Source organism: Poecilia mexicana, unplaced genomic scaffold (assembly GCF_051168715.1).
Source record: "Poecilia mexicana isolate PSO_F unplaced genomic scaffold, ASM5116871v1 scaffold_3, whole genome shotgun sequence".
NCBI lineage: Eukaryota > Metazoa > Chordata > Actinopteri > Cyprinodontiformes > Poeciliidae > Poecilia > Poecilia mexicana.
In genome coordinates, this window is record NW_028263372.1 from 24,591,937 (window position 1) to 24,732,957 (window position 141,021).

The window sequence follows — 141,021 nt, forward strand, 5'->3', positions numbered from 1 at the left end:
GAGCGTTTTTACACGCCTGTGCTTCACGTTCCAGATATGAGAAGATGATCAGCGGCATGTACCTCGGCGAGATCGTGAGGAACATTCTCATAGATATGACCAAGAGAGGCTTCCTGTTCAGAGGGCAGATCTCTGAAACCCTGAAGACCAGAGGCATCTTTGAAACAAAGTTCCTCTCACAGATCGAGAGGTAAGACACAAGCAGCCTGTCTGTGGTTTTCTATCTGCAGGAGAAACAAATGTAAAGGAAGCTGCAGGAAACATGTAAGGGTTTGATTATGGCTCGGCAATAAATCAATAGGCTTATACTGCAATGGAGGAAAACCTGAATAATTATTGGTATCGAGTGATATGACACACTTATGTTGTGACATGTGTTTCAGCCACATTGTCCAGCTCTAGTTTTGGTTAATTTAAAGTAATCATAATGTTTTGTGTCTTCAGTGACAGGTTGGCTTTGCTGCAGGTGAGAACCATCCTGCAGCATTTAGGACTGGACAGCACCTGTGATGACAGCATCATTGTCAAAGAGGTAAGGCGAACAGGAACCGACTCAGTCATGAACTCAAACCCAGAGCAGGAAAATCTCATTATTATCCTGTTGAATGAAACCGTGTTTGACGGAGCGCAGGAGTTGCAGACAGACCTGTGTGTGTTTCCTGGGTTTAAACATTGACGTCCTCGTTCCGTTCCTGCAAACTGTGGCAGCTGGTCCAGTGTGTTGGGTGTTGCAGTGATGGATGATGAGGCTCTGTGCTGGCAGGTGTGCGGAGCGGTGTCGCGGCGCGGCGCTCAGCTGTGCGGGGCCGGGGTGGCAGCTGTCGTCGATAAGATACGGGAGAACCGGGGACTGGACCACCTGAACATCACTGTGGGAGTGGACGGCACACTCTACAAGTTACACCCACAGTAAGTGTGACATAACGACGCGATTAGTCAGATTAGTTCTGATTATTTAGATAATCGTCAACTAATTTAGCAATTGATTGTTATCTTAAATATACAGACCAAAACAAAAGAACAACAATCTCAGAGCAGCAATTAAGCCAAAACGGTACAAAAGAAATATACGTTGTATTTAAGATGTGTGATGTTCAACCCAGAATTAGGCCTATAAATTAGTTAATCGCGCCACAAATTAAAAGAAACTCAATAATTTTCATTTGTATGATTTGATATTTTTCTCTTTTCTTTCTCTCTCTTTTTTTTTTTTGTTTTTTACCAAAAACTGAATGATATAAGTCGTCAGTCTGGTGCTTTGAGCTCAACTATCCCTTTTTTGTTTTGCATACAGATGCTTCATAATTCATTTTATTTGTTGTTTCTGTTGTTTATTTATTTTGGATATTTAAAATGTCTTCCAGTTCCCGTCTTTAAATGTTCATTAGATTTTAAAGGTTATTTAAGATCCTTGAGAACATGTTCTTGCATTATTGTGCCATTATTTCTATTGTATTACTCGAAAATGGTCTCAAAACAACAATATTACACAATATTACTGTTTATCGCAAAAACGTCTGGGACAATTGATCGATTTGTAGGCAGAACTACTCATTTGGTTCAAATTCTGAAAAACAAATCTCCTTTTAGCACCTTTTGCTATCCAGTCATTAATTAGTTAATCCAAAAAATAAAAATCAGATCAGCTCTGGACTTTATTCATGTGATTTCAAATGACAAATGATATTCGTTATTACGAATGATCAAGCATGCACTGAAGGGATGCTATGTTATTGCATTTTACACAATAAAATGTTAATTTTCTTATTTGAATTTGCATTTCTATGCATTTCTAATATTGTATAAAAAAGTATTAAGTGGTTAAGTGAAAATTCGACACTGAAATTTTTATATATATATATTTTTTATCCTATTGACTGATTAATCACCATAATAATCAATGAAATTGTAAAATTGATTGTCACCCGTCTGGTGTTTCTGCCTAGTTTCTCCCGGATCATGAAGCAGACGGTCAAAGATCTGGCCCCGAGGTGCTGCGTCACCTTCCTGCTGTCTGAGGACGGCAGCGGCAAGGGAGCCGCTCTGATCACAGCGGTGGCCTGCCGCTTGAGGGAAGAGGCCAAGAGTAAAAAATAACAACATATCAGGCAGCTTGTGGCTGTCGATCCACTGCTACCATCCTCAGCGCCTCACACTCCAGCTGCTACTTCATCCATGTGTCTTCCTGAGACAGAAAGGGGAGCGTCGCCCTCTTTCTCTGCTGTGTTTGGCAGCAGATGTGATCCATTCTAGTTAAACTATATCTATCAGCACCCGGCCTCTTTAGGGTGCAATTGCAATTTTGTGATTTCAAAGGTTGATTATAATTAATTTCAAGCATAAAACATCTGCTGAAACAAATAAATCTAATAATAAAATATTACCCGCTTCTGGTTGCTCCTCTGTCTCCACCTGGTGGATTCCTCTTGTTACTGCAATCTGGCGGTTTTCCTTCAGTCGGCTTTATTTTGTTGCACATCCAGAACTTTAAGCAATTCAAACCAAAGTGGGTCTTTTTGGAGCTGTTGCTATTTTTACATGATGATTTAAAGGGATCTGATGGAGCAGAAGTATGTGTGTAGAAGGAAGGGAATATTTGTGCTTACGGTTTTAATAGCTCACCCAGACATGATGCAGTGTGTTCAGCATTGTTATTTATTTTATTATGTTTAAAAATATTACTGCTGCAAATATGATGCACACATATGATGCTAATTTTCCCTCACTGTATTTTTTCTGTGCACAAAAACCTTCATGCTTCATGTCATGTTTCTGCTCTCTGGCTGCAGAGTTTATTTGTAACCCGGTGTAAACAGTTCATGCTGCTGGTGCTAATTGCAGCTGCTAGAAAAACCCGCCAGTGAGGTGCCAACACGGTGGGAAAATAATAAACAAGCTGTGCGTAAATGTAAGAAGATTTATTACATTTTGGCAACATGCATATATGGTATATAAATCTACCCCTACTTTATAAAGTAGATTTTTTTTTTCTTAGAAAAGTCTCAGGAAAGTTTTAAGGTTGTGCGACTCTTTGACATCTCTTTGATGAAAAGCAAAAAGAAATATTTGGATATTTAAAAGTGTGCATTTTCCACTGTAGAAACTGTCCAGATATTTGATAAACTGTTCAAAAATCTGACCCTGTAAGTGGAGCTTTTTCTGTTTTCTGCTCTGTTGGACGAGTTTTGTTGTTTTAAAACCAGTTCCCAGTCTGTGTTCCTGTCCTGTTGTCTTTCTGCCAGCTCCTGCGAGGCATCCAGGTGTTTTTCTTACTTTGGTCTGCAAAACCCAGGCTGGACGTGTTGCACATTGTCGGTCTGACTCAATAAATTGAACCTCAATTCATCTGAAGCAGCGGTTTTCTGTTGATATTTGCTTGATCGGTTTCCATGTATTTTAATAAGATTTTTAAATTCATTGTTTTGACACAAAGGAGTGCATGATTGTAAAGAGGAAGCAAAATGGCAAAGAGTTTTCAATTTTTCCAAATAAAAATCTAAAAAGTGTGGCGTGCATATGTTTTACGCTCCCTTTTACTTCTGACGTCTTACCTTCAGGAATAAGCAAAGAGTATTTATGTGTGGAATGAAAAACAACTCCCCTGGTTTCCATGTCACTTACATGAAAGTGACTAACCTTTTCTGAGAAGATATTTTCACTTTCTTCCCCAGGCTTTTACCCTCAGATGTTGATTTATTATATTTTAATTTTGTTCAATATCCTAGCTGTATGATTCACACTTACACTCCTGAATGATGCGTTTATTAAATGAATTGTCATTAATAGCAAACATTATTGTGCATGTTGGCCACAATAATAAAAAAAACATTGATGTAAAGCTCCATGAATTTTATTCAACATTCTGAAACGTCATCAAAACATAATCACAGGTCAAATATTGATATTTACATAGCTATTTTAGACATTAATAGCCTCAACAAGTAACTTTTTCTTAAAATCTGGCCATAAAAATGATATACATTTTTTTGACTGCACCATAAATAAATATCACTGATGTATGCTAATTAGATAGTTATGAGCATTGTACAGATTTTTTCCTCCACATATTTTGATGAATTTTATTTATAAAAAGCAACATCTTTGTTGATCGATGTGATTTTTTTTGCAAGGGGATTTAAAGTTTTACTGAGCTGGAGCTGCAGCAGCTGATGGGAGAAAATAGAGCTGGAAAAACGTGTTGCAACACGTTAAAGCACGTCAGTGATTATTAGGCTTACCTAAAAGTTTGGCTCCAACAGCACTCAACTTTCCCTGTGAAATCAGAAACTACAATTTTTAAAAGCAACACCAAAATGTCAAAGTTTACAGCTGGAGAGAGAGAATAAAAGTGAAATTGTCCAGAAGCATAAAGACACTTATTTTCACACAGCAACAAACTTCACAATGCCACATTTAGTCTTTTTGTCTCTTATATACAGTATTTTACAAATGTAAACACTAAATGAACGCTGTAGTTCAAAGGTCAGCATTTCACAGGAAGGTTGTGGCTTTCAGTTTGCACCATGCTTCTCCCCGTTTCACATCCAGAACAAAATCGTCCGCATGCAGTCAACGTGCTTACATTCTGTCACATTACAGCCACAAACCTCACTGTGTCTCACTGGGACTTTACACAACAGACCAACACAAAGTCGTGCATAATTGTGACGAAAATGCCAAGAAAATGTTAACCAAACAAAAATCTGAAATGTGTGGGGTATGTATGGATCAACTTCCCTTTACTGTTAAACCCCTAAATAAAATCCGGTGCAACCTCATTAGTGAATAGAAATGATCTCTATGGACACCAACAGAATCAGTCTCTATTTGATTTACTTCTAGAGTAGATCTAGGTCTTCTATGAAGGCATCCGAGGTTTGTTAGAGAGACAAACAAGAGCGAGGAACGCAGCAGACAGGCCAGAGATAACGATGCAGCACAGATCAAAACAAGATGGAAAAACTCATAATAATAATCTGAAACAGACACACCACACATGGCGGTTCTCCTCAACCAGGAGTCTGCAACACGCAGCTATAGATTCACATACTAATAACAACAATATAAACTATAGAATCTAGCAATGCTTTTAAATATAAAACCAATTTTAGAAATTAGCTTTATTTCTGAAGTTTTCTATGCTTCACTTGTAATATGAGGTGACCTACAGCAGAGCCCTGTGGGACCCCAAAAACCAGATCTGACTCACACTCCGCTAGGAATCACAATTATGCAACATTTAATGTTGATTCGTCGCAAAAAATCCCACTAAAATGCTGCAAAATGTATGGCTGTAAAGAGTCAAAATGTGAGAAACAAAGGGTGTTAATACTTTTCCAAATCCCTGCACAATGTGAGCAAGAGATTCACCAACATCATGAGGAAAAACAAGAACACCTTCATTATGTTGTTGATTTCTTTGGGCTGCCGTTTGTAAAGTTACACAGTAAATAAAAAAAATTACAGCAATATTTTTGGTTAATTTAGCCTTCCATAGAGACAAAATGTGAGTGTACATTTTTTTCAGTCATATTTCCACCATGTTGGTCACATTTTTAAAAATGCCAGTTGGTCCAAACTAAATATTTAATTTTAAAAATAAATATTTAGCTTAAGAACTAAATATTTACTTTAAAAACTAAAATATTTAAACCAAATATTTAAACTAAATATTTAATTTAAAACATTTAAACTAAATATTTTTAAATATTAAATATTTTAAAATATTTAAAATAAACTTTTAGTTTGAAAACTAAATATTTTGTTTTTGAACAAAATATTTAGCTTGTGAATTAAATATTTAGTTAGGAGGCTAATTATTTAGTTTGCTAATTAAATATTTAGTTCCGCACTATATATTTATTTTCCAAACTAAATATTTATTTTCAAAGCTAAACTTTTAATTTCCAAACTAAACATTTCAATTTCATATTTTTTAAACTAAATCTATAGCTTGCTAATTAAATATCTCAGTTGCTAAATATTTAGCTTGTAAACTAAATATTTAGTTTGGACCTCTGACATTAATGTATGAACAACATGGTGAAAATATGATGTTGAAATGATTATATTTGTTTTCTCTGTCAGGCTGAATAAATCAAACATATTTTTAGTTTTTACTCTGTAACTTTACAAACAGCACTCAATAGATTTCCACAGCTCCTGCTCTTTCTGCTGTGTTTTCAACATGATGCTGCTCAGAGGTCAGAGGTCGTGCGCCACTGTCGTAGACGCTGGGTTTCTGGAGTCATCTTGCTTCGTAATCACATTGGAGTTTTGAATGCTGCATGGGAACTTTTTCCGCTGTAAGCAAGCGTCTTTCTCTGAGTTTGCGTTGCATGCTTTGATGGAGGCGTGCGTGTTTGAGGTGTCACTGCGGCGGCTGCGCGTCACCGTGACTCTGAAGGTGTGCGTGTACTGCAGCTCCATCTTGTCTTCCTCTGACACTTTGATGAAGGGACACCAAGCGAAAGCGTGACGGAAACCGGCCCGAAACCTGAAGAAAGGAGAGGGAAATGTTTCCAAAAGCTCGTACTGTTAGCGTAAAATGGCTAAAATATTTAGAAATTCTACCTTTGGTTCAAACAGCAGTAAATAATTGGATTATACATAGTCGAACTCATCGCCAACCAGAAAATAGAAAGATACACCTGACAAAGAGACGGCAAGAGATGAGTTTTTGTTATATTATGAAATAATTAACTCACATTAAACAGAAAATCTGCATCTAACCTGCTGAATGTAATGTTGTTTATAAATGTCTCTGTTAAACGACCCCAGAATAAAGTAGACATGGTAAGGCAGCCAGCAGAGGGCAAAAGTCACCACCACAACCACCATCATCTTCACCACCTGCAGCACGGAAAGTTACAGATGCAGAACAAATGAATGAGGCATCAGCTTAAAATCAGATAAAATGACCAAGAGTCAGAGAATGGAAGCAGGCTGACCTTTCTCTTGGCTGTAATCTGGCTGTGGTAATGCTCGGTCGCCTCTCCGGGGATGTGTCCGCCCCACAGCGAGCGACCCACTAAACTGTAGGTCACCAACATGACCAGCAGGGGGAGCAAGTAGATCAGCAATATCACCGCAAACTGGTAACTGGACACAGAGACAGAGCTGCGTTACGGTTACTCACTTACATTTACCTGGAAAAGTACTAACAGGAGTATTTTTACAACACTGTGCGCTTTACTCTTACTTGAGTAATTTTAATATGAAGTATTTTTTACTCTTACTTGAGTAATTTTAATATGAAGTATTTTTTACTCTTACTTGAGTAATTTTAATATGAAGTATTTTTTACTCTTACTTGAGTAATTTTAATATGAAGTATTTTTTACTCTTACTTGAGTAATTTTAATATGAAGTATTTTTTACTCTTACTTGAGTAAAATTTCTGGATTTTCTACCCACTGAATGAAAAATAAACATGTTTTAACCAAAAAAAGAAAATCACCAGAAAAAGACACACAGCTGCAGTTTCTGTTAAAGTTTCACAAGTTTTTTATTGAAAGAAACTTATTGGGAAAAATGTTTTCTTTTATCTAATTTTGTTATTTTTTGCTACTTATATATTGACATTTTGGTTCTTTAAACTACCAAAATTTCCTCTTAACCTCATAATTTGGTCTGTCTGAAGATGTAATTTTTTAATATTAAATTATTAAATGATCAGTTACTCAGGACTTTAGGAGACTTTTTACCAAATACTTTTTAGTCTTATTTCTCGGACAGCTACTTTTTACTTTTACTTGAGTAAAAACATGTGGAAGTAGTGCTACTCTTTCTTGAGTACCATTTTGAGGTATTCTACCCACCTCTGCATATAGAGGAAGTAGAGAGGCAATTGACATGCACACAGAAAAAGAAACCAAACCCTCGAACACCCTCTAAATCCTGTGCATAAATACATAAAACACACATAGAAATCTGACTCTGACTCTCCCTGTGTGTGTTTTTCATTTGTTTCCCTCTTTCACCTTAGCTGGTGGGTTCCTCCGTAATCATCCGGCCAGTCGACCATGCACACCGTCCTGGGGTAGTAAAATGTTGTTACGCTGTAGTAGCACTGAGGGAAAGCCAGCGAGAAGGCCACAATCCAAATCAGGGCAATCACCACCTTTGTGGAGGTGGAGGAGAGGCGAGGCTTCAGCGGGTGGATGATCGCCATGTACCTTTAAAAGAACCAGAGGAAATAATTATTTTAAAGTAAGAAACAGGATTCCCTAAAGACTATATTCTGTCTGGACAGACATTAATTACAAACACTCCCTCAAGTTAATTGAAAAACTGCAGCTGCAAATGCAAAACTCCCAAAATATGGCATATAAATTAACAGGCCAGGCAATGGCATGGTGACTCTAGGTGGTGTAAATCTGTTGACAGGACAATTAGTCCTGTTCTCCACAAATCTTGTGGAGAACAGGCCTTGTGCCAACCGTCCAAGGCCCAGAGCCAGAAGAACATCCCTATTCTGGCGTTTAAATACGGTGAAATCCGTATATACGTCAGAATTTCACCGTACAAACGCAGTAAAAATCCGTATTTATACGTAAAAGACGGTAAAAATTGTATATATACGGTAAAATACTGTAAGCACATAAGCACAGCTGCCGCTATTAGAGAAATTAGAGACGTTTTTGCTTTACAGTGTACATTAAGTAGAAAAAGTTTCTTCAATCATGACGGAGGCTCACGTCTTTCGCTGAACATTTTCTGTCCCGTTTTTATTGAACAAACAACGGCGACAGCAGTTAACTGCAACGGCTGTTCGTATCCTAGCAACCGAAGGCAAGATAGTGACGAAAGACAAAACTAGATTCTGTTAAGTATTCTTCAAAATAAAAGACTTCCTCTCTCCAAAATAAATCATGCTTAAATATGTTGCACTTCACCTTTTTGTAATTACGTACAATCATGTTAAATTCAGTGAATAATTTTAATAAAAATCATGTCAGTTATGCTTAACATATAATTGTAAATAAGTCACCAATGATGCAAATTATACTTAGCATGTAAAGAGGTCAGAACAATGTATATTGTGAAAATTAAGAAGAATACTAGACGTTTTCAGCATTAGGATTCAGACGTTTCTAATCATTAGGCTAAGCCTGTGAATCACACATCTGAACCATTCAGGGCAGACAGCGTGAGTGTTTCATGACTAATGAGGTGAGATATTGCGTAATTTGATTTGCATAAAGGCGACATGTTTTTAACATCCTTCTTCAAGGCGTTCAGCAGCTGTGATTGTGTGTTTTCATGTGTTTTTCTTGCTTTTCATAATCTATGGCTTCTTTTCTTTTACATTCTGCTTGGATGTCACTCTTTAACCTGGCTGAATAATAACTCTATTTGAGGAGTCCTCTTATGTAAAAATCATGAGAATAATGGGGTTTTCTCCCTGGAGAAAGTGGACTGCCGCTGTGATTAAAGAATAATTCAAAACTACATATAATTTATTTTTAAAGTGTACTTGAAGTGTCTTAATAAAAACATTCACTCCAAGCACATTTTAAAATACTTTGCACTGTTGTTTTAGATAAATTAAACGTGTTCCAATAAAGGACTGGCTTCATGCTTAAATCTATGGAGGCTGAGACTGGCAGAGCATGAAATTATTGTGATGAGATTTGGTCGAGATCAAAAGTGATCATTTCTGTTTTGTCTTTGGATAACCAAAAATCTAATTGTGCATTCAGATCAAGATGACTAGAAGATTAAAGTGCGAAAATCAGCCATTTTTGTGTTGTGCTGGAGCGTCTTCACTCATTATCCCTGAGTGAATGACGGTAGTTTGGTTTGCTGGTTGCTTCTTGGTGTAACATTTTCAGCTTGAATAAGTTGCTCTTAACTCTTGAGAAGAAACCTTTTTAGCTCTTTTGACTTTGCAATGCTTTTGAGGTATAAGGAGAATTTTTTTCTCTCCAGATATGTTCATCCAAAATCTTGAAACTTTGTTCATACTTCACAGAGATTATGAGAAAACCATCTTCATTATCTTGAAACATTGTTATAAAAATATCTTTTCATTCATGGCCTTTTGGTCTTTTCCAAAACAACAGTACAGTACAACCAATGAACAGCCGGGGTTCAGCGCTTGGTTTACAATGTTTCAGTTTAAAATGTGCCGAACGTGACAGTTCCTGTTGTAGACACTCTGAATCTTCCCCTTGTTTTTCTGTAAGAAACTCTTTCTACTGTAAATCATCCAGTCTTTTTTTCCATCTCACATGTGCTCTGAACCATTAAAAAAAGCACTCTGTTTTTGTCTCCTTAACAAAATATTCTACTTCTCCTAAATACAGAGAGTCTACCATGCTGTCAAAAGAGGAGTTCAAACCTTTACATCATAAAAAATGTTATTTCTCTAATTTGCTGCTTTTTTCTGAAGGGATTGGAGTTGGACAGTTTTGATCAAACATTGTAACCCAGGCTGTTGAGTTAATTCAGTTAAATTGTATTATGAGAGTTTATTTAACTAAAGAAAAAAGAATAATCTAAAGACGTTTCACCTGAAACTCCCCTGAAAATCATCATTTGTATCATTAGATCAGTTCCGTCATATAAAGATGTTGAAATTATGTTTTATTCAGAGCCAGTTTGGTACAACTTGCAAACCAGGGCAGTAAAATCTTGGAAATTATCAAAACGTTATCAATCGGAAGCCCGACCAATTCCACTGAGTCACTAACTTTGCACCTATCCCTCCTCCTTCAGTAAGTATATGGCGACAGTGGAAAGAAATAACTTTACTTTACCAGGAAGAACAAACTTGTAATAATGGACATTATTCAAAATTTACATGGTTCATGTTTAATTCAGGAAAACTAAATTTTTTCTGATTGCTTGATTCAATGTGTTTGAACACATATTACTAATATGCTTTAGTTTGTTTACTGGTTTCATTCACTGTTTAGTCAAAAGTAAATTATTTAAAAAATGACTTAAGAAACTAGTTAGATATTAAAAATCAAAATGAGCTTATTGTTATTTCTGATGTTTAGTGGGGGTTTTTTTGTCTCTGTAGGTTATCAACCTACTAATGTTACCCTGCTGGCAAGACTCATCCCAAAAGAAAACAGATGAGTAAGAAAATGTTGCTGAGTTGAATTGTCTTTCTGGAGGAAGCAAACCTTTTCAAGTCTGGCCAGAAGCAAAAGTGGCTTAAAAGAGTAAAAACAGCTTGACACACAGGTTAATCAAAACTGGAAAAAACAGATTAGAAAAATGCTGCCTGGTTTTATGAGTCTCAATTTCAGCTGCGGCATTCAGATAGTGGGATCAGAACGGGCCAGAAAATCAGAAAACCAATCATAGATCCATCCTGTCATATGTCGGTAATTCAGTCTGTAGTGGTGTAATAGTGTGTGGCATATTTGTACATGGGCATTATTATCCCTTAGAGCAACACCACAACCGAGTACTGCTGCTAACCATCTCTATCTCTTTACGGCCACAGCCTACCCATCATCTGATGATTGCTTCCACCAGTCCACTTAAACTGGTTTCCTGATCATAACTAAGAGTTCCCCGTATTAAGAAATCCACAACTATAAATACAATCAAACACCTTTGGGATGTGGTGGAACTAGACATCGGTGTCATGGATGTCCAGCTGACAAATCTGTAGCAACTCTGTGATACCATTAAGTCAAAATGGACCAGAACCTCTGAGGAACGTTAGAGGCACCTTGTTAAATGTCTGCCACAAACAATGAGGGCAGTTCTGAAATTAAAAAGAACCAAGAAAGTGGTCGAGGATTTTACGTTGACCATTAATTTTGTTTCCCACATTCAACTGTTTGTCAGTGGCCTCTATAAATTGCCCCAGGGTAAAAGTGCACCATCATTTTCCCTGGGATGCCCCATCCATAGTGCACCCTACCTATTTAATTGCCTGCTGGAGACAGAGGCCTGCAGCTCTGGGACATTCATTTTAACTTTAAGCCATTTTTTGGAGAGAAACTCTAACTCAGTATTGAGTCAAATGTATAGAACAACGCTTGTTGGGTTAAATCTGGATTTATTCATATTTGACCCAAGGTTGGTTTCATCAAAATAACACAAATAATGTTGACTTTAACTCTGCAATTTAAAGAGTGGCAGATTAAATGTAAAGTCACTTTTGGCTGCATAAATCTAACATAGAAAGTACTTCTGAAACAAGGCATCCATGTTTGTTGTATTTATGTTCTTTCTTTTCAAACTCCCAGATAGGGCTGGACAATACGGCTGAAAAACATACCACAATGTAAGCATTTCATATCAGTTACTACCAATAATAATTGATTAGCTTTTTGTTTTAAATATCTGAAGTACTGCCAAACTGGTAGCATGACCTTTCCTCTTTTATCCACAGTTTTCACTCCACACTGTTGTGTTTTTATTTTTAAGCAGTTATGAGCCAACTGAAGCAAAACCTTAAACTGCTTTTTATTTGTGCCAGTTACCAAACAAGTCGTTGCTAGGTAACCAAAGAGTGAGTGAGTTGCTAGGTAACAGAAGAGTGAGAGAGTGAGTTGATTCCACCAACCTAGCTTAGCTGGACGCGAGCGTTTGAGTGGCTAAAGTCTTTCCTTTTGCCTACATCTCCCAGAATGCTGTGCGGTTCTGGATCAGAGTTTAATAAATATCCCATATTGAATATTGTAGCAGATGTATTACTAATTGATATTGACCGCGTGCCTATCACCATGTATATTATTATTGATTTACTGTCCAACTGTTCTTTAGTGAAGTTCCTTCAGACAAAATTTGGTGTGAATTAGTTCTGGGAAAACACACAGAATTAAATAGAAATATGAACCTTTACTCTGCAGTGAATTTAAAGTTGTAACTTGGAACGCATAGGCGATACAGAGAGCACAGACTCACCATCAGCAGACTGACCATCCACGCTTCAGTAAGCATTAATAACATCTGTGTTGCAGCTGTGTGTTGACCCACATCTCCTCCATGCTGCAGCTTAGTTTGTATGGCTGCTGCTTAACATAATTTCAAGTGATTCTGCTCATAAAGTGTAACTAAATGATTTTCACAAAGAGGTGCTATGTGATCTAAGAAGAAAATGTGCAAACTGAAACATGAAAAGGCTTCTTCTTCATAAATCTAATATGTTCCAGTTGCCTCGAATGCCAACATTTAAAAAATAAAGCTTTGATTTGAAGTGAAATTTTGCATTGTGAGCAAAACAAATGAGAAAAGAAGCAAAAGAACGTAGTTAGTTTTTATGTGGTTTTTTTTTTTTTCCCAATTCAATTCTGCACTTTTGAGTAAAATTGTTTGCCATTGTTGACACACACACAAAAAAAGCAAAATCTTACCAAGTATTTTTGTCTAGTTTCTAGTAAGACAAAACTAACTTACAGGTAACTTTTCAGCAAGGTACAGAGGCTTGTGTTAAGTAAACAATTCCTTGATTTTGATGTAAAAGTTCTCCATTGACAGATTATGTCACTAATATCAAGATTTAAAAATCTAATTACTTATAAACTAACCCCCCACAATATGAAACTCATCTGTTTTTGTCCTGGGTTTATTCCACTTTAATTGAGGATCCTAACACATCTGTAGCCAAGCATACTGTAAAGTACATGGAAGTAGTTTTTAGTCGGCTGATGTCACTGCAAAAATATAAAATCTTACCAAGTATTTTGGTCTAGTTTCTAGTGTAAATGACTTAGTGCACTTGAAATAAGACAAAACTAACTTACAAGAAACTTTTCAGGAAGACATAGGAGCTTTTTTTAAGTAAATAATTCCTTAATATGGATGAAAAAGTATTTGTTCCACTGGCAGATTATTTCACTTACAAGGCATTTTTCCCATATTATACGTAAATTAATCTTCCAATGTAGCTAGGGCTTTTTCATCAATACAAAGGAATTATTAACTTAAAATAAGATCTTATTTCTTGCTGAAAAGTTACTTGTTAGTTAGTTTTGTTGTATTTCAAGTGTACTAAGATATTTACCCTAGACAAAAATACTTAAGACTTTGTGTTTTTGCAGTGATTTTTCTTTGAGACACTGAATTTTGTTTTGATATATTTGCACTAGAAACTACTTGGTTAGATTTTGTGTTTTTGCAGTGTATGTCTACTAACAAAGCAGCTCCCACATTACCAAAAAGAGACCAAGTGCTTTTATTATGGCACATCGACAAGCATGAATGAGCTGATAGTTTACATATTATCTCACCTGTCCACTGAGATGGCAGCCATTGAGTATATTGATGAAAACATGGCCATGATGGGGAAGAAGTTCTGAAATCTGCAGTAGCCCAGGCCGAAGTACCAGTCATTGTGAAGCGCATAGACGAAGTTGAAGAGGGTGTTAAACGTTGCCATGGAGGCATCCGAAAAGGCCAGGTTGACGATGAAGTAGTTGGTTACAGTCCTCATGCGTCTGTGAGCCAGGATGATCCAGATTACCGTGACGTTCCCGGTGATGGACACCAGGATGATGAGGGAGTAGGCGATGGCCCACAGAGCCACCTGAGAGGAAGAAGAGGAGGAAGATGATCAGGAGAACACTGGGAAACGAAGAGTTGAACCATTATCAGTTACAATCTGCCTCTTTCAGACGAATCCAGATAAATTAGAAGATCATCAGAAAGTGTATTTATTTCAGTAAATCGACTTAATTTGTGTTTTTAACACACACAATGTGATATGAAGTGATTATTTCTGCTACTTTTAATGAATTTGCAAATTCAGTTATTTTTAAAATTAAAATATTATCCTGTCATGATGTGTTAAATGATTGATGTTGGACCCAAATGCAGAGACGGAGGTGGCGACTGAATATCATTTAATGACAAAACGTCAAAAACTTACAAAGAAACAAAGGAGCCAGAGAAAAAGATCAATAATAGATGCAATGAACAACCAGGTAAAGGAGCACGAGGAGGACACGCAGTGGAACGAGGAAGTGAAGTTAGACGAAAGGATCCGGCAAGGGGCAGCCGAAAATGAGAAGCTTAACTACTGGGAGGCTGAATGTTGAGACAAAGGACAGAGGCTGATGAGCTAATGGGTTGCAGGTGTGAGTGAAGGGAGCAGGAGGCACACAGAGTGAGTAAATAAATAGAATGATTAAACCAGAGGGACAAGGAATAAACATGAACCCAGAGCTAGCCAAGGAAGAGCTGAAGTAGAAATGAAAACTAAGGAACACAAAAAATGACAAAACCAAGTTCAAACAATCCAAGATCCTAAAATATACATCTTAACACAGAAATAATGAATGATTATTAACTGTTGTTGTTTGGACATTTTAGTTCAGTTATTTTCTGTTTTGGTCTTTATTATTTTCTTATATCTTCCCATTTTAGCTAATTCCTTGTGTTAGTTTATTTTTTTCTTATTGTTTGATATTTTTGGGATTTGTTCTGTCAGATTTAGTTTTATTTCTCTTTCTGTACAGATTTCCTTTCTCTCCCTCCATTTTCTTTTTGTCTGTTTTTACACTCACCCTTTCCTTTGCTCCCTTCCCCAGCTGGATTCATTTACCTGCACTGTAAAAAAAAAATTTTTTCCAATTTACGGTAAAATACCAGCAACTGTGGTTGCCAGAACTTAACAATATAAATATGGTAAAATCTGTATTTATATCCATATTTACAAGGTTTTTACTGTATAAATATGATAAAATTCTGCTGGTATTTTTCTTTAAATCAGATTCTTTTTTTACAGTGTGTAATTAGAATCTTTTTTGAGGGGTTTTTTTTATCATTATTAGCATTTTTGTCTGTTTATTAACCTCATTATTCTCCGCTGGCTCCTTCTGTTGGATTTTCATGTGTTATTATTTGCAACCATCCAGGTATCTTTAAGTTTGCCTCTCCATTAAAAATGTTTCCAAGTTCCCGTCTGCATTTTGGACCACCTACAAAACCGCGCAATACGACAGTGACGTCACAAACCAGCTGATCAACTGGTTACTAGCCTGTTAGTGGAAAGTTGAGTGAAACAACAACATAACATTGAAAAAGAAGCAGGATATTTGCTACATCATCACCTGTCTATTTCAGACAATTTCTATTAAAAATTATTTTTTTTATTAGTCTCAACAATCATTCGAGGAACTAATTTGAGTCATCGACACTCTGTCTTTACTTTTTGAACGGAAATATTGAAATAATTTGACTTCTTGATGAATGACTCATTCACTCATTGCGTCCTCTCTCACCTGCCAGTCGGGCTGCTGGAACTGGTTCCCGGTGGTCTCGTTTCCGTCGTCCAGCCAGTCAGAGGTGACTGACAGCGGCATTAAAGTGGCCTCCGGGTCTCGCTGGAAGTGTTTAATAAGACTCTCGGCATCCATTCTCACTCCCTCTGTCACCTGGTGGCAGAAAGTTTATGGATAACAGCGAGTTTGCTGTGCGTAATGAGGAACAATGGGTGGCGGACAGCCCGTCCTCATGAAGGAGCTCTCATTAGGAAATGAACGGCTTCAGGAATCCAAATTCACGTTGCAATTTATCTTTCTTGCATGCAACAAATATTTCAAAGTCTTTAAAATGATTTAGAGAAATGGTCTGTGTTCATCCATCACACTCCTGTCTTTATTTAAATTAAAATAATAAATTCGGATAATAAACATGCCACAATTTATTTGTGAAGTTAATAGTCTAATTGTATTTTTAAATGGTTTTCCCTGTTATTTGTTTATTATTAGAAACTGTTCCTCTTTGTTTGATCTAAAACACATAAAAAAATTTTAATTTTCCAGTTTGTGCAGAAAGTGGATGTCTGCAGCAAAGACTCAAACACATAAAAACACATTCTTAGTGTTATCTGTCTTACCTCTCCGTAGCCCGATTATATCGTGAGAACTAACCCCAGATGTTCCGCTCCATAGCTGATAACGGTGGAAAACGAAACGCCATGTGCGTAATGGGCACTCAGGTCTGACCAAGAATTCATTCATGCATTTCTTCCCGCTCTCGCACAAACACGCCGGCTCTGCGTCTCTCGCTTTCTCTCTGCTGGAATGTGTTACAAGCTTTGACGCGCTCCTCCACTGCGAGACGCGCGGACATTGCGGCGCAGAGCCGCGTGCGCTGAGGCTTAATCCACGCGCACAGAGCAAAAACCACGGGGAGAAAGTGTCATCAGCCGGCTCCCAAAGTGTGAATGTGGGAATGAATGGCATTTCAGATGTTTACATTCGATATATCACACAAGAGCTGTGAGGAGATTTTAGCTCCATTAATTGTGTCTAGTTAAATATTTAATAATAATAATAATAATAATAATAATAATAATAATAATAATAATAATAATAATAATAATAATAATAATAATATTTAAGTCAGCAGAAGAAGATTACTCACTCAGCATACAAAGAGCGTGATAAGACTCTTTTTAGGGCTTGAAGCAAACCTCAGTGTAATCTGCATGCATGTGTTTTATGTTATTCCTTACCTTTAGCATTGTTTGAGCTTTGGATCAATTCTTTTGATTGCTGTCCAGGTTTGTGTGTTTGAGTTATTAAAACTGCATGAATGCTTGTTTCCTTTGAGCTTTACGTTTATCAGTGTTGTGGTACTCGAGATCGGTCTTGGTCTCGAGTCCAGTCTTAAGACCGTTTTCTGATGGTCTCGGTCTCGTCTCGGACTCGACTGCATTTGGTCTCGGTCTTGTCTTGGTCTTGGGCTCTGAGGACTCGGCATTTTATTTCAAGACCAGTCGAGACCGCAGCTGTGAAAATATCACTAAACGTGTAGCATACTGTCCAGTTTATTTGTTAACATCTTTGTTTTCAGTGGATGCAAAACACCAATTAAAATCCAAGCAACTACGTGTTACTCCCCCCACCCTCCCCACCTTTCACTCTCCCTCCCCCTCCCCTCCCCACCTTTCGCTCGCGCGCGGCGCTCCAGGACATGCGCAGTGGTTTTCTCTCAGCGGCAGAAAATGTTTGTCTAATCGTCAGTAATATAATAGCGCTGCATAAATAGTAAGAAATCCGATGGCCAGAGCTAACTCAGCAGCGCTTCGCTTTCACAGACGGTGGGGACAACGTCTAACTATTTTTCGTCACTTAGAAAAGTAGCTCAAAGAAGGTAAGCTCCGTTAACGTGATGTTAGCAAAGCTAGCTGTACAGAGACACATAAGAATTTGTGATGAAAAAAAGTCACTCACTGCCTGAATTATTGTGCGGAGATGTTGACTGACTTGTCGCATATATAGGACAACGCTATGTCCAAAAGTCTGCAATATAGTGATGTGACATTCAGAAACAGTCGATTCTTCTCCACGGCTCTTTATTTATTAGATCTGAGAGCCGTTGTTTTATCAGATTACCATACACTGTCAGAATAGCATACGTGGAGTGAGTACCATGCCTGCGCATGCGCATTAAGAAGTCCGACAGTCAGAGGAGTTGTCAGTTCACCATATGCAGCAAGTTATGACGAAAATAAGTCATTAAATTGTTTTCAATGATAACTATATAGATATACATGTGTTGTCATGGTTGCAAAGTGTATTTAAAGCAGGTCTGGCTGCAGCTGGAGTCAGCTACAACACACGCCCGTGTAAAACTCACTTAACCGCTAAGTCAGGATGCCATACAACTGTTAATAACAGATCTACGTCATGATTCTATGTTCCTAGCATACATGCAGTGAGTACCATGCCAGCGCATGCACCTTAAGAAGTCCGACCGTCAGTGGAGTTGTCAGTTCAGCATATGCAACAAGTTATGACGAAAATAAGTCATTAAATTGTTTATAATATGACATAATATGATAACTAGATAGATATACATATGCATTGTCGTGGTTTCAAAGTGTATTTAAAGTAGGTCTGGCTGCAGCTGGATGCCATACAACTGTTAATAACCAAGTGTATGATGATCTACGTCATGATTCTATGTTGCTGATTAAATAAAATCATATGGTAATGACAGCGTATGCATGTCTGAGCTAAACGTACGACTATCTGACAACGTATGCTGATCTGACAGAACACCGTGAGTTTGTGCTAAGCATATGACGATCTGACCTGACAGAACACCCGTTCTTTGTTCTAGTAATGCTCTGTGTACACTGCATCATTATTTAATCATGTACGTTGATATTTAAATTAACAAATAACTAAAACACAAGAATGAAAGAGCACGCAGAGCATGCACATTGCTCTTTGATTGTTTTTGTTCAAAGTGGCAGCTGTAATGTCTGCCATGGTGTCAGACTACCTGGCTTCATGTACTGGGATAGAGAGTGAAAACAGTCACGATGAGCGCCTTCTGTTTGGTTACTTCTTGCTTGTTGCTCCTTGGTCAGTGTTCATAGTTGAGTGTTATTTACCATCAGGGCATTGCCTCAATTGCTATGTTTAATGGTGCAACAGTGGTGGATTCTTATATGAGCAATATGGGCAAATTCCCAGGGTGTTATGTTTTTAGGGAAGGCACGAGACCATCACACATTGTAACACAGAAATGGAATATTTAATATTGGTAAAATGTATTAAGTATTTAATATCTAGGTGTTTTTATGGGAATATGGATCTTTCAGATTATTCTGAGAAGCAATTTCGATCATATTTTACATTTTATTGTGTCATGTAGCACGGCCGCTGGTCTTGGTCTTGACTCGGTCTCGACTTTCCTCGGTCTTGGTCTTGACTTGGTCTCGGACCCTAAAAGTCTTGGTCTTGTCTCGGTCTCGATACGCTCTGGTCTTGGTCTTGTCTTGGTCTCGGGTTAGGTGGTCTTGAACACAACACTGACGTTTATAAGTTTTTACACTTTTATTTGCAGATAAAGGCTAAAAACTGAGACAAGGTAGAGAAGGTAACTAGGATCTTTTCTAGCTAAACTAGAATCTTTCAATAACGTTTAAACTATTGGTGTTCATTCGAGGAATACTCCCCAAACACTTTCTGTTTCTTTCTTTTCCCATATTTTCATCTTTATGTTACATGCTTCATGTTTTTTCTCTTTAATGTTTATTTCAGGTCCAGGTGTTTCCACTTTTCTTGTTTATCTTTCACTTCACCTTCAGCCTGACACTCTTTACACCTTCTTCGCTGTTTTTATTTTAATCAATCATTTAATTTATTTATTTCAAACAGGTTTTAAGAAAATCAGAGAAAAACATGTGGATATATAACCAAGAACAAAATTATTTGTTTACCACTCTGTCTGAAAAGAAGGGAGAAGTGAAAACTTATTTATCGTTTCCTTGTTTTTCTCTACCCCAGCTGCATCCACTCACCTATAATTAGCTCTTTTTTCGTTTCCACTCATCCCTCACTATTTAACCTCCTTCTCTCGTTCACTCATTTCATGTTTCCCCTCGTTTGTTCCTGCTAAAATCATTTTTAAGTTTGTGTCTCTACATACGTTTCCAGTGATAATTTCCAGTTCCTATTTGTTTCAAAAACCACACATCATGACAATTTAGCCTTTTAAGAGACAGTAGACTCTGATTGTGAAGGCAGTAGTAAATAAATCTGAAATGATTTTGGTAATTCTAACTAGAGACATGCTGGTGTGTGTGTCGTTTATTGGTTTGTAAACTTTTGGTTTCAGATGCTGTCTTCCACAAGATATTTTAGTTTTAAACAGTAAGAGATGTTGGAGAGCAAAACACATCAATCACAAACAGAACCTCATTTTTATGACTCTTCGTTTTGGGTCGGTGTTTTACTGTGGGAGCAAACTTTACAAACCTCGCACAGTTGGCTAGAAGATGCATAAATTAAAAGTCTTGCTTATGGTGCAGAGAGAAACCAGGACAGATGAATGTCTCTACTATGGTGATGGATGTGATGCTGCAGAAGAACATTCAGTAAATTTATTTTGCTTCTTTCCAGCTTAGCGTAATTGGCCTGTTTTCTGGACATTTTGGTTTGCCTCTATGGAATAAAGACTCTCTCTGCTCACCAGAGTTGGATTCCTGAAGCAAACATGGAGTTAAAAATAGTGCTGTTAAACTCAACATCTCTATTATCACCGTGTTTTTAGGATGTGGCTCCAAAGCTCTGAGCCTCCCTGTAGCAAAAAGGAAAAAAATGTTTTCTTCAGAAATGTGGAGGACATTTTCAGCGTTACTCCGTCGGACCAGACGTTGGCGCTGCGATGCATTCCTCTCTGATTGCACCTTCACATGGCATGATGTCACACAATGTCATTCATCCACCTGTAGCTTCAGCTTTCTTTGAACTATTTAGTTTATTTATGCATTTTAATATATTTAACTCTTTATTTTTTGCTTAGTATATTAGTATGTTTTGTTTATGTTTATCTAATTCTGGACCCATCTTGACTTTTCTATTGGTTTCCCCTTTTATGCTAAAAGTTTGTATTATGTTAATATTTTTTTTTTTTAAATTAAGCTGAATAATATAAAAAAAATTATTAGTTGAAAACCTTTTTATTTTTAAATAAAAGTCTCTTTTCTCAGCTTGTTGTCTCTCTGACAGACTAAACTACTGTGCATTTCAAAGTCTAGGAGAAACTGAACTTTTGTTTCTAAAGATGATAAGTTTTACTTTCTTTTACATTCTTGTATCTTTCTTGGTGACCTCATCAGCACAATCTAAGCAACATAAATCTGTTTTATGTATTTGTCAGGGGCAGTGATATCTTTCCATCTGTGAATCTCTACATGAGCGCCAACGTCTCTAAATATTTATTTTACTCAATAAAACCCAGAAAGTTAACTTCTGTGTTAAATATGTTGTTTCTTAGTCCCATCACAATTACTTTACTAGTTATATACATACAGAAAACATCCACATATGTTATAAAACTCTGTAAACATATTGTTATCCTTGTTATCCAGGAACCTTTGGATTATTTAGGAGTTCAATAACTTTTAAAGTGCTTCTTTTATTTTACACAGAAACATTAAAACCCTCACCCTCCTATAATCTTTGAAAATCGGTTCCTTTTCTCTTACCCAGCCTTTTTGAATCAAGCAAGAAGACAAAAAAAAAGATATAAAGTTTGGAGAGATGTTAAGAAAATTAAGAAGAATAGCAAGAGATGGCTTGAAAATTGCTTTTGTATTGGTTTTTGGCTGAATTGGCTGCTGTGTTTTCTTTCTTTTTTATTTTTCTGATTCACTTTTTTAATTTCTCCTGGAAGGAGAACACATCATCAGTTCTCTGTTTACAAGCCTCAGCCATTGTTAATTTAGATGTAACCATGGCAACGATAAAATACCTTCAACCAGCAGCTAACCTGCTGCACACGTCTCTCCACAGCAGTCAGTACCGATTCTTACTCAGACGTGAACTTTGACCTGCGCTGTCCAGCTAGCCATCAGCTGTACTGTCCAGTGGTAGGTATTGATCATTTTGATGATTTTCATCAAAATATAATGTTTATTACTGTTTTTCTGAGTTCTTGGCTGTGTGGTGTGTTTTATGACTTTGTATTTTTGGTGTTTTTATGATGACAAGCATTTTAAACAGCCATGTTACTGAAGTATGGAATACAAATAAACCTGACTAGCAGGTTAAACTGTTTTGATAAATTATTTCTGCTTGTGTATTTGATAAAGTTCCAGCAAGGCTTTAATTCTCTCCTACTCCTCTAATGGAAACTTTCAGCTTAAAATCTTTCCCTTTTTTTCTGTTGTCAGAATTAAAATTCGGACCTGGTGTGACCCATTTACTCACCTTTCGAGACGTCAAACATCTGTGCGACGCTGTGGCCTTCCTTAATCTGGAGACAAACAACTTCAATCCTTCAAACTGTTTCCAGTTCAGCGAGAGTTGGGACTGTTTGATTATTTCAGAAATCCTCTGTTTTAATTTAAAGTTGGTTGTTAGAATCAAAATTAAGCCCTGAAACTTTTATTTTGAGATTCAGAGCATCCTAAATGCTCCTGATCCTTTGTTATTAAAGCTTCAGGATGTAACTTTCATTTAAAAAAGTATATTTTTTACATATTTGTTCAAACTGTTACTATGCTGTGACTGTAAAGTATGAGACAGATAATCTGTGAAACAATTGAGCTCCTTTGATTTCTCCCAACTAGAAGCAACCAATCAAGCAAGAAGACGGGTCTTAGCGGTGTCAATCACAGTCTTGTGTGGCGCTGCTCATCCTCCCTCCCAATTCCCTTTTTCTGCTGTAGCTAGCATAGCCTGTTAGCTCATTAGCATACCCACCCATGAGGACAGATAAATTCCTGTAACAGTACGTTGTTGCTCAGCCATTTCCACATTTAGCAGCGAGTACATGAGTTTGATTGACAGCTCTAAGTCCCTCTTCCTGGCTCTGATTGGTTGTTTTTGGTCGGGAGCGGTGCATTTCTTCTGATGACAGTAGCAGCTCAGGGAGGAAGTGGAGGAGATCGATCTTTTCACAGATTATCTGTCACGACAAGTTTTATAAAAGTTACATACTGCAGCTTTAATCTGGACACGAGATACTTTAAATGTTACATTTGCTACCGTACCATTACGGTGCCGCCACAGGAGCTTAAAAAGCTAAAATGTTTTGTCACTGGAGCGTTTTTATCACCACTCATTGTCAACATCAAAGTGTCACAACTGTGCAGGTGAGGAAACCTCTCAGGAATGAAACTGGGACCCAAATGACAGCCGGGTTTGAAGACGGCTGTAATCTAACCTATGAATACTGAGTGCTCACATAATAATGGTGTAATGGGACCTGGCTGTGGATCGTGGCGCTGCAGCTGGAGTGATGCCGTTTTAAAAACAGTCTCTTGTGTTTCATGTCCTGGAGAGCAAACAGTCTGATGGTACCTGTCTCTAACCACTTTTACTCCCTTCTCTCTCTTTTCTGTTTTCTATTCCCATGATTGTCACCAAGCTGCCACTTTTTTGTAATTCCTAGGTCTGCTCTTTCTCCAAAGGGAAGAAGGAAAATTTAGCTGACTGCACTTTTTCTGTCTGTGTGTGTACAGTATGTGCAGCATGTGGCACTTTCACATGGGTTGCAGGGCCAAGGCCAATATGGAGGGGAGAAGAAATGAAAGCTTTGGCAGTTTGCAACAAAACTCACTCAGTGTGTTTTTCTGAGATAGTCTTTGCCGGGGTGGTGGGGATTTTTCCTCAAGCTGTTGCTGTCCAATTTTGGTGAGCCTATGAATACAGCCTTTGTTTCCATGTAAACTCCTCTGCTGCTGTAGCCCAGCTACTTCAAGGTGTGAGATGGAGTGAATTTAGAGACAGTATTTTACATACTGTTGATTTTCATTAATATCAAAACACTCTGCCTGTTTTCCTCGAACGTCAACAGCACTGTAAAACATTTGAAGATGGTTTAAATTGAAAATGAACATCCACCTGCTGCCTTAAAAATGCTATTTAAACCAAATAGTTGTTTCACAACATGCAAATAAAAACCTAGTTAAAAAGCACTCACTTCTATATTATCAAAGTTATTTTACTTTAGAATATGAATACATGAATACGGCTGAAAAACAGCCGTATTCATGTCAGTTTATTTCGATAATTGCTGTTTAGTTTTTTATTTTAAATATCTGAAATGCTACTAAATGTTTGCTGTTTTATCCACAGTTTCACACCGTTGCCGTTCATTTTTAAGCAGTTATTTGGCAAAGTGGCTGCTGCGCCTGTGCCAGTTACTCAACAGGCTGTTGCTAGGTTATAGATAATAAAATTAAATCTATACAAATACATTTATTAAGTTGATTAAGTTGTCATGTTAAATAAACGTAAATAATGTAAGTTTGACAAACTTAATTTGATTACATGCGACAAATTAACACACTTCTTCATAGAAAATGCAGAAATGATAGAAAGCAAATGGATGCAGGATTCATGCAAAAATTACGTAGGGTTGAAAAAGCCTCAACAATGCAATTACAGTTGAATATTATTACTAAAAAAACAGTTTATTTGCTTTGACTGTGTCTTTTCAATTACAGCCTGCTTCAAATCATCAGAGAGACAAAAAAAAAGAAAAGAAAAAGTCGGCAAATTGCAAAAATGTGTTGTTGATGTCTTTATTGATGTTTAAAAAAAATAATATTTTCTAAGCCGGTGAATCTGGTGGTGGAGACATTTTTCGCTGCAGAGACGACAGAACTCACGATGCGTTCCAGTTCTACTCAGAAATAGGAAATTCCAACTTCCCAGTCGGAAATTCTTCAACACCGGAAGTCGGAGATCCCACTGGGAAACAAGAAGCAACGGAGAAACAACTTGTGGGAGGGATTCAGACTGTTTTTGTCACTATTCATAAAAACAAACTGTAAAAATCTCTTTTATGGAGCAGATGAGTAGAAAAATAGATCAACCAACAACATTAAACAGAAAAACGTAAAGTTAAATAAATCTTAAATAACAATAATATTATTAAATAACAATATTATTTAATAACTATAAGTTGTTTACAACAACTTCACATCCATTCAGAACCCAACACCGAAACTGAACTGCAGAACAAATCTCCTTAAATATTTAATTACTTATAAAATAGGCGTCCATAATATGAAATGCAGCTGTTTTTAGCCTGGATTTAGCCCTCTTTAATTCAGGATCCTAACTGCAACCAAACGTCCTGTAAACGGAAATACATTTTAGTATGTTGAACTGAAGGGACAGTTCTGTAATTTTATTGAAAAGGAAATTTTACTTTTTGGATTTAGTTTTAAAAATCTAAATTATGCACAGAACATTCAAAAACACAAAATCTTACAAAGTATTTTTGTCTAGTTTCTGGTACAACTAGTACTTGAGATAAGATTCTTTCATGAAGATATGAGCTTGTTTAAAGTCAATTATTCCTTAATATTTATTAAAAATAATCAGTTCAATTGGCAGATTATTTCAATTATGATAAGACATTTTTCTAATATGAAAAGTGAAATAATCTGCCAGCCGAACTAGTAAAACAAGCTCCTGTATCTACTTTCGTGTTTTTGCAGTGATTTTATTTGAGAGTGTGAACTTTGTTTTTAGTAAGCATCAACATTACCGTCAAGAGTTTCATCTTTCCAGCGGATTTAGTGAAATAAATCCGCTCTCTTATATTACAGCAGACTGAGCTGCACCTGTATTTCAGGGCCAACCATTCAGCAGCAGCGCGTGCAGGTGTGGCAGCGATGTCAACCCGGAAGTGAGCTGTTGTCAACAGAGAGGGACACGGCAGCCTTTGAGTCTTACACTCCGCGCTCCTCTGTCTCAGGGACAATGGCTGGAAGCTGCAGCCCTCAAAGATTTGGCTACGCGGTCCTGAAGTTCATCTTGTTCTCCTACGCCTGCGTGTTTTGGGTGAGTGTTGCTGTAAATGTCAAGTTGTTCTGTTTGTGAAGAGAGTCCGACAGGCTGGCTGCAGGAGAGACTCGGTGACTCTGAGCTTGTTTATGTCTGCCGGTGTTTGAGAATATAAGTTGTTTTTGTTTGGTTTCGTTTAGTTCTGTTCTAGTTTCCGATATACAGTGTTTAATAACTGTAGCTCAGATTAGTTTTTTGTTTTTGTTTGTTTGTTTAAAACCTGTGGAGTAACGTCTCTCTTATCTCTTGACCACACCTTCCTCTGCTCACCTTTACCCCGAAAAGCGGCTGTTCCTGAGAAATACAGAGGCAATGAGATAAAAAAAAAACTATCAGGAAATCTTGAAACTATGTGGGTATGTGTGTCACTCGGATCGGCGCATGATCAAATCACTCATTTTGTAAACAATCTGTTTCAAAGCACCGAATCTCAGTTCCTATAAAGATTTCCTCTAATTTGAGGTATGTTAACTGCCTCAAATTGGCTAATCTGCATACCTCTGACTGCTTATGTTAATCTATAATTATGTTAAATAAGATTTGAAGACTATTTTGTGTAAATGCTGTGTCAGAGCTTTGACCACAAGCAGCAGCTTATGACTCAAGGCGCATGTCATTGTGGTCGGGACTCCGTGGGATCCACACAATCTGTTTTAAGTTCAAGTTCCTGTAAGTGACAAATCTATTAATTTGACTGATTTATTACACACAAAGTAATTATATGTCAAGTGTGTATTTATATTTTATAATTATTATGGAAAACCTAAAATTTAGTTTCTGAGAAATATAAAAATACATGTAAATTGCAGTTTAACAGAAACTGTTGGTTAAAGTAATAAAGCAATGTTAGAATATAAGCAGCTCTGGACAAAACATAATATACCACTTAAAATGACCAGTTTCTCTGATTTTTACCCTTTATAGGTATATATTTGATTAAATGAATATTGTTTTTTTTATTCTATAAACTGCTGACATGTCTCTGAAATTCCAAGCAAAAATTTAGTTTTTATTTTCAGAAAATTAGAAATGGTTAAAATAACAAAAATGATGCAGTGCTTTCAGACCTCAGATAATGCAAAGAAAACAAGTTTATATTGATTTAGAAACAGTAACACTAATGTTTTAACTCAGGAAGAGTTCAGAAACCAATATTTGGTGGAATAACCAGCAGGTTTTCAATGGAGTTCAGTGGAGTGGGCTATTCGTTTTTCCATAGTTGTATACTCACTTGAATAATTTGTTGTGCAGCATTTTTTCTCACCGAGTCACCAGTGGGAGCGAGGTTTTTTTTTTTTTTTTTAGTGGCAAGATAAAAAAAATAATGCTTTATGAAATAATAAATCAATAGAATCTATGTGGAAAATTTCTGTGCAACAGCACCAAAGGGACAGGCAATTAAAAGCAAGTAGATCCACACAAAGAAACTCGATTATTTCATGATCAGCCTCGTTTGTCTGCATCTTTTTAATATTTCACATTTCAGTAGTCAGGGTTGCTCAACATTTAGTAGGAAAACTCCTCCCATGTCGCGTCATGATTGCCCAGAAAGCTCGTAATTACAGCTAACATACACTTTCCCAGACTCTGGGCGCTCAGGCAGTCATTCATCCAGCCTGCCGCCATGTTTTTGAGCTAAAAATTGTTTAAAGTTGACAGGAAATTTTAAAATATCACCTGATAGTTATGTGTTTTTGGAAGACTGGAAGATTAATACCTAAACAGCAATAATAATAATAATAAAAAAACTAAGCTAAATTAACACTGCTAAGCCTGGTGGGGGCACAAGTAAAGCCTGGTGGCCCACCAGGCTTATAATACACTGGGAAAGACCTGCTAAGCTGGCATTTTCTTGGGGAAACCTTGAGCTTAGGATATTCTTAGAAGGATAATTTAACTTTAAAGAGACATATTCTTTATTTTATTTACACCATGAACCTCAATTCAGCTGGAGCAACATGCTGGTGGGTTTCATTTATCCTATGATAGTCTGTCTTTTCCCTAACACAGGCAGCGCTGCAGCTGGGCTACCTAATAGAAGGAATAACAGTGTACAAGCAGACTGACACTCCAGTTAAAAATCACGTATCTGTTTCCAAATCGTTTTGGCGTGGACAAGCAGAGAGTAGAGATGGCACAGAGGGAGCAGGAGTCGGTTTATTATAGAGACTGAATGCTGCGCTGATGGTGGGAGGAGAGGAAAGGAATTGAGCTGCGTTTGTTTTTCTTCCACAGGTTGCAGCTCTTTTATAATGAAGGCATTTTCTATGCAGGGCCTGAGAAGAATGTAGTTAATCTGAAAAATTACGAGCAGTTTCGGTCTTATTGTTTTCTCAAGAAAGCGTAGACACTCAAAATCCGCTCTGTGATTTATAGATTAGATGATAGTGCAGCTTTTCCTTCTTTTAATGAATGTTGCACTCTGTACTGACTTTCTGCAAGCTTATTGCAAATATTGAAGCAGTAACTTAATGCAAACAGCACAGAGACAACAGGGAAATTTGTGTAGCTTAAACTTTCAGAGATTTTAATTTTTTTAATTGATACAGATCTGTCTGACCCGTTTGCCTTTTTATTGTTTGTGTTGTTGAACAGGAAGTGCTAAGGATGTAAACAAGCCAAGTAACGGTTCCGTACAGTGACACAACAATTGTCTGAAACATGAGTAACATCCTGCATGCTCTGGTCAATGATTTAACAAAAAGACAATGGTGCTTTTTAAACAGGAGCTAGAACTAACCATTAAGTTGATGAGAAAACCACAGGTTTCCTTCACATTCTGTGTAAATCAGTAGGAGAGGATTTCACCAAACATTTTGTAAACATTGTATAAAATCAGTTCAAACTGCTAAGAGTTTAGCAGGACTGTTAAATCTGCTTTATGCTTTTGTTTATCGCTGATGGATGTTTCTAGTGTTAAACTTTGTTGATGGGCTATTTTAGGTCTTTCTTCACCTTCAGTCTTTAAAACGTCCATGTCGTTCATGCTGCAGCAGTTCAACTATTGGAACATTTTGTATAGATTCTTTCCACCTGAAGTTCAGGAAAAACTCAACCAGCTGGTTGTTACTGCACTGCAGTCATCTGAATCAGTAAACGTCTAACATGCACGGTAATGTACCTGTGTTGGGAAACACAACTAGTTACGCTGAGGATAATGGCCGTGTGCATTCATGGCTGTACGTGCAGAACTGCAGGTATAAATGACGAGTGGGTGGATCACGGCTTCGAAAACTCAAGTTTTCAGAAAATGTTAATATTATGTAAGGCAAAATATTTTTTGTAAACAGGCTCAACAATGCAGACAAACCTAAATATCTCGCTGCAACGCTACTTGACATGCATTTGTAAGCAGCCAATGCAGGAGCGTTGTTTATGTTCCTTGTTGCTGATTGGCTGAACTCCCAACAGCAGACTTAGAACGACTACGGACGTTATCTTCTCTTAACACACATTAAGGTATTTTTGGTGTTTGAACTGTGTCAATATTTTCCTCCCTAATGAATTTAATCTCTAAATAATATTTCAATATTGAACTGTGACTGCAGAATATATCTAATATATCAGATTCAGTGTGTCAGATTAAAAACAACCAATATTTCATCTTAAGAAGAAAAGGCAGAAAGTCCTGCTGTTTTAACCGTAAGAACCTACCAGTGCTAGTAAGAAAACAGGTTTTACATGTGAATGACTTCACAGAAGCTGAGCCACATCCAGCTACGCTTTGTAAAATCTGAAATCAGAATATGGTTTAATATCATGGTGACATTCAGCAGGTTTTAGAATAAGATGCTTTACAGTTGCACACAGACTGTTACAAATCACAAAGACATATTTAGGACATGATAAAAAAAAATGAAGCTATAACTCTGTGCAGACAATCATACATTTTAAAACCACATTGAGCTCAATAGATTTTGATTATTGATTTATAAAAGCACCAGCCAAGTTCTTATTGCATCAATACAGGGAACAAAAAAATGAATATGGCAAGAATTACTTTTTAAAAAACACATAATCTCCTTATGAGGCTTTATTTTAGACATCTTAATTAGCTTTTAATGAAAAAAAATATGTTGAAAGTCTGCAGTCGGCCAGTCACCATCTGACAGGCCAATATAATGAAAAACACAATTTAACACCAGCTGGTCTTTACAAGTTCAGTTTTCCGTTATTTTGGACTGTCAGTCGTAGAAATACTTTTACTAAAAACACCTTCTAGTTTTTAAATTATATGTGTCTGACCATACAATTACAGTCAAACAGAATAAAGAGGGCTGGGTATCAAAGCACAGATAAGAAAGTTGGAGTGTGCAGAGATAATTTATGATTTTAGTTTCATTAGTTTTAGGGAATCAATTAAAACAGCAATGGCTGAAATTTTCTTGTATCAACACCTGAAACTAAAAAAAAACAGGAAGGGGAAAAAAACATTCAAAAGTCTCACCCACATGTCACTCTGCTTACCTCGCTTTATTTTAGACATTTTAATTAACTGGCAAAATAAAAAGATGTTTAAAGTCTGCAGGACGCAGATCCTGAAACGTTCAGTCAGTAAAATAAGAGTTAAATTAGACCGTCATTCATTAGAAACGCTTTTCTTCAGAGCAACTTCTACCTTTATTTTTATTTACTACTATAGCCAAACAGAATAAAGGGAACTAGGAACTGGTAGCACAGATGAGGAAGTTGGTAATTTATGCATTGGTGTCTGACTCTAATTGAGAATATTTTTGATTTTAGGTGAAAAACCATAAATAATAGTTTATTTCAATACTCCTGAAAGAAGTTACGTTTGCTGTTTCTGCAACGGTTTGTGCTGACAGACGTGTGATGGAAACTTAAATATTTTGTAATATAATCCTTTTCTCCTGTTTTACATTCTGCTGTGGATTTTAGGGTAATACTGTAAATATACCAATTTTGGATTTGAAAGCTTTTCAGTTACTTCTAAAGATGGAGCTGATGTGTTCAAAGTCGGCTGAATTAAAACTTATTTAATAAAACAGACTGACGTGATGAATGAGTTCATTTTGAGACCGTCCCACATGAGTCCAGCTCCTATCAGTGAAGGACTCTGGTATTCCTCAGCTGGACAGTATTTCTTGTTTAAATAAATTTCCCCTCTGTTCCCTGAACCGTTTCTGAGTTTTGCTAGAATCTTTCACAAACGTGCTACGGAGATATTTTATCAGTCAGGCAGCGTCACCTTTAAATCAGTCATCCACAGCTGTAAGTGATAAACAGAGGCCTGCCTGTGTTACTGCAGTTTGCTCCTCCACGGCGAAAGCTGCTGTATGCTTCCACCTCTTTTTGTTTTAGTTTGATAAGAATATCTGAACACGGGTTATGCTGTGCAGCTTTCTTCTTCGGTGTGTTTGTATTGATTCAGAGTTTGAATTCCTTCCAGAGACTTTATTTTGTTAATGTCGACAGTAGGTTTTAAATGCTCTCTTCTCCCTTGTAAGACGGATTAAATCTGTCCGACCCTGTAACACACGGCGAGTTGGGGCAGGTAAGGAAAAACAGGTGAAGTAGTTTGGGCTTTTGAATCTCTGTCATCTACTTGTGCTGAAAAACCTGTTGTTTTTTTTCTTTTACACTTGTTTTCATTTCATTCTCTCCAGCATTTCTTTTAATAGTAATAAAAAAACTGAATCCAATGGGGAAAATAAATGCCAGAAAAAAAGTGCAATCCAAACGAATTTTCCAGATTCTTTACTTTGCCAAAAACAAAACTAGTTATTCACTACGTAACTTTTTTTTCTTTTTTTGTTTTTACATATTTGTTAAAACTGTCTTGACAGTTTGATGTGAGGCACTGGGAGAAGGCAGAGGAAGTATTTATTTTTTCTTTTACAGATATGCCTCATACCAAACCTTAATGTCACAACACCCTAACAGTTTTAATATATCAATATAAAATATATATGTTTTACATATTGCAGTTTTAAGCATTAGTAGGAATACCAAAATTTTAAAAAGTTACTTGTTTAAAATTGCTAAAATATTATTTTAGAAAATCTTTCCATTAAGATAAAGTTCCTGATTGACGAAGGAAAAATGAAGATTTCCCTTCTATCTGTAGCTGTGCACTGCTAGTCAGCTGGCTGCTATACCTTTCTTAAAAGTGTTTATTGTGGTGGTGTTGTGTAATATCTGGGTATTTTTGCAGTTATGGGATAAAATGTTTCTTCATTTTCACTGTTTTCTCAAACCTTTCTCCTCGCACTCAAAACGCGTCTCAGCTTGGAACAAATCTCCTCTTGCAAACCTTTCTGCTCTCTCGAAACAAAAAAGTACCATTGCCTGGCAACCTCTCAGCCAATAGAATGAAAGTGTTGTACTTGTCCTTCTACTGCATGTGCCTGTGTGGCTACATGCAGGCACATGCATGTAGCCACACAGGCTACATGTCGTGACTAAGTTATAACTTAGTCACGACATGATATGTCTGTCTACTATAAGTTTATCAGGGCCGGCCCAAGGCATAAGCAAACTAAGCAGCCGCTTAGGGCCCCAAGGGAACTAAGGGGCCCCATCAGTGGAGCTGATTGTTTTTGTCATAATTTCTGTCATTATAATATCAAAAACCCACAATTTCTCTGTGAAGTTATTTATTTTCACCATAATATATATTTGATAATGTATGTAGACATTATTTTATCAATAAAAAGAAAACAAAATTGCTTTTGGGAGCCTTGTGGTGGCTGCGGTAGGTACCGCACGCTTCGCCGGTGTCATGAGCTGCAGTGTGATGAGCAGAGCATCCACACATCCAAAGCTCCGGTCAGAAGTTAAGTTAGCAAAACAGTTTCTTAAAAAATGACTTATCCTTCAGGAAGGGAGAAAAGAAAGAGGAATAACAGAAAAAAGCCAAGATAAAGGTTTGTTTTAATGTGCCTTGGTAATGTAATGTATTTCCAATATCGGACCGTAGCGTTCCAGAGGATTGGGGGGCGGTGTCCTTTGTCTCCTGCCACGACAATTTAGCTGACCTTAATATTTCCTGTGTTTTATTTTGGTCATTATTGTCACACTTAGTGTTGATATTTGTGTGATAGGCGGGTCTATTGGACATTTATAGAAATAAGTCCAAATCGCATCCCTTTTAGGTTCAATACAGGATGCAGCATTTATCAGCTAAATACGGGACGATTCTGTATTTTACAGGACGGTTCTGTACCCTACCCTGTATATTTCTGAGGGTTTTTTCTTTTAGCTTCATGATGGTTGATAGCAAAAATTAAAACTTTTGTGTTTGACATTGTCTAGCAAAATGTTTTTACGTCAGGCTACAATAGAATGTTCAGTTTCAATGACATCACCAGTGATGTCATCACTCTATGATATCACAAGGGAATCTCTCTTGAATGTAGCTCACAGACAGTGTTTTCTCAGACCTGTTGCACAGTTCTATCGCGAAAGATCTCTCTTCAGAGCGCGTTCGAATTGTATCGAAACGAGCGGGATATTGATTCCAGATATTACACGCCTTTCAGAGAAGCAAGAATTTACCAGAATATCGACATGAAGCAACAACAGATTGTGGTGGTGAACGTGAAGCTTTTCCAGCTGAGCTTTCGTGGGTCGACATGATGGACCTCAACATCCAAGTCGACTACGACGTTGTTGTTTTCCCTTTGGAAGATGACAGCGACAGCCCCACTGAGCCGGAAGATGAATCGGCAGAGGTCCAGGGGGAATCAAGTCCTTCCGGCGACTTGGAGAGTCCAACATCATTGGAAGTCGGGCAGAAAACGTCAACACGTCAAAGATCTCACAAAGCAGATCTTTGTTAGCAGAACCAGAGAGCCCCAAAACCACATTTCGCTTTGGGCCCCATGGAGGCTTGGGCTGGCCCTGAAGTTTATAGATGTATACATTTTCTGTTAATAATGGTAAATAGATTAGATGGATTGCATGTCGTGACTAAGTTGTAACACAGTTGGTTCCCATACAGTTGGCGGCCACAGAAATCAGTCAAATGGCCCCCGGGCTGCACTTTGGACACCTTTTCACTAGATAATATTTTTATGTGAGCAGAATTTATGCAGTTCTGCTCTTTTTAAGAGCAGAACAAGTATAGTTAACATTAGCAGGCTAATTAGACAGGCTATCTGCTCTGCAGCTAGTCTGCAGTCAGCTGTTGAACAAACCACTCAAACTGCCGTTTTACAACAGTGTGATCTTTAGGGATGATTTATGACACACCTTAAGTTGACACACCTTAAGTTTCCACACCATGACTGCGCCTCATTCTTATTTTGAAAACGAACGTTGTGTGGGACCGAGGAATCTACTCCATCACTCACGTATGTTATTTTCCCCAAACTACAAGAATACTGATGCAAAATATTCAGGTTTGTCCGTCATCCTGGAAGCTCAAACTGAATTAGATCCTATTTTAATGATTCTACGAATACCAAAAAGAGCTCAAGAAACTGAATAAAGCACAGCAGGGGTCCTCTGGCATGTGGAGACAAAAAGACAGGAGACAGAACAGAAAGTAGCAGAGATAAAGACGCTCAGGTTCTCTCTGGCAGTGACGAGGTTGGACAGGATTCAGAATGAAGCCATCAGAGGTAGAGCACCGACTGGGAGATAAAGTTAAGAGATGATTTAGACATGTGAAGTGGTAGAAAGATGTTAAAGATGCAAGGAAAAAGACAAAGAGGAAGACCTAAGATGAGATATATGAATTTAGGAACAACAAAGAAGTAATTGGAGTCACGATAAAGGTCACAGACGGAGTCAGATGGTGCATTGGGGAGATTTTCTGTCATAAATCGAGATCACACATTTTCAATTTGAAAGCAGGTTTTGATGTATTTTGTTCTCAAAACTTGTAATGCTGCTTTACTCAAAATGTCTGCTCTCTTTCAAATATTCTCTGTGCTTTCTCAAACCTTTCTGTGGGGGAATTTTTCTGCCATTATTCAAGAGCACACATTTTCACTCTGAAAGCAGGATTTCATGTATTTTGTTCTCAAAACGTTTAATGCATTTTATCATGTCTGTCTTCTCAAAACTTGTAACGCTTGTATTCAAAACTTTTTCTTGCACTCACACTTAGTCTCTGCTCGGACTTTCTGCTTGCTTTTGGAAACGTCTTTTGGCACTGTCACCTGGCAACCTCTCAGCCAATAGAACGAAAGTGTTGTACTGGGTGTGTTTGTTTCCTTCTAGCGGGTGTGCCTGTGTGGGTACTAAAGATTGTGGCAACGTTAAAGCGTTTTGAAAAGGAGTGACCCAAAACCTGAGGATAAATTTGTTCATTTGAGCCCTAAATCATTTGAAAACTAATTTTCTTTCTTTTAATGCAGCAGAATCCTTTTTGTGTTTGGCTCTACTATGAGTAACATCCATTGCCTACAAAAAACAATAAAACTAGACAACTTTATTTGTGTGATTTTGGTTTAACTTTCATTTTCTTGTTCCGCCAGTAGAAGAAAATAAATGGTCAAATCAAAATAATCAGTTGATTTTGTTGTAGTGAGAAAATAATTGCTTTTATATCGCACATTTTTATTCAAAATTCTTCAGTGCCACAGTAAAACATGGTATTTTTACTCTTATCCCACCCAGGAAATCTTATATTCATGACATGATTGTGTTATATTAAGGTTCCTCCTAGTGTTACCTGCTTTGCTCCCTGAACAAATGTTTGCTGGCCTCCAGCTCCCAGCGCTGACATTCTGCATTTTAATACATCCAAGTCCTCATAAAGCTCTCTGCCATATTTTTTCCTGCTTTTGCAGTGGGATAAAAACGCAACACACTGACTATAAAGCAGCCCTCGGGGTCTACATTTTCACCTGCCATGACTCTCAAACCCATTTTGAGTCGTTTCCCTGCATTAATATCAGCTCTCTAAATTCATAACGGACCGTGCTGCCTGCTGAAATGACCACATAAACACAGCAGGTGGTCTGTTATTTCACTTGCATACAGAAAGAGAACCAGAAGTGAGAATGTCATTTCTCTCACACCCCACACTAAATAGCTGGGTAGGGTAACCCACGAGATAAGGACTCATTCACATGTCAGCGGCTGTCTTCTTGTCAGCTGAATTTACTGCTCTTCTGTCACTCACTGAGCAAAATGGAGAAACGCACAAAGCAGAAACGATGTTAGTCCATTTGCCACTGGATTTTTCTTTTTAAATAGTCTAGGGGGAAAAAAAACCACACAACAGAGAAACTTACTGTGTTCAAAGCAGTTTCAGGATCTGAGTGATTTGACGAAACCAATGCTTTTAAAGATAAATAGTCCTCTGGCTCTACTCTGTTTGTGTGTGTGCTGTGGTCGTTATGAAAGAGTTGCAACTTTTTTCTATGTTGGTTTTTGGTGGAAGAACGTTTAACAAAACCTTTAAATGATTTCCTCTCTGTACTCGGGTGAAGCGCATGCAGTCGATCCGTTGCAGTTTTCAGCACGTGTGTTGTGTAAAATCAACCTTTATTTTAGCTTTACATCATGTTATAATGTTTTTCCCACATCAAAAACATACACCTGGTGTTGCCTTGATTCTTTCATGCATGTTTGGGAAAATCCTTTGATCTCCATAACAACCGTCCAGCTGTGGAAAACGCCTGGGTGGATCTAGCTCCGCCTTCGACACACAGCTCCTCCTCCAAGCTGCAGTTTCTGAGCTTCCACCTCACAGATCAGCCTCTCCTGCTCCAACACTCAGCTCCTTCAGACTAACCAGCAGCAATTAGCAAACAATCAGTTGAGCTGATTACACCAGTTACTTCTCACTGCAACGCCTGTAAAAACGTTGTGAAAAGGAGGACCAATGTTGTGATTTCCTGAAGGCGGAGTTTCAGGATGAGCAGGAGTTTTTAAAGGATCAGAGACCCAATTTCAAGGTGTTAAATTAGGAAGCAAATTTTCCTTTAAGTCATACTTAATATATATAGCATTTATACAACAACTGAAGTTAATATAGTTACTTGATTGTGCTGTAAAGAGACTGGAAAACACGTACTGCCCCTTTAAGTGTCTGTACTGTGTTATTTGAAACATTAATCACTTTATTTACTTACTTTCAACCTTGTAAGTTTCAGATATTTTCTGCTTTTTAAAACATTTTTAGATTTATTTGTAAACCAACAACAGGACTTTTCTTCCTATTTAACATAAATTTAAACCAGTCTGCTGGAGTGTAACATTCCAAAATGGCTTCTCATGTTGTTCCCTGCTGCTAAGATTTGGTCTTTTTTTAGTTTGCACATCAGGTCAGATATTTGCAGTGTAAGTAGTCAAATTATTCTAAAGTAACCTGGGCAAAAACCAGCTGTGAGGGTGAATGTTCCCAGTGGGGGTGTAATTGTTGGAGTTTTGTGAGGACAGAATTTTCATAGCTGTCAGAAATGACTCCCAGAGGATCAAAAATAAAAGCTTTTTAAATAAAAATCACTTTTTGTTCAGATTGACCGAGATATGGTTGACTTTTTGGATACACAAACATATAATTTAAGCAAAAGTCAGAACTGGTGGGATGTTGCAGTGTGGCTTTTGTCTCAGTGTGAGGTAATAGGTCTGTAGTCTCTGCTGGACTCTTCCTGTGTGGGTTTTCTTGCTCATGGAAACAGAAAACATGCTGGTTTGCTTTAAAATTGATCTTGAAAATAGTGAAGTGTTTGCATGGTCGTTTGTCCAGGATGTTCCTGTGTTGGTCCTGGGATTGACTGATTACCTGTCAGGGATGTACCTCACAGTGAAAACCTGCAGCCCCACACAACAGCTGAGGACTGTTTTCTCTTTGGTGTTGCTTCACGGTTTTGCTGTCTGAGAAACAACTTAAATTGTTCAAATGCCTGCATCTGATTCTGTGTTGCTTCATTTGTTACTCAGGGTTTCTAGGTCCACTGTTTGGAATTTAAAATTGTTATGTTGTGATAAAAAAAAAAGAAAAATATTTTCATTTATAGACTTTGCTTCCATCCTATTGTCTGAACATATTCTCCTTTCTAAAAAGCTGAGGCAGCGGATTGTTTTAATAAATATAAGTGTTTTATATCAGTCTATTGGTAACTATTGATCAGTTGTTTTGTTTTAAAATGGATGAAATGATTCCAAACTGGAGACGTAACCAATCTTGTTTCATACAATTCTTTATTTTTAAGCAGTTATGAGTCACAGTGGCAAAAACTTAAACTGCTGCTGCGCCAGTTACTCAACAGACTGTTGCTAGGTAACCACATGTTACTCAACAGGCTGTTGCTAGGTAACCACATGTTACTCAACAGGCTGTTGCTAGGTAACCACATGTTACTCAACAGGCTGTTGCTAGGTAACCACATGTTACTCAACAGGCTGTTGCTAGGTAACCACATGTTACTCAACAGGCTGTTGCTAGGTAACCAAAGAGTGAGTGAGTGAGTTGAGGCAACCTTATTTAGCTGGCAGTGACGGGTTGAGTCTTCCTACATCTCACAGAATGCTGTTCGGTTCTGGATCAGAGTCCAGTGAAATTGACTTTCAGACGTATTATCTATTATTGATCACATGTCTATCGCGACATGTATTGTTATTGATCAGCCCTAGTTAATATGCTCCTCAACTGTGGAGAAAGCTCTCAGAAACCTGAGATGTGCAGAAAATGTTGGCTGCTTTAAATCACAATGGAAAACATTTCCTTTTTTTTTTTTACAGCAGGTTTTCAAAGAATCAGACTAGGAAACGTTTTGCCTGCTGGAAACAGTAGATTGTAGACTACACTTTGATAGGATATAAATTTAAAACAATACTTCAATCCAAAATTGGATTTAAATTTATGTTTACTGATATTTATATCTATAGTTTAACAAATTTATTTTATGTGATACTTTTAACTGTGTGACGCTTTAAGCTCTCTAAGCCCATTTTTAAGGGTCTTTGTTTTTCCTTTGATGTCCTGTAAATCACTTTGGATTAGCTTATGTGTGAACAGCGCTATATAAATAAATCCTTCCTTCCTTCAAACTTTAGTTGGCTTTAACGAGGTGTTGCAGCAACTGTTTAAAACTGGATGTTAATATAGTGAAGGGATTGTCTTTCACAGTTTGTTAAAAGTTTATATATTCATCTGAATGTTTGCAAACATTTGCTATTGAAGTCTATAAGGAATAATTGTAACTTTTCCTTTTAAATCTAACGAACATGGATACATTTCCTCATTAGTGTGAATAATAGAAATAATTGGCTTGCGAACAAAATACAACTCAGTTTTTTTATTTGCCACATTACAACAGAAGTAATCTGAACGCGCTCCACAAAGGGATCCAATTAAATGCAGTTACATTTTTATTCACTCCCAGCACAGTCTCATGCAAATCCAGTTACATTCAGTGCAATTCTATTCAAATTATAATCCAGACAAACATAATACTGTAGGTATAAAGTTAAAAAGTGACCTGTCAATACTGTGGCTTTTCACAAGGTTTGGTGTTAAAGTTTATCATTAAAAAATGGTGGAATGAATGTATTATTTCTTTAATCCATGGGCCAAATAAAATTGTATCTATTCAGAAATTAAAATAATCCACCCTGACTGATAATCTGTTGTGTTTCCAGTTAATAGGCACATTTATCCTGGCCATTGGCATCTATGCAGAGGCGGAGCGGCTGCGTTTTAAGACCTTGAATGCTTTGTTTTTGGCCCCGTCTATCATCCTCATCCTGTTGGGAATTTTGATGTTCGTCGTTTCGTTCATTGGAGTTTTGGGCTCACTGAGGGACAACCTGACACTTCTGAATGTGGTGAGTATCTGAGCCGTTTGTGGATTTTCTATATCAAAATTTAAAAACGAGAAACGGTGTTACTTTTCGTCCCATAAAATCCTGCTCTGCAGAGGGATTATTTGTTTACAAACACAGCGACTGCTTAAAGAGCCGGGCCATCCTTTAACTGCTCTCTGGTTACCATGGTTACCTGCATGTATCTTGGTGTTTTAGCATTAGTTAGCATTTTGTCAGCGTACTGCAAGTGTTTATCACAGCATGAAAAAATAAGTTAAGCTGCTAAATTGACATTAGTGAATGAGGTGCATCTTAATGACCCATAAGCTGCAGGTGATTCGATAAATGATGAGAGAAAATGGCACAAATGTCGGATATTATTTACTGCTAGCAATTTTGTTAACAGTAAGCTGATCAGCTCTCATTAAGACACGGTGACCAATAAGGGCACAGGAATAAAGGGTTTTCCTAAAATAAATGTTTTTATTTAAAATAAATATATATATAAAAAAATTTATATTTAGTGTGCAAAGGACAAATGATAAAGTAAAAAGATTCTGGGTTAAAAAAAAAATTACAGTTGAAATTCACCTTTAGGTTAACTTTTTACTTATTTTGAAAAACACACAGCCTTTTTCTTTTTAAGTGAACAGTGATTGAGATTAACTGTATCTTTTATATGCAGTGTCTTAATTGTGTTTGTCCTGTTTCTGAACCATTTAACTCAGTTTCTTGTAGGACATTTTCCCTTTGCCTCCATTGAAGCTGCAGCGTTTCTGCTTGTCATGCAGTGTGTGCAGGCTGTGTGTCACAGGGCCATTTGATCTTATCTCTGCTAATATGCATGCCATAAACTGTCTGAGAGCTGTACTGTCCCTCTAAATTAGGTCAGTCATTAACATGATTAAAATTGACTTTTAACAACTGCAAATATATTCAGAACTCTCCACAGTGTGGCGCATCTAAAAATAAATTATTTCCCTGTGGTTAGCCTGCTTTATGTTTCTTATTAGAAACCAAACATCGAACTATTTTTTCGTGTAATATTTAACAATTTTACATTTGAAAATGAACTGGAGCTGCAGGTTTACCAACAAGGCGGCTTTACGCCTCCTGAAGAAAATATGAACAACATTTAACAGGTTTTCTAAGTGCAACCCTCCCATCAGGGTTATTGGTGTTGAATAGATCCTTTATCGTCTAAACATGCTTTTAGCATCCCTTCATCAAATGCTTCTCTGAACAATCTCTTTTCTTTATGTAGTTGCCCATTAAGGAGTATTGTGCAGCCTTCAAAACCTGCCAAGTTGCTTTGCAGCTGCTGAAAATAAAACCTGAGCAGCAGCTGCCTCAATGCTCCATCTTGGATAAATGTGGCCAATTTTCACTCGGATTTGAAACTCCTTCTCCATGGGGGGCATCGACAGAAGAGGGTCTATCTCCAGTATAGAATACTACAGAACTATGCTATAATTATTTGCCAGCAGCAGTTTGGGAGGTTTTACCCTCTGTTGGGATGTCCATTCAATCCTGAACTGCCGAACAGCAAGCGGCTCTTTGCTGCTCTGCTCACAGTTTAGATTTTCTTCAGGGTTTTGGCAGAATATCAAAATCTCTTGGAGGTTGTATTTGGTATTTAGAAATGTATTCAATATTCCTACCCAGAAAAAGACAGATTTAAAGAGGAGACTGAAGGAAAACAGCAGCAGGGCCGTCATGCCCGCCGACTAGTATAAACATCTAAATAGTTTTCTTCCTCTGCAAAAGATTATAATCTGTGTTCCTAATGGAGATTAGCAGTAGGGATGCTGTTTGTTCTTTTTTCAGATTTTAAAGCACCTAGTCGACTTTATTTTTGATAAACCCTGTAGTTTGTGATTCTTCAGCAAATCCAGGTTAGTCACGACATGAAAAGATGTCGTCTCTACCTTAAGAGAAGAAAATTAATGAAATTAGATGGATCAGACAAATTTATTAGTATTGTTCCACAATAAACAAAAATTACACCATCTATGAAACAACTTAAAACTGGCAACAGTCTAATCGTATTTCTTACTAGGTTTTTTTGCATGCTAAGAACAAGTCTGAGTTTGTCTTTGATTATTAATTTATCTGAATATTTATAACTGTGGAAATGGAATAGATTAAAATGAAGATATCTATATGGTAATATTTTGTGACGGCAGCTTTTTGCAGCAGTTGCCGACAACTAGTCACGTATTCAGAATATGACTTTTCCACTCTTCCTTAAACTGCTTGCGCTGTCTCAGGTTTGAAGGCAGCATCTCCACATTTACAATTTCAAGATGTTTCTGTAGATGATCAAAACTTCGTCTATCAGCTCAAAGAATATTCTCCTAGAAACTTTGTCAACTTGCATTTTTTCAAATCTCAGTTTGGTTTGGGTTTTTAAAAATTTTTTTTTTTCCTCTGTCAGGAGCCATCCTGGTTGTTTTTCAAAAAGCTGCAGCTGTTGTGATCAAAAAGTTATGTACCCTTTACATTAGAGCTCAGCTTGAAGCTTTTTAAAGAGTTTACTTATCTCTTCTTTTTTTTTTCTGCCATTCACGCTATTTGATTGACTCAGAGCTGCATTTTCTATTGTGGTGTTGCGGGTGCTTGGTTGAAGTCTAATTAAACTTTTTATACGTTTTCTTTGCTGTCACAAGGTGATGAAGATGCTCAGAGATGGTCTTGTAGCATATACTACTAACGACGGCACCTATTGGCTTCTTTTTAAAGTCTTTAGACAGCTCTCACCTTTATATTCTTTGTATAACTAGCATGGGTCTTATGGGCGCCCCCTAGTGGTCCGCATGGTACTGCCTTTAAACGACAGTTTATTTACTGTGACGTCAGCTCGAAGTGCGACGCTACAACTAGCTTAGCAAAGGATTGTGGAATAATAATGGATAAGTGGCTTCAAACCGGGTCACTCAAAAGAAAAACTGAAGATACCGGTGGAAAGAAAACATTGCCAGGATTACTTATAATTGGAGGAAGTCGAGTCATACTGATGACATTTTTGATGTGTCGTTCATTGGAGATTCGATTCTTTTGAACGATTCTTGGCCGTGAAAGATAGGACTCCAGTCACAGGTAGTTTTGTACGACTTTGCTTGCTAGATGCTCTGCTCACACGTCAGCTATTGTAATTTTTATTTAATTAAAAACTGTAAAAATAAATAATTTTAATATAATTGATATAAATGGGTGGTTAATTTTTGTATTTTATAGAGCAGAAGAGAATTTTTGTTTCCCCCAAAGCTATTCAAGTCTATTTTTTTTATTGTGCTTCTAAACTACAAATAATCCTAACATGTTAGGATTATGTTAGATAATGGAAGACTTTATCTGTCCTTCCATTATCCTTCCATTATCTGTGGATCAATTTTTGGACGTTGACTTGTATGAACTTTCAACCATTACTCCACATAGAGCAGCTTGAGCTCCAGGATGTTGCTAGAATGCACACACTTCACTACTTCTTTTATTTCCATGTGTTTGGCATCATTGGAAAGCTTGAAATCGACACTTTCAGAATCTGTAAATAACTAAAAGCACCCTAAATAGACATGTTCATGATTTATTATGGCCAGTCACATTTACAAAAGTCAACAATACGTGAGTTAAAAGACTAATATTTTCATTTAAAGTTGTACATATTAAGATGTGTTATTTCAGGGCAATTTAAAGTTAGGTGATGGGTTAAGTGGTCACCAGTCTGGAAAAAGTTTGAGAAACACTGCTTTAAGGGGACCAACAAATGTGTCCATGCTCATTTTATACAATTATTTTCATAATTTTCACATACTTTCAGGTGGAATTTAGTTTCAAAGAGTTTAAGTGTAACAACATTTTTCTTTTGCTTTCTGTACCTTGGCTAACCTGACCTGCCTCAAAATCCTTCCATTATCTGTGGATCAATTTTTGGACGTTGATTTGTATGAACTTTCAACCATTACTCCACATAGAGCAGCTTGAGCTCCAGGATGTTGCTAGAATCTGCTTCTTTCTGGTCCCTCTTTAACATTTTCATTGGATTAAGGTCAGGACTATGATTTGGCCTTTTCAAATCATTAACTTTATGTTTTTTTTTCTTAGCTGTTCTTTGCAACAACGCCTTGTGTGCTTAAGGTTATTGTCTTGCTGCATGACCCACTTTCTCCTGAGATTCTATTCACATATACGAAACTGACATTTCCATGAAAATTTGCTGGTATTTTTCACATTTCAGTACACTTTTATTTGGATAATGACAGTTCACAACCGAAGCTGCCTCAGGGAAATTTACAAACAGAAAAAAAAAAATCACATTTTCACTCAAGCATGCATTTGGCCAGCGTCTTCTAATGGCATGAAACAAAAATGGCCACCGGTTGTCTAGATTGGTTTGGTGAAAGGAAAGAAAGGACCTGAGCGAAAGGAGCAGCAATAAGCACAAGGAAAGCAGAAGAAATGTTTGCATTGCATCACTGAAGGAACCCAAACAACTTGAGGATGCGACAGTGCAGGATTTTCTTATAGTAGTCAGTAGATGTGTATTTTTAACTCTGAGAAAACAAAGATTCTCAAATAAAGTTTATGATAAATTTGAGTTTTACCAAATGAAAACGTCTAAGCTTTAAAAATATCAAAGTAGTTTATGTAAACACTGATTTAAAACTGTTACATTTTATATTTGATGATTATTTTGTGAAACAAATGCTGTCAAACTACGACCTTTGAAAACAAACATTAAAATCTCCCTAAAATAGCTCAGAAACTTTCACTGTTATTTTGCTCTCTTCAGTTTAACTAAGTTTTAGTCTGGAAATATTGAGTCTGTAGATAAACATGCAGCTATAAAATGTGTTTCTATTTAGCTGAATACTCCACACTTCTCAGCTTTATTTTTTGTGTTTTGTTTTTCAAGAATATTTTGAAAGACTGGTATCATTTAGTAAATGTTTGGTTTGCATTTTGGTGTAAATCAAGAATGTCATATTTTCTTTCAATGTTTAGGATTCTAGATCGTCCACGATCCAAACGAACATGGATAAGTGACCAGAAAAGAAGTGGTTCATAAATGTGTTTTTGCTTTCTGAGAACAGAAAGTTTTTCATTTAAACATTAAGTAATTCATCCTTCCATTTTCTATAACTGTGTTGGATATCCAGCCTTGAAGGACTGAATACAAACAGGTATGATTACATACTGATTTAACAACGCTGCGTTAACTTTGGTCCAACAAACGGGAAGAGAAAGAAACTCTATGATGTCATGGGACCTTTAACTCCCCAGAACAAAGGAAAAATGCTTTCCTTTGTTTCCTCGTGAAGATGACATTTGGAGAGGAAAGTGCAAATCTTCGCCTACACAGGAAGGCTGCTTCTGGGTTTGTAGGAGTTTTTGACCCAAAGCTATGCCGGTTCATCCACTTCTGACGCTGTCTGGCCCCCCACCGAGGGAGATGCCTGGTGATGGATCGTTCTGAGAAATACAGATTTACCAAGTCTAGCTGAACACCACTGATGCTGCTCAAACTAGAGCTAAAAAGATGCCCCAACTTTCCAAATTTACCTATGCTAGCCACGCGTAGCCGTTGCTAACCCTCCGATTTGTTAATCAATTAATCAATCAAATTTTATTAGCATGGCACCTTTCAGCAACAAGGCATTTCAACATCACTGTCAAAACGGGAGCTTGGAGATCGGCATATTAATTTTGTAGAGCTGAGGAAGAGATTCAAGAGGCATCTGCTTTCACCGCCAGCTTCTAACTTTGTACAAACCCTGCTAAACTTTTCAGCTGTTCCTTGACCGCAGCTGAAGACATAACGCCTGGAGGCTGTTTATCATTCCTGCCTGCCCTAGGCTGGCCTTCGAGGAAACCAAGTTGCTAACCAGTAGCTAACAACTCCTGACACAGAGCCGATCTCGCCCATCTGTTGTAATATGATCACAGTAGATGCGGTACCTGGGCAGTAATGGTAGCTTAGGATGATCATTTCACCTTTTTCTTATTAGTTTTAGTAGATGTGTGTTGCTAGCTCAGCGAGTTGGTTGAATAAATTTTTAAAACTGTGAAGGTAAATTCATTTTGTTAATAAACTCTGGTATATTTGAGACGTTGTTTATTCCATACACATAGTGTAGCATCCTGCTGTGTTTTATTATTACTTTAAAAATAATAATAAAACAAGGAGGATAAATAACTGAGACTGAATTCATTGGATTTATTAGATATATATTTATTTCTCTGTTAAAAGTGGTGTCTGACTTTGATTTTTTTAACCTATATTACTATTTTTATTGATAATATCCATAAGGAATTACGATAGTTATTTATAGGTGAAGTGAAACCGACTCAAATACATTTTGATGCTTTAAAGCAGCGACATCCTGGACATGTTGGCAGTCCTTAAATATTTCACATTAAAACATACTATGTCTTGTCTATTCATTTTACAAAACAATGTTTTTCTTTACCAAACCAGTGTCTTAATGGTCCTTCTGAATTCGTAAACATTTCCACTAATCTCTTGAGACTTTTTGGAGTTTATGAGTTCCTTCAGATTGATTTGGGAACTCTGTGCAGTTTCTGCTTCTGAAGTAATATTTGCTAATCAGAAGCGACGCTGTTGAATTACCTTCATTTATGCTCCATCTGGCGGATTGTTGATCACTTTAGAAAAAAACACTTTGTCTCTACCGAGAAAAAAACGTTGATAAAAGCTTCTTGGAAGTCCTTGAAATACAATTTATCATGGTATTTTTCCACAAACGGGATGTAAAAATTAAAGTAGATCCATATTCTGATGGCTTTATGTTTTTTTTATTGTAAACATGTTGGTCTAATTTCAACCTTGAAAGCACTGAACCATAGAAGTTTGTTCACAAACCGATGAGAAATATCGCATCTTATTCTGCAATTCAAAAATCAATCAAATTTTATTTGTATAGCACATTTCAGCAGCAAGGCATTTCAAAGTGCTTTACATAATTAAAATAAAAACAGTATGTGATATTGAATAAACAGTGAGAAAGAGACATTTTGAAAAAGATTAAAAAAGATAAAAACATTAGACTGACAGAGAAATAAAAAGAAGTTAACTAGATGAAAAGTAAAGATAAAAACATCAAAGACATTAAAACCCGCAATTTAGCCATAAGCAACTCTAAACAGGTGGGTTAGGGTAGGGGGGTTAGGGTTGGGGTTTCTGGTTTTAGTGAGAACGCGAGCAGCAGCGTTCTGGATCAGCTGCAGCTGTTTGATTTGTTAGACCTGTGAAGACGCTGTTGCAGTAATCAATGCGGCTAAAGATAAATGCATGGATGAAAAATGTTGATGTAAAGAAAGTTTGTCTCATTTGGTGAAATGGGATTTATGTCATCTGTTTCTTGAAACATCTAAAGTATAACCTGGACTCTTCCAGACCTACAATGCAAATGAGAGGAAAGATTTTATGCTGATTGTGTAATTTATTTAAAAAATGTTTAAAATGCATAAAAGGTAAATTCATCATTTCTACTTTGATACAAATCAAGAAAAGGTGCTACTAATCAAATAAATGCGATTTCCTGATCTGAAAGTTTCGCCTCCTCTCTGAGGTGATTTTGTAGAAATAAACTTCAACGTAGACACAGATTTTTCAGAAAATAATCATCTTTTAGTTATGTCAAAATTGGATCCACATGCTTTTGCATACATAGAAACCCATTAGGGTAACTCTTCTTATTTTAATCAAAATGTTTTTATTCTTGTACTAATGAGATTTCTATTGGAATATGACAAAGGCAGAATAATTGCCTTTCTAGTATGACTATATAGCACTGTTTACAATGCGCTGTATGTAATATTTTATTTTATTTTATTTTTTTTGGTTGGTTCTGTTTGTTTTTGTATGTCTGTATAACAGAAAATTCTAATAAAACTATCTTGAGAAAAGAGTATAAAAACTGTGGCAGATGAGGCATTTTTGTTTCTGAGCTTTTTTTGAATTTGTTGATGCCTTGTTGACTAATTTCTCTCCTTTCTTTGCTTTGTCCCAGTTCATGTACACCCTGCTAGCTTGCCTGATCCTGGAGCTGCTGGGAGGAATATTGGGACTGGCGTTTCGCGATAAGGTGAGCTACCTGAGGTCTTTTAATTTGAAATGTTTCTACAGCTGGATGGACCTGTAAGAGTGATGCAGCAGAGAATCAGACAGCATGCAAACGTTAAACCAAAGTCATTATCATTTGCATGTTATCAGTTTTTCCTTGCTCTGTGGTGTTTTCTCCATTCCAATATCCTCAAAAACTAAGGGTACAAGCTTCTGTCAAATTTTAATTAATCGAGTTTGATGGATTAAAATGCCACGCCCAAATCAAAATCGATGTTATCGCACACAAACATCTGTTTATTTACGTCATTAAATGCTTATCGCACACAAACACCTGTTAAATCTGCGTCATCAAATGCTTATCGTATAAAACGACCGTTAAATCTGCGTCATCAAATGCTTATCGTATAAAAACATATGTTTTGATTTAAATTAAGTTCTTATCAATAATAAAACAGGCATCATTCTGGAACATTCTCATTCTGGAACATTCTCTGTTGCATCACAATAAATTAAGTTCTTATCAATGTAAAGCAGGCAGCATTCTGGAACATTCTCATTCTGGAACATTCTCTTTTGCATAATATAAATTAAGTTGATATCAATGTAAAGCAGACATGATTCTGGAACATTCTCTCTCTCTCTTGCATCATATAATTTCTTATCAAAATAATACAGGCAACATTCTGGAACCTTCTCATTCTGGAACATTCTCTCTTGCATCATATAAAATTAAGTTGATATCAATGTAAAGCTGACAATGTTCTGGAATATTCTCTCTTGCATCACAATAAATTAAGTTCTTATCAAAATAATACAGGCAACATTCTGGAACCTTCTCTTTTGCATCACATTAAATTAAGTTCTTATCAATAATAAAACAGACAGCATTCTGGAACCTTCTCATTCTGGAACATTCTCTTTTGCATCATATAAATTAAGTTCTTATCAATAATAAAACAGGCAGCATTCTGGAACCTTCTCTTTTATATCAAATGGTTAATAAGGGGTCAGGCCCTCTTTGTGACTTTTGACCCAGTTATACCAATGCAGCTCCTCCTCACACAGAGAATAAGGGTCAAGGAGCCTCTTTCAACATATAAATTTAAGTTCTTATCAATAATAAAACATGCAGCATTCTGGAACATTCTCTCTCTCTTGCAACATATTAAATTAAGTTCTTATCAAAATAAAACAGACAACATTCTGGAACCTTCTCATTCTGGAACATTCTCTCTTGCATCACAATAAATCAAGTTGATATCAATGTAAAGCAGACATGATTCTGGAATATTCTCTCTCTCTTGCATCATATAATTTCTTATCAAAATAATACAGGCAACATTCTGGAACCTTCTCTTTTGCATAATATAAATTAAGTTGATATCAATATAAAGCAGACATGATTCTGGAATATTCTCTCTCTCTTGCATCATATAATTTCTTATCAAAATAATACAGGCAACATTCTGGAACCTTCTCTTTTGCATAATATAAATTAAGTTGATATCAATATAAAGCAGACAGCATTCTGGAATATTCTCTCTCTTGCATCATATAAGTTCTTATCAATGTAAAGCAGGCAGCATTCTGGAACCTTCTCTTAAATCAAATGGTTAATAAGGGTTATCAAAAATAAAACAGACATGATTCTGGAACCTTCTCTCTTGCATCATATAAGTTCTTATCAAAATAAAACAGACAGCATTCTGGAACATTCTCTTTTATATCAAATGGTTAATAAGGGGTCAGGCCCTCTTTGTGACTTTTGACCCAGTTATACCAATGCAGCTCCTCCTCACACAGATAGACTCCACCCCCAACTGCTTTTATCTTCCTGCTCCTGGCAGATTCCCCAGCCCACTTTTATGAATGAGCCAATAGAGATAAAGGGGTGGGATTTCTGTTTTTTCTGCTTTAAATAATTTTTCGGAGACCCTGTCATTCTACTTGTTGCATTTGTTAGAGGAAGATCCACTTTGATCTCACAGAAAACAAACAAACAAACAAACAAACAAACAAAAAATGGTTCGCATTAAAAGAGAAAAGCCTCAAAAGAGAAGACAGCAAGAAGCTAATCAACTAGCATATGGCTCATCTGCTCCAACCTCACAGACTACAGATGGACAAACCATCACGAGGCCCTGCTCCATGGCTGATGCTCCATCCTCTGCACTCCTGGATACAAATCTGGTCTTACCTCCATCAGCAGCGTTCGAATCCTCGATTCCCACCTTCCAGGACTCCCAGCATGCTCCGCCTGATTCCAATGAATCCCACTCTGCTGAAGCTCCTTCATCCGGTGTGGGAAAAACCAACACCACCCGGTGTTGTCCAGTGGGACCTCCCTTCTCTGTGAGACTGCAAGCTCGGTCTATTAAATTCCAGTCCATAAATTGGATGCTTCCCAGAAGTCCTCCTTTTTTTGTGAAAGAGAAAACCTGAAGACAAAAGGCAGCAGGTTGTGAAGTGAGGTGGAGAAGCTAGTCTGCTAACATCCAACTCAACTGCTTGAAGATCCAAAAACAATCAGATGGGAATCCCACCACCTGCTCCATGCATCACCCCAAGAAGTAAATCATGACAGTTGGACAAAGTTTCCTCTCTATTTTTTATATATATATATTTATTTTTATTTTTTGCTTCATTCATATAAATTTAATCCAATAAAGAACTTTTATCTCCACCTCCAAGCCTGAACCAACTCTCAGTCACTTCATCCCAGTCAAGGCTGATGAAGAAATTTAGGTCAAGGAAATTATAGTCACTATGTACTCAATAGTTAAGCATTTAATAAATCATGTTAATTGTTATATTAATTTCAAATCATAATAAAAACAGAGAATAGTTTATTTCATAAACAAAAATGTATCTGTGTTTAACTTCCTCACCGTTTCTTTCTCTGTGCTGCTCTCAGCTGGTATCTGATGAACCGTCCTCCACTCTGTCACTTCAGCCAACCGACTTGGCTCGGGGTGAATGAAGGTCCACATAATGTCGAGTCATTATCTACTAAATTGTCAAGTATTTTATTGACTAATATTTTGTTTTTTACAGTAAATTTTTAAAAAGTTACAATTTAAATAAGAGAATGGATTAATTTTGTGGACAACTGATGTGTATTTTTAACTTTGAGAGCTTTTCTTTCTCTGTGCAGCTCCAGCTGCTGAGCTCAGCCTGCATCAGATGAACCAACAGCCAATCAGGAACGGTCACTTTACCCCAGCTAGGGATGGGAAATAGTAAAAGTCAAAGATATGTGGAACCGGTAAACTGTCAACTATCAATACATTTTAGAATAATGATAAGACAAGCATACTGTTACAATTATTACAATAGTTTAATCCTATGAATAAATGTTTGCTGTTTCTTTCTCTGTGCTGCACTCGGCTTGTATGAGATAACCCAGCAGCCTGTCTCCAACAGTCACTTTAAGCTGTTGCTTATTTTAAAAAAAAGTCAAGGAAATCTGGTTCTACTGTTCCCTAACTCAACAAGTATTTACTAAGCCATCAAACATGTACAAAATTATTAATATTAGTACAGGTTAATCATTTTAAATTAAGTTAGAATTGCTTACCATGTCTTTAGTTTTTTTGTTTTCCTTCTGTCAGGTAGTTTTCTATTTATCATTTTAAACTCCTCTCCTATCTAGAGATACCAAAAGAAAAAAAACACCATAGCACTAGCACACGATTAAAGAACATACTTTTTCATAGAGATTAGGACAGAGCACAAGAATGACAGGATTGAGTGGAAGTTTGATATCTTGGCCTCTAGTCAAACCTGAGCCCATATAAAAAATAAATGCATAATTAAAGATCAGCTTTGTGCATTTCATCGTAAACCAAAATGAACCAGCTTTAATAAAATTCCTCTTGTTCATGTGTGTCAGGCTTAAACACACACACACAAAAAGAAGAGTCTCTTATTCAATATTAGTTTATGGAAAACTATTTTAATATTTAGTTGTTGTTTTTTTCTGACTGAAACAAGCCTGACCTCTACTACGTTTACACTACATCTACCGATACCTGCACAAGACATATGAGGAACATTTTTATCATCCTGTCTGATTATGCATTGCCCATGCTGTTAGTGATTCTATTCAATCGTTCAATCTTATTTTTCCTCAATATCTTTCCTAAAACCCATTTAGTACCATCTATGGTTCAATTACTGGTTGCCATCTTCAAAACACCAGGGCAAGAACATGCATGAAGTTAAGTGTTGTAGGAAATAGACCTCCCTGAAAGGAGAAAAGTTGGAAAGAAAAAACAGGAAAACATGACCACAGAAGCAAATCCACTCAGACCTGGTCTCCAAATGCAATTCTGAAGCAAAACTGTATCAGTAGATCCACAAGTCCACCACACTTTTCAGATGTTTTTTTTTTTTTCTAATCCTTAACTTTATAAACCATGTATCCCATATAATTGTCAATCTATTGGAAAAAAAGGAATATACTGACATATGTGGTTATTTACTTTCTTACATTTGTTACGCTCCTGCCCTCTACTTTCTTTTTTCTCTCTAGTTGAATGTCTGAATCTTTTAGCTCTTTGAATTCTCTCGTTACTGAAATCATCAGTACAGACAAAGTTTCAAAAAGGAACATTTATCATTTTCATATTGTTTTTTCTTGTAAGCTAACAAGTGAGCCATTCTTTATAATAAATCCCTCTAGTCAATATGTCACCACCAACAGTTTACTTCATTAGGATGAAAAAGGTGATTGGGCAGTTTAGCTGAAATGTTAATTTAGTTGATTTCTTTTATTACCTCAGAGGCAGGACTTTGATTAGACCCTAGCCTGCTAATGACCACACAGCAAACTTCCTTCTGCTTCATCTAATGTAAGTTTTTGCATCAGTGAAATAAGAACATGTTTAGTTTATGGTCAAGGATGTACTTGCAGCCAGACCCGAGCCATACAGGACACAAACTTTCATCTTTGTTACCTTCTCCCTTTTGCAAGTAATAAGCTATTTTTTTAAAAAGTAGTTGACAGTCTTTTTTTTTTTTTTTTTTGCTCGTCAATATGTGATCACAGTAAAGTCAGAAACACAAGCATTATGCTAACAAAGTATTTTTTTCTCTCTACTAAAATGTACGATCTTTCAAATTCATCTATGTTGTGAATTCGTACTGTTAAATTCTGTGCTGTGTAATCGAAAAGATGGTGACCAAAAAAAAAAACCCTGCAAGACATGTTTTTGACAACCTTGATTTGAGTTTTAACTCTGTCTGCTAGGAAGGGTCCAGTGAACATTTTAGTTTATTTTCAATTGCATCTGTTTGGCTTTCCACAAAGAAAATTTTTGTAGTCCTCCACTTGATGAAGTGTGGAAATGAGTTAAGCATGAAAATCAAGGAATGTTCAAACTGTTTAAATCATGATTTCAGCAAATGGTCTTCACTGCACATCAATGTGAAAAAATATATATTTTTTTCCTTTCAATGTTTGTTGCACAAATTCACATACTATCTGTTCACTAATGTTCACCAACAGACAGTTCACCTCTTGTAATTGATAAGCTTATAAATGATCAATGTTATCCTTTCAGTTCCCTCCCAGTGAGGAGGTGCTTCACTGTGAGGGAACTGTCAGTCTCAAGCAGAAGATGTTAAATGATTAGCAATGTTTTATAGGTTGACGAAAGCAAAGATTGGTATTTTTTGGTAACATCAAAAGTTCATTTTTGAGGCAAACAGAAAATCCAGCTTATTGTAGTTTACTATAAACTTGGACTGAAATCCCCCTTGACAAATTTGGAAAAAAAATAAAAAATTCAGCTAAAGTGGGTGGTGCTTTAAGGCACAGAGTGACTCAGCCAAAGCACAGAGTGACTCAGCCAAGTGTTGGGAGTTAAGCAAGGCTGTAGTAAGCATTGTTATCAACTCGGCACTTTATTGTTATAGTTTTCTCCAAGTAGCTAGCGTTTGGAGAAAACCTCAACATGTGCAAAACTGAGAAACTCCATCGATCAACCAGCTGTACATTGAAGTATGTCACTGGAGATTTGTTCTCCTGCCCGAGGGATGAATCCTTGGCCCACTGCATCAGTGAAGACTGTCGCATGGGAGCAGGCATAGCGGTGATGTTCAAGAAGAAGTTTGGCCGAGTCTCAGAGTTAAAGGAGCAGAGTGAGTCAGACTAGTCTTTGTTCGGTAAAAAATGTTTCATGCTTATGCACTTCATTCAAATGTCTTATTTCAACATCAAGTGCTAACTCATGTCCTGTTTTGCATTTTTAATGTATGTCCAAATAGAGAAGATGCCAGGGCAGTGTGCTGTCCTGGCACATGATCTACGTTTCATCTACTATCTGGTAAATATACCACAGTCAATTTTACTGCATAGGACTAAAGTTGGTTCATTATTCAATCTGGTAACTCTATCTTTCCTATTATTTGTGTTAGAACACAAAGAAAAAAGCCAGCCAGAAACCGACATATGCCAGCCTGAGACAGAGTCTGGAAGACATGAAATCTCACTGCTTCCAAAATGGTGTCAATAGGATATCAATACCCCGGTTTGTAGAAACTACTACATAACTATAATAAATACCCTTCATTCTTCTTCTTTATTGGGAATAATTGTTTGTATCGTGTCTCTCAGAATTGGCTGTGGCCTGGACAAGCTGCAGTGGTCAAAGGTGTCAAAGATTCTGGAACAGGTCTTTAAAGAGACAAATATCTCTATCACTGTGTACAGCCTGCCCTGCGTTGGGTCAAAGCTGCAGATGCATGCCGTGTAGTATATTTTCATTGTTTCTTTTGCTTAAAATCATTTATAATCTTATAAATTATGAATGAACTCAACACTCCTTAAACAGTTTTAAGGAAACAATAACTAAGGAAACTATAAAAACCTCCCCATAAGATGTTTAGATGCAAAACTTTTAACATCCCACTGATGTAAAATAAACAAATGAGGGTGGAAAACAGGGGTAAATACAACATTGTGTCCTTTTTCACCACTCATATCAGAATATAGTTAAACTCATATTACCTTCATGGTGAAATAATTTTATGTATTTTTTTCCTGAAACATAGAATTCATATTTACTAGATATAGAAACTTCTGAAGCACTTTTATCGAAGGAATAAAAGCAATATTGTTCAAATAAAAGTACCACGATGAAAACTCAGTTTCCTGCCATTGATTCATATAAGATGCAAAAACGTATTGCAAACTCTGATGTTGCACTCTGTCACTACATTTTTTTTAAATTCTAAAATTATATAGTTGTTGAAAATGAAACTTTCCTATAAATATGTAAATTGAAATTGTGGAAGAGTTTCCTCCTCTATTTCCTGACCCAAATTAAGGAACAAAAATGTTTTCACAAGGTTTTTTGTCATGACTTTATTTTGATTCATAAGCTTGTTTTTAGACTTTTTAGACTGTGTGTTCTGTAAATTATGTTGTAAATTATGTTGTGTCTTTGAAAATTGCTTTTAAATAAAACTTAAGATCATGGTTTCTGACAACAGCTTCTTATTGTTGCGAGGGGATGACTTGTACCTGCTCAGACAAGGCTGCAGTATGTGAGAAATGTATTGGAAAACATTTTTTAAAAATTCTTAGGTTCTTTTGCCTCAAAAAATGAACTTTAGTGCTACATGTAACCCTTGTTTAGACATGAGTCTATACACAACACTGGTTAACATGGTCTAAAAGTGATCTAAGTTTACGCTTAAAAGTTACAAGGTTTACCATAGAAGTTCAGTAGGTCATGCAAAAAGTATCTAAAAAAAATATATGATGTACTTTCATCAAGTTTTTCTTTCCTCTGATACGCAGAGACTGTAACATCAATAAAAGTAAGAAAAATACAGAATGCAATAGTCAGGCAAAGGTGTCATACACCTTCCTCTGTATTTTATTTGTACAAGTTATCTCCTCATTTATGTTCTATAGACAGTTGTTGTGCAGTTCATTGATAAAGAACACATCCTGATTGAACTTTCAAAAGAACAGAGACTTTGTCTATTAGAGTGAGCAGTTACTTGGTGCACCAATAGTTGTTTGAAGATAAGCCACCAGCCAGTCAGAGGTAGTAGGTAGCTGGTCCTAATGGAGGAACACCCATTTTTCAGTGACAGCAGGATCCCAATGTGTCATTTAAGAACTGCGGGGGAAGGACAGTCTACACCTCTAGCAGTATGGGACACAAACTACCATTTGAAGTAACTAGAGCTAATAAAAATGTGAATAAAATGTGCTGCAAATTTCCTTCAAAGACAAAATTTGTTTTGAACAGAATAGAGAATTCTACATTACAAGATTATCACCATCCTGCATAAAAGTGTAAGTCTTCAGCCTTAAACAGATGTTCACATAGCAAACATTATTTTGTATAACTGTAAGAGATTCACATTTAAGATCATCTCTGGTGTCTGGTGTAATAGATCACCTTTGCTTTTTGGAAACATTATTAAATTAAAGAATTAACCAAAAAAAAAAAACTTTCACTTCACTAAAATGTGCTGTTTTGTGTTCATCATTAAAATAAAACCAAATAAATGCACCACATTGCAAAAACTTGCAAAAGTTTTTCACACCAAGTCCTGCATTGTAACAGGACTTTACAGTAGGTGTCAGACACCTCACACTGTCACCCATAGTAGAAAAATAGAAAAGGAAAAGTTAATCTGCTAAAGACAGATTGTGTGTAAATTCTAGAGGAACCAGAAGAAGTTTCATATTTTTATCAGACAGGATAGCAAACTGCAGTTTGACTAAAGTGAGATTCTCAACTATGAGATTATTTTCACATTGATGTGCAGTGAAGACCATTTGCTGAAATCATGATTTAAACAGTTTGAACATTCCTTGATTTTCATGCTTAACTCATTTCCACACTTCATCAAGTGGAGGACTACAAAAATTTTCTTTGTGGAAAGCCAAACAGATGCAATTGAAAATAAACTAAAATGTTCACTGGACCCTTCCTAGCAGACAGAGTTAAAACTCAAATCAAGGTTGTCAAAAACATGTCTTGCAGGGTTTTTTTTTTTGGTCACCATCTTTTCGATTACACAGCACAGAATTTAACAGTACGAATTCACAACATAGATGAATTTGAAAGATCGTACATTTTAGTAGAGAGAAAAAAATACTTTGTTAGCATAATGCTTGTGTTTCTGACTTTACTGTGATCACATATTGACGAGCAAAAAAAAAAAAAAAAAAGACTGTCAACTACTTTTTAAAAAAATAGCTTATTACTTGCAAAAGGGAGAAGGTAACAAAGATGAAAGTTTGTGTCCTGTATGGCTCGGGTCTGGCTGCAAGTACATCCTTGACCATAAACTAAACATGTTCTTATTTCACTGATGCAAAAACTTACATTAGATGAAGCAGAAGGAAGTTTGCTGTGTGGTCATTAGCAGGCTAGGGTCTAATCAAAGTCCTGCCTCTGAGGTAATAAAAGAAATCAACTAAATTAACATTTCAGCTAAACTGCCCAATCACCTTTTTCATCCTAATGAAGTAAACTGTTGGTGGTGACATATTGACTAGAGGGATTTATTATAAAGAATGGCTCACTTGTTAGCTTACAAGAAAAAACAATATGAAAATGATAAATGTTCCTTTTTGAAACTTTGTCTGTACTGATGATTTCAGTAACGAGAGAATTCAAAGAGCTAAAAGATTCAGACATTCAACTAGAGAGAAAAAAGAAAGTAGAGGGCAGGAGCGTAACAAATGTAAGAAAGTAAATAACCACATATGTCAGTGTATTCCTTTTTTTCCAATAGATTGACAATTATATGGGATACATGGTTTATAAAGTTAAGGATTAGAAAAAAAAAAAACATCTGAAAAGTGTGGTGGACTTGTGGATCTACTGATACAGTTTTGCTTCAGAATTGCATTTGGAGACCAGGTCTGAGTGGATTTGCTTCTGTGGTCATGTTTTCCTGTTTTTTCTTTCCAACTTTTCTCCTTTCAGGGAGGTCTATTTCCTACAACACTTAACTTCATGCATGTTCTTGCCCTGGTGTTTTGAAGATGGCAACCAGTAATTGAACCATAGATGGTACTAAATGGGTTTTAGGAAAGATATTGAGGAAAAATAAGATTGAACGATTGAATAGAATCACTAACAGCATGGGCAATGCATAATCAGACAGGATGATAAAAATGTTCCTCATATGTCTTGTGCAGGTATCGGTAGATGTAGTGTAAACGTAGTAGAGGTCAGGCTTGTTTCAGTCAGAAAAAAACAACAACTAAATATTAAAATAGTTTTCCATAAACTAATATTGAATAAGAGACTCTTCTTTTTGTGTGTGTGTGTTTAAGCCTGACACACATGAACAAGAGGAATTTTATTAAAGCTGGTTCATTTTGGTTTACGATGAAATGCACAAAGCTGATCTTTAATTATGCATTTATTTTTTATATGGGCTCAGGTTTGACTAGAGGCCAAGATATCAAACTTCCACTCAATCCTGTCATTCTTGTGCTCTGTCCTAATCTCTATGAAAAAGTATGTTCTTTAATCGTGTGCTAGTGCTATGGTGTTTTTTTTCTTTTGGTATCTCTAGATAGGAGAGGAGTTTAAAATGATAAATAGAAAACTACCTGACAGAAGGAAAACAAAAAAACTAAAGACATGGTAAGCAATTCTAACTTAATTTAAAATGATTAACCTGTACTAATATTAATAATTTTGTACATGTTTGATGGCTTAGTAAATACTTGTTGAGTTAGGGAACAGTAGAACCAGATTTCCTTGACTTTTTTTTAAAATAAGCAACAGCTTAAAGTGACTGTTGGAGACAGGCTGCTGGGTTATCTCATACAAGCCGAGTGCAGCACAGAGAAAGAAACAGCAAAAACTTGTTCATAGGATTAAGCTATTGTAATAATTGTAACAGTATGCTTGTCTTATCATTATTCTAAAATGTATTGATGGTTGACAGTTTACCGGTTCCACATATCTTTGACTTTTACTATTTCCCATCCCTAGCTGGGGTAAAGTGACCGTTCCTGATTGGCTGTTGGTTCATCTGATGCAGGCTGAGCTCAGCAGCTGGAGCTGCACAGAGAAAGAAAAGCTCTCAAAGTTAAAAATACACATCAGTTGTCCACAAAATTAATCCATTCTCTTATTTAAATTGTAACTTTTTAAAAATTTATTGTAAAAAACAAAATATTAGTCAATAAAATACTTGACAATTTAGTAGATAATGACTCGACATTATTTTGGATCTTCATTCACCCCGAGGCAAGTCGGTTGGCTGAAGTGACAGAGTGGAGGACGGTTCATCAGATACCAGCTGAGAGCAGCACAGAGAAAGAAACGGTGAGGAAGTTAAACACAGATACATTTTTGTTTATGAAATAAACTATTCTCTGTTTTTATTATGATTTGAAATTAATATAACAATTAACATGATTTATTAAATGCTTAACTATTGAGTACATAGTGACTATAATTTCCTTGACCTAAATTTCTTCATCAGCCTTGACTGGGATGAAGTGACTGAGAGTTGGTTCAGGCTTGGAGGTGGAGATAAAAGTTCTTTATTGGATTAAATTTATATGAATGAAGCAAAAAATAAATATATATATATAAAAAATAGAGAGGAAACTTTGTCCAACTGTAATGATTTACTTCTTGGGGTGATGCATGGAGCAGGTGGTGGGATTCCCATCTGATTGGTTTTGGATCTTCAAGCAGTTGAGTTGGATGTTAGCAGACTAGCTTCTCCACCTCACTTCACAACCTGCTGCCTTTTGTCTTCAGGTTTTCTCTTTCACAAAAAAAGGAGGACTTCTGGGAAGCATCCAATTTATGGACTGGAATTTAATAGACCGAGCTTGCAGTCTCACAGAGAAGGGAGGTCCCACTGGACAACACCGGGTGGTGTTGGTTTTTCCCACACCGGATGAAGGAGCTTCAGCAGAGTGGGATTCATTGGAATCAGGCGGAGCATGCTGGGAGTCCTGGAAGGTGGGAATCGAGGATTCGAACGCTGCTGATGGAGGTAAGACCAGATTTGTATCCAGGAGTGCAGAGGATGGAGCATCAGCCATGGAGCAGGGCCTCGTGATGGTTTGTCCATCTGTAGTCTGTGAGGTTGGAGCAGATGAGCCATATGCTAGTTGATTAGCTTCTTGCTGTCTTCTCTTTTGAGGCTTTTCTCTTTTAATGCGAACCATTTTTTGTTTGTTTGTTTGTTTGTTTTCTGTGAGATCAAAGTGGATCTTCCTCTAACAAATGCAACAAGTAGAATGACAGGGTCTCCGAAAAATTATTTAAAGCAGAAAAAACAGAAATCCCACCCCTTTATCTCTATTGGCTCATTCATAAAAGTGGGCTGGGGAATCTGCCAGGAGCAGGAAGATAAAAGCAGTTGGGGGTGGAGTCTATCTGTGTGAGGAGGAGCTGCATTGGTATAACTGGGTCAAAAGTCACAAAGAGGGCCTGACCCCTTATTAACCATTTGATATAAAAGAGAATGTTCCAGAATGCTGTCTGTTTTATTTTGATAAGAACTTATATGATGCAAGAGAGAAGGTTCCAGAATCATGTCTGTTTTATTTTTGATAACCCTTATTAACCATTTGATTTAAGAGAAGGTTCCAGAATGCTGCCTGCTTTACATTGATAAGAACTTATATGATGCAAGAGAGAGAATATTCCAGAATGCTGTCTGCTTTATATTGATATCAACTTAATTTATATTATGCAAAAGAGAAGGTTCCAGAATGTTGCCTGTATTATTTTGATAAGAAATTATATGATGCAAGAGAGAGAGAATATTCCAGAATCATGTCTGCTTTATATTGATATCAACTTAATTTATATTATGCAAAAGAGAAGGTTCCAGAATGTTGCCTGTATTATTTTGATAAGAAATTATATGATGCAAGAGAGAGAGAATATTCCAGAATCATGTCTGCTTTACATTGATATCAACTTGATTTATTGTGATGCAAGAGAGAATGTTCCAGAATGAGAAGGTTCCAGAATGTTGTCTGTTTTATTTTGATAAGAACTTAATTTAATATGTTGCAAGAGAGAGAGAATGTTCCAGAATGCTGCATGTTTTATTATTGATAAGAACTTAAATTTATATGTTGAAAGAGGCTCCTTGACCCTTATTCTCTGTGTGAGGAGGAGCTGCATTGGTATAACTGGGTCAAAAGTCACAAAGAGGGCCTGACCCCTTATTAACCATTTGATATAAAAGAGAAGGTTCCAGAATGCTGCCTGTTTTATTATTGATAAGAACTTAATTTATATGATGCAAAAGAGAATGTTCCAGAATGAGAAGGTTCCAGAATGCTGCCTGTTTTATTATTGATAAGAACTTAATTTAATGTGATGCAAAAGAGAAGGTTCCAGAATGTTGCCTGTATTATTTTGATAAGAACTTAATTTATTGTGATGCAAGAGAGAATATTCCAGAACATTGTCTGCTTTACATTGATATCAACTTAATTTTATATGATGCAAGAGAGAATGTTCCAGAATGAGAAGGTTCCAGAATGTTGCCTGTATTATTTTGATAAGAAATTATATGATGCAAGAGAGAGAGAGAATGTTCCAGAATCATGTCTGCTTTACATTGATATCAACTTAATTTATATTATGCAAAAGAGAATGTTCCAGAATGAGAATGTTCCAGAATGATGCCTGTTTTATTATTGATAAGAACTTAATTTAAATCAAAACATATGTTTTTATACGATAAGCATTTGATGACGCAGATTTAACGGTCGTTTTATACGATAAGCATTTGATGACGCAGATTTAACAGGTGTTTGTGTGCGATAAGCATTTAATGACGTAAATAAACAGATGTTTGTGTGCGATAACATCGATTTTGATTTGGGCGTGGCATTTTAATCCATCAAACTCGATTAATTAAAATTTGACAGAAGCTTGTACCCTTAGTTTTTATCCTCCTGTCGTTTTGTTTCTCTTATTGTATTTTATAATCTGTCTTCAGTTTATCTCCTCATTGCATCACAGCAACACATCCAGCTAGAAGTAAATAATGCAAAGTGATTTTGTTTGTTTGCAACCACAACGACAAAAGCTCCTGCCCACAAAACAAACAGCCGCATGAATAAACAATCACGAATAAACAATCCTCTGAAAATAAGAGCAAGAAAACGCCTAAACTGTCTGAGATGGTTATGGTCTGTATAGGGCAATATGAGCCATGCTGGTTTTCTTCCACACAAAACATTTCTACGTGTTGAAAGTGGATCCTTTAAAAGGATCCATGATTAGTTGTAACAATCAGCTTTATCTGATAAATATTTATTTAGATGTAAAAACCAATACTGTAATAATACTGTAGGTTGCTACAATAATGGGGAAGCCTTCAGACTGGACACTTGTCCATCAGACGGTCACCAAAGTGCCGGAAAAAGGAACGCCACAGTAGCTCAAGATCCAGTTTGAAGACTTATCTCAACCATGTCCGCTGCTGTGTTTCATCAAGTCAACAGTCAGCACAGCCATCTGTCAGTAAATGTCAAAGCAATTCATGCTTCCCTCTTCTGTGAAGCTTTATAGGGTGCTTTGTTTTTGTTTTTTTCAGCTGGGCTTGGCATCTGCCCACACAGCCACCAGAGCCAATACCAAATTCAATAAAAGCATGCGTTCTCTGTGCTTCATTTGCCATCAGACTCTCCTGGCTTAAACCGCAAAGAGAATCTGCGGAGTGTTTAAATCTGTGGAGTATTTTGGTCCGCAGAGTATTATAAACAGGAAGATGAGACACCAGAGTCAGCAAGGCCACAAATTAAAGCAAGCTATACTGCTGTAAGAAGCTACATGTGCCTGTAAAACAATAATCACTTAACCAAAAGAAAAACGTAAAATATTTCACTCTGTGCATAAGGAATATATTGTATAAATGTGATATTACGAAATCAGGTTGTTGTTGTTTTTAGTTTAAATCTGAATAGAGATACAATGATCTCTATAAAGATCATTATACATCAGGTTGACTTCACATAAAGTATATCGGGAAAATTAACACAAATTAATTAAAGAAACTACTATGAATACAAGAGAAGGATTTATTTTAAAAAACTAAGTTACTATCAATATTAAAAACAATTGTACTTAAGTTCAAGGGACTCAGGTGGAGAGTTAAAACTGTTTTTTAAAAAAATGTCCGATAGTAATTTCCTAAACAAATACAATAAGATTTGATGTTTTCTTTTATGAGTTTGTCTTCAGACCTGTCTGGAATAACTTAGAGCAGATTTTCCTGCTTTTGATTTTTGATTGTGCTTTACATGACAAAATGAAGGCATGCATAAACTTTTTTTATTATTATTTTTGATTTCTTAAATATTCCTGTACTAGTTTTGTCTTGTTTGTGTATGGGGAAAGGTTAAAAACTGACCCAAAATGATAATAATCACCAGTCTTTAATTCTACTTTTAAGTACTTTCACCAAGCATTGCCTTTTCTGTTATTTCAAGGAAATGCTCTTCCTCAGTCAATGGTAATTTTCTATATAAGAACCAGCATTTCCTCCTACATTGTTTTGATTTATTATTTAAATTAGGATGAAAATAATGCAGTACTGCATTATGGAAGCCAGACTTCTTTCAATTTTCTGGTTATACGAATATAAATTTCTATACATTTGCTTTCTAAAGTAAAGACCTCCGTGGAATAATTTCAATGCTCTTAGACAGCCCTGCACACTGAGACTACAGTTAGCTTTTTTATTTTTATTTTTTTCGTATTTATCTAAAAATGCACCAGAATGTTTTTGAGTGGATGCAGCCTTCATGTAGAGATATCGTCGTAATATTTCTAACAGAGCAAACGTTTTCTGGAGAGAATCTGCTAATGTGAAATGCATTTGTGAGGACCGGCTCAGATGAAAATTAGAGCCTAATTGTTTGTCCATCACCAGAAACTCTTCTGTGATCATGACAGTTCAGAGTCTAAAGTTAAACATTTTCCACTCTTGCTGTGTTAATGCAACCACTCCAGACTTCGTCGTCTGCACCAGATTGTGACTGACAGATGTGAGCGGTCAAAGTGTTGTGCTTTAATATTCCAGCCGGGGGAGATCAGTCACCTTCACTAATCGGCATTTGGTCACTCCGACTGCAGATCAGCTGTGTCAAAAGCCGTCCACCTTATTGACAAATCCTGACCGCTTTTTCTTTCTTCTTTCTTATAGACTCTTGACCTGGTGAACAAAAACATTAGGAAGGGCATAGAAAACTACTACGATGACCTAGACTTCAAAAACATCTTGGATTTCGTCCAGAAGAAGGTAAGGTGATGGCTTTGCTAACATTTGAGAAGACACAATGTATGGTAACATTTTAATTGAAGGAGTGTGGGTAAGACTGACCTCAACTCAGCCATAAAGATGAAACATCTGTAACCCTCCTATGTTCGTCTCAGGTCCAGTAGGTCGACTTCACGACAGACACGTTCAGGTTCACTGTATTTATTAAGACAATAAGAGGAAATGGTGGTTAACATCAGTCCAGCAGCTTCTGCCCCACAGTTACAAACAATAACAGAAAAAGGGGGAGGAGCCATCAGTTACCGGTTGCTACGGTAACCACCAACTGCCAAGAGCAGCAACAGAACTTAGAGCACCAATAAATGTCTGGAGAAACAACTTGACTAAACAATGTAGATTCAAAGAATAAATAAACACATTTTGACAAACTTCACATTTATAATGTACATCCTACGTTAACACTGCAGCCTAAAGTGATCCACTTCCGATTTTCTGTCAAATCGGACTTTTTTACCGTTCACACTTCCAAATATATGCGACCTGTAAGTGATCTCTAGTGTGAACGGCAAACGACCTGAAAGAAAAAACTCTTATTCTTCTTACTTATTCTTATTTATATTACAAATCAAGAACAAACTTTAGATCTAGAGAAACTCCTATTAGTTTATATTGTGTAGTACTATTATCTTTTTTGTTGTTGCTACCTTTACCTTTTAGTCTGTCTTTTGATTTAGTTGTTTTGTTCTAATTCAGATAAAGCACTTTGAACTGCCTTGTTACTGAAAATGTGCTACATAAATAAAATAACCTTGCCTCCATGTTTACAACAGTATTACGTCAGTCTTATGGCCACCCTTTATTGCTACCCAATACATAGTAGTAATCAGAGGAAATAAAGCAAGTGATCTCTTTTGTCTAACATCTTAAACTTTCCTGCAGCACCCAGTACAAATCTATTTCTCATGACCGGAAAAGTGCAGATTTCTTACTAAAAGCAGGATCACTGATGTACTTAAATGTCCGCAGCATGGTCTGTGTTTGAAAAAGGAAGAAAAATGGTCCAAACTGTGTAGCGCTGCTGCTGTGCACCTGCTCTCAGAGGCATGCTCACAGCCTGAAGCTGCAGCTCTTTTTTTCTTCTTTTTTTTTTATTAGCTTTTACGAAGCACACAAAGCTGCAGCGCCTGGAGACAGCACATTGAAGCTACACGGTGGTCAGCAACAAGCCCCACTGATTGGTACAGACAAGACAAATGCTCCTTCACTCAGATAACTAAGGGAATTAAGTTGTGACCAGCACCTGGGCCTTGATTAAATTGGCATTCAAACACCTCCAACCCAGATTTTTGAGATAAATTAGCCTAAAAACCTGCGCAATTAAAAACCAAACAAATGCCTTTGATTTAAGGGAACAAAATATTCATGAGCCAGCACGTCATTTCTCTGAATGGTGTTTGATACAACAAAGAGGGTGACGTTTGACTTTTCCTCCATCCTCACAGCTACTTACAGCTGAGTCATCACACTGACCTTTAATGCCGTTGGAAGGAGGACCACGCTCGGCGAATACCTCCGCTTCTTTGTCACCATTAATAACAAGATTTATTTTTAACTTTGATTGGCAGTGTCCCTGGCTTTAGGTGAGGAAAACTGCAGATAGCTGCTCCAGACAAAACGACAGCTGCAAGGCAACCTGTTGGTATCGACTGCGTTGCTGTAAACACTCGACTATGAGATTAACGACTCGGTGGACAGAGAAGTTTTTCTGCAAATGCAATGATGCTTCACATAGTTTAAAGGGGACGTATCATGCAAAATTAATTTCCATGTGGGTTTCTACTGCTTCTAAAAAGAATCAGCAAGTGCTTAAAAAAACACTCACCTGGTTTTTGGCAATAAGTAATTTTTTTTTGGTGTGTGGAAACTGGGTTGTTTTTAAAAACTTCTGGAATGTGATGTCACAAATGAGCCTGTTACCTAGCAACCCTGGCTGAGCCCAGCCCGTTACCTAGCAACCCAAGCAGAACTCCAGCACGTTTGCTCAGGTGGTTTTTACCGCTGTATGTGCTGTACAATGGCTGCTGGGAAAGACAAGTGTTTTGTTATTGACTTATCATCCAGAAACCACATGCTGTGCAGAAGGCTCCACTTCTGCTTCTCAAAGATGTACAGTTGTATAATTGCGCATCTGTTCTTAGCCTTTGTCATGTGTGAATGTCAAAGTTGAGTTGGGGTGAGTTCTAGCAGTTTATTTGGATTTAAAGTGATGAAAGACCCTAAAATAGCTCTTTGACAATAGGCAGAACTGAGCAGACTAAAATTTATTATAAAAGAATAATTTTGTGCAAAAAATGTAATTAACATGTTTTGTTTAGCCCATAGACATAAACTAACCTGTTCAAGGAAGTCTAGTAGGTCACCTTTAAAATGATTACACTAGAGAACAATTCATGGTTTTTTTTTGTTTCCATTTCAATTCATACACCACTCAATTGACCAAAGGTGAGAACCAACCAAATTTTTCATGGTCGACTTTTATCAGTTATTGACAGGTCAAAATCAGAAGTATTACTATTTTTTCCCTAGGTGATGTAAGCAGCAAAACTACTTTCTGATTAAATTGTCAAATTACATTTCAGCAGCACATCGAATGTGATATGCCTACTTCAAAGATGCTCCACAAAATGTTTATTTCCTCATTTCTAGTCCAACTTTACATGCTTTTCAATTTGCCATCCAACACCACAAGGTAGAAAACCGTACAGCTTAAAATCAGACGTCTGTCATTTATTTTATTATCTGATTTGTAGTCTGTTTAGTTGGACTTTTTCTAAAAAATACATTTTGCTGATAAAGCAACATCAAATAAAAATCAACTTGTTCTTCTGTCATCTTCTGTTTATATTCTTTAACATTTTATGTCAGATGTTTGAATCTGATCCGTTACTGTTGCCTGTAAAACGTAATAACAAACCTGTTTATGTTGAAGAAAACGGCTTTCGGCTAAAATGTCTAAAACATTCTTCTTTTAAAGCGTTGGGTTAAAGAAAATGTTTCTTCTTTAAAATAAACATTTTGCAGGATATGCAGTGCCAAGCCAGTTCTTTGGGTTTTCATTTTACTTGTAAAATAGTCTTCACGTCTTTGACGGTGAAACCGAGCTTTGAAAGAAACTAATGGGTGCTATTATCCCATCACCTTCCTGTTGTCACAGTCCTTTTTCTCCTCTAATAGCCGCTTTTATGTTTTTATGGTGTTATGGTGTTCGGAGTTGCTGCTTTTGCAACCTTTCACTTCACCTCTTAACGTGGTGCTGAAGTTGAACAGTCACATCTCACACTAGATGTCAATATTTGAGGCAAACAGATTTTTTTTACACCAAATGTGGAAGATTTTTTATTTTTTTATCATAATTGAAACACTAACAGATGATCTTTGGTCGGAGCCTTTAAGTGCAAATTGGAGGTTGCATTATCCATAAAGCATCTAAAATGTATCATGCAAATGTGTTGTTAAAATGTTACTCATCAGTATAATGTGTGTACAACTTTAGAAGATGGTTATTCTGACCTGTAATGTTTTACTTTCATCAATAGTGTTAATAATTACATAACTCATCAATTACTACTGCAGGGAAACTGCAGTAGTAATTGCAGTCTCCCTGCAGTTTAGTGCTGGTGATAAAAGAAAGTTATTGTTTTTACCATTTTCATCATTTCACTTTTAGTGAGATTTTCACCAAGCCAACATTTCTTTATTTAAAAATGTTTTAATAATCTAATATTTCCATCTTAAATGCGGTGTATTCATCATCTATGACGCAGAAAATCATAAGATTGAAAATATCAGTTTCTGGACTAAATGAGCTTTCCAGTATAACTTAATTTTTCTAGTTATTCTTTAAAACTGTACCAATTGGAGACATGTTGCTGTTAGTGGTGGGACTCCATTAAAGCTTTTTATTAAGTTAGTTGTAGGGTCTGCAATTAATCACTTTCTAATAAAACTATATATTAACAAAATAAATAAAATTTTCAATTCAAAACCCCTCTTGCTGATAAGTTATTAAATAAATTATAAATTAAGTTAATAAATAAATGAAATAAGATATTTATTGTTTGTAATCAGTTTCTTAACCATCAGATTGGTGCAAATTGTTATTCTACCAATTCAGCTTTCCCTAGTTTTTATATTTAAATTTAATCTAGCATTTTCAGGTTGTTTTTGAAAACATTTTTACTTACAAACATTTTTCCAAAACAACTTCAGCCACTTTTCTGGAGTTATGTAGGTATACTGTTTTTAAAATCCTTGCTATATTATTTTTTAAAAATGGTTAAATTGCAAATTGTTCTTAAATTATAAGTGATGTTGCTCATTTTTTCACTGACAAAACTGTTTTTGGGTTGTGTCCTGCTGTAAATTGTGGTCCTAAATTGCATCAGCTATCGATCGATCTATTTATCTATTGCCATGTCTTGAGTTTTTCCTGTGGTGAATCTTGCTCTTCATTGAAATCCTGTTTTCTGATGAAGATAATAATAACCAATAATAATAAAAACACAGTGATCCACTATTTTAGAATATAATTAAACAAACACTAGTCATAGAATCGGCTGCATCCCTTTGCAATTTAGGCTTAGAAAACATTTCTTAGTTACAGTTTTTACTCTGCAGCTGCAGCAAATGTCACAACAAACCCATTTAGACGTTTGGAGAAAAACTTCACTCTCAGTTTTGTATCTTATTGAATGCAGAGGGGCCATGCATATTTATGAGTCAATTTTAAGCTTAGGACCAACGTGACCTTCAGGTACAACAATTAACCATGTGCAGGGCATTTTATACAAGTTAAGCAATGCCTGTCATTAAAATGCAACAACCAGCCTTGTCTGCATGTATTAAAATGCATCAGTTAAGTAACATAGCCGTAAATCATTTTTCTGTCCGGACTTTTGATTTGATCAAGCGGCCGGGCCACTGTCTCTCAGGAAAGTACGGCTATGTCTAAAATGATCAAATTAAGTAAAGCAAAATGACATCCGTCGGTTCGATTGTACTCTCCTCCACTTTTCCAAAGAAACAGTCTGATGCTTGTTTCTCCTATGGATTTGACCGTCAGACCTGGACATGGATATGATTTCCTAACCTAAACAATGCCATGGCATATGTTTTCTTACTGTTTGCCTGACTTATTTTACGCTCTTCGATCAGGGGTGTCAAATTCATTTTTGTTTTGGGCCAAATCCAGATCAAAATGCTCTTAAAGGGCTGGTTGTCTGGGAACATATTGATAAAACCTGTTCACAAACTGTTAAAATATCAATGAATTCTTGAAATGAAATATTATTGAACGTCTTTTCAGTCCCTCCAGGACTTTGTGGTTCTTTTTGTGATTTTTTTTTTTTTTTCCAATAAAAATGAAAGTGTTTGTGGGACTAATGTGAAAATATTTGTGCTTTACTTGCTGTATAACTCATGGATTATAATCTGACATCAATTAAGGCTGAGGCAGCTGTTTAGTACAAGTAAGAGAGTTTTTGACAATTTTTGAGAAAAATCTGCAATAAACTCCCAATTGGCTCAAAAAACTGTAAATTTGTTCATTTTACGTGAATTTCCTTGATAATTCTCAAAAAACTGGAGAGACTGATATAATTTGGCAGTAAGCAGATAAAAACTGCATTGTTTTGATTGAAAACATAATATTTAAGCACACTTAGTGATTAGTCTAGAATCTAGAGGACCACATAAAAAGCTGTGGCGGGCCGGAATTTGGCCCGCGGGCCTTGAGTTTGGCACGTCTTGGTGCTTCGCATAGGGCTTTAAAGTACACAATTACTCACTTCACAAAGGTGCGCCTCTGCACTCAGAGACAATTGCTTTCCTTCACAACACAATGGCCGCTGTAAGCACACGTTGCACGCTTTATCTCTTACGGCAATTTTAAGCTGAGCTTCTCAGATTGGCTTGTCTGACCGCGGTTAAGGCCATGTTGTCTTCTCTGGAAAACCTCGCAGAGAAAAGTATCAAAAGTGGGCAGAAGGGGCTCGAGTTCAATTGTCTCTGAAGAAAGAAAAGAGACTTCAAACGCCTGTCACTACAAAATACTTCTCAACAGCAATTCAAATTTCTTGACCTTGAAATCTGCTAACATCCCAATCAGTGGAAATGGTCTGGAGATGATGCGGAAAACGGAGTGTAACCTCTTCATGTCCCCTTTGATTGGGAGTTGTTTTGACAGTATGAGGCTAATCTCCACAACATAAAGCAAGCACTTTCTGTTTGTGCAAAGAAACATTTGAATTGACAAATAACTATTTAACACCTGAGATTTGACATTTACTTACCAGGACTATGTCTACATGTCCAGGTGTCGGGTTGAAGTAGACTTACTCCTGCAAGTGACGTTCCAAGATCTCCATGCTTCCACACATATGGGACTGAAGAGAGTTTTGTTGAAGATCATAATCTTACTTTACTAATTTCTAACATCATGAAGCTTAAAAATGATCCATAATTAGTTTTATTGATTATTCCTTCCTGCTTGTAAAGTGAGAACAACTATGTCAGCATTCTGACTACAATTATTATTATTAGTATTAATGTGGGCATTTTTAGTTTCCAATCCAAAGAGTGTGTTTTATAATAAATGGGAATAATTTATTTTTTAATTGGCTTTTTAGTGTGACATTAGCTCTTTCATTACGCAGCTTCTCTTCTGACTGGTTAGTCAGAAAAACTAACTAAAACAATCTTGAAGACTTGTTTTTTCCTCCATAAACTCTGGACATTAATTAATGACTTCCTTTTAGATCATTTCCCATTGTGTCCAGCTGAATTTAATTTGCATAATGACCAGTTATGGTTCTGTGAGTGGCCCTGTGGGCCAAAACTGGGACACTCCAGCTAATGAGCCATAAAATTAATTAAATTAAAAATGGAAAAATAAAAATGACCTGCTCAACAATAAACACATTTTTAATATAAAAATCTGTATATTATTAGACCCAAAACATGAAAAAGAGCTTCAGTTGTATTATTGAAACAGACAATTTCCCAATTATTTTTTATTTTGTTGGCATTCTTTTATTTTTTTGGCATTCTTGACTTGTGGTCCAGGACCGAACAAAATAATTTCAAAGGCCACAAATGGCCCCCAAACCACACTTTGGACACTCCTGACTTAACGGTAAACCACAAAAACTTTAATAACTTTTTATAAATGTTGGTTTGTATCAGTTTGTATTTTCACCTCCAATACTTATCATAAAAACCTGCTTTAATCTGTAGTAGATTGTTATTGGTGTGTTATCTTTTTTATTATTAATTAGTCAAAGATTAGATGTTATAGATTTACAGAAATAAGTCTGATTAGTTTGAAATTTATTACCATTTTTTTCCATTTTAACAGATTTTCTTTAAACGTTTGGTTGGTTTTAAGCAAATTTTAACCCTAAAAACACAAATATTTCTCTGGATGTCTGGACTGAAGGTTTTGATTTGTTTTCATTTCAGTGAAACTCAATATCTGAATCATTCTAGTCTAGTTTGTATATCGGAGACCAAACTTTTGAGTTGTTCAAACTTTACCTTTTTCCTTTATTTGGTCCCTAAACTAATCTTTCACAGCGAGAACCTCATAAATCCCAGTTTTGCCGTCTCTTAACTTCTTACAACCCACTTGGACAGAGAAACGTCTGTTGATGAGAAATCCTGGTCATTTAATGTATTTGGGTTTTACAGCAGAACTCAATATGTTTTGCCACAAAAGGTTTTTTAACTTAAACCTTATAAGATTCTCCCATCACCTGTAACAGGCTAAATCTGCTCTTATCAGATCTCATAAAGGTATTTTTAAAGCTTTGGAGTCGAATCCTTTCAACTCTGAACAAATTGGAGCGTGTGTGTGTGTGTGTGTGTTTGTGTGTGTGTGCGTGTGTGTGTGTGTGTGCGTGTTCTCTATATATTTGTGGAAATCTTTGGATGATCTCAAATCCAATACTTTCTCTCCTACACATTTCTTCTTTGGTCCATTTTTGATGTAATAATCACCATCTGAAAATTCATGAGTCATTTAAATGGAGACGAATCGTGGGGTTAAAAGTATTTCAAGAAGATTTCACAACCACACAGCAACAAATCAGTCAACTCATCAGTCTTATTGAACATCTGCGTCTAATATCTAATATCAAAAGGCTTTATTTTACCCATCTATCAGACAGGAAGTGGGTTTAGTACCGCCTGCAGCCATCCATGAGTCATTTGATCTGATGGTTTAGTCGTGGTTTGTTGCTGTAGATCCTCTGCTGCAGATCCTGTTTTGACGAGCTGTTTTTTTCATTGAATTATAGATCTATACTCCTCAGAGATCACAGCGAGACGTTTGTGTTTAATTTGCAGTTGGTGTCTCCACAGCCCCAATCCAGAAATATGAGCTTTAAAAAGCAACAATTTGTGGACCATAATCATCAACATTACAAGAAATAGATTCATTACTATGTGTAATGAATCTATGTAATACAGAAGTTTCACTTTCTTAAAAAGACATATTATTATTATTTTATATTTCTAGGATGTACCTGCATACATGCAGTTGAAAACAGATATTTACACAAACACTGAATAAAATGGACATCCACATTTTTTTTCTCACTGTCTGAAGTTAAACCAAACCTCTCCTGTTTTAGTGCAGTTTAAATTACGCAAATTATTTCTGTTTCCTAAATCCCAGGAATCTTTCCTTGAATTCAGTACGACTGTCTTTTAAGCTGCATGATTTGGGTCAAACGCTTTGGGTTCAACTAAAACAGGTGTGATGGTGTTTTTGTTTTACCTTAGATCTGCCCATCTGAACAAAATATAAACAATTTGTGGATTCTGACTTTATAAGGCCTTGTTGTGTTTTCGAATACGTCTCTCCCGACTTGGTTTCTATTACTGTGAACATGCCTTGTTCTTTAGACACGACTGTGAAATTAATTTGAAGAGCTTCCCTGTTTAGCTAGTCATATAGTGCAGCTGCACTATATGTTTGCTTCTTGTTGCTCTTCTTCCCCTGTAATTGATTCAACAAGATGTGATATCTGATAAGATGACTGATAATGTTTTAGAAGAACTTCCTTAAAGTGCAATGTTAACAGCTGTATTGATGCATTTTCTGCCCATAATTTATAAATAAGAAACTTCTTTTAAGTGGCCATAGTTGCTGCTCATTTACTTCCACTGTTGCTTAATGATACACACATCATTTATGCACTTTTTATGAAATATGCTGTAGAAAAAGAAGGGCAACAATTGCTTGTATTAGAGGCACACATTGTTAATGTCTGATGTTTTTAAATAGCCCCAAGCATTTGCATCCAAGCTTCTAATTAATCAATGGTAGAATATTTTGCACCAGATATGCAAGAAAATAAAATGTTGCAAAACATTTATTAAGTATATCAAAACTGTAGAGTTATTTGCTTCATTAACTTCAACTCTGCATGTAATCAGTCAATGCCAAATGAGCATTTTTGGTTTGGTGGCTGTAACTCGCCACTATTGAAGCAACATCTACCACAACAAAAACATTAAAAACCAGTGGTCCCACAACAGTTTTCTGGCTAATGCTTATGTTGGCCATTGTTATGAAGCAATGGCTCATCTCATGAGTTTTAAATTGCTGCTTTTTCAACTTCCTGCAGCAGCCAGCTGTGCTACAGTATTAACTCCAGAGCATCAATATGAACAGTAAAAACTGGAAAGACTGTTTTTGTAGTTTTTCTCTGTTATTTTAGCTTCATTAGCATCTCTGTGTATGAAACATTCAATATTTGTTGCCACTGCTCTTGTAAAGTTTCTGTTTACTTCCTATGACCTTCAGGCTTTTATGTCACAAAAGACATGACTCAAGACATAAATATTTTTTTACTTTGCACTGGCAATCTAAAATATTTGCATTTCTTACAGAAGGAGACTCATTTATATATTCAGACCAATTTTATGATCTCTGTAAGGTTGACCAATGGTATTTCTACATTGGTGACGAAGCAGTACAACATGGAGGACACAGGTGTTCACTTCAAAAAGTGGGTTTTTATTTACCCCAAAAGTATGAAACAATTAAATAGGCAAGAAAATAAAGTTCACCTCAATGAACTAAACTCAAAAAATCATGACTAACAAAACCTCACAGACATAATCATCTTATGTGCTGAAATGACTTGCAGGGGAACTTAAATACTGGTAAATAATGTCTTTATGGCTCAGTAATGTGAATAAAATGAAACCCATTTATTACATAGATTCATGATTATCGAGTGATGATGAACTCTTGATGACTGTGGCTCTCAGCTATTGGAAATGTCTTGGAAAATGTCAGGAATCTCAGTAAACTTAAAAGTTACACAAGACTGTTAAACAAGTACATTGAAGATGATACAAATTTTATATGCACTTAGTACTTCATTGTGGCTCTTTTTTGCAGAAATCAGTGCAGGTTAGCATGGAGGTGATCAGGATGTGGCTCTGCTAATGTGTTGGAGGACCTTAATAGTATCTCTTTGTTATTGGGTCATATTCCTCCTTATATTACCTTTCTGATTCTTGGTGGAGTTTTGGTCACAGGATTTTTGCTTTTCACAATGTGAGAAGTGGCCACATTTTTTATTGGAAAAAGAAACCATCATCTTCATGCAACATGTCACTTTTACAGACCAGAAAATTAGGAATCAATTTCTTGTTTTGACAGATTTGTCCATTTCTTGCTAACTTTAATGATAGTTCCTAACTGATGTAGAAACAACTTCAGCAGCTAATTGGTGAGGATTAACTGGAAGTTAAGCTCGTTATGTGTAACTGAATTATTTGATATCTTTATTATGAGTTTAGTCCAGTCTTCAACCTCTAATCATACACAGTCATAATTCAGCTTTATTGGTGCCATGTAATGATGAATGCTGGGACAGGATCCCCCATGTTTCACTCCGACAGTGAACAGCAGGTCATCAGTCCTCCGCCAACCCGTCTGCAAATTATTTAATTCTCTGAAGACCAAACTAGTTTGAGTTTTTCTTAGTAATTGACCTCTGAGGAGGATTTTTCTTCTTGTTATAAGAAAGATAAAAAGGAAAAAGATGACACGAAGAAGAGGTTGATCTGTAGCTCCAGTAGAGCCAGACATTGTTAAAGGGCACTGCTGTGAGATTTGATTGAGACATGAACAATTAGTCACATCAGGTGAGTCCAGATGCTTTTTAATCTTATAATCACTTTTAATGCGCATAACATTTCTACATATATCTGTAGTAGGACTGGACCATATAGCTGAGAAATGTATCAAAATTTAAGTGTTTCATTTTGTTAGTTATTGATCAGTTTTGGTTTTTTGTTTTTGTTTTTAAATATCTGAAATACTGCCAAACTTTCTTGTTCTGTCCACAGTTTATTTTTAAGCAGTTATGAGGCACTGTGGCGAAATGTTAAACTGCTACTGCAAATGTTACTCAACAGGTTGTTGCTAGGTAACCAGAGTGTGAGTGAGTGAGTTGCTAGGTAACTAGAGAGTCAGTGAGTGAGTTGATTCCATTAAACATGCTTAGCTGGTTGTGAGAGGTTGAGCGGCTAAAGCCTTTTCTCTGGCTATATCCCCCAGAATGTCTTGCAGTTCTAGATCAAAGTTCAGTTAAATTATTGAACATTCTATCAGATGTGTATTGATCAGATATTGTGTGTCTATTGCAATATATTTTATTGATTTATTGCCCAACCCTACTTACTGCCATTAAAATCTGATTTGTAATTCTTAGTTTTAAAAAAAAGAGAAAACCATGATTGTTGTATGCTACTCTTTTGTTGTTGTTTTTTTAGTCTCAAGCCAATCAGAAGTAAATAACTTTGTGAGAAGTGGGAGAAACGTCCCAGCATGCAGGCTTCATACCTGTACACTACTTACGACTGGCAGAGTGTCTCCTCATTTTTATTCATCATATCTCTTTACATCTCGTCTCTTCCGCTCCTTCTGTCTGCGGTTCTCTTCTTCAGTGAAATATTTGGTTCTGTAATTGAATGGCAAGCTGAGCTAATACTGTGGCGCTCCGGCATTTCTGTCCGTGTTTACACTCTGAGGCTGACGTTCAGAAAGGGATTCATAAAGAGACACAGCGTTAGCTCAATGAAACGACTGGAGTGCCAGCATTTTACACTGTCGAAATACTGAGAACACTGTTCCTTTTCCACAGGTTTAGTATCCAAATAATGTTAGCTTATCTCTGAATGTTAAGGATATAAATACTGTGGAAAGGCTACCTTGAGAAAAATGCTTTACTGGTTGCATCTCGGATTGGCTTTAAGTATTTTTTGTGCCGATATTTTTTCTTTTTAAGCGTACTTGGTTAATGTGAGACTCTGAAGGTGAATAATGAAAAATGTTCAAGAAGGCTTTATTTATGGACTTCTTTTCATGCAAATAAATGCAGCTAAAAGTGATAAACACATAAATGTCTCTGTAGATTTTCAGTTGTGCCATGCTTTTTCCGTTTTCAGATGATGAACTGAACTGTGCTCTGTGTGATTTTCAAAGCTTACAATGCTAATTTTTAATTTAACTTTTACTCTTTGGATGACTTGTGAAGGTACAACTGAGTGTTATAGCCATACTGAGAAAAAAAATATTCAGCGAATAAAGTCACAGTATTATGAGAATAAAGCCAATATAATACGAGAATAAAGTCATAATGCTACAATTTTATTCTCATATTATTTTGACTCTATTCTCGTACGACTTAATTCTTGCAATACTTTGTTCTCATAATTTTATGACTTTTATTTAATTTTTTTCTTAGAGTGGTCATAATACGCCATCAAATGAAGGATGTGATCCAGTTTGGACTGGATTTTATTTTAGGGGTATCAAGTAAAAGGGGGTGAAATACATATGCATCCCACTCTTATTTTAGCATTTCACTTAGAGAAAAATAAATATTCCTTTTTGTTCTTTAATATTCATGTGCTACTTTGTTTTCATGTATCAGATAGAATCTCAGTAAAATACTTTAGAGTTTGTAGTTGTTAAATGCCAAACCTTGGAAAAACTAAACAGATCTGAATACTTTGCATTTCCTTTAGCGCTGCGTTTCACCATGAGATATATTGACTTTCAAGCTAAAAAAAACAATCAATACTTTCTATCACACCTGATAACAGTCCAACGAACAAATGGCCAACTCTTTGGTCAAGGCAATTACCTCCCTTAAGTTTCTTATTGGAACTCATTTATTTTCCTTGTGAAGTAATGTTTTGTTTTTCCCAGGGGTTTTACAAGCAACACCTAAAAAGAAGCAGCAATAATGGGAATCCTGGGGTGTTGTTTATTTCTGTGAACCAAATTACAGCTGGTTTCCACTTACTGGTTCTGGAGGAACCGTTCATTTTGTTCCTGTCACATGTCAGCTGAATGTGGAGCAAAGATCAGAGAATGTGGATTTTGTGTTTTTGGTGAGAAGACAAACTGAAAGCTTCGTTCATTTTGTTTTCATATTCATTCAGGATATAATACATGATGGGAGGTTTATGCAGTGAACTGCCATTTGCTCCATGTAGAATTGTTGTAATTAAATCTCTCACTGGACGTGAGAATAGTGTGAATGACTTGCTAAATGGAGCTACAATTATAGTATATATCTATAGTATATCACCCAGCTATTCAAACACCTGTGCAGATGCACAGAGAAGCACATTCACTCATTTATATGTAAATCTTTAATTGTTGCTTATTTCATCCTGAAATGTTGCAGGCATTTCGTCAGCTCAGCAGAAATTAATGCTGTTTTCCAAACAGTTTTCGTCGCCTTTTTTCTACCTTTTCATTTTGGAAACCCTGCTCTCTGCCTGTTGTTTTTCCTCTCACCTTTCCTCCTCTTATTTCTGACATTTTTTCTCGTCTCTGCCAGTTTCAGTGTTGTGGCGGTGAAGATTTTAAAGACTGGGAAGTCAACGTATACCACAAATGTTCTGGACGTGGCCCGCTGGCCTGTGGAGTCCCTTACACCTGCTGTATTATGACCCAGGTGAGCATGAAATATTACAACCACAACCGATGGTAAGCAAGCAAATACTGCTACAGCAGCATTTCCATGTTACGGTTTTTACATATTAGTTCAGAGCCAGAAGTGACTCGTTGGAGCTTTTACAATGGCACTTAACCTTTATCTGCTTAAACAATTACAACACTTAATGCACGCTTTATGAAAACCCTGTGAATAATTTATCTTCCTAATCTGTTAGCTGAGTTTGGGAGAGGCAGGAAAACTATTCAAGTCATCAGCAACTGAACTCTTAATGTTTTATAAGTGTGAAGAGAAACTTCTGCAGAAAGTTTTTCTTTACATTCTATGAAGGAAATGCATATATATTTATTTCTGTCTTCTCATCTCACCAGCCTAATGAAGTGGTCAACACTCTGTGTGGGCACCACATCTTGAATGAAACGGTAAGCGATCACAGAAATATCAACATAAATGTAAAATTCTTTAAACTAGAGTTCCTCCAATTCATTATCTTGTTTTCTGTTCTCTTGCTGGACATACAGAGCCGACTCATTAAAGAGCCAATTAAAGGCAAATATTTTAAAAGTCCTGTCTCCGTGGTAGCTGGGTATAACCCCGTAACCTCTGCTGTGCTTCCAGCAACTCATAAATCCCTGCAAGGCTTAGTATAAGTTGGAATAACAGCTATAAGTAGTAAATTAAGGCAACATCTAAGGCAGGAAGTTCTACGTTCTGTAAGACAGGAAACTGTGTTTGTTTTGACATTTATCTTTATAAATACAGGAGCCTATAGACTTGTTTTCTCCTCTGTTGTAGCGGCAAGATGCGATGAAAGTTATCCACGTGAGAGGCTGCTCACATGCGTTCGTGCATTGGATGGAGGACAACTATAAAAAGATGGCTATACTGTTGCTGGTTATCCTCCTGCCTCAGGTAAAAAATGCACTGCACAGCACACGTTTTCACCCACAGCTGATTTTAATATGTTCACAGCCCACATAAAGCCGATTTGTGTATAAACATATTAAATCATTTTTTAAAGAAGTTGTTTGTTCAAGGTGCTCTTTGTAAGAATCATACTGGAAAGTTGAGTGGAAGGAAAAAGTGGAGTGGGGAAAAACACACACCAGGATAACTGCAGCCTGTCTGAAACAATTTCAGATTTTCATAAACTGCAAGACGATTATCAACATCATTAAATATGAATACCTTTACATTTATATCACTGCGCACATTTAAATTTTTAAGATGAATGAGTAAAGAAAAACTTTGATTATTTTTAAAGCTTTTCTGATGCATGTTTTGCATCACTGAAGTATCTCATATTGTAGTAATTGTGATAAAAAACATTAAACCAGTTATTTTAAAATAAAATCTGATGATGATGATGCATGAAAACAAAATGAAACGGCTAAAATAAAAAGTCTCCCCACACCATAATGCTGCCACCACCATGTTTAACTGTATTTTTCTTTACAGACAGCATGTTGTATTTAGACAGGAAATGTTCAGCTTTGGTCTCATTATTCAATAATTTCGGTCTTTCCAGTTTCCATCAAAATGAGAATGATGAAAAACTACATGCATTCTACATGTTTCACATTTTTTATTTGTAAAGCAATACTTTAAGATCCCACATAAACTTTATAGAACTTTGATTCATATCATTTTGTTTACTTTTACACCCACCGACAGTTCGAGGCTCTCTGACTACCCAACCCAAGTGGTGTAAAAATGTCTCGTCAAACCCCCTCCCACGCCTGTCCCAGCCTCCTCACGAATCACAGCGAGATGAGGAGGAGGCATTTCAAGAAAGTAGCTTAAATTCAACACATCTGTGACTCAGAAACACATCTAGGATCAAACATTTGCCTGTATTTCCCAGCCTGAGATGCAAATCTGATGACTAAACGTCAGAAAATACATTCCCTCGTTTCCCCTGAACATGCGACGGCTCCACTTAATCAGCAGTGAGAGAAACAGAAGGGCAGTTGTAACAAAATACTGCTTCATTTCATTTACATTTTCTGTGCATTTCCATACATACTGTATTATGTTGTCAGATCACCATTCTGGAGCGACAGACACTTACTAACCCACTCTGCATTAAATATCTGTCTTCTGCGGTTTGGATGCAAGACGCCTGGGACCTTTTTTGTTCCTGACATTTCTGCCCTTGTACATCTTCTTGAAAATTACACAATGCATTTAGATATGAGTCCCTTTGACAGCTATGAATACATGAATGTTGATCGGCTGCGACTGTAAGAAGCTTGCTGGTTGTCACCAAGCTGTTTCTGCCATGTGGAGCAAATGCCGCCTGGCAGTCATTGATATCACATAATGGGTTCTTCTCATTACCGTTATTTATGTTCAGGTGGCGCAAAACTGATTAATCTGTTCCGTCACTCAGAAGATTTTTATTTTCCTCATTTCATTTCCATTCCAAGTGACAAGACCCAATTCAATCAAGTGTATTGTTCAGAGGAAATCTGCAGCAGGTGCAACATGACTTATTGAGCATTTGACACATTCCTACAAAAGCAACTAAATCCTAAAGAAGTTCATTTTTAACCCCGATTATGAATAATTGTTGCTGGTTTGTTCTTTCCTGGAGCAAAATAGAGTTTCTGTGCTGGCATGTCAAAATTACAGATTTTACTGGATGGTAAATTGCCCCAGAAATTATAATGATAAACAATAATATTGTCATTCTGAGACAATTTTCAAATAATATGACGATGGCGTAACAATGTAAATACACCCTCTCAAATTTCAGAAAGCTTGAAGACATTTTAAATATTCAAAATCGCTCCGTAACAATATATCACAATAGATATGTGATCAATATCAATAGATAATGTCTGATAAAATGTTCAATAATTTCACTGAACCCTGATCCACAAATGCAAAGCATTCTGGGGTGTAGTTAGCAGAGGAAAAGCTTCAACCTCTCATGGCCAGCTAAGAAACTCACTCACTCTTTGGTTACCTAGCAACTCACTTGTTCTATGGTTGCCTAGCAACAACCTTTCGGTAACCGGCACCGCAGCAGTTTACGGTTTTGCCACTGTTTCTCATAACTACTTAAAAGTAATTTAAAAAAGAAAAAACAGCTTGGAGTGAAATGAGAAAATGAGTACAACAGCTCAAAAGGAAATTGTAGGTAAAACAGGAAAGTTTGAAAGTATTTCAGAAATTTAAAGCAAAACAAATTATCAATAATTATTGATATTGACTGATATGAAACACTTACGATACGACACCGAGCTAAGCTATATAATAGTGCAGACTGCAGGTACTGGACAGAGCACCACAACACAATTATTATGCAATGAAATAAAAACAGTATGAGCACAGATGCAAAGTGTATTATAAATAAATGGACTGAACTTATATAGTGCTTTATCCAATCATTTTTGACTACTCAAAGCGCTTTACAGTGGAGTCACATTCACCCATTTGCACTCACAAACGCTCACACACAGCTTGGTAGGCAATTTGGGGTTGAGTGCCTTGCCCAAGAGCACATCAACATGTGGCGGGAGGAAGCTGGAGTCGAACCTACAACCTTCCGATTGCAGTCTATCATTAGTCATCATTATCATTAGTCTATCATTATTCGCTCTTTGTATGCTGATGTTCAGCAGCATGCTGAAATGTTTCACAATATGCTTCTTTCACTCTGTGGAAGTACCGATTGACCCTTTGCAACTACCTCACTTAATCATTCAAAACAGATGTCAGAAGTGAGGGACAGGAGTACTGAACAGAGTTTTTGGGAGTTTATTCATGGTTTCTACTTGTTTGTGTCGAGATAATTTGTCTTTGAACGTAACGCACCTGACTGAGGCTCATAGATGTTGGGACTTGCAGAAGATTGAAATAGTTAGCTTAGAAACCGACCCGTACTTCCTGCCTCCTTTAACGTGTTGATGAAATTATCAACTTTGTCTGAATTTACCACATGATTTATGTCACCATGTCATAAACATGTTTCTCCTTACAGCAGAGCAGGCTTAAAAGCGTACAAAAGACGAGATGCTAACCAGTTTTTCTCATACGTTACATGGCTCCGTGATGGTAGGGCATTGTTTCCATGGTTACCAATGGTTAGACCTGTACCTTCTCCATAAATCAATATTTGATATCTTTCTAATCATAACTACTTATAAAGTATATGAATGTTAATCTTCTTACCTTGTAAAAAGTGTTCACACCAAGAGCAGGACAGTCACTATGATTGACTGCTGCTGTCCATCATTGCTGTATCTTTCTTCATTAAAAGTTATACGATAAAACGACAAGTCTTGTTTTCATCCGTTTCTGTGCAGCCGACTGCACAGCATCCTATGGCCATTTTTGAAGTGAAATCAAATGGAAGCGATATTAGGCTACAGGTGTCTGTTTGTTGACAGGCTTAGGTTGTTTAGATGTCCAGGTTCTGAAGAATGTGCAAAGGGTCAACAGACAAGATATGTAAACTCAGTGAAATTCTGGAAATATATTCTTTGGATCCCTATACAGTACAGAAATTTGGGGGCACTGAGTCCCCGCCTCTTCATCTCATGTTTTGCGTCTTTGCTGCACTTTAGTTTTATTGATGCTCTACCTGTGTGGGGGTGCAGGCTGGCCTTAAGCACTGCCTTTTGTCTCTATACCTGCGGTGCTGCGGCCTTTTGGAGTCGAGGCCACCTCCTCTTTGTTCTTTCCTTCCACAGCTTTAACAACTGCATTGTTCACATACACCCATTCAACACAATTATTTCTACATATACGCTCACCCAGACACACACACATAATCCAAATGGCTTAAGGTCATACAAACACAGGTTATTATTACATAAAGGCTGCCAGCCCACTTTGATGCTGGATGCAGTCTGGATTTAATAAAGTCAGCCATGCAATTAGGATACCATCTCCAGAAATCTTTTTTAGAGCAAATCTACCCTGGCAACCTGAAATGTCAAAGACAAGGGCATGGTTTAGGAAAAAAAAGAAAAAGTTTTGGTATAGGCAGGAAAATTAAACGGTCTTCAAACAGATGTGTTAATATCAATGTTTTAATTTCAAAAACAGACCAAGCACTTAAAAAATATCCCCCAGCTCATTTTTGGCAGCAAGTTAATGTTTTTTGGTGTCTAAAAATGACCCGTTCCAAAAACCTCCGGAATTTAGCGTCACAACAGGCACTACCCGTTGCCTAGCAACCCCAGAGAAGCCCAGCCCGTTGCCTAGCAACCCCAGGGAACCCCAGCCCACTGCCTAACTTCTTATTGACCTAATTCTATTGAGATGCACTTGGACAAACGCTTAAACTTTCAGACTAGTAATGGAAAACAAAGGACTTCTGATTTCTTTGCGAGACTAAATTACAGAAAGTGACGAATTAATTCCAGCCTTGGATGCATTAATTACACTCACTTCCAACTGCCTCTCTCTGTCTATGTTCAGTTTTTTGGGGTGCTCATTACCTGGGCGTACAGGAATCAGGTCTTGGACATCAAGAGTGAGTGGGACCAGCAGTCCAGCGATATGAAGGAGCAGCTGACTCACAACGCAAATGTTAAGCGGGGCCGAATTTCCAAATGGTACAAGTGTATGCCAGATAAGTAAACACAGACTCCAGCTGACAGACTGCGTGTCTGCTAAACCAAATGGATACAATTCACCTCTTTCTTTTTCCTTCCCCTTTCTTAAACTGTTGTTTGTATCTCCATTTTGTCTAGGGGTATAAACATAGAAACCAAAGACTTTACATACATCTGTGAGGTGTTTTGTTGATGACACTTTCAAATGTTTGTGTGTTTTCTCCTCATTCATGGTTAAATCCTTTAGTAATTGTTTGTTGCTCAGTTTTGTAAAGACTGTTGAAATTTAAGACATTGTCCCTGAACTTTAATGTCCTAAATTTCAATTTAGCTCAAGGTTAGTTTGTAACATTTGTAAAATGCGGTATTGATGTTGGTTTGGAGTTCATCAGGTTTAGCTGTTTTAATCATTATAAACATAAATGCACGGTTACTGCTATATCAAATAGTAATCTCAGGGTTTTCATATGACAACAGTAGCAGATGGATTTTAGCTCCAAATGCAAAACGAGATTCTTCAACCTCATGTGCAGCAGGTCTAACAATCTCTCTGTTATGCAATGCAAAAAAATTATAAAGTTGACTGAGCTTAAGATGCAGGCCAGCCAAATGTTTCCATCAAAGCAACATTAGCATAATAAATTATTTTTCTTGGCGGTTTAGATGAGGTTTCCTTCCAGCATATGCTCACAATTATCGCCAAAAATGTTCATAAAGCCTTAAAATAAATTCATCCTGAGTTGCACTAGAGTAATATTACTCCTGTAAATTAGAAAAATACAACCATTAATTTAAATGCATGTGTTCAATCATAAATAAATTAAATTAGGATATAATTATTTTGAGAAAAATAGCAGTTTTACAGTCGGTACTCCTGTTAATATTTTGAGCCTCCTTCTTGGCTATAAAACAAAGCTTAATGTTTCTTTATAAAATCTCTCCAGAGTCCTGAGTTTTCTTAAGTTCTCCATTCTGTCGATGTAGGTCTGAGGGAACTGAGATGGAACTAAAGAAAAGTTTATTTTGCATCATTTTTCTGCTCAAAGATCCTGTGACGACGTGTTTTCAGATTTTTATTTCAAAGCTGCCAAAGAAGCATCATCTTACTGTCATCTGACTAAAAGCAAATGATTTCAGTTTAGCAAACTCAACATACTTGTTTTTTTCATGGTAACAGACAAAAGGCATCTTTTGGAATCAGTCAAACTCCAAATTACGCGCTCTGTGAAAATTGTTATAAAAACTTGATGACCCCAAAATGTTCTAACCATGAGTTTCGGAGGGAGTTAGTTGTTTTATTTTGTTTCTTTTCACTTCTTTGATTGTTATGCGTGGGGAGAAGTGGATTGATGAAATCGCCTTCTGTGTCGCACTGTATTTATTCCCCAGGGAAACAGGAAGTGTTGGTTTTCTGACTGGGAGTTCAGATGATCTCAAGTCAACAATTAAAGCATGAATCAGAAAAATAAATTTATTTTATAGGGATTGTGTCAGAAGTGAATTACCTTAATAGATGCATCCTGTAATAAATGTGTTCAAATTAAAGGTTTTATTTTTCCAAAATGTTTGTTTGACAGGTTATTCTATAGTTTTTCACATTTTTACCTGAGGTGCCAATAAATTATTCCACACTTGCAATTATTTGTGCTTGTAGCATTTCAGTTTTCTGAAATAAGCGAATGTGATCATCTTCACCTTGAAATCGATCGCGTTTCATTTGAAGTTCTTTTTGCGATGTTTAAGATTCATATTTTTAAGGTGCGCTTGTTACAAAGGCTTTGGTTTGGTGGTAATTTAAAGACGAAGGGATCCAAAGGGATTTAATTTAATTAAAAATAAATCTTTTAAGCTTTTTGTCTGATTTTGCACTACTTTAATATTCATGTGAATATCTGTATTGGGTTGTTTTATTAACACAAACCTTGTGAAGTAAATCCGGGTCAAATCTTTTCTTTTTTTTTCTCATGGTGCAAATAACAACATATGAGGGGCTATTTTTCTACACCTGTGAACTTTTAAATTTGTTTTAAATGTGTATTGCCTTTTTTCTACTAAAACAATAAAGCTACATTTATATTCCAGATAAAGTAACACTCCATTCATTTCTGTTTGAAAATGTGTATTTTGTGAAGACATTTCTGTTTTCCAGTAAACTCCGTGCACAGCACTAATAGAGACAGTTTGGATTTCATAAAGAAACGATAAAAGTATCAGTATGAACGTGTCAAAGAAGAAAATGCTGCAAATGTAAACCACTTAAAGCTGCAGTGTTTCTCTTTAAAGATCCGTCAGTTTTGTAGTTTCTGCTTGTGTCTCACATCTGTGTACAAAGTGCCTTAAAAAATATTCATAACCTCTGAAAGTTGTTTGATGTTTGAGCTAAAACTTCAGTCTTCAGTGTGTTTTATTATAAGACTGTTGCATATGGTTTTATAATGCTAATGCAAACAATTTTAAGATGTTTATCCCATTTTACTCCTAAATATAATCCAGTGCAACCAATTACACATGTATGTTAAATAAAACAATAAAATTCACTGTAAATTTAAAATGTACAAGAATATGGCACTGTAGTCTCTCAGTACTGTGACAACTTCAATCTGGGTCAAAGGTCATTCGTCAGTAATGCTCAGTCACTGTGCCAATTTGAATTAAGTGAAATATCGTAGTTTGACCATTTACAGTGAAACCCAATGCATGGTGTTATGTTTTGGCTTCTGTTTTGAATGCGATGGGATTAAAGATGCATTTTCTCAAAAGGGATTTTCAAAGGTTGCATTTCGTTTAGTAAATGATGGTTGCTGTCGTACTGTGCATTTTCTGGGGCGGCCTTCGTACTTAGTTTCTACATTTTTCATGTCAAAGTAAGCAAACCTTATGCATGAACCTATGTATGAACAGATTACTAAGAATTACTATGTGTGTTGAAATGATCTAATAAATGTCCACATGTTAGACCCACCACTTGTATGTTGTTTTGTTTCTTGAAAAGGAGAAAGATGAAAACTTAAGGCGTAATGACGCCTGTTCAAGTTTCCACATTAGCGCTCACATTACAAGCACAAAGCGTCGTCTGCTCTTCATCTCACAAATGGCTCTGGATAAACAAGACGTCTTCATCTGCTTTCCACGTAAGAGCAGCGCGAGTGATAAGTGGGGAGTGTCCAGAGTGGTTTGGTGTTTATCTGTCTCTCTCTTCCTTCCTCTCACTCCTGCTGCTCTCTGGACTTCCTGCTGAGTGAAATCCATAAATATTTTACCGCGGCCCCCGCCAACCAGAAGATGGTTATTTTTCCTCCATGGCCAGAAAGAGGCGAGATCCTGTGAGCTTTCTAAAAGGAGAGGTCACTTTTCTCTGCAGCACAGTTTGTGTGCCAGAGTGCAGAAAGTGATATCGGATCATGACCACTATTAATTCTGTTTGGTTTAAACGGTGCCAAGATGGTTTGACATAAAACGGGTTTCCAGCTCGTCCCGAGACGCCTGGTTGTGTTACCTTGTTATCCATTTGTAACTCACTGGATACACTCTGGTATTTGTTACTGGTGGAGTCCCAGTTCACCCCGTAAAACCATGACGGAACCAACCTGGCTCACGCAACAGAGTGAGGAAAGAAAAAGACGATAGTAAGTAAAGAAACAAAGTTGTAGAGCAGGGTGTCCAAAATCGTCAGGTAAAAGTAATTCATGGGCCAATAAGAAGATTTTTAAAAAGCCTAAAAAAACAAATAAAGTAGCCTGATTTTTCTTTTTTTGTTGGTTTTATCATATCGTCCAAAAGTTTTCAAATTCACCACTTAGTTGAACTAATTTATTTTCAGTTTTAAAAATGGGATTTGGGATGCTTTCTTTAAAAACACTTGCTATATCACACAAAGTAGGATAAATTAAAAGCTAATTTGGTGCAGCAACCTCGACTTTTCTGTAAAAGTCCGCTGGGTCATGATGGTGTGTTAGGGCCATTCTAGATGGCAAAAACAAGAAAAGAGTACATTGCCACCAAAAAACTCACATTTTGAGATTTTCTAGAACAAACATGGATATTTTTTAACCCCAAAAGTAAAAAAAAAAATGCTAGGAAAAGACTTAAAAGATTTTAAAATTAACTTTAAAAAGTTTGGAGTTTGAGGTTTTTTTTCTAGAAAATTTCTGAAATTTATCTCAATTTCTGAGTTTTTTGGCTCAATCATTTACAAAGATGTTTGTAAGTGACTGAGACGTTGCTGCTGTTTACTCCATTCCAACAAACTTAGTGTAATGATACAGACTGATCCTGTAAAAAGATGAAGGCAAATATACTTGTATCCATTATCAATGCTTGTTTTTGTGGAATATGCTTTGACTCTTGGTGTGTTCAGACATTCATGAAACCAAAACTAACATGTTGCTGAAGATAATCATTGATCCTTAAACAAGCCAACATAGATTATCCAGTTTCAAAATCTGCTTTCCAACTTGTAAAAACTACAAATGTTGAAGTTTGATGGGTTTGACGGAACAAAATGAGGTCGTTATTTGGTGTTTTTTCAAAAATCACAGCTCTGTGCTGACATTAATTGGCTTCACTGTCAGTCATCTCAGTCTTTTCTTCCACTTTCACCTCCTTTTCTTCACTGTAAAACACAGAAGAAGGGAGCTGAAATGTTTGTGCTTCTCAGGCGCTCAGACAGCCTTGTATGACTATATCCCATTTTTACAAAAACAGACATGGTGCGCTTTAAATCAGACTTTTCACCACTCGTTTAGTTTTATAGTTTGTGTACGGTTCTCCTCTGGATTTAGACTGTAGATCTCTTCTCCAGCTGTGTGTGGGCCACACCATCTATCACCTAAAACATTAACTTGTCTGGAATACTTTTCTATGAATTTTACTTTCGGTGTCAAGTTTAGACGCCATTTATCATGGAATGCATTAGTTAGTTAGTTTTGGGCAAATGAAAGAAGAGTCTTGGCTGTGTGATTTTTTTTTCCATCTGATATATTTTAATTATTTTCATCTCATCTTTCTTTAATTCTTTAATCAAAATGTGATTTCTTGCTCATAGAAATTGTTTAACTTACTTCCTGTTGTTACACTGGTTGTATTTTGGTGTTTTATGTCAAACTTGGGTTTGACTTGGGAAATGTATTAAAATAATGTGGGTTATAAAACAATAACTGTGACATACAGGTGGGTTTAGAAACCTCTCTTTCCTTTAGTAATGAATAATTTGAATACATCTCTTTGTATTTTGCTGATACTAACATTTGTTTCTTGATTTTGGGTTTGACAAAATGCAACACAAAGGAAATCTGTAAAAAAAAAAAATTCCATTTCTCAAAATCTTTTCAACACCTCCAATGAGCTCAGCATCACTTTCTTCAAGAATTGATTGATTCCACATCTAAAGCGAACACCTTTCTGCATATCTCAGAAGCCAATGCATGGCCTGCCCAGACACCGTCTTTCCTGCACTTTGTTATATTTTTTGTTCCAGTTAAATTTGTTGGATGTGCAGGCGTTTCCAAAATGTGCTTTTTTCTCTCCTGCCATACTCTTCCCTTTTAAATCAACATAATTTATTATAACTCTAAAATAGGCCGCAAGCCATTTCTTTAAGCTGTGAGGGATAAAATAAACTTTAAATAAAGTTAAACCTTTAATCAGCTTACAGGTTAATTTCTTATGCAGAAATATTTCCCTATTCTCTTGTGGAAGAAGGGTGTAGAAGTAGTGTTTGTGTGTTTGCCTTATTGTGCTTATTATGTCTTTATTTAATTAGATTGTCACACTTAGCTGCTGAAAGTAACTAAAAAAGTTACTTTTAATGTAACTTAGTTACTTTCCAAATCAAGTAATCAGTAATCTAAGTTACTTTTTCAAGGAGTAATCAGTAATCTGAATAAAGTTACTTTTTCAAACTATGTCATGACTCAGGTATCTATGAGAACATGCTCCTCCTGTCTGTACGTCGCCAATAAAATGGTTAAAAAACATGTAATGTATGAACTGATTTTCCATAATTTAGCTTATCTATATAATGTACAGTGTTTATTGTCACCAACTGTGTGCTGAGGAGCGATCATAAACGGCAGAGAACAATTTGAGGTGAGGCAGGCAGTTCTCCTGCCTCATGGCAGGGGGCGCTCATGATCCCAGATATTGTGACTCCACAACTGCAGAGTAAGAGACAGCGAGCTAGCCATGGAGCTAGCCATACACTAAAGTCAAGTGCAGCAATATATTTATAGTTTTCTCATCTTGCCACAGCAATCGCTTATTAATAATCACAAAATAAACATTAAGCCTAAAACTATACTACTGCAACAGACTGCATGTTCTGCTCTTTGTGTGGGAAATATCCGAGTGTTTATTTAGGGGCGTTGTCAGTTGCTATGGCAACGAGTCTGCGTGTAGCCTGGGCAATGCAGAGAGCGAGAAAGAAGTGGTTTTGACTTGTACTTGAAAGGTTTTCCCCTTTGCTGTGGAGCACGGCACGAAATTAATAATATCCACATGTTCAAGTTTCATTGAGTTAACGGAGCTGTTCTACCGCAGCAGCGCGGCTATGGATGGCATGTAGAAGAACAGACTTTTTGCCCTCCAGGGTTGTCCGCATGCGCGAACTTTCCTTATGTAAACAATAACATGCAGGTGGTCAATATTTGCATATCTGATTATGATTACTTAATCAAAAGTAATCATGCAAATGCCTCACCAGCTTTGCACCTCACCGCACGTCACTGATATGCGGTGAGGTGCGAAACACATAATATTAAAATGGCACATTTGTGTGTGTATGAAGTAACTTACTAATTATTGAAGAAACAGAGAATGAGAGATAGAGGAAGAAAGAGCTGTATTATTTTTGACTGTTTTTGAACATGAAGAAAGGAGCACAATGTGGTGCTAAACCTATTCTGATCTTTTTTGGTCAGTTTAACACAGTGCTTCTCAACCCTGGTCCTCACTGCCCGCCTGCTCTGCATGTTTTAGATGTGCCTCTATTCCAGAACAGCTGATTCAAATGATTGCATGACCATCAAGTTTTGCAGAAACCTGTTAATCACCAAAATATTCAATCCAGGTGTGTGGCAGAAGGGAAACACCTAAACATGCAGGGCAGGGGGATCTGAGGACCGGAATTGAGAAACACTGGTTTAACAGGAAATTGGGAGGAGAGAGAAGGGAATGACATGCAGCAGGTTGCCCAGGACTTGGAATTGAACCCAACTGTGTTGAGGTCTGCAGCCTCTGCAGATGTTGAACAAAACATAATTTGCAGTCTTATTGTAAAGCTGATTAACACCATGTCAAAAAATAACTGACTCAGGTGTTCCTTAGCCCCTTTTTCTTCTCTTTTATACGAGTAGACAACACATAAGCACAACACATAAGCTTTATATTTATAGCAAGGAATTCATTTAAGAGTCGATTTTCTTCCTGTAGTAGTAATGATTTCTGCTTGATTTGTAGTACTTTCATGGATTGTACTTTTTTGACTTTTCTACTCAGTTTTTCACATTAAGTTGCACATTTTTTTGTTAAGTTTGTTATACTTTAGTATAAAAAACAAGAAAAACAGGATTTATCAAAGAAAAAAGATAAATGGACTGAACTTATGTGGTGCCTTGCTAATCCTTTTGATCACTCAAAGTACTTCACACTACAGTCACATTCACCCACACACATTTCCACTGACATGCAGATGGAGGGCAACGTGGGGTGGAGTGTCCTGCCCTTAGACACCTCAACATGTGGTAGGAGGAAACTGAAATCAATCTTACAACCATCTGATCACAAGATGAGTGATCTACCCTCAGAACTAACACGCACCCTAAAAGAAATATTTAAAAAAGACACTGCATGGTCCTTTTGTTAATCTTTTTTTAAACAGCATAACAAGGTACATTTCAGGATGAAAAAAGTGCAAGAAGAAAAGGTAAAATAAAGGACAAACCATTAAAATACAGGAACAATGAGAAAAACAGAAATCGTTAAGAATTTTAATTCATAAATTAATATGTTGCTATGAGTATTGAGCCATTTGTTGTTGCGCCATCTACCACTAAAAAAATCAAAGGGAAAAAGGGCTATTTAAAAAAAATTTTCAAGCAATTCCTGCAGTTTCTTGAACTCTTTTGGGAGCAATTTCCATTGAAAAATTGACCTGACCTGCATGTTTTAGGAGATGTGGGGGGAAACCGGAGTACCCGGAGATAACCCAGGTAAGCTCGGGGAGAACGTGCAAACTCCACACAGCAGAGATCTGACACATCCTCTGTCAGCTGCAGAGCTAACCACTGCATCTCTGCACTGCCCACTTCTTTTTTTTTCCATTTCAAATTCATCTTAATGTTTGGATGTTTTATTGAATTGGGTCAGGAAGGGATCAACGACCAAAGACCAGACTGGGGCCAGCAGTTTTAGAGCGCTCAACTTTTTTCTTTATCTCCAGCTTCACACACTTCGGTCCATTTCACAGCATGTCATGCAGTCAATCAACAGGAGGGAGAATCTCCCTCTCATCTGAACCACCTGGCTTTAAGGGATTGGCTCCCACCAGAACTAATTAAAGGGGTGGAGCCATTTACATTTCCAGAAAGAAAGAACACTTGTACTAAACTATATTCCAAAAAAAAATGTTTACAGCTACAATTAACTCAAACAAAGCTAAAAACAAAAACAATCTTGATCCAAACAAAATCAAAAATACATCTCTCCTCCCTCTCAAACAGTGGATTGTCCCAATGAGGCTGATTGAAAACACCAGATCCTTGTCAGCACTGCTCATGGGCGCGCTTCCATGGCAGCACATGACCAGGTGACCTCAAAGAGAAGATGATTAAAACAAGTAGATAAATCAAGTTACTTCCCCCAAACACAAAATACATTTACCAAATAAATTAGAATATATAAAGTACACAAAAACCGCACCTGTTAGGGAGGAGGTAAATCCCTCACAAGAAGCTTCTTCTTCTGGTATTTCACGTTGTCGTGAACCTTGGAAGCGAGGATGGCAGCATTAAAAATTGCCAGATCGATGAACTTCTTGACTCTCTCGAGTTCCCTCTTTGTCTCTTTGCCCTGGTTGATGAACATCTCTTTCTGCCGTCTCAACTGGAATTTCGTCTCTTCCAGCTCTGCTTCCAGGTGGGCCAGTCTCTGGTCATCTTCAACCTTCTGGCTCTCTCCTTTTCCAGAAGAGAGCCCAGTCTTTGGATTTCCCCGTGTAAGACATCGGGGTGCACAGGAGGGAACCTGCCTTGGGGAATTTGTTGGGTTCCCCTTCTTGCCTGGGGTCCCATCATTCCGTTGTGGTATCTTGGAGTTTGATGAGACATTTCCCCTTTAAATCTATCTATTTGTAAATTACCTGAACGGTTGATTTCAAAGAGCTCTGCGTATGTCTGAACTGGTCAGTGGTATTGCAAGCAGTGAAACATATGTAGAATTCTGTCAAATAAATATAGTTGATGACATCACAATGACTGCCTCACTTGTGACATCACAGAATTTTCCTTTGCTGGTGGTGTTACATCATTCCATCACCAAATATCGTACTTTTCATGTTATAAAGTTAAATAAAGTGAAAGAGAGCAATTCTAATTTTAGAGTAGAACTTAGCTTAGCTATCGCTTGTTCTGGAAAAATTGAGCAAACAGAAAATGTCCAAGAAAATGTCCAAGGTAATAAAATACACAATAAAATACACATATTATCAGGAATGTATTATTTGTCTAGACTGGTAAGTTACAGTCTATGTAACTTACATACATAGACTGTAACTTACCAGTCTAGATAAATAATACATTCCTGATTACATATAAGCAAGTCTGAGAAATATCTCAAACACCTAACAAGTCAGTTCACACATAGATAAAACACATAATCTCAGATTAAGACCAAACGTATTTGACTCAGAAAGCTAAGTCAAACCAAAGAAACTTCCACAGTTTAAACACAAAGTGACAGTGGGAGGGTGTGTGCTGGTCATACCGGGGACACAATGCCGCAGCTTCTGTGTTATTTACACATTTTCACTGTCACACTCTGCAGACATAAAGCAGGACACTTACGTCAGCAAACTCGTTCACAGATGCACATGGAGTTCATCTCCACCCACCCCCTCAACTTGTTTTCACAAAGCTCCATGAAGTAAATGATCCGAGCACGAGTCTTAAATTGCTAAATCCAAAACATTCTCTGCATGACAGTTCCCATAAATACAATCCATATCAGAGTTAAAGAGCTGGGAGAGAAGAGCATTACAATTAACAGATGAATTGAAGCTGCAGCTAAAAGGAGCAATTGAAAGAGGCTGTGAAACAACACATAGCTAACTGTCGAGCTTCATAAAGGGATAGTGTAAATTATCAGGCTCTGAGCCATTACATCATGTCAGAATGAATCAGATAGCTGACTGGAACTAAAAAAACATGTTGGCTGATGGTATAACATGTCTTTACATTGACAAAGGTTCAGTTGCTAGGAGAAAATGTTGCTTTTAACGACGCATCGGGCGCTAGCCTGCTGTTTGTTTCATGTTGTCATGGCAACCCGGAAGTTAACAGGTTGCAGTTTTACCGTGGTCTAAACATAGTTATTTCTTTAACTATATTTTTAAGGTAACGTGTTTGCAACATGTTTCTAGATTTTTTTATGGGTTTTTTTAGTTTAAATGATTTAAACACGTAACAGCGAACCGGAAGCGAGACTGAAAATGCAGTAAGCTAACAGAAAAGCGCGCGACGACGACAATTTTAATAAATATAAAATTAGGCTTTGTATGCAATAATACTGTGAGAGAAGGGAAAAAGTAATTTGGTGTTTGTTTACGGAAATTTATGTTTAAAAATCTGTTGTGTTTTTTAAATTGTTTTCACGGTGATCCCTGGTTCAAGTAAAAATAGCAATACTTTAACATATTTTTACTCAAATCCAAGAAATTACTAAAAACGTATTGATCACTGAGTAACTGATCAAATTATCAAATATTCGATATTTAAAAATTGCATAATCAGACACACAAAATTATAAAGTTAAGTGGAAATTTTTTAATTTTCAGGACAAAGATGACAATAACAAAAAATAAAATCAGGCAAAATATTTTTTTTCCAAATCAGTTTCTTTCAAACTGCAGGTGTGTGTCTGTGTCTGGTGAATTTTTGTTTAAAACATGTTGGGGGGGTTTCACTGAGTGGGTAAAAAAATCCAGAAATTTTACTCAAGTAAGAGTAGAGATACTTCATAATAAAATTATTTAAGTAAAAGTAAAAAGTAAAAATAGTCCTAGAAGTAAACTTTTTCAAAAAGGTTACTAAACTAAATGTATCTCTATGAAGACCAGTGCAGTCACAAACTATGTAGTTTTTCTGAATAGAAACTCAAAATGATGGAGAACTCTGATTAGGTGCAAATCTGTTAAATGAGTTTTCCCCACACACAAACACCTCCACAGCTCCTGTTTTCTCACTCAGACATACATTCAGGTATCGACGTATTAGTCACTGTCCGGTAGTGTGTGGGTAGTTGCCCTTCATTTATTGGTCTAGCATGGACTTCTGTCTCGTCTGACTCTGACATTTCCAACTTACCAAACCAAAATAATCACCTGGTGTGACAACTGCAGATTCATAGCTGCATCCTTCTGTGTAACGTACATGAAACATTCTCCTCTGGTTGAGGCTGGGGAGAAAATTACCTAATTAATTTTAGGAGGAGCAACACGCTGCCGTTTCTGTAACCGAGCAAGCGAACAGCAGCTTCATGTAAAACTAATTTATGGGTCTGGTTCTCTGTCGGATCTGATGCTGGCATTTAACACAGACATCAGCACTCAATAAGCAAACAACAGGAATAAATGAAGCCTGAAAAACAACAACCACAGCACAGATCATTACTGTCTGAACAGTCTTCAGAGCCTGTCTTTGGCAAACAAGTGGGAGATTTGTATTTATTTATTTATTTCAAACAGGTTTTTAAAAACAAAGAAAACAAGAAACTAGTAAGATGATGCATAACCAAGAACAAAATAAGTAGCTCAGCACTACTTTTCTGTTTGAAAGCAGCAGGAAGAAGTGAGCATTTTAATTTAATACAATATACCACTTATTCATAAGCCTACTCAATTTACTATGCTAAACAACCTATAAATAAATGACATTACATAAAACAAAATGATTATAAACTGACTCTCATAACAGGATAAAAAAATCACTGACCCATAATAATAATAGTAATAATGACAGTTATAAATAATAACTGGATATACAATTACCAACTCATTGCCAACGTATGTACTTGATATTCTGTTCTATAACAAACAAATACAATTTAAAAAACTAGTGGTAGTAGTAATTATAGTAATTTTAGTGCCTCACTATAAATGTTGGGCTTTACCAGCTGCACACTGGAAGACGAGGCTGAATTTGACGTGTGCTCAGCATATTTTAGCCAATCATAAATCTAAATCTGATTTCATCACACAAGCAGCACAGCAGTCAGTCACAGTTGGAGGTTTTCTGTTTAGACTTTGAATATTTTTCCTTTGCATCTGTATGTTTTTTCAATGTTTGCATGCATAAGATAGAACAGATCGCCACAGTTTTATTGCACATGAAAGGAAATTCCACTGCAGCTCTCACATGAAAGGAAAAACACACTTCCATCCATCCATCCATTTTCCTTCACCCTTGTCCCTCAGTGGGGTCGGGAGGGGTGCTGGTGCCTATCTCCAGCTCACGTTCCGGGCGAGAGGCGGGGGGAAAAACACACTTCCGCATCATTTCTACAGAATCTATGCAACTGCAACACAAACATTGCATTGCTGGCTTAATGATAGCGTCACTTAGTCTCTGCTGTGTCATCCTGTCTGCATTAATAAGGAGTTCCTTGCCTCAGCATGCTGTATGCTTGAAACTAAAAGTGAAACCGGCATTTTGATAAATTTTGATTAATTCAGATCATTATTGACAGATGGCTGGGGTTCACTCACAGACCAATGAATGTTATTCTCAGAAAAATAAAACATTGTGTAAAAAGCAAGGCACCTTGTCCTGGTGCAGCAGAATACTGTGAAATTCACTATTCAGAAGGGGAACTCCTCAAAAGGGAGACATATTTAAAAAGACTTTAAACAAAATTCCCTTCACTTCCTGATGTCTGAACCTGCAGAGCATTCGTTTTCCAAAATGGCAGCATGCAAGGCTGTAGTGAGACATCAGGTTTAGTGTTTAGGTCCCTGTAGCAAGTCTGTTTAAAAAAGTGACAAGCAACAAATACAATGAGTAGCAGGTTGTGCCATCTTTGAGAAATCGTTTAATCTCTATGGCAACCACTCAGCTGGGTGGACCAAGCCCCGCCTTTGAGGCCAACTCTGAGGAGGAGCTGCAGTTTCCAAACTTGTGCCTCACGGAGCAGCCCTGCTCTGTGACTCCCCCTCTGGACTCCTTCAGACTAGCCAGCAGCAGTTAGCAAACGGCTGGTGTTTGCATCAGTTGAGCTCGTTGCACACGCTTCGTCTCAGTGAAATGCTGGTGAAAACGTTGATAGATGAGCCCTGTTGTGACGACTTCCTGAGTTTCAGAAAGACCAGGAGTTTTTAAAGAGACAGAATCTCAATTTCAAGGCATTAAATCAGAAAATAAGAATTATTTTAAGTCATATTTGTTCTTTATAATGACTGAAGGTAACTGATTGTGCTATAAAGTGACAGTATGTCCCTGGGAAAAACATAATACTGCCCCTTTAAGAGCAGACTAAGTGCAGCAACTATTATAATCAAATTCTCATGTCCAGATACCAAAATGAAATTAAGATTAGTTTTCTGCTTTACTGGGACTTAACACTACACAGATAAGCAGGTGAAGAAAATGATGGAAACCTGATTTTACTTGCTACACCTGTGATTGCTTTGCACATTTCTAGAATTCATCCATTCATTTTCAGTGATCGACTAGAAGCTGATTCTCAATCTAAATCCACGTAAAGTTTTTGCAGCGCAATTCTAGTACTTAGAATAATTTTGATTTTGAATGACAGTGAAGTAGGAGCTTCTTTTTTCTTTACTACCTTTATTTACTTGCATGAATGTTTTAATGTTTGTGTTACACAGACACCATTTTCACACATATATTTTGCTCTTACACCAAACTGGTTATCATTTTGCTATTCCACTTACACCAACGATTGATGCTTAGTTCCCTCCTTTTTTAATGTAACTGTCGTTTGTGCAATCTCCCATATGGGAACATTGTTTCATGTTAACAGGTTACCCCAAAAATCTCTCTAACAGCGTCTGACGGCAGTGAGCTTCTTGCAGGGAAACGCTGCGCCGCGGTGAGTGTAAAGGTGAAGTGGTTATCTGGGAAGACGCAGCAAACAGTCTGACCAAACGATTACTCTGAAACATTGTGACAGCCACTTTGGTTCATTATATCTTCCTGCTGCAGGCCCCCCACTGCACGCCACAAGCAATCACACACAGCGTTACTTTGTTACAACCTAAAAACACCACTTTGGTTTTCTTAGGTTGTGATCATCTTAACTCTGTATGGGAAATTAATGAGAAAGATGGAGCACATTGTTCCTGTGTTACTCTTCTGCAGCTTCTTTGGTCCTGGAGTAAGAAAAGGAACATGATAAGTGGTCATGAACATAAAATGCAACACAGCGGGTTTGTTGTCACAAATATCTTCTGAAATTGGGTATTTTCAGCTAATATTGCTTCACTAATGACTAAGAGATGCATGAAAAACCAACACAAAGGCACTGGTGCGCAACAAGCTTTCATCATCGCAGAAACAGAAACAATGAAGAGAAAAGCCACTCTGCGAGAGGTGATGATAACCTTTTATCTTTTAATAACCTGGAAAACTGGGTTTGTTTGAGCGTCTTTACTTTAAAGTAGGGAAGAATGTGAACACAAACTCCTGCCACCCAGAGAAAACGTGCAAACATAACTTATGAAAAACAAACAATAAATGAATGATTGCTTTTGTTCAACAGTTTCTCTCCTCATAATAGCATCAAAGTTTACCAGAAAGTTTTACCAGCTCTATTACAAACACAGGAATCAGTTAGTTATTAAAATAACATTGTGCCGATTTACTACCTGAGCAGATATTTCTTCCAGATTGACAGAAATTCACAGGAGGATTCACAGAAAAGTCAAACACAACACAATCAAAACTCTGTTTACTGTGAAGATGCTAAAGGTTGAGAGTTTGCTACAATCACATTTTTAGAAATCAGATATATTCATAAGAGGACGGAACGCCACTTCAGCTTTTTCACATTTTCTCTCGAGTCTTCTGTAAGAATTTTACATAACAGAGCAACACAAAGTGGCGTGTAATTGTGAAGTGGAAGGAAAAACATGGACGGTTTTTAAATGTTTTGGAAAAGGCAAAAATCAAAGAAGTGTACGACCATCTTTTGCTGTAATTACAGTTGTGAATATTTTGCTATAGACTGCAAAAAAAAAAACATATTTAATTCACGGTAAAATTCTGGCAGCCACTGTGAACTTCAAGTTTCAATACAGACGAATGGCCCAGACTTTGACTGGGCCATTCTGACTATGCTTGGATTCAAACCTTTTAGCTTTTGTCCTGCTCTGTAACGGCGCTTTGGCCTTTTTGTTTACTGTTGCCATAGTTACCTAGAAGTCTGTTTATCTGCGGTGAAAACCTGGTTATTTATTTAAGGCATGTTGGTTGTCTCTAAGATGTTTCTTGTGTTTTGTGTAGGTTTGAGCTAAAATGATTTGTTCGTAATAACAGCAAACCCAAACCAGACTGAAATCAAAATAACGCAGAGATCAGTTCAGAGACGCCCTATAAAACCTGCAACTGGTTCAACTGGCAAAGTAACTATTAAACTTTGTATTCTGGTTATTGGTGCTGGAAGAAAAACAATGGTGTTTATGGCACTTTTGTGCTTAAATATGTTTTATTTAAGTTTGTTCTTTGTGGTTCTGTGGGTTGGTAAAGAAATGCGACGTCAGTACGAGGCGTGGTTTACTGAAACCAGTGCAGCTACACTGGCTGTTTGACAATCTCCAGACTACATTTTTATAACTGAGTTTCCACTAAGACTTTCATCTTGACGGTCTTCCATAAAACCAACTCATCAATATCTTGTTAACAGATTCTCACACTTTAACCATTATTTTCTGCAGCTCTTTTTTACAGTGATACATTTGGCCACAAAATGAGCTGAATTCTCAAAAGACGGAGCTCCAACCAGTGGTTTGTGTTTGGTTACGTTGGAGTTACAGATTTCTAATAAAGAAACAAAAAGCCTACATTTGAGACATTAAGCTTTCTGATTCAGTCATAGGAGGCTGACGGCTTTTAAAAACAAACTCATAAAACCCAGGATGGCTCTGTTTACCCCACCACTCCTTTTCCCCATGGGATTCTTACATCCCTGTCTGTCTTGTGTCATGTGAGTCCTTCCCGTCTCTTGCTCCTCTTCAGTCAGGGATGCCAACCTGTGGTTCACCACCTTCTCTCCTATCTGAGGCGATTCACCAGTCGCTCTCTGCTCATCCTTTAAGCCCTGCCAGCATTCATGTGCAGCTGTCGTCTTCCTGCTCTCTCGGCTGCCATCCCTCGGCTCCTCTTCATCGCCACCCAGTAGCTACCAAAACATTTCCTAAAACCTTTATTCCCCAGTTACTAGAGTCAAGAATGCACCAAATAAAAATTAATTTTTACTTGTATTTTATTTAATGTTGTCAGAGTAAATAAGCCATGAGTATTTAGAAAAGTTGGTTTGGATCTCTTTATTCTGTGTTACTCTGTGCGTTCACACTGCATCCTGAAGTGACCCAATTCAGATTTTTTTTTTTTTTTTTTTTTTTGGCATAATGCGACCTGTAGCTGATATTTTCATGATGGTCTGAACAGACCCAGAACCGATACGTATCCGATTCAAATGTGACCCTAACATCCAGGTCGCATTCATCCGACCTGAGAGTTGAATAAACTGGACTTTTTAGGTTAACTCTTAAAAAAACTGAAAGAAGCAAAAGACAAGAGTGCGAACCATTTCCCAGAATGCTTAGCGGCTTGTCTTTGTATTCAGAGATGGAATTGCGTTACGTTGATAGGACTCTTGTTTTATTAAGGCAAATGTTCATTTTAATGTCTTAAATGTTTCTGAGCTGAATTCATTCTGATGTTTAATAAAATTTATTATCAGATCAGAAATGTTGTCCATGCAAAGTGAAACAAGAATTTAAATTATTCTAAAGTAAAATAAGTTATTTTAACTTGATATTGTGAGTAAAATAATAGGGAAATGTGGCTCTTTAACCAGGTGAGGACAGTTTTTATTTACATATTGTGAAATAATGATTTAGTTTAAATTGCAGCATTAAGTTAAAACTCACTCAAGATTAATGAACTTAAAAAACAATGTTTAGACAGCTTGTCTCTTTTTGTTAAATCAACTTTATGAACTTTAATTTCTGAGTCAAAACCAAAACCGTTTTCTTGTTCATTTAAATTAAATTTTCAAGGCAGCAGGTGGATTTTCACCTTCAAGTTAAACCACCTTAAATGTTTTACAGTGTAGATTAATTAATTCAGCAGCTTCAGATTCACACTCCTCATTCCTGATTAATCAAAAGGACGTAAAGGGAAGTGGTTTTCCTTTTGTTGATATGAAACATTTAATGTTTAGCCAATTATTTTGACATTTACAGATGAATATCCAAACCAGCAGACATCAAAATCCAGATCTGGTTCTGACCAGATCTGGACTTTGGGAATGCTGTGATATTTATCAATCGGTAAAATGTCAGCCGCCGGTGAGTTTTAACGGACGGCGGCTCGCTGCGTCTCCTTCGTGGTGTTTTCCTGTTTGCTCTGATCACATTTAATTGGACACGTTGACTTAATAAATTTCGTAATTGATGCATAAATCATGTGGATGAAAACACCAAATAGATTCTCTGTACCTTTCTGAATGTCAGCTGAATTGGTCATCTGATGTCACTAAAGAAGTTGTAATGAGGTTTAGTTGTTACTTTTACTCACCTTGTGTTAATTTATGATGAAGTTAGACCTGCGGAGCGCTGAGGCTCGGCGGCAGATGATCCCGGCACAGACGGGCTAACGAGAGCCGTCATGCTGAGAAGATGAATCCAGAGTGATGAGCAAACCTGAAGCTCACCGTCTGTCACGTTAGCTCCATGCAATGCAACGGTGAGTAATTCTGCTGCAAGAGTCTGAGTCAATGGTGTTATTCAAAGAAATGCTCAAATTGTTTATTGTTTTAAACACACAGTGATTTCTAAGTGTTTCCAAATAAAAATGTGGAATGAGTTCTGCTTTTTTACTGATGCAAAAATGCACTTCAGATATTTTTCGTAGAGGACATAATCATTTAAATTTTTATGAATTTTTAGTATCTTTAAAACTTGGGGCACCGAAATAAATATAAAAAGTACCGTATTAGGGCGCTTAATGTTTATGTTTTGTGCTTTTAAACGGGGAACTGAAGTTAAATCTGTAGCTAAACTCTTTTATTTGGGAACATTAACGTTTAACATGCAGCTACAATGACATAAATGAGGGAAATTAAAGTATTTTTGCTGATAGGGAAATTATTTAAGCTGTTTTTTCTGTAGTTTAGGCGACTGTACCGAACTATATTCAAAATAAGCCATTTTAATTGTAAAAAAAAAAAGAGAAAGAAAAGGTCTTTCCACTCTCACTACACTAACTTAAATATACGTGTGTTTGTTTTTTTACATAAACGAGCTGTAAACATTGATATAAAAGTAATATATTTTAGCTCTTAATGTTCTTGGTCGCCCCCTGTTGGTTCGGAGACCCTAAGCAGGTTCTTAGTTGTTAATGTTTACTGTGATATTAATAGATTTATTTATTTTCTTAAATACATTTATTAACATTTCAAATCAGCTCAACCATGAATTGTAATTTATGTTTCTAAGGACTCAGACTGAACTTGCAGCTACACATCCTAAATTACTGTTACTGGAGGGTTTTAAGCATCCATGCATTTTCTTTACACCAACCGGAGTACCCACGCATGCACAGGGAGAACATGGAAACTCCATGCAGAAGGACCGGGGCCGGGAATCGAACCCAGAACCTTCTTGCTGCAAGGCAACAGGCAACGTTTTCTCTGAACACGTTCAGAGAAAAATAAAAACTTTTTTTTCAGTGGTGAATGTTTAAAAGATGTCCTGTGGAGAGCAGACAAATAGACTTTGAACTATCAAGACATCAGCCGTATAATGTTTGCTTCACACCTGGTCAAATCTAAACGCTCCATCGTTGTTATGCAGAGGGAGATCAAAAGGTCGTGCAGCTGCTTTGTTGAATTTGTGACGCTAATGAGTCTACAAAGGACCAATTACCTGGCTGTCGTTGCATCTGCCTCTTCTTTTCCTCCCTTAATTCTTTAATTTGGCTGTGACCTTTCAGCAGGAACAGCAGAACCACGCAGGGAGCGGCTGAATGAATCCATCAGCGGCGCTGAGAAGTTCTAGTAATGTTCAGACAGCGACCCTTCAGATCCTGGAAATGAAACTTTAAGATAGTTTTAGGTGGAGGTTCGTTGCTTTGAGCTGCGACCAGATGAAAGCCTATAAGCAGCCGACCAAATTCATCATCACACGACGACCTCCTGGCATTCAGGCCACCTGACAAGATCTTTAATTGATATTCAGTCAGTGTTATAAATAGACTCAGAATCGTTTGATCAAATAATAAATAAATGTGGAGACAGAGGTGGCTCTAACCTGTTTGGCGCCCTGGGCGAACCAACTTTTTGGCCCCCTGCCCCCATCTGCAAATAAACTAATTCATAACATCCATATCTGTAGTATGTTGAACCACATTCTCTCCATCAGTTTTAATATCTATAATATATAACATATTGAATATATAAGAAATTAGATGACTATGCTGACAGTGTAAATTACAGTAAATTCAGACTTTACTCAATATTAAGAATTTACTAAATTGTAATGTTTAATAAGAAATTAAATGGAAATCTTGTGTGAATAAGTTTGTTCACATGATGCATTATTAAAATCATGGCAGAGATGGATGTAAACAGTTACATGAGATTATATTCATATTGGTGTCTCCTACTTTGGAGTGTATGCGGCGCTTTAAGAAAATTATAATCTCCAATTTTACAGAAGAGCTATGGATTCATCACATTTGAATTAAACAATTTTATAAAGACTGTGATGTTGTGAGTGCTCTGCATATTGTCCTAAAAAAATCATTATTCACTTCTTGTTGTCTTCTTTGTCATTTTCGAGAGTAGTAATATCCTGCTGTTGATCATTCGTCAGAGGTGCAGTTTTGCTAAATGCATCTTTTTCAATATGAAGGGAAAACCACCTCATCCCAGCACAAACCTTTTTTTTCCATCACAAAACGCCTTCTTTTTTTTTAGCACTTAGTGAGTTTATTTTCAATTTGCGCAATTTTATGGTTAGTGGAAACGTAGCTAATGTCTCTTTGACAAGACAATTTCAGATGTTTCTCATGTCAAATATAAGAGACGAATCCGTCCTGCACAGCTTTCCAAACCGCCTGTCTGAGACTGAAACCCAAAGTTCATACTGCAGGCAACTGTGGACAATTCATAGGTGTAACAACTTATCAGCAGTGGCAGCTCCGATTCTCAGACTGTCTCCACTTGTCAACCTTGGCTAATCCTGTTTGTTGAAGGCCGCTTGTCAAGTCGCGTAAAGTCACAGCTTGTTTCTCAAAGACGTTTATAAACAACCCAATGGACCACGGCGCTGAAGCCCAATCCGTCATCTGCGCTGATGTAATATTCAGCATTATAAACAAGCTCTGCCAGCTGTTTTATTAAATGATAAAGGGATGATGCCTCCAGCAGACAGTTTTTATCTGCCTCTCAGCTGGAACTGTGACCAGGCTGGACTCCAGCCAAGCTGCACACACAGTTTACGAACAGCACCGGTGACTGACTACTGATGATGAAGTGGAAATAAAATCCTGTCTTCTCACCCGCTCAAACAGTAACTATCTCATATTTGCTAAAAAATTGAGGCTTTGTCGCCTCAAAGTTAAACTTCGTGCACAGTTATAACTTTAGCAAATGACCAAAACTGTCATGAATTGGTGAGTGAGAGGTGGCGAGGATGAACACAGGGACCCAGGTAGTGAAGAAATGATGAATTTAATGATGAAGCTCACACAGTCCAATACAGGCGGCACACAGCTAATTACCAGTAGCAACTGATACACAGAAAACGAGAGCTAAGCAGACCAGGACTTCTCAGTTCAACTGGAGAGCCGACACACAACAAGTGACATACGACGACAGTAGACGAGGACCCGACAAGAGACAAAAACAACAGGTGGGTTTAAATACTCAGGGAGGGTAATCAGGTAACTAGACACACCTGGGAAGCAAACAACAGGGAAGACAGGACAGGACTAAACACAGAAAACCTCAAAAACAACTACACAGAAAATACAGAACATAACAGAAACAAAGCTTAACAGCCTGGAAGTGAAATGTGTTCAAAGACCTGAAATGAAAACGCTGCTAGTTTTTAAATGACATTTAAAAAAGAACAATAGTCTGCATACTTTAAACTAAACATAGTATTGATAATTTTTAAAAACTAACAATTGAACAGGACAAACACCCACATTATATCAGATGGAGGACAGTAATAGATACACTTAAATTTGAAGCATTCAGTGAACTTTGAGAAGGAACTGAAGGTAAAAGGCTGATTTATTAAAGCCATCCTTGTACATAGGGTGTAAATTAAAGGAAGTTGCAGGAAACAAAGTAACTGCATTCAGTTGGCCTTTACAACAGTCATATTCAATAAATGTTCGTTCAGATGTGGCCCGTTTGTCAGATTACAAGCTAATTAAACACATATTGAAAATATGTTTCTTCATCCCACATTTCTGTTTTTAATTTTTTTTGTTTTGTTTTTCACTGGTCTGGTATAAAATTGTAATTTTAAATGTGACACTTTCATTACTTGTAATTGGAAAATCGTCGTACTGAGCAGAAATAAACGCTTTCAAACAAACATTTGTGTGTAAATAATCTTTATAATGTTTCACTAGTTATAAATTTCCTGAAATAAACGGGGGTTTGCAGTAAAATGTATTGAATGTGTGGGTCTGTATGTATGTCTGTGTTTGCATTAAAATGAGGTTGAATTTAATTGTGGAGGGTTTTTCTAAAGCTGTGTGTGTTTGCTCTGACTTGCTGGCATTTAAAGTTTACATGGTGGATGTCCTGGTCTCTGTCCTGCTGCATGTTGGCCCCCACAGGTCCGTTACTGTCTGACCCGGAACAGACCCGGACTTAATCCTCATGTTTAAACAGACCGTCCCTGTGTGGCATTTCTGCTCAAACACTGACAAACACACACAGCTACCCGGCCGGGAGTAACTGAATAAAGCTGCAAATGAAGAAATTAAGTGAAGAATGAAAATTTTGAAATGTTAGCCCAGTAAAAAAATGTTAAAGCAATCAGCTGCTGTTTCCTCAGATTCCTGGTGACATCTGTTGGTCAGACTCTGCAAAACCAAACCTGACCGAATATTGATACGAAAGGAGTGGGAATATGTCATAACAATATAAGATAAACCATTTAAGGTTTTTTATTTTATTCTTAATCAGTTTTTAAAACACTGATTACTGAGTGGATGATTTCTGCCGTGTTGGATTTGAATGTTCAGCTGTGAGGCCACTAGGTGGCAGCAAAACGTAAATTTGTAATAGCACTGAAGGAAAGTTTGGGTTCAACCTAAATAAGATATTGATAAAATGTAAATGTATTGAAGTTTCATACATTTTGTCACGTTAGGATCACAAACTTCAGTGCATTTTATTACAATTTTGTATGATTTATTACTATTTTATGTGATTTTCCGACGCAAAACAGCTGTGAAATATTTTCTTTTACAATATCTATCTAGATATAAAATATAGAGATCTATCTATCTATCTATCTATCTATCTATCTATCTATCTATCTATCTATCTATCTATCTATCTATCTATCTATCTATCTATCTATCTATCTATCTATCTATCTATCTATCTATCTATCTATCTATCTATCTATCTATCTATCTATCTATCAAACGAGTAAATCTCCTCCCTCGCCGTTCGCCGTCATGTCTGACCGTGCCGTGCGCCGGCTGCTGGAAATGAAGCCGCCCAAAGTTCGCTGACGTAATTTCCGTTGCGCGAACCTGAAAATTTGGCGCCGCAGCGTTGAAATCAGCCACGGGAGCGTCCAGCAGAGAGATAATTACAGAAATGTCTCTCAGTACTGATGTGTTGTGACGGATTGTAGCGGCTTATTTTAGTGTTTTTGTGGGCGGCATCTGCTGGAGATGCGGCCCGGGTTGTATTTGTGTGCTGGCGTCGTTAGCTGACCGGTACCGCTAACCCGACCAGGTTCTGAAAACAGGTAGCTTATTGAACCGCATACTAATCGATACAAGGCTAACATTTATCCTCAGTCACCATGAACATGAACAAGATGAAGAAAACCAAGGTGAGTCACATTCCTAGTAGCTAAAAAGAGAGCTGGATGTGGAGCTTATTATTGGTCTAAAACGTTCCCAGTGTTATCATTTCTGTGCCTTGACTGTTTGAACAAGAAAACTTTTTACGGTTTGAGTTGATCATAAAGTTGTCATGCAGCGCTGTAACTACGCAACAACAAATTCCTGCCCGATTTCTCTGATTGGTTTCCTCTTTATTGATTGGTTTCCTCTGTATCATTCTGACTGGTTGGTTTTCTCAGGTGACTGCTGGGTTAGTAGGAGGGCAGCAGAACATCTCTTCATTCTTTTGCTCCAAAAACCAAAAGGTTAGTCCTGGACACGTTTGTTTTTGAACTGTTATTTGATTAAAAACCAGTTTGTTTGTCTTTTATTTGGACAGTTGCTCCAGCTTTGTCAGGAGCGTGTCTTGATTACTGAAATTCAAGCCTCGCCTCTGCAGATCTGGACTTTGACTGGGCCGTTCTAACATAAACCACTCCATTGTAGATCTAACTTTATGGTTGTGATCGATGTCCTGCTGAAAGGTGAACCCTTGAGTTTGCTTTTCGCAGACTAACTTATCTTCTCTGAAGAAATGCTTATTGCTGACCGCATTTCATTTGTGCAATTATTTATAAGTAGAATAAAGTTGAATTCAACTATAATAAAGAATTCAACTTTATTTTTGAATTCTTGTGACATATTGAACATGCAACAAGTACAAAGGAACAAAATGGAGTTTGCATCCATCCAGAAGTGCTAAGCAAGAGAAAGGAAAAAATATATATATTGTGTAACAAATGTTTTCTATAAACAGGAGTGGGTTATCTGTACAGTAGACCTGAAAAAAGCTTTTCTTTTTTTGTTGCCCTCTGCTGCATGGCTTGTAGAAAATTTAAACATAATTTCTGATTTCTAAAAGCCAGATATATGGTCAGCAGGTTTTCCAACCTGAGTGTTGAATCTCTGCAGCTCCTCCAGAGTCACCATGGCCGTTCTGGTTGCATTTCTGATTAATGTTCTCACCTGGCCTGTCAGGTTAGGTGGATATTTGAAATGTTGCAGCAAATGAATGCTTGGTAAATGAAAATGAGCTTGATAATTTACAATTGGATGATTTTTAGTTTTTCTCTTTTCTGTCTTTCTGCCAAAAACTGGACAACAAAAGGCTTCAGTCTCAGCTAGTTTATTTGTTTTTGTTCATTTATTTTTGGATATTTAAAATGTCTTTCAGTTCCAGATTTAAATGTTCATCAGAGTTTAAAGTTTATTCATCTTTGAAAATGTGTTCTTGTATTATTATAATACCATTATATTACTTGAAAATGGTGTTAAAACAACAATTTTATTCTTTTCTGCAATAACTTCAGGGACAGATTAACATCTAGATAAATTTATCTAGTTGCCATTGTCTTCAGGATTTGGTTCGATCTTTAATTATAATCAATAAACATCTGAAACCTTGAATAAATATGTTTATTGTTTATCTAAAATTAGATTAAGTTACTTACAGGTTGACTTTTCAAGATGGTTATTGGAACTGGGTGTTTAGTGGAATTAGAGTAAAAGCAGCAGAAACGGATTAGATTTTTTAAATAATTTTGTTTAATGTGAAGGAGTTTATGGTCTGAATACTTGTGGAAGGAAATGCATTGTTGCACAAATCAACTGTTGTTTCCTCTCCTCTGTTTGCATGAAACTGTAAAAATTTCTCCAATCTTATTGTCTGTTTTTTAGGTTTTGCCATCAAACAGCAAAGCTGAGCCTCAGATTAAAGAAATTAAATTCAGACTAAGCACTCCTCCTCTGAGGCGGAGCATCCTCGGTGACCTTGAAAACCTTGGTGACCTTGAAAACCTCGTTGACCATAAAAACCTCGATGACCTTGAAAACCTCGGTGACCATAAAAACCTCGGTGACCTTGAAAACCTCGGTGACCTTGAAAACCTCCTCGCTTCGTCCCCAGACGTCGTCCTCTCTGTCCCAGAGACGCCCAGCAGTCAGATCAGACCTTCCTGCTCTTCTCCCTCCAGACGGGCCGGTCAGCCGCGCTCCGACCCAAAACTGTGCCACCGGTCGCCCGTCTGTCGCAGCCCAAGCATCAGAGTGGGGAGAATAATGACTGAGAAGGGAGAAGTAAATAAGAGTGCGAACAGATTGTCTGGCCCGTTCAAGCGACTCTTCAGCCCCAATCAAGGGTCCCACAACGCTAAGAAACCCAGAACTTCACCTCTGAAAGCTTTGATCGGCTCCACAGAGACGCCTCTTTTCACTGCCGGCCCAACAGACCTCTCTCTGGGAGGAGACAGGAAACGCCAGCAGCAGCAACAAGAAAAGACGGTGTCATGTTTTACTGTGATAACAGAAGTGGAAGGTTCCCTGGAGAAGGACACCTGCACTCCTGCTGCTCCTTTACCTGAAGAAAGTGCTCAAGAGTTGGAGGTGGTCCCAAAAGAGAGGACGGCTACACGTGAAACACACGGAGACAGGAACAACAAGACGCTCTTGGATCAGCAGCAAGGCGGAGTTGGTAAGCAAATATCAACGTTTCCATGGCAAACAAGCAGGTCGGTAGATTTAAGGGCTATTTAAAGGGGACCTATTATACACAATTCACATTTTGTACATCCCAAACACTTAAAGAAGCTGGGTTTTTTGGTGTCTGAATAATGACCCAGTTAAAAAATCTCTCAGATATTAAGTCTGAATCAACTGGCACTGGGCCGTTGCCTAGCAACCCCAGTGAAGCCCAGCTGGTCACATAGCAACCCAGCCTGAACTCCTGCAGGTTTGGTCAGCTGGTTTCACTGCTGTACAATGGCTGCTGGAAGAGACAGGTGTTTGTTGTTGATTTGCCATCCAGAAACCACTTGTTGTATTCCTGTTGGTTGTGCAGGAGGCTCCATTTCTGCTTTTCGAAGGTGTATGGTTGTGTAAATGCGCATCGGCTTGCAGCCATTTTAATGTGTGAGTGTAGGGGGCGTGGCCAACAGCTGTTTATTTGGATCTAAAGTGACAAAAGACCCTGAGACAACTCAATCTGAAAGGAGCAGGATAAAACCTCGTTGTCTAAGAATGATTTTGTGCAGAAAAATATAATTAACCTAAATAAGTATCCTAACTTGTTCAAGGAAACATATTAAGTCACCTTTAAAAGAACTAGAGGCTGAAAGGCGTTAAAGATGTAACTCTAAAATATTTCCTTAAAATCACAGCAGAGTAGACCTAAAGAAAATATTCTAATATATAAATGTTAAACATCATTTTCTTTAACTCTGTTTCAGGAATGTTTTCTAACGTTGCTGTTTCTCTAATCCCCATCAAGCAGCTGAATCTGGACCAGCTGGTCCCAGTGAGGACGGCTTTGAGGAGAGCTGGTTTACTGACCAAATGGATGATGAAGCCACAGAAGAAAAGTCCAAAAAGCATCTGTAAGAGTCATTTCTTTTGCTAAAAGTCATCTTAATAAAAACATGCATGCATTATTTCACTGTTTTTAACAGAAAGTAATGTTTTACAGTAAGGTACCGGACCATGTGATCCTGTCTGAGGGACCAAATAACCGGTATCTGGTTTTGGACGTTGAGGAGAAACCGGGACACAAATCACTGACCATCTCATGCTGCAGGTCTCTGCTTCCAACCGAGACCTGCCTGCTCAAAGACGGATGGTAAAACTCTCTTTTTGCTCATGTACACTGTAAATCCTGTTACTTTCCTTGTAGTTATTTTACATTTTTAGTGCAACCAGTACTGTCTTTTTCATAAACGGCATGAATGATGCTCATTTTGGTTTTCTTGTTTGGATGGAACTGAAGTAGGGTTTGTCAATAAATCAATAACAACATGTATCAAAATAGACACATGATCAATAATAGAATATTCGCTGAACTCTGGTCGAGAACCGCGCAGCATTCTGGGAGATGTAGGCAGAGGAAAGACCAGCTGTTCAACCTCTGAAAACCAGCTAAGCTCGGTTGGTGGAATCAACTCACTCACTCTCTGGTTACCTAGCAACTCATTCATTCTCTGGTTACCTAGCAACAACCTGCTGAGTAACTGCCGCAGCAGTTTAAAGTTTCACCAATGTGCCTCATAACTGCTTAAAATAAAAACTGTGAGGAGTGAAAACTGGATAAAAGAGGAAAGGTCACACCACCAGTTTGGTCATATTTCAGATGTTCCATGCGAAAAACTGATCAATAATTATCAATACTGATTGAAATTAATGCATTTTTCATCCATTTTGCCAAGCCCTGCTTGCAGATAAAAGCTACATTAGCTAAGCTAATTTTGTTAGTTCTGCAGTGTCACTGATATTTATCTTAGTATTGCTAAGAGTAATATTGAGTAATAGTTGTAAGGTAATTTTATTTTTATAGCTTATTTTCAGCAACAAGACGGTTCAAAGTGCTTCACATGAATTAGAAGGATATACACACAAAACAACGAAATCAGAAGAAAGACAAAAAGCATAAAACTAAATGTTGGTTCCAGTTGTTCTGGATTTGGACAACATCAAGCGAAATGTCGGCTCCATGTCTGACTCTTGTTCTGGGTTGTTGGTGCTTTCTAAGTTTGTTCTAGATTTGTAAGCTAACAGAAGTTTCTCCGATATTAAAAGTATAAAGCTAAATGTTTGTCTAAAGTAACAAGTACTCCACAGTTTAGAAAAGTAGCTAAATGTGCTTATGTTGTTTATAAAGTAGGAACGAAGCCAGAGTTGGTTCTAAGCTTGTATCTTGGTTGCTGTTGTCATAGCAACTGCCTACTAAGATGGCTGTCGGTTACAAACTTCCCAAAGTGTGACGTCACGAGAGCTACCTATATCATGATTAATTTGCTGATGCTCTTTTGCCTCTTGGCTCCTGTGTTTTCTCGTATTTTCATTCATTCATGTGCAGCAGCCTCAAAGTGTGGCGTCTTTTCGTCTCTGCAGGGAGCTGACCCCCGTCTGCCGCGGCGATGTGGTTCATCTGGAGGGCCGCTCTGAAGGCGGGGCCTGGTTGGTCGACAGGGAGCGGGGTTTCCTGGTCCTCCAGCCCGACAGCCTCATCTCAGGGACCAGCATCTCCAACTCCATCCGCTGCATGAGGCGATCAGTGCTGGGAGAAATGTTCAAGGTGGAAGTTGTGCCCTCTAACGTTTAGGACATTCTTTTAGTCGGTGTTTGACGGAAACATGATGCGTTTCTCTTGATTTTGATGCAGAGTTTTGATGGCGGCTCCAAGCAGATGCTTAATGGCACCATGGTGCATGAAGTCTTCCAGAGAGCAGCTTCAGCCAAAGATTTCTCTCTGCAGAAACTTTCCCAGCTGGCCGACGAAGCGCTGCGAAATCACCGTTACCTTGGAGACATGTAGGGTGTCTTATCACTTATCCTGCATTTAAACACATTTAAAACCACAATCAGAATGAGTCAAGAACTCTCTCACATGTTTGAATATAACAAATTTTAATGGGAATAATATTGAACTCAACTTTAGTTTTTAAATTTCCGCTGCGGGTTTGATGCACAAGGTCACATTTTTAAACTGATTGGATTGATTTTTACTACATTTACATATAAACACACAGTAGAACTTTATCTGTTATCAATGTTTAATTAACTATTATTTAACTGGTCCATGTAAGAAAAGACAGTGGTTATGATAAATGACGTCTTAGGCTGAAGTGATTAATCGGATTAATCACGACAAATCAATTAATCGTTAACTGAAACAGACAGACTTTTTAAAAAAAAAAAGGTCATTTGAGAGCAACAATTAAGCCAAAACTACAAAACTTTTATGTTCAGATTTCAGATTGACTTTATTTTTGTAAGCTAACATTACAAAACAGAAAACAAAACAAGATTCTACTTTACAAACCAATAATTGGTCAAAAAAAAGCTGAATATACATTTCGTATTTGTGAATATGTTCTAACCAAAACCCCTCCAGGGGCATAATTTTAGCTTCAGCTGGTTTAAATTACTGTAAAAGCAAATATATTGGGAAACTTTTACTGTGCAGTTATTAGTCACTGCTGCTGCGCTGTATTGATGATTCAAGCAGAAAGGATTGAGCTTCTAATGTTGGGGATAATTTTTACCTGCAGATTCATCCTCTGCTACAAATGATCAAACGTTCACTCAGAGAACGCTGTTATTGGAGTCTAGGCAAAAAAAAAAAGATTTAAAAAGGGATGTAATTGTTTATTAGGATTTTTAAACATATTTCTAATGTATAAAAATGGCTTAAATAAGAGATAAAAAAAAATCTGACAATTTTTAAAAATCTGATTAATGGCCAGAATAATCTATAGATTAAAAATAATCATTAGTTGCGGCCCTAATGATGCCACTCTTCTTCTTCGTGTGTTCACAGGTTTGCTTTAGGGGTAAGTCAGGAGGAGATGCAGCAGGAGCTGCATGAGTACCTCCCATCACTGGAGCATTGGGCAAATGAATACCTCTGTTCTCCTGCACCAAAACCCATCATCTCTAAAATGTAAGAGCCTCAATAAAAATCCCTATTCTCAGAATGTGCTAATAATTAACTGATTGCTTGATCGCAGCAGGTGCCAGGCCCCGCCTGCTGTTTTCACGCTGACGGAGTTGGCGGACATAGAGGAGAACGTCTGGTCCCCCAGATTCGGCCTCAAAGGGAAAATAGACGTGACGGCGAAGGTCCGGATCCAAAGGTCGCGAAACGGCAGCAGCAGAGTCTGCGAGGAAAAGACCGTCCCGCTGGAGCTGAAGACTGGCAGGGAGTCTAACTCCATCGAGCATCGCAGTCAGGTCAGAGCAGCTTCCCGGGCTTTTCCAGAAGAACAATCAGCCGTGTGAACGTGGTTCTGTTTGTGTGCAGGTGATCTTATATACGCTGATGAGCATGGAGAGATACAGCCCTGAAATCGGCCTGCTGCTCTACCTGAAGACTGGAAACATGCACCCAGTAGCAGCCAGCCACATGGACCACCGAGGTACGGCGAGCCCAACAGAACCTCAGCAGGTTTCAGATGTTTCCACAGAGCAGCTCTGGAGTTTATCTGGAAAGGCAGAACCGTAACGGATCGGGCTTTTTGTGACCAAACAAATCTGTGCCACAAGTCGCTCTTCTCTTTGTTCGTCTCTGGCTTTGGGAAGAGTTTGTTTCCTGACTGAGGCTGATTTTATTTCAAACTAACTTGCAGTCAAAACTGGTCAAAAAAAGTTTGTTTTTATCAATAAAACAAATATTTGGTCTTTGAAGATTCAGTTTTTAGAAAATCTGGATGTTTTTCCACCAATGCAGGGATGTCAGATCGCCCATGGCGGCCATCTTGTTTGTAAATGTTTGAGATCTTATTATCATAATGAGATTTTATTTTTAAGGCTTATACCCTTGAACATTCCCACATTTTGTCCTGTTACAACCTCAAACTTTAAAGTATTTTTATTGAGATTTTAGATAAAAACAAAGCAGTTTAGGGTTGTAAAATGTAAAACATGGTGGCGTCACAATCATGCTGTGGGGATGCTGTGAAGCTAAATATGGGGCCATGTTAGACCTGTTAAAACAGTGCGATACAGTGATGCATTGTGGGTTTTCTGCAGAGCTGCTGAAGCTGAGGAACTCCCTGGTTCATCACATTAGCCACTCTGTAGAGAAAGGAGCCGATCGGAGTCGCCTGTCCAGACTTCCTGACATCCTGAGCAGCAGGCAGACCTGCCAGTACTGCCCTCAGAAACTAAACTGTGCTTTATACGAGCGGTAAGCCCCCTTTAAATCTCAAGCAGACTTATAAACCAACCACAGGAGGGTTCAATGCCTGTCTTCTGTCTCATCCTCTTCGGTCCAGGGTGGTGGACTCCACCTCTGCGGATGTGGGTGAGGACGAAGTGCGAGCCTTTCTGCAGCAGGAGACGAGCCACCTGACCCGTCCACATCTGGATTACTTCGCTCACTGGCTGCTGCTCTGCAGCCTGGAGGCGTCCACCATGGAGGCCAAGAGTGGCCGAAAGCGAGTCTGGCTGCAGTCGGTCCTGGAGAGGTAGCAGTCTGTGGCTTTCACCCGTTTTCTAAGTTGTCATTTTTTTAATTAATTTAAAAATGAGCAAATTTTCTAACATTTGGATCTGTAGAGCTTCCTAGAATCAGCCCAAACAACGTTGCAGTTCCCATCAATGTATCTTTCAAATCAGGAGGTTTTTGAAATGGCTCATTTTCCAGACACCAAAAAACATGAACTTATTGGTGTAAAAAAATGTCTGGTTGGAAATAAGTTGATGCATTTTGGTGACTGGAAAATGAACCTTTTCAAAAACCTCTTCATTTGTAAGTCACATTTGATTAGGAACTGCACTGTTACCTAGCAACCCCAGCCGAGCCTGGTCCTGTTACCTAGCAACCCAATCCAGCACATTTGGTCGGCTGGTTTTATCGCCGTCTTTGCTGTACAATGGCTGCTGGAAAAGACGAGACTTTTGTTGTTGACTTACCATCCAGAAACCACTTGCTGCTTTCTTATTGTTTGTGCAGGAGGCTCCACTTAATGTTAACTATAAAGCAACACGTTAGATCAGAGCTGAAAGAAACTGATAATTGATTATTTTAACCTCATTTCTTGTAGGATTTCATCTGTTCTGATATTTTCACTTCAGATTTTTTTCTTAATCTCATCAGATCCTCTTATATGCTGAATTTTCAGCTCTTTAGTTTCGACTTTAATGCGTTTTCAGTGAGAAGGGCGGCAGCTGTGTGGGGAACCTGCAGCTCAGCGGCTCGGTGACTGCTCAGTCCGAAGGCGTCTTCGTCCACCGTTTCCTGCGCAGCGCGGCCGCCTCGCAGCAGGGCGCCAACCACTGCGGCCTGACCAGCGGAGATCGCATCGTTGTCAGCGACCAAGAGGGTCGTCTCATCGGCTTGGCAACAGGATACCTGAAAGGAGTCAACGCGACATCGGTCAGCTGCACTCTGGACAGGTGGGCTCTACGTTCACAAGTCGTCCTGTTTGACTCAGCAGAAGGTTTTCACCTGATGTCTTCTGTTTAACAGGGACCTGTCAAAGTTCAGCGGCGTTTCGTTTCGACTGGACAGCGATGAAGGAGTGGTGGGCCTCAGCACTCACCTCAGCAATCTGTCCAGGCTGATGGAAAGCTCTGGCGACAGGTGGGATCAGGGAAACATGAGCAGCATCAGATATCATCTTAAAGTTTGACTTAAATCCGTCTCTGTGCAGCGAGCGCCTCAGGGAGCTGGTTGTTGACCTTCGACCTCCAGAGTTTATCACCAACCTCAGCTCTGTTCTACCCAGAGAGGCCAAGGACACAGTGGCCAACATCCTCAAAGGTGCTCAACATCTGAAATCAGCCTTAAGTTGTTCCTAATGTTCAGGTTGGCCTCATAGAGCCTTGGTGTGTGAATATAATAGAATAGAATGTACTTTATTGGTCCCCAAGGGTAAGATGTCGACCTCTTCTCCCTCTCATAACTCACCTCATCTGTTCTTGTTTTAAAATTTAAATTGGTATTAATTAGCAGGAAATAGAATTATGCACAAATAAATATAATACAAAATAATATTAACACTGCATTCAAAGCAAAGTGGTACCAAATTACCAACACAATATATAAGTGTTTCATACGAGTCGATATTGATAATTATTGATTTGTTTTATTGTTTCAAATATCTGAAATACTTCCAAACTGGCAGCATTCCTGTTTTATCCAGCTGTAGCTAAATATTCTATCAGACATGTTATTTATCGAAACCATCGTTACTTATATTGTTATTGATTTGATAACTAGTCTTATGAGATTCTTATTTCATGCAAAGGTGTTCGCTCTTGAACTGTTTCACATTTTGTCACGTTACACTGACTACAATATGTTTTGTTGGGATTTTATGTGATCAGCGAAGCATATTGATGTGAGGTGGAAGTAGTGTTAAAAAATCTCTGCAAATAAAAACCCAAACAACATGAGATGCTGTTGTATTGAACAAGATGCACTGGACTTTTAGACATTGCATACATCGCTGGTTAACATCAGTTTTCACTTGTTTTGATCTGCTAATGCAGTCTTTCTCGAACTGTGCGGCATCTTTCAGCGCGTAGATCCTACGCACTGAAAGAAAATGTTTCTTTTTGCCAATGCAACTCAAGTCTATTTTTCTTTTATTATGCTTCTAAATTACAAATAGCCCTGAAATGTTATTAATACACACATCTGTGAATAACTCAAAACGCCCCGAGTTGACGTGTTCATGGTTTTATTTTGGCCAATCACATTTACAAAACAGCGCTACCTACACATTACACAAAGACAATGAGCTAAGAGATTACTACTTTAATTTCAGGTTGTATAAGATGTGTTACTGCGAGGGCAATGTAAATTAGTCTGTCTGTGAGAGAAACAATGCTTTAATGTTTATCTGTCTGCAGGTCTAAACAAACCCCAGAAACAGGCCATGAAGAAGGTTTTGCTGTCCAAAGACTTCACCCTCATAGTTGGGATGCCTGGAACCGGCAAGACGACAACCATCTGCACACTGGTAGACCTCAAACAAATCCAAACTCTGTTTCCCTTTTCCTTCCCCTCTGACTCCCTCTGTCATCATCACTTCTCCGCCATCAGGTGCGCATCCTGCACGCCTGTGGGTTCAGTGTGTTGCTGACCAGCTACACCCACTCTGCTGTGGACAACATCCTGCTGAAGCTGAAGCGCTTCCGGGTCGGCTTTCTGCGACTGGGTCAGGGGCAGAAGGTCCATCCGGAGATCCTGCCGTACACAGAGGAGAGCGTGAGGAGGAAGGACGTTCACACGCTCACCGAGCTGCAGCAGCTTTACAGCAAAGAAGTGAGTTTTTATAAATTAATCGCGTGAGAAATTAAAATGAACTCAGTAATTTCCATTTGCATGATTTATCGTTCTTCTCTTTCTACCAAAAACTGGATGACAAAAGTCTTCAGTCTGGTGCTTTAGACCTTTTTTGAAAGACAATTTTGTTTACAAAAACCTCAAGATTAATTTTATTAGTTGTTTTTGTTTATTTATTTTGGATATTTAAAATGTCTTGCAGTTTCAGTGAGAATTAAAGTTTATTCATCTTTGAGAATGTATTATGCCATTAAATTACCTGAAAACGATCTCAAAATAACATTCTTATTCTTTATTGCAATAATTTTTGTGACAATTTATTATTCAGCAAAATTTGTTATGATTTGTTTTTATTTTTTCTGAGTTAATAATCTTGTCTCGTTTCGTTCCAGCTGGTTGTAGCAACCACATGCATGGGCATCAAGCATCCGATCTTCACACGCCGGCGGTTTGACTTCTGCATCGTAGACGAGGCGTCGCAGATCAGCCAGCCGATCTGTCTGGGTCCGCTTTTCTACGCCAAGCGGTTCGTCCTGGTTGGAGATCATCAGCAGCTGCCGCCGATTGTTCAGAACCAGGAAGCAAGGTGGAGAATATTTCATTACTAATGCGGCGCACCATGACAGCAGGGAAAAAGACTTACAAACTCTGACGGGTCTTACAAAATGTGATGCTGTCAAATGTGTTATTATTATTATTATTATTGTTGTTATTTTCCTTTTAAGGTCTCTTGGGATGGATGAAAGTCTGTTTAAGCGACTTGAGCTCCATAGCGAGGCGGTGGTGCAGCTGAACGTACAGTACCGGATGAACAGGTAAACACTGCTGGGAGAAAACTGGATGCTTCTGCAGTAAAGATTATGTGGGTTGTTGTAAAATCAAAGGAAATAAATACACGGATTTTAATGTTTCTTTACAAAGAAAAACTGGGGGAAAAATTGCACCGGTTTGTTTCTGTACACTGAAAATATTTAGTTCAAAATTCATGTTCAAAAATTATTTGTTGATCCCAAAGAGAAATTAATGTTGCTGTAGATGGTGATCGCTGTTTGCGGGACATATCTCCTGTAGCAGTCTGTGTTACAGCGGGTTTAAGAAGCCTCTGACTGAAGACACTTGATCTGTTATAAGCTAAATTTAAAGAGACTGGTAATGTTTCTGAAAATGAATCGGAGCATTTTCAAACATTTAATCTGATCTTTTCAAAACTCAAAAAGCTTTCTCGCTTTGTCGTCTCTGGGAAAAAATGTCAACTTTACTATGACTGTGGAAATAATTTTTCCAGAGTAAGTTTTTACATGGCCAACTAAACTTTAGGATACAAAAAGAGCTGTCGAGATGACATTTATGTCCTTAAATATTACTTTATCAATGAGATCAAAGCAGTTTTTTCTGTATACTGCCAAATTACATCAGCGTGATTGCAGAGACGGCTACTTATTAATATTTTAACAGTTTAACGGGTAGTTTTAACAACGCATTCTTCCACAACCGGCCCTTTAAAAACATGTGATCTTCAAAATGCAATTGAGGTTAGATGCATAGTGTCCTTAAATTCAAAAATTATTAGACTTAATAAACATGAAGTGATTTAGATTTAAATGTCCAGCAATCTTCTCTAACTTGCTTTAAGATTTTTTTTAACAAGTTTTTATTTGCAGCATCTATAAAAGTGTTTCACCCTCTGTTTGTAAATCTAGTCAGATCATGTCTCTGAGTAACTCTCTGATGTACGACGGCCGGCTGGAGTGCGGGTCTGAGCGGACGGCCTCGGCTCTGCTCACCCTGCCCTCGCTGCCGTCCGTCCAATCGGAGCTCACTTCCTGCTCTGAGACCCGTCCCCAGCTGGACCTGTCCTGGCTGCAGGCCGCGCTGCTGCCCTCCAACCCCGTCTGCTTCCTCGACTGCTCAAAGGTTTGTAAAATGCTGCAGCTGTTTCTATATGTCCGAGCATAAAGCCACTGAGGCTGTTAGTCTTTATATGTTATGTTTATGATTCATTAAACAAGATATTTTGACTTGCAGGACATGTTTACGGTGGATTGTGTGTAAAAGTTTTGGTTCCTGCAGGTTCCTGCTTTGGAGTCGGTGGAGCAGGGAGGAGTGAGCAATCGCACCGAAGCTGCTCTCATACACATGATGCTTTCTCTCCTCATAAAGGTTTGTTTGCTTCTAAATTAATAATTTATAAGGGCAAAAGTAAGTTTCATGCACTCTTAATGCAATAAGCAATGATAAATTAATATGAGCTTGATGAGGGGTAAATTCTGATTATTTTTGAAGGTCAATTTTGTTTACAGTCCTCATAATACATTTTACTTATGACTTTAGTTGTGTGTGGATTATTTTATTTCTGTTTTATTTTTATTTTGAATATTTAAATATTTTCCAGTATTTAAAAATTTTTTGTTATTGGTCTTTTAGAGAGAATTTAGATTATTATGCCATTATAAAAACAACAATGCTATCGTTTATCGCAGTAATTATTGGGACTATTTATCATTCAGGAACATTTGTCATCATAACGGGCTTAATAAATAATATACCAATGTTTGCATTTCTGCTCTAAAACCTCTGTTTTCTCTGCACACCAGGCCGGGTGTAAACCCGGTGATATTGGAGTTATCGCCCCCTACAGGCAGCAGCTGAAGTGCATCTCTGCTCTGCTGCAGTCCTCTGCTTTCTCCGGGGTGGAGGTCAACACGGTGGACCGGTACCAGGGACGGGACAAGAGTCTGATTGTTCTGTCGTTTGTCAGAAGCACCGCAGAGGAAGGAAACGTAGGCATCTTCTCCTCCCAGCTTTCTCTCTTTATAGCGATCCTGTCCTCACTTTGTCCCGTTTATTTGCTCAGTTAGGGGAGCTGCTGAAGGACTGGAGGCGTCTGAATGTGGCTGTAACCAGAGCGAAACACAAGCTGCTGATGGTGGGCTCTGCTGCAACGCTGCGGCGATACCCACCAGTGGAGAAGCTGCTCCAGCATCTACTGCAGCAGAACATGATATCTTTTCATAATCATTATTATGGATACTGCATAAATAAGTTGTTTTAACTTAGATTTTATTTTTTTAAAATGATTGAATAACAGAAAACTAAAATTAATGAAAATTGTCTCTTAACCCATTTCACCCCACCGGTCACAAATTGAGATTCAGTCTTTAATTTTTCCTCGTCTTCCCGCTGGCGGCCCCCACTTTTAAAAACACTTGTAATGCAGCAGCTGTTGGTAAATATTGCAAATTTCATGAATACAGACTTTGCGTTACAGAAAGATTCAGCCTGTTGTTGGGAGTCACACTTCAGTTGATGTCCTCATTTGATAGATTAGTGATGGTTTCTAAAAGTCAAACAGAAGAAAAACGAGTGAGAAAACGGTAGATTTATCATAGAAACTACTGTCTCTTTGCAATAATTGACTTTTATATTGCCATTACATTATTTTTATATTTTTTCAGCGTGGATTCTACAAATTTTCTTGAAAAATATGTACACCTTGATGGCTGTGGCCTCTTTCAGCAGAATAATGAGGCAAAGCATAATTACTTCAGGAATGGTTTGAGACGGCCGTTCAGACAGCTTTCTGAATATATGATCTCCAGTGTGGACGGCAAACGACCTGAAAGTGTCCCGCATGCGCAGTAGAGGGCGCAACAACGACACACACAGAGGGCGTGTCTATGGTTCTCAGTGTTTTGCCAACCGCCATAAAAAGTTGAAGAAGAAGAAGCGCTCAGTGTTTGCGGAGGTAACCGTGGATGCTAACGGTGTAGCATAACTTACAATTTTGAAGTTGTTTGACCGGAGGAGACAATATAACAACTTAATCCTCATTAAAGTCCGCCATAATTGTTTTACTTCCCGCTTGTGAGTATTAGGACGCAGAATAGTGACGTTTGTCGAGTATCAGTGACGTTCAGGTCGAATGAATATCGACCTGCCGTTAGAGTCGAGTCACAAATATATATATATATATATATATATATAAAAAATACGATCTATGTTCAGACTGTCGTGAATTCATATCGCATTAAGGGTCGCTTCAGGCTGCAGGGCAAACGTAGCTTATGAAGTTACGCCTGGTTAGTGTGCATGTTTTACATTCTCATGGCAGATTGTTCTTTTTAATCCACGTCTTCAGGTTTTCTCTTTAACCCTTCCTTCACATTATCCAGCTCCCTCCAGCTGCTCACAAGGCATTACCCAGCATGCACCTCTGAAGCAACGCGCTCTCAGGGAGATGGCTAAAGACTGCAGAAAACAGAGACTTACCTGGATGTTCGTCAGGAGACATGGAAACGCTTTATCACACAGAAAGTGGGAACCAAGCTGACTTTCTTTTTACCTCAAGCTAAAATATATCATAAAACCTCAGTTGTGTTCCATAAAAACAGTCGTACAGTAATCTTTCTTTTTACTTTCACTTTTTTTAAAATATAAACCTTTCAGTTTAGTTCATTTTGTTAACTTGAATCCATTTAAGATCCAATTGAAGCATTTTGCTTTTAATGTGGAACATATACTAGAAGAACTGACAGTTTTACTGCTTCTACTGGAGATAAATGTGAATAATTACACTTGATTTTTAAACCATTTGTTTTATTAAATACCTCTTACTGATGCACTAATGATCCTCTTGGTGTGACTATTGGTACTGCTTATCCATTTCATTCATAAGCTTGTTATTTAAAGACTTTACTTTTCCAAGTTCTGGTGAATAATTTCTAGTTTCTGACAAAACATTGTGCAGCTCGGTACTGTGATGGTAAAATATGCTTTCATTTGTTGTAACAGAATACCTGAAGGCTTTTCCATCAATGTGGCTTCATACAGTTAAATCAAACTGGTCTACTTTGCAGTGGTATACTTTATCTGCCGATCAGTCCTCCAGAGTCACCAATATTGTATTTTTAATGTTAAATTGAAGCAGTGATGTTTTGTATAATTTAACTCTTGATTCTGTTAATCAGATTCATGAATCTGGATCAATGAGACCAAACTGACCTCAGATCTTCTTGGTTTTTGTGCGTCTTTTTTTTTTTTAAGTTTTGTCTTGCAGCTTTTTGTGGAATGTGAATAAATAATGCTTTTTTTAAATATGCTGTTTTGTTCCTGCTGTATGTTAAATACTCCTCAACATGTCACACGTCAAAATGCCCTCACTGGATTTTCATGGTTTCCTCATGATGTGTTTAGGCTTGTAAATCCTCCACAAGAAGTGAAAAATTAAGTTTATTTACTCAGTTCAAGTTTTTTCTGGCCAGGTCATTTTATATTTAATAGGAAACTCCAATTCTTCAGTCCTGCAAAGTCCTATTAAAGTTTAAAAGCAGGAAGAATATTTATTTTCCACAATCTCTTGAATGTTTTTGGCCAGTCAGTTTACTGAACAAGAACAAACTTTTTCCCCCCACATGATCCATAAAACATTTCTCAGTTCTTGTGGAATAATTAAAAATATTTATGTTCAATCTCTTTTAAACTGGAGCCTATTTTGTAGATTTCTAAGCTGCTGCAAAGTTGATGATTCTGTAATTGTTTAGTTTCTAAATACTTAAAGAGGGGAGATTATAGTAAATTTGACAACCTGATGCAGCTGAGCTCACTTTGAAACAAGGAATATATATATTTAATGATCAATATTTCTGATTGGTCTGATCCAATTCCATATTTCCTCTATGTAAATTAAATCAGTTGGTTTTGTGAATTAGAATCAGCTTTAATTATTAATCCAGAATTATATATTTGAAACTCCTGAGATTGAAAGCCTTGAATAAAAGGAAAAACTGACCAAGATTTTGAACATCATTTATGCAAATGGGTTTTATCTTCCTTTTTACTTTATAAAAATAAGGAAAAAGACGACTGTTCTTTCAATGTTTAATGAAAGTGTCAAATAGGAAGGAAAATAATTCATCCTCTAGACTGATTTACTTACGTTAACACAGATTAACAAAGCATGTTGACATCTACATTAAAATGAGGTGAAATGAGAACCGACCAGTCTGCATTAATTCATCTGTTTCTGTTTAAAGTCATAACTCATTTCACTTCCTGCTCATTGTCGCTACAGCCTGATGAATCCCTGCAGCACAGTGGTGACGTCTCCAGCTATGTTGATCCTCCCATCGTCTCTCACCTCCAGGTCCAGCTCCCCTCCACGGGTCGAGCACTGGTACGCTGCAAAAACACAAAATCAGGACGGCTACTGACCGCAAGATCAGATCTGACGGGAAATGAAATAAAAAGCAGGTTAATTACAGAATTAGTGTAAGAAGTTCAGCCTGTGTGGATTCTACTCAGGGTTTTATTGGATTGTCAAGTCTTTAAAAGGACAACCAGAGATTATTGACAATATTTAACAAAAGTCCTCAACTATGTGGAAACATTAAAAGAGTCTATGGCACTCAGTAAACAGTACTGTAGCAAGAGTAGCACTACTTCCACATAGGACTTTGACACCTGTGAAGTAATTGATTCGAAGTATTTAATATTTAAAAAATTACATCATCGGATGAACCAAAATATAAAGTTAGGTGGAAATTTCTGTATTTTTGGGACATAAATGACAATAATTCATATAACTAACAAAAAATAACTAAATCGGGTAGAAGAAATTTTTCTAAATCAGTTTTTTCAATAAAAAACATTAACAAAAGCTGCAAGTGTGTGTGTGTGTGTGTGTGTGTGCGTGTGTGTGTGTGTGTGTCTGGTGAATTTTTGGTTAAAACAAGTTTGTTCTACATTAAGTGGGTAGAAAATCCAGAGATTTTACTCAAGAGTAAAAATACTTAGTAATAAAATTACTCAAAAGTAAAAAGTACAACATTGTGAAAATACTTCTAAAGTACATTTTTTCAAAAATAAAGTTACTGAAGTGAATGTAATTGAGTAAATGTAACAAGTTACATTTGTCTCTGTTTGTCTGGAAGCTGCTCCGACTCTTTATTTTGACTCACCAAGCATTTTCTTTTTCCCAAGTACGTCTGACCAGTAGCTTCCCAGAACGGTGTGAGCAGAGCCTGGAAGAGCAGACGATTCAAACGCATCTCATAAGAAACATGAAATATTTTTCACATTTATTGCAGTAGTGTGAAATATGCAACCACCTTTATTTATTTTTAGCCTGTTGTTTGCCTTTGCAGCAACAGTATAAAGGCCAGAATTACGCTTATTTGTGAGACTCATCTTACCGGTGACGGGATCTTCTGGGATGCCGGCCCACGGAGCGAAGTACTGGGAGTAGAAGTCGAATCCTGGCTGACAGTCTGGAGACCCTGATCACAGGAACATATACAAAAATTACAGCGCATTTAATAAAACTATGACAGAAAAATAAAAGGAAGAGTAAACTCAGACATTTTCTAGAAAAATCAGGGAAAGTTCAGATCTCCCAAAACCAAAACATTCCCAGAAAAAACTCAGATATTTTGAGATTAATCTCAGAATTTTTTTAGAACATTTGAAAAGTATAAAATTTGCTAGAAAAAAATCTGAAATTCTGAAATTAATATACGAAAAATGTAAATACTTTCTAAATTTCCAGAAGTTAATCTTTTTTTACCTTGACACTCAGAGATTTACGTTTCTTCTAGAAAATTTCTATTAATTTCAGAATTTCATTTTTTCTAGTAATTGTTTTTATTTTTCAAACTAAGAATTTTTTATTTTTGTTTCCTAGAAAATTTCTGAGATTAATCTCACAATTTCTGATTTTTTTCTAGCTAATTTTCTACTTTTGAAACTCAGAAATCTCCAGGCTTTTCCTACAAAAGTTCCGAGATTGATCTCACAATTTCTCTTTTTTTTTCTAGCATTTTTTTTTATATTTCAAACTCAGAAATGTTCAAGCTTGTCTGAGATAAATGTGAAAATTAGATTGTGTTGTGTGTATGTAATCTTTCTTTTTTTCATCTACACGAAGCTCCAGGTTTGACCTCGTTGTGTTGCTCTGCTCACCTTTCATTGTAACGATGACGCCTCTCACTCTGCCGCTGGACTCGCTGTTCAGAAGAGCAACAGGGTCAACTTTCAGACTGGTTAGCGCTGACCTGGAGACAAAACACACACACACACACACGCAGCAAACACTCGGCTCAGTGGTTTCTGAAAGAAGGTCAGAGATGTGAGCATTTTGAAAACCCGGCTGGCTTCTGGGTGTTTGTGGTCAAAATGACCTTTCACAGCTGTCCGACAATCGGATCATCAGCTTCTTTGTGTCGCGGCTCAAAAGAACCTCCTGAACCGGGTGGTTTCCTACTGCCGCCTGTAATAGAAATATAAATACAGTTTAACACACATGATCTGGCTGAGAAGTGTTCAGAGACGACTGGTGTGGATGTTTATTACTGACCTTTATAACATCTTTAAAGTCATTGTGATCCTAAAAAATAAAAAAATATGTTTTTATATCTTTTATTTGTCCTTTCAGATGCCTTTACAGTTAAACTTCATTATACATGTTAAAGAATATGTCAATATGTCAGCTAAAGCTTTAAGTTAAAGCATTTGAAAAAACAAAACTCTTAAAAGTGTAACCACAGAAATTTAACTTTATTAAATTTTCTCTCTGACCTCCAGATTTCTACAAATCAGTTGTTCCCCCATCTCTTCTGTCTCAGCGTCGCTGATTAAAAACTATTGGCTTTTCATAACAATGTATAATTTTTTTTACAGTCCAGATACAAGATAAAATAATTTCCTGATGTGCAAAATGTTTTCATGTATAAGGTATGACCTTCCTCTTTATATCTCAGTTAAATGTGGAAAACTCACTGAGTGCAAACACGCCAGTTGCTAGGCAACGTAGTAATATAGATAAATCTCTTTTTGTGGGGATTTTGTGAATTAAATGTGCAAACTACATTTTATGAGTCAAACCTTGTTTAACAGCTTATTTAGTTATATTTATAATATGTTTTCTATTTGTGAAGCACTTTTGTTTTATTTCAGTGAAAGGCGCATTATGAAAACAAATACCTAATTAATTAGTTTATTTTCCAGAGAGAACATATTTTAGATTGCTGATTTTCTGCAGGTTTGTTCATGAATGTGTAATTCACCTCCTTCGTCGGTGGATTTAGAGGAAAGTCCATGATGTATCCTTCTTTTCTCTTGCTCACGCCCAAATCTCCACTCCTCGTCTCAAACACCACCGTTGGATTAACATTATCTGAGGAGGCGAACATGACGCAACATTTTACAGTTTGCAAGCTGACAAATTCTTGAATGGCCGTCTGCGTCCTCATGAGCTGTTTATGTGTGTACTGGTCTTACTTTCATACTGGAACAGCACCGCTGCAGAGGCCAGCGTGGCGTGACCGCACAGATTTACTTCCATGGTTGGTGTGAACCATCTGAGGCGAAATCTTGTTCCTGTTTAATTACATCACCAGTTGTTGTTTTTAATATGTCTTTACTGCCCACAGATTACTTAGATTTTCAATCTTTGTCTACAAGAAGGAGCTGACACTGGTTATAAATTCATAATAGTGATGTAATAGCTACCGGAAGTGAAGGTATCAGTGGGGTTGATCAAGGTGATGAAAGCTGTTTCTGACAGGTTCATTTCTGCTGCTATCTTCTGATACAAATCATCACTCAGCTCCTGGTAATAAGAAGGACAATATGATGCACACTTAGAAAAATGTTGCAAGTATTATTAAGACTTCAAGTGGTTGTGCTGCATGTTTGCCGTTTGATCGCGCAACACCTGTAACCTGAATCAACAATAACGCACTTTTTCTGTTTAATCACGTCCCAATCAGGCCTGTTAGCATTTCGTGTTTTCTCAAGTTGTTTATAAGTGATAAAGCTGTAAAAAGAATATATAACACTTCAACACAAATAAAACTCACATGCAGAAGCGGACAGACAGCCGCGGGGTTTCCTTTGAACGGTAGGTTTGTGAAGGCGTCCACCGTAAACACGGGAATCTCCATTACGGCCAGGCCTGAAACTGGAGCAGTGGGGACGGTGGTGGTGTTTCAGTGGGCTCGCTGCTGTCCGTGGACTTTGAGCCTCTGTTTGGTTTGCAGACTGCAGTCACCAGCGACTCCCCCTCACTGCCACGGCTGCAGCTTCATTGGTTCACCGAAGTCTGGACCGGGATTATGGCCAGATTTTTTTCTCTCTCTATTTATTGGTTTAACCTAAAAAAAAATGTTGAATGTTAGTTTTAAACTCCAAAATACAACGGCAACAATAACGGAAAAGATACATTTAAAACAAAGAGATGATAACCTAAAGTTTCTTTATTTGAATGAAATTTTCATTCATTTCCGAAAAATTTTAATTATATTTTCTAACATATGTTTTATTTGAAAAGCAAATGTGTATCTGGTGCCTCAAAGTGCAACACATACAGAAACAAGAATAAACGAAAAAACAAAGCTATCACAAGTAGAAGTATAGTATAGCTGTAAATATACGTATCTGACAAATATTTATAAAAAAGGTATAAATAAAATGCCAAATGGTCTGACACAAAATATTTAAAAAGTCAAGAGTATTTATTGTGGTTAAAAACCAAAGGAACAAATGTTTTTGACGTTCTACATTAAAAATTAAAATAGAAATGTAACAGGTGGCACTACAAGGCGTAAGAAAAACAATATGTCCCAGAGTGGTTTGTTGTATAAAAATACTTTGGCCACAATTTTCAACAAATTTTAATCATGGTTTTGAAAGACCCATATTCAGGAGGCACTAAAGAAGTAGTTTACGTGATGTACCATGAAAATACCAAAGAGCAGAACTTGAGATACACACAAACAGGATCAAAATCAAAGAACCAGATTACCAGAAATATTTAATGGCTTCCAGTCAGCTCTGCTGAGCATTACCTCGGTGCCTTCAACAAGGAAATAAGCTATATATAAGTTAAAAAAAAAAATATGCACGTTTTGTCATATTAAACAACACAAATTTCTTCGAAAAAAAACAATTTTTTTGTTCCTGTTAATCTGCTGTGAGCACACCAGGCCACTAGGGGGCGGTATTGCGCCCGGCAGTTACTGTGCCGTCTTCTACATGAGGAAGAACCAACCTGAGCGCGTTTCCTGATAGTGAAACCTTTGGAGCTGGAAAACACCGGGGTAAAAAAGATCTTGCAAAATAATTTCTGCTTGTAAACTATTTTTATTTGAAAAAATAGCACATTTTTCTGTAAATTCATGTTGATTCTTGGCTATAGTTTGCTATATTCTGGCTGGCGGACCACTTAAGCTCGTTGGTTTGACCGCTGTTTCTGTCCTGCCGTTGGCCTGCTATAATGGCTTCAACGGTAAAACTAGCATTAGCTCGTTAGCTCGAAAGAGGAAATACGTTTGCTTAAGTGTTACATAACTTACTTTATAGGCACACTGTTGCTGCAATTTTACCTTATTAACAGATAGTTAAGTTTTTGTGGGCACAGACATGGCGGCGTTATAAAGGATTTTAAAGGCGATCTGTGGTTTATGACACGACGTTAGATGAACGCCTAGCTGCGTGGAAATATGAAGCTATTTTTTCCTGCTGTAATTGTGGCTTGTAAAATTAAACACGTGTTTAAAACAGTGTATATTTTTAACTTTACCACTGGCTAAGCTTCCAGCACATGTGCATTTGGTAAAATATATTTTTTTATCTTTAATTTTAACATCATGCTAGAACTAAAGAGCACAATCGATATTTTTGCCATTGACTACCATATAAAATGCATTTTTATTATACACATGAGATACGGGAATTAAATTAACTTTAGCTTTTTGGGTATCTAAAATTTATTTTTTTTGGCTGAAACAGGTATTGAAAGACTTAGAAAAAATACTAATTTATAAATATTTACGCATGGTGAGAAAAAAGTTTTAAAGGCAGTAATAGAAACTATGGAGAACTATGCTCATACATGATATGTCTTTGTAAGTCTAAAATATCTATTTTTAATGAGCATTTTTTCATCACAAATAAATCTTTTGTAAATGTTTATTGCATAGTACCTTTGTGCACTTGTTTGAATAAATAAGTTCTTCATTCAGCCTAAAGTTTGTATCCAAATTGACTATATTAACTTTATCAACAGAGATTCTGAAAACTTTAACCTACAAAAGTAAATAAAAACAGTTTTTAAAGGACAGTACAAGTCAGTAGCAGTGCAGTCACAAATCAAGTTACTTGAACAGAAATCACACGCTTGCTGACGGTAACATGACGTGTAAGAACACAGTAATCAGATATCTCTTTCTTGGCAGAAAGGATGTCTTCGAGTGACGATGGGTATGTGGTCCGAATCAGAGGACTTCCCTGGAACTGCTCACGGGACGAAGTGGCCAGTTTCTTCTCTGGTGAGAATAAACGCACATCAGCTGAAGTCGACCATTAACTTTATGAGTTCTGTTCGTCACAATTAACAGTTGTGTGTTCCAGAATATACGGTGTATTAAAATGACTCCATTTTTGCCTAAGTTTGTATCTCCATTTCTCGTTGCGTTTGTTTCAGTTGTCTAGCTGTAAACAAACCACTTTTACCCATTTACTTAAACCGTTGTGTATCCGGTTATTTCTTTTAGCAGTTGGGTGTTTTTGTGAACAGTGTTGATAAGTTGTAATACAAATTATTCTCATTCTGTTCAGTCAGCATTAGACAATTTTGTTTCATTTTATGAATAACTTTGTTGAAATGTAATCAGCTGCAGTGACTTTTTACTAAATTTGTTCTCCGACATGACGATCCATTCCTGCAGACTGTGACATCGTGGGCGGCGTGAGTGGAGTGTGTCTGACTTACACTAAAGAGGGCCGATCCACCGGTGAGGCATTTATTGAGCTGAAAACAGCTGATGATTACAAGAATGCTCTTGCCAAGGATCGTAAATACATGGGACACAGATACGTGGAAGGTAAGTGTTGGATTTGTGATTTCTTTATTCAAAAATGATTGCTTTGCTGTTCATGTGGTGATTATACTGTTTCCCATTCCCCCTGTTTACTGCAGAGGTTTACGTTTCATTGTATAATTGTGTGAATATAGTCTCTTTGTTTGATATTTAAAAGCCTCTTTCTTTTATAGCTTGTGTTATGTTCATATTTCCGTGTGTTCATGTGTTTAAAACAGTGTTTAAGTCAAAACATAGTGAAATGGAATGGGTGCTGAGACGTAGCGGCCCTCCTCCTGACAGCTGCAATGGCTGCATGCTAAAATTAAGAGGACTCCCCTTTGGATGTAGCAAGGAGGAGATTGTCCAGTTCTTTTCAGGTACACAAATGTTAAAGTGTTTCTGTAGCTTTTATTATAAAATCTTGTTCACTGCATCTTGGTAGAAGAAAATGTGTTTACATTTGAAGTTACTGTGTTGTTGATAGTGTTGGTTATGTGCTTAAAGGTTATTAAAATCTGCAGCATGTAGGCACAACGCGAGCTTTCACTCGTTGGTTGCTAATATGGCCATAATAATTCAGTTCAATTACGTAGCACTAATTCACAACAAATGTAATCTAAAGACACTTTACTACACAAATAGATTTTAATTTCCCAACTTCCTACAGTCGAATTTGATGTTTGATTCAAATCTAATTTCATCATTTAGGAGCCAAGTTGAATTTATATTCATACATTGTAGAGTGCAAAGAGGAATGAGAAATAGTTGAAATTCAAATGAATATTATAAATAAGGTCTTTTTTTTGTTAGTTTTCTCTTGAGCATGAGTTCCTCCATAATTCCTCAATTTAGGATTTTGACTGTAAAGTGGAGATTCAAGACAAAAACAAAACGATTCTAACAAAAACTAGTGACGTCTGAACTGTGAGTCTCCATAAAAACTCCAAATATTGCAAAAAGTGATTTGATCGAACCTTATGATCCAAACGCTGATTTTTTCAGCGTTTGGAAAAAACGCTGAACAATATGTTGTTGTTGCTACATATATTATGAGCTTATTTATTTATGTTTCTGTCACTGATATTTTACCTTTAAAAAAGGTTTATTTGTATGAGCTGGGATGGTTTGGCGTAAGACGGCCCAATAAATTGATTATTGTCAGGTCGTATCAGTGTTATAGTTATTATATATCAGATGATAGCTGACATATTAATGGAGCAGGAAGAGCACCGTCACCTAGGACTAACCTAACTTTACCAAATCAAAATTACCTGAGTGACGTGGCTCCCCCACCTTCTTCAAATCAGACTAATGTGGTGTCAGACGTTTGTGCAGCAAATAATTTTGTTTCTGCCTGGGCCTGTCACGATGACAAGTTTTGCTGGACGATAAATTGTTCCAGAAGTTATTGTGATGAACGATAATATTGTTGTCTTGAGACCATTTTTAAGTAAAATTATGTTAATAGTGAAATAATAATGCAAGAACACATTCTAAAAGATTCTAATGAACATTTAACACTGGAACTGGAAGACTTTTTAAATGTCTGACATAAATTAACAAAACAACAAAGAAAATAAACTTTGAAGTCTTTGTCAACAACATTGTCCTTTATAATAAGGGCTAATTGAGGCCAAAGCACCAAACTGAAGACTTTTATCAACCAGTTTTTGGTAGAAAGAGTAAAAAAAGAGCTAAACGATAAATCATGCCACTGGAAATTGAGTTTGTTTTAATTTATCATGGGATTAATTGATTTATTGATTATTGTGGCAGGCTTATCTGTGCCGCTATCAATTTAAAGATATTAAGAAATATTTAATTAATATCTTCAAAGCTAAAGCAGCACAAAAGGAAATTTTTGCTGCACAAACGCTTGTCACCATTTTTGTCTGGTTTGAAGAAGGTGGGCGGCGGCGGGGGGAGCAACTTCACTCAGGTATGAAAATCTGGGGAACAAAGGACAGCAGACTGTGGCCATCTGCACTTTGGGTCCAGCTAATTTAGTGATGTCATTTCCCTGTTTAACCCTCACAGCTGGGGACATGTAACTATAAACTCAGGATCCTGAAATTTCAATGTTTGTGACGTTTTACAAGATGCTACTGATGATGATGATCAATGATGACACTAATCGTAAACGCTCCACTCATGCAGTGGGTGTTGTTCTCAACTCTTCCTACCAGTCTACCTACCGACCTATGTATTTATGTGTGCTTGGGTTGAAGGGTTCAGAATCGTGCCAAATGGGATAACTCTGCCAGTGGACTACCAGGGGAGGAGCACAGGGGAAGCCTTCGTGCAGTTTGCCTCAAAGGAGATAGCAGAAAAGGCTCTGGGGAAACACAAGGAAAGAATAGGGCACAGGTGGGACAGACGGGAGAGGGACGGGCTGGACTGGGATGGGTTTCTATGATCATTGTAGAATAACTGTGGTGTTGCTTAGATGGGCTGAGCAGTGGGTGAATGTGTGGGTTCGTGGGCTAAAACATTTCTGGAGAAAAGGGGGGAACTTGGTGATTTAATTGGGCGGGTTGTGTAATTCCAAAAATATTAATGAAATAGTTTTAAGGGTTTTTTCTGTTAAGCACATTTTGAAGCTGCTGTTATACATTAACCTTGTGAGACAGCGACATCTGGAGATGTTAGGTAATTTACCAGAAGTTGACTTGCATGCAGAAGTATTCACACCCCTGAACATCTGAACTAAAAACGTGGAGGTGTGTGGGATGAACCAACACAAAGTAGCACGCAAAAAGTGAAATATTATGGGTTTTTTTATTCAATTAGCAAAACATTGTTGATACATTCTGGTAGGCCTGTACCAGATTTTACTGGACGATAAGTTGTCCCAGAAGTTATTGTGATAAACGATGATATTGTTGTTTTGAGACCATTTTCAAGCAATATAATGGTAAAGGCATAATAACACAGAAACACATTCTCCAAGATCAAAAAACTTTACATTTTTAATGAACATTTAAGACTGGAACTAAATAAACAAACAGAAACAGTTTTTGTAAACAAAATTGGCCTTCAAAATAAAGTTTGGTTGAGACCAAAACACCAAACTAAGGACTTTTATTATCCAGTTTTTGGTAGAAGAAGAGAAAAACGACGCAGATTAAATTTGTTGAGCTCCTTTTAGTTTATCATACGATTAATTGATTTATTGTTTATTGTGACAGGCTTATATTCTGGTACCTAAAACCCAGAGCAACCAGTAGCCCAACTCAAACTGGCCAGGAGAACAGAGATATGATAAAAGCATCCAAGAGACTCATCATAAGAAGTGAATTTGCTTTGACCAAATGGGACCAATTTAAACATTTTGGTTTGCATACAAATTGAAACGCTGCACATGAGCCTCAACACACTGTCCAGAGGGTCGGTCTTTACTTATATTTAGTGTAATTTTGAAAGACAACCAGCTAGAAACAGGCTAACTTTCTTCCCCTGATCACAGTGTTAAAACGGTCCAGTCAAAGTACACATAGACCTGTCTAAGAGTCTTTGGTGGAGGTTTGAAAATTAGACTTCCTACATTCTTTCCATCCATCCTGATGGAAGAATTTTTGCAGACCATCAATCATTTCACTTCCACTTCACAGTTGTGTGCCATTTTGTGTTGGTTTTATAGAAGAAAATCCAGATTTAATACTTGGAGGCAGTAAAAGTATAGAAATGGAAAATGTTTGGAGGGTGTGAATAGTTTTGCCAGTGTTGGTTTAGGACCATCAGAGCATCTCAGTGATGCTCAGGCAGCAGAAAGTCAAAGCTAGACCTAAACACCTTGTATGGATTAAGCCGTACGCATCAGTGGTGAGGTAGAAATCTAGAACAGGAAAATGCCCAGATTATGTTTCTATGGCTGTAAGTTTCTGTTTTCATTGTCTGTCTGTGTCGTTTCTGCACGGTAAGCCTCTCACCTTCCTCCCCGTTGTCCCCCGGGCCTCTCGTGTTGCAGGTACATAGAAATCTTTAAGAGCAGCCGCTGGGAGATCAAAGCGCACTATGACCTCCCCCGGCGGGGAACGTCAACCCAGAGGCCCGGGCCCTATGACAGGCCGGTCATAGCGGCGCCCCGGGGGAGCCTCTACGGGCCCGGACGCAGCGTGGGTCTGCTGGACAACATGAGGAGCGGAGGCGGCTACGGAGGAGGTAAGCCTTGAGTTGATTTATTTATTTCAAACAGGTTTTTAAAAACAAGAGAACGAGCAGTGAAAAAACATGCATACATAAACAAGAGCAGAATAATTAGTTTACCACGACTTTTCTGTTTGAAAGGAGTAGGAAGAAGTGAACGCTTATTTAATCCTACCCTTTATCTCAGTTTAATGAAATACTTCCCCTGCTGGCTCAATAATGGTCAAACATTTGTCTGTTCAGTATCCTGGCCTGAAGAGCCAACAGATCAGTTAGTTTATAACTGGAAATGAGCAGCAGCAATGACAACAGTAAGTAACAACCTGACATTCATCTGCAGTTCCCTGTAATGTGCAGTAAAAACTAAGAGTCCACTGCAAACCTCCTGGTTCCTGATTTCTGAACTGAGTTAAACATTAATGTCGTCGTTACTAAATGAACATGAACTTGTTTTCTTTGCATTATCTGAGGTCTGAAAGCTCTGCATCTTCTGTGTTATTCTGACCGTTTCTCATTTTCTGCAAATAAATATTAAATTTTTGCTTTGAGTTTCAGAGACATGCTGTCCGTAGTTCATAGAATAAAAGAACAAAGTTCATTTTACTCCAACATGGACCTACGCAAAGTAAAATCAAAGAAACTGATCATTTTAAGTGGCCTCTGAATTTTTTCCAGGGCTGTGTATGTGTGTCATTAAGGGAGCAGCGATTGCAGTTTTCTCTGATTACTGATCTTTAAAAAGCCTAACCTGCTAATTCCTTTTTTTCCCCCGCGACACCAATTATTTTTGTGTGAAATGTTGTTAGCTGTAAGTGTGCAGAGAAGAGCTGGTCTGTCAGATAAAACCTCCAACAGGACAGCAGAGTTCAGCTCCGGTAGAAAAGATCCACTGATCTCTGATCTCCAAACATTAAGAAAATTGGCTGATCAACACATCAGTGCATCCGTATGTGTTATATATGAATATTTTTGTTTCATTTTTTTATTTCATTAAAATGAAGAATGTGTAAAAAATGGCAAGAGGAGTGGATTATCCTTCTGCCTACTTTGTTTTCGTGTATAGAGTTGATATTCATTATCTAAATGTACATCAAAGTATTTGAATTGTTTGAAATATGTAAACTATAACTAAACTAAAAATGCATTATTTGAGTTTCTTTATAAAGAGATGATTTACCAGCAGGTTTGTTCTGCCAGTGATTTTAATGTTTGAGTCAAGACAGTTTATTTTATTTTAGCTGAATTAAAGTGTTTTTATGTGTGTATTGTGTTTTCCGTTCGCTCTGCGTTCAGGTTACAGCAGCTTTGACAGCTACAACGGTCTGAGTGATTACAGTTACAGCGACGGGATGTTTGACGACCGGTTGAGAGGAGACAGAGGAGGACGAGGTAAAGTTCTCCGGTTCCTGATGAAAACATGAATAACTATGATTCAATCCAGCTAAACGGATCATTTGTTTCTAGAATAAATTAACATTTTAGATAACTACAGTTTTCTCGCATTTTTAAACACATTTTTTGAAAGTTATGCTGACTTATGTGAAGTTTTGTTCTTTTCTGAAAGCTACTTCAGTTTGTCTCACTTGGTAAATTTCTAACATTTTGTTTTTTGTCTTTAGGAATTGGAGGCCACGGTTATAGTGGACAATCCGATAGCGGCTCAAGTTTCCACGGCGGCCATTTTGTTCACATGAGGGGTTTACCTTTTCGGGCCTCAGAGGGCGACGTTGCAAAAGTAAGAGCACAATTGACGTGAGACTTTTTGGAGTACCTGGTGTGGTAGTAATATAAGGTTTTCCTCCATTTTTATTCCCTGCAGTTGGTTTAATTTTCTTCTTTCTTGTAGTAGAATTAGAGCAACTGCATGTAGATGTAAACTTGGTAATAATCGTCCCTTTGCCGTCAGACTGCAGGAAATACTGCAGCAGAATCATAAAATGGAGCCCTGTTTTTTATTTTTCCCAGTTCTTCTCTCCTCTGAACCCGCTGAGGATCCACATCGACATGGCGCCGAACGGGAAGCCGACCGGAGAGGCAGACGTGGAGTTTCGCTCCCATGAAGATGCTGTGGCCGCCATGTCCAAAGACAAACACAACATGCGTACGTGTTTCTGTTTCTGTGTGACAGTTTGATGATACAGGAAATCATGGATACTGAAGTGATGAAAAATCTGCTGACTTTGTTTTTGTGGACAATATGCTGCTTGTAAAGCTTCTGACCTGTTTGACATTTTCCTGTTAGGAAATAAGAACCACATTCAAAAGGTTTTTCATCTCTCTGTAGCTTTCCTTTATGTTAAAATGAGACAAAACATAACATAATGTATCTGAGAAATAAGAAAAAAAATAATCAGCACCTTGACATGGTTGAGACACAGATTCTTACTTAAAGTTTGTGATTTCTAAAAGGCTCCTAACATTTCCAAATTGAGCCATTTGGACCATTTTAAGCCCATGACGATGTTTAAAATATCTAGAAGGGTAAATGTAACCATCCTGTTATTTGTTGAAGCCTCCCTCTGTGAGGTAGCAGCCTAAATCAGATCTTCTCTCAGTAACAACATCCACAATGAAGGGTTCTTGCTAGTGTTTTTTATGGTGTCTTTATTGAAACGTAATTGTTGATTACAGCCACCAGCTGATTTTACATGTTTATTTTCTGGTGAAGAGAGTCAGGAAGGCAACATTTATCATCAGGAGGTTGATCTTTAACACTTGGACGTTTTCTCCACAGAGCATCGCTACATTGAGCTCTTCCTCAACTCAACGGCTAATGGGGCAGGAGAGATGAGTGAGTTCTCATTCAGACGATCACAAATCACTTATGGACCCCCTGCATGTTATTGTTTATACCCTGAAATTTCACACCATTCTTTTACATGCCATGCATAGCCGCGCTGCCGCGGTAGAACCGTTCTGTTCCCTAATGATGATCTGTCAGAGTTGTGTGTTTAGGTCGCCTTTTTATTTTTTAACTGAACCGAAACACAATGAATTCCACATCACATCTACATGTTACATGTAGATGTGATGTCAAAGTCAAGCTAGCATAACTGAACTACCTCCCTTTCCCTCCATATTTTTGTCTTTAAACTTTTTCCTGACCTTATCTAGTTGTCATTGTGTGGCAAAGCACTGTCACTTTTTCTTTTATATATCAGGCATACATTTAAGATTTAGTGTGTTATATTGCTAATTTAGCAGCTAAAACCAATGCTAGTCATCGTTAGCCAGCAGCTGGCTGTGACGTATGACGTCACGCTGCTGGGCTCCACAGTCTGGAAACCTTCAGTTGACAAGCTACTGATATTTCTCTGCTGCCATTTCAGGCCGTGGGGGTGGCGGTTACTACAGCAGCTCAGGAGGAGGCGGAGGCTCCCGAAGCGGCGGGCTACGAGGCGTGTACTGATGTCACCCGACTCTCTTCTGATCCACCCTGGAGTTTGTCTGCATCTCTGAAGACCAGTTTTACTACAGTATCACTTCTAAGCAGGAGAGCTGACGAGGAAGTCGCTTATCGACTTTCACAAACGACATCATTTAGTGCAGAGCCGTGACACAGATCCACCCCACATAGAAGTTCAGTCTGCAGCTCTGGTTTCACACTGTACCTAAAGATCTAAGATGAAGGACAAAACTTTCTCCCTTTGCTAAGATGTTAGCGCTTAGTATCTGCTGAACATGTTTGTATTTGACGGTTTGTTCTTCTTACATTTTGTATGATATTTGGGTATTGTAATACAATTTATCACAAATATAAAAGGACGTACTTACAAAGTGCAATGAAAAGGTACATTTCAGTTTGTAATTTGACTTTGAAAACATTTACATTATTTTAGATTAGGAGCATTATACCAGTCATAACTAATAGAAACTAATTGCACTTAATGTTGTTTCGGTGCTGTGGGGAAAAATAATTCATCCCAAAGATTAGTGTTTTTTTGTTTGTTTTTTTTTTAAATGCAAGACAAAAACGCCACACTGCAGTGGGAAGACAGCGTAGTAAGGTCAAAGGTGATCAGCTGAAAACAATACGTTGTAAAGATGTTCTTTATATTTGATGTTTTTTAAAGGCTTTCTTTTTTATTCTAGTAAGAATACTTCCTTTGTTAGATCATCCTGACACTGATAAAAACAGATTTCAGATCAGCTTTCCTGGTTTGAAAGGTTTCAAAATTGAGTGTTTTTGTTTTTTATTAAATGTTTTCACAGTTCTTTACAGAATTTAAATCTTAAGTTGAATATGATGTTCACTCCTAATGAGTGGAAATGAAAGAAATTCTCTATATTTGAGCTGTAAGATAGCCTATGAAGCTGTTGTACATTTGCTTAATAAATTTTGTATTTAATTGTCTTTCTGAATTCGACCTCATGTGTCACTGAAGTGCAGCAGAAGCTCAACTAAACTGAATCTTTAATTCAATCCCATCAGAAACCTTGTAGAAAAAATAGATTTACTAACAGGCAGGATTCAGAAAAAGCAGAAATATTAATAAGGCTGTAAATATTCCTGTTAAAACGGGGGATTGGTGAGGCCAATATTAGAAATAAAAATATGTTCACCTTTACTGAATATTCTGCAGAATATAAATTTTACCAATTCCCCGTTCTAAGACGCATTATAAAAATATTTAAAGCCTTTATTTCCTGTTTTAAAGAAAAATTATTTTTTCAGAAAATTGGAATGTTAAGATAAATGAAAAAAGATATTTAATTTAAAATGTCAGACTTCTGAAAAGTAATTTGGTTGAGTTCTCTTTTGCATGAATTACTGCATCAATGCGGCGTGGCATGGAGGCTGTCTAGTCTGAGAAACTTTGATAAATTGTTTATATGCTTTGTTTACCTGTAACTAAATTGCACAAATTCATAATTTCACTCAGCTAAAAGTAAAAAGCAGCTGTTGAAAGAATTACTCGAGAGTGAAAAGTATTTGGTAAAAAGTCTATTCAAGTACTGAGTAACTGATCAAATTATCAATCATTTAATATTTCAGGATTACATAATCAGATGGACCAAAATATAAAGTTAAGTGGAAATTTTGGTATTTTAAAGAACAAAATTAAAATAATGTTTTTCCAAATCAGTTTCTTTCAATAAAAACTTATGAAAACAAAAGCTGTAGATGTCTGTCTGGTGGAGTTTTGGTTAAAACATGTTCTTCATTCAGTGGGTAAATTTTACACAGGAGGAACTATATTTTTGTAAATAAATGACTCGAAAGTAAAAATTACAGCATAGTTAAAATACTTCTAGAAGTACTTATTTAAAAAATGTACTCAAGTAAACAGATGGGTTCCACTTTCAACATTTGATGTCACTATGTGAAATAAAATAAATTGAATGTGTAGCGTTGGGTAGTAATTAGTTGCATTTACTCAGTTACATTTACTTGATTAACTTTTTTGAAAAAAATTACTTTTAGGAATATTTTTACTACGCTGTACTTTTTACTTTTACTTCAGTAATTTTATTTTGAAGTACTTTGTACTCTTGAGTAAATTTTCTGGATTCTCTGTCCACTGAATGAAAAACAAAAATGTTTTAACTTAAAATTCACCAGACACACCTGATTTTTATTTTTATATATATATATATATATATATATATATATATATATATATATATATATATATATATATATATATATATATATATACACTGCTCAAAAAAATAAAGGGAACATTTCAC

The 141,021-nt window shown here is 37.2% G+C and overlaps 6 protein-coding genes and 2 long non-coding RNA genes across 11 annotated transcripts in view; 6 read left to right on the plus strand and 2 right to left on the minus strand.

Moving 5' to 3' along the window:
- LOC106922777 (hexokinase-1-like) overlaps positions 1–3,506 on the plus strand; it is a 25,872-nt gene extending 22,366 nt beyond the window's left edge. The window contains exons 18-21 of the mRNA XM_014995477.2: positions 35–190; positions 445–532; positions 764–909; positions 1,947–3,506. Of these exons, the coding sequence (XP_014850963.1) occupies positions 35–190; positions 445–532; positions 764–909; positions 1,947–2,097 (541 nt within the window). The 3' untranslated portion in view covers positions 2,098–3,506. The remainder of the gene's footprint in view (positions 1–34; positions 191–444; positions 533–763; positions 910–1,946) is intronic.
- A 2,321-nt stretch (positions 3,507–5,827) lies between these two features.
- Positions 5,828–16,386, minus strand: tacr2 (tachykinin receptor 2). Its single transcript, XM_014995478.2, has 7 exons — positions 16,197–16,386; positions 14,205–14,500; positions 7,983–8,177; positions 6,951–7,101; positions 6,733–6,852; positions 6,574–6,650; positions 5,828–6,496 (listed from the first exon to the last, which is right to left on the minus strand). Exons 1-7 carry the CDS (start codon positions 16,329–16,331, stop codon positions 6,205–6,207), a joined length of 1,266 nt encoding a protein of 421 aa, XP_014850964.1. The 5' UTR covers positions 16,332–16,386; the 3' UTR covers positions 5,828–6,204.
- Positions 16,387–21,100: 4,714 nt separating this feature from the next.
- LOC148160232 (uncharacterized) lies at positions 21,101–24,361 on the plus strand. The gene is made up of 2 exons (XR_015762597.1): positions 21,101–22,309; positions 22,613–24,361. It is a non-coding gene; the product is annotated as an uncharacterized LOC148160232 (long non-coding RNA).
- A 1,690-nt stretch (positions 24,362–26,051) lies between these two features.
- On the plus strand, positions 26,052–86,905 carry tspan15 (tetraspanin 15). The gene is made up of 8 exons (XM_014995479.2): positions 26,052–26,240; positions 39,807–39,992; positions 48,005–48,079; positions 64,249–64,344; positions 78,258–78,374; positions 78,746–78,796; positions 79,170–79,286; positions 83,808–86,905. Exons 1-8 carry the CDS (start codon positions 26,160–26,162, stop codon positions 83,967–83,969), a joined length of 885 nt encoding a protein of 294 aa, XP_014850965.1. The 5' UTR covers positions 26,052–26,159; the 3' UTR covers positions 83,970–86,905.
- Positions 49,201–52,361, plus strand: LOC148160233 (uncharacterized). Its single transcript, XR_015762534.1, has 2 exons — positions 49,201–50,630; positions 50,975–52,361. It is a non-coding gene; the product is annotated as an uncharacterized LOC148160233 (long non-coding RNA).
- A 20,280-nt stretch (positions 86,906–107,185) lies between the features above and the next one.
- On the plus strand, positions 107,186–123,421 carry dna2 (DNA replication helicase/nuclease 2). 3 transcript variants are annotated; one of them, XM_014972108.2, is made up of 24 exons: positions 107,186–107,492; positions 107,745–107,810; positions 109,222–110,014; positions 110,810–110,915; positions 111,005–111,154; positions 112,423–112,606; positions 112,694–112,842; positions 113,852–113,974; positions 114,042–114,264; positions 114,335–114,449; positions 115,063–115,219; positions 115,308–115,499; positions 116,188–116,430; positions 116,504–116,617; positions 116,688–116,797; positions 117,892–118,001; positions 118,085–118,306; positions 118,720–118,913; positions 119,053–119,142; positions 120,028–120,241; positions 120,398–120,487; positions 120,922–121,107; positions 121,182–121,328; positions 122,491–123,421. In XM_014972108.2, the coding sequence occupies exons 1-24, from the start codon at positions 107,463–107,465 to the stop codon at positions 122,542–122,544; spliced, it is 4,062 nt and encodes a 1,353-aa protein (XP_014827594.2). In that variant the 5' UTR covers positions 107,186–107,462; the 3' UTR covers positions 122,545–123,421. The 3 variants fall into 3 exon arrangements, with proteins under 3 accessions (XP_014827594.2, XP_014827595.2, XP_014827593.2); XM_014972109.2 differs by having other exon boundaries at positions 114,045–114,264; XM_014972107.2 differs by having other exon boundaries at positions 110,813–110,915.
- A 769-nt stretch (positions 123,422–124,190) lies between these two features.
- LOC106906715 (phenazine biosynthesis-like domain-containing protein 1) lies at positions 124,191–128,432 on the minus strand. The gene is made up of 10 exons (XM_088004354.1): positions 128,182–128,432; positions 127,832–127,931; positions 127,601–127,699; positions 127,387–127,496; positions 126,678–126,707; positions 126,502–126,590; positions 126,284–126,375; positions 125,518–125,601; positions 125,284–125,346; positions 124,191–124,504 (listed from the first exon to the last, which is right to left on the minus strand). The coding sequence occupies exons 1-10, from the start codon at positions 128,263–128,265 to the stop codon at positions 124,392–124,394; spliced, it is 864 nt and encodes a 287-aa protein (XP_087860480.1). The 5' UTR covers positions 128,266–128,432; the 3' UTR covers positions 124,191–124,391.
- Positions 128,433–129,329: 897 nt separating this feature from the next.
- On the plus strand, positions 129,330–139,684 carry hnrnph3 (heterogeneous nuclear ribonucleoprotein H3 (2H9)). Of its 2 annotated transcripts, none has more exons than XM_014972105.2 (11): positions 129,330–129,420; positions 130,558–130,650; positions 131,050–131,205; positions 131,421–131,561; positions 133,413–133,551; positions 135,152–135,345; positions 136,624–136,719; positions 136,950–137,065; positions 137,296–137,431; positions 138,065–138,121; positions 138,660–139,684. In XM_014972105.2, exons 2-11 carry the CDS (start codon positions 130,563–130,565, stop codon positions 138,737–138,739), a joined length of 1,203 nt encoding a protein of 400 aa, XP_014827591.2. In that variant the 5' UTR covers positions 129,330–129,420; positions 130,558–130,562; the 3' UTR covers positions 138,740–139,684. The 2 variants fall into 2 exon arrangements, with proteins under 2 accessions (XP_014827591.2, XP_014827592.2); XM_014972106.2 differs by having other exon boundaries at positions 129,346–129,420; positions 130,562–130,650.
- Positions 139,685–141,021: the final 1,337 nt, after the last annotated feature.

Excerpts from the sequence above, each read along its gene's own strand:
- tacr2 (XM_014995478.2), bottom strand. The coding sequence starts at position 16,331 with ATGGATGCCGAGAGTCTTATTAAACACTTCCAGCGAGACCCGGAGGCC. Across the intron at positions 14,501-16,196 it reads TCCAGCAGCCCGACTGGCAG|GTGGCTCTGTGGGCCATCGC; the intron begins GTGAGAGAGGAC and ends TCTTCCTCTCAG. Across the intron at positions 6,853-6,950 it reads AGATTACAGCCAAGAGAAAG|GTGGTGAAGATGATGGTGGT; the intron begins GTCAGCCTGCTT and ends TCCGTGCTGCAG.
- hnrnph3 (XM_014972105.2), top strand. The coding sequence starts at position 130,563 with ATGTCTTCGAGTGACGATGGGTATGTGGTCCGAATCAGAGGACTTCCC. Across the intron at positions 130,651-131,049 it reads AGTGGCCAGTTTCTTCTCTG|ACTGTGACATCGTGGGCGGC; the intron begins GTGAGAATAAAC and ends CCATTCCTGCAG. Across the intron at positions 135,346-136,623 it reads CGGAGGCGGCTACGGAGGAG|GTTACAGCAGCTTTGACAGC; the intron begins GTAAGCCTTGAG and ends CTCTGCGTTCAG.
- tspan15 (XM_014995479.2), top strand. The coding sequence starts at position 26,160 with ATGGCTGGAAGCTGCAGCCCTCAAAGATTTGGCTACGCGGTCCTGAAG. Across the intron at positions 26,241-39,806 it reads CCTACGCCTGCGTGTTTTGG|TTAATAGGCACATTTATCCT; the intron begins GTGAGTGTTGCT and ends TTGTGTTTCCAG. Across the intron at positions 39,993-48,004 it reads ACCTGACACTTCTGAATGTG|TTCATGTACACCCTGCTAGC; the intron begins GTGAGTATCTGA and ends GCTTTGTCCCAG.
- LOC106906715 (XM_088004354.1), bottom strand. The coding sequence starts at position 128,265 with ATGGAGATTCCCGTGTTTACGGTGGACGCCTTCACAAACCTACCGTTC. Across the intron at positions 126,376-126,501 it reads TTGTCGGACAGCTGTGAAAG|GTCAGCGCTAACCAGTCTGA; the intron begins GTCATTTTGACC and ends TTTTGTCTCCAG. Across the intron at positions 125,347-125,517 it reads CCCAGAAGATCCCGTCACCG|GCTCTGCTCACACCGTTCTG; the intron begins GTAAGATGAGTC and ends CTGCTCTTCCAG.
- dna2 (XM_014972108.2), top strand. The coding sequence starts at position 107,463 with ATGAACATGAACAAGATGAAGAAAACCAAG. Across the intron at positions 118,002-118,084 it reads CGACAACCATCTGCACACTG|GTGCGCATCCTGCACGCCTG; the intron begins GTAGACCTCAAA and ends CTCCGCCATCAG. Across the intron at positions 118,914-119,052 it reads GTTCAGAACCAGGAAGCAAG|GTCTCTTGGGATGGATGAAA; the intron begins GTGGAGAATATT and ends TTTCCTTTTAAG.